The sequence below is a fragment of the Cupressus sempervirens genome, chromosome 11 (assembly GCF_028749045.1).
Source record: "Cupressus sempervirens isolate cs-2001-9-10 chromosome 11, ASM2874904v1, whole genome shotgun sequence".
NCBI classification, from domain to species: domain Eukaryota; kingdom Viridiplantae; phylum Streptophyta; class Pinopsida; order Cupressales; family Cupressaceae; genus Cupressus; species Cupressus sempervirens.
In genome coordinates this window covers 432,527,989-432,672,167 of record NC_143128.1, presented here as the reverse complement: position 1 = coordinate 432,672,167, position 144,179 = coordinate 432,527,989, and the positions used below count along the sequence as shown (strand labels likewise).

General features: G+C 34.9%; 1 protein-coding gene across 2 annotated transcripts; it reads left to right on the top strand.

The window, feature by feature from the left end:
* Nucleotides 1-26,582: 26,582 nt before the first annotated feature.
* On the top strand, nt 26,583-106,148 carry LOC149530276 (uncharacterized). 2 transcript variants are annotated; one of them, XM_089809366.1, is made up of 2 exons: nt 26,583-26,979; nt 105,355-106,148. In XM_089809366.1, the coding sequence occupies exons 1-2, from the start codon at nt 26,694-26,696 to the stop codon at nt 105,732-105,734; spliced, it is 666 nt and encodes a 221-aa protein (XP_089665492.1). In that variant the 5' UTR covers nt 26,583-26,693; the 3' UTR covers nt 105,735-106,148. The 2 variants fall into 2 exon arrangements, with proteins under 2 accessions (XP_089665492.1, XP_089665491.1); XM_089809365.1 differs by having other exon boundaries at nt 105,343-106,148.
* The last annotated feature ends 38,031 nt before the right edge of the window (nt 106,149-144,179 follow it).

The window sequence follows — 144,179 nt, the reverse complement described above, 5'->3', positions numbered from 1 at the left end:
CAAGTGACAGTACAAATACTTCACACATAACTACTGATTTTCATACAAAACTTAGAAAATGCTCATAAAATGCATTAGTATGTTGTTTGCAAAAACACAACATCTGTGCAATGGACTTTCAACCCTACTCTTGGGTCTTCTAGAGACTTATATAGGGTGGATAGGTGATTATAGACTCCTTATAACTCCTTTTTAGTAATTTGTAATTGTTTTGGAAAACATTTCTCAAGCAACTTTTAAAAGTTACAAAGTTGCACAATGCAACTTTCACAACTTTTTTGCAACTTTTCACCAATTGGTCAAATGATCTTCCTATCTTCTCAAACTTACCCACAAACCCACACTATTTTAAAAACCTCACTCTAGCTCTTCCTAGACCCTACTAACCTCATGATGACATCATCCTCATACCTTGTACCAATTAGAGGGCTTTACAACTTCCCAACCCCTAATTACACCTAGTAAAAAGGGCATAAGACCCTATGAACAAAACTCTCCATTGTACACCAACTATGGTCAACATGACCTTATCTTAACATCCAAAATGCCCTAAGGCTCACACTTAAAAAACAAAATGGAAACCTTAGATTTCCTAAGCAATCTTTAGGTGCTCCTGCACCACAAGTTTTACATGTTAGCTAATATTTGTGGTAAACTAGAGGTAACAGAAGAGACTAATGACCATGAGCACGGATGAAAAGAGATAAGACATTTCTAATTTTGAGGAAACAATATTCCAAGCTAAAAAATACTTATTTTTACAACCATATTCAAGGGTACACATAGTAAAGCAAATCAAAACTATGAAACTTACTAAGGCTCTTAGTCAACTAATTGTAGATACCTCAATAATTAGATCATCTTTGATGTGCTAAAGGAATGTCATGAATCCATAGGTTTTTATGGTTTTTATGTAATGATTTGTGTTTAAGTTGAAAGACTTTTAACTATAATGATCTATATAAACGTATAACTGCCTTGCTTTTCCATAAGCTTCATGACACACTGTCATTTCCTAAATATACTGCTATGGTTAGAACTTATATAGAAGAATGGGATTATTTATGTGTGATATATGGATGTGCATACCCATTTTCCTTTCTTACTTTTAGTGGGTAGGTTCCTACATCTATGCATTGTGAGCAAGGATTAATATGTGTATTGAATGTCTATCATGGATTAATGAAGTTATATGATTACCTAGTATTTATGAGTTGTTGAAGATCAGGTTAGCCTAGTATCCAACTATTGTGCAAATCCATAAGTAATTATGTCATGTGTGTAAGACTCATTCTGTTGAAGATGTGTACCATGATGTTATTGAAATTGATGAAAGATCAACCCCACAGCTCCCAAGAATCACCTACATCAAAACACCTATCATAGAAAGAGAGAACAAAGAGTTGAGGAGGCCGATCTTTCATCAACTTCAACATGGTATCAGAGCTCCAGATTTTCATGCTCCTATTCAGTTTATGAGAGGTTTTTCTTGGCTTTCAAATCTATGTTTTTTTTTAATTTCAAAGGGTTTCAATTTTCAGAGTTATTTTGTATTGGATCTAGGGGGTCATTTTTTCAGTGCATTTTGAGCCTAGACAGAAGTCATCATTGGATTTGTAGCACCCAAAAACTCCTATTTCCATATAAAATTTGTCCAATTTGGACAAAGTTGAAATTTAAGGCAAAAGAATTGCTCCCAAATTTGGACATGCTTTCCGAGGTGGCCATTTATTTTTTAATTAAAAAAATAAATCACAAAACAAATAAAGGAAGAAAGCACTTTAAGAAAAAGGGGAAAAAAAAATATATGTTTTTCCAAGAAAAATAAAATTTTCAAAAAGCACTTGTATGCTTTCTTTTATTTTTATTTTTATTCTAAATCATGTGATGGTTGCATCATTGAAGGACACATATGTTAGCAAGGTACTGATGCATGTCAGTCCATGTACTAACACAACAAGTTTGATAGCCGTAGGTGCTATGTCAGCAATTTTGGAGCTAAAATTTGATGGCCTTCAAATCGTCTCTTCTTTGATTTGTTTTGTCCTAAAAAGCTATATGTGATTTTTTGGCTGTATCTTGGTGATACATAAGTATTTTTTGATGAATCTTATATCGTCGAAAAGCTCTTTTTGAGCCCATCATTATGATGTAGATTATTTAGACTTTTGATGCTATCTGGTTTCTTATTTATGCATTCAAAGCTAGAAGTTCTATTTTGCACTCTGGGGGACATATCTTGAGCATCAAATCTCTGATTTGGAGATTCTTTATATCATTGGAAAGGTCTTTCTGATCTCTTTCTAGTGATACTGGTTGCTTTTCCAAATTCTTCTCCAAACATATTCTATTCAATCTTTTGCATTTTTGCATTCTAGTGGATATCTTGGTTGTTTCAGGTCTGAGGATCGATTTTTTTGCTTTAGATGATTCATCATGGGTTGTACTACTTGTTGTATTAGCCTTATGTCTCTTTTGATATTTTTTGACATCCTTTTGTAGTATTTTTGCAAACATACTAAGATAAAGTGCCACTCTATTGCATTTTGGGATCTTGCACATCTTTGTGTTTTGTTTTACTCACACTACATTATAAAGTGCCTTTGAGGTTTTATGTTAGCCATATTCATCATCTTCCTTTGTAAAGTGAGTGTTCCTTCCATGACATTAGCCTCATGATATGTTGATGACACATGCCAGTATAGGTGTTTGTACTTCTTTTGCACTCTAGATGTTCCTAGTTCTTCCTTCTACATGAGATATTGCATTCAATTTCAATGTTCATGTCATACCTCTTAGCATTATAGGGGGGTATATTGGTTCTATTGCTTTCTTGGTTTGGTGAAGTGATTTGTGTATTTAGTATTTGATCCTATGTACTAGGTGATTAAAATGGTTGGATACCTATGCATTTCAGTGAGATGGATCATTTACCATATAGACATTCTTTCATTCCTATTTTTGGAGGCCATGAAGATACCTTCCATCTTTAGTTGATTAGCTCTTTAGACTTATTCTTCTCTACTTGGTCATGTTCTATATAGTGGAGGTTCTTCATATCAACAGTTTGGTAGTGTTTGCAGCTTCATGCTTCAATCATGTTCTTCATGATCATCCTTTTGTTTGTATCTTCTAGAACATTCTTTCCATCTCTTTTTGGAGTAGGGTTTTTTCCATGTGGTTTTCTCTATTTCTCCTCTTTACAAAGATATGGTTGTGCTTGGGTACCTCATTAGGTCTTGTTGTTGGGACCCAATTTGCTTTCTGCAATAGTTTCTAGGTTTTTAGCTACTCCCTAAGTTTATCTTAAGGGTGGTGTTAGAGTAATAAGATATTCTCTTATTAATTAAATCATTTTGATTTAATTATTAAGTCACTTATTATCTCTAGTTTACTTAAGCTAAACTTTAGGCATATAATAATTAATTCTTTTATTAATTATTATCATGCAACCTAGGTTTTACCTTGTTAGGGTTTTGATCCCCTTTATAAGGACGCTCTCTCTTTGTAATTTATTCATTCACTTTTGATAATAGTAATTTCTCATTTTGCTCATCAAGAATGTCTCATCTATGGATCTAGGAATTTTAGCCTCCATAGTTTTTTCTTCTCTCTTTCTGTGACAGGTGTTTGCATGCAGGTGATTCTTGGGAGATGTGAGATTGAGATTTCATAAACTTCAACAGATGTAATAATTGCACTGCTAAGTTTTCAATGCTGAAGCTAGATCTTAGGAAGTTAGTTTTCTATAGTTTCTTTAAATAAGATGTTGAATAAGGCTCTCAAAGTTTTGAGGAGTTTGTAATTGTAACAAAATTTCTCTTTCAAGAATAAATCATCATTCCCAATATGTAATATTTTTATGAGTTGATATCAATACAAGTTGTTACTGTTGCATGTTAATCTTTGAATTTTATAATTTTTATTGTTCACTTATCCAAAGTGGGCCACTTGATATGTGAATCTAACTGGTAGAAATAGTTTCCCTTGTAATAGGATTAAGTAAGACCTATATTGTTCATGTAGCCATTGGTAACAAAACCAATAGTTATTCCTACAGCAAGGGAAAATAGTTTAGAATTCTATTTGTATTCCATTTTTGTCATTTAGTTAAGATTTCTTACATTGGCACATAGATTAAGAATTCCTGTTCTTAATTTCATAGGATAGAAAATGACAGATAAAGAGGTTTAAAGCATATGCTTTGCAAACATCATTTCAAGTTTACATCCCTGGTTGATTAAGTAAATGAGTCTAATAGATAGTTTTAGATTCTATGATGGATGTATGATCCATACACATATTGATTAGTTTCCAATCAAATCATTTTACCAAGCATTTTTACCGTTGTTTCCAAGGATGGTGTCAATTTAAACATTTTCTGATGGTCATTTTTAGGAGTTTGTATATAAAATCAATTGTTGAAGTCTTATTCCAAGTTAAACTTAGTATTACCTTATCTACATGCATTGGAAAAGAGATTGTCTCAAGAGATTTCTTCCTCAAAATAATCCATTTCAAAAAGAAGAAATTGTATATCCTGAACAAGAAGACCAACACCCTAAAGAAGAACAACCCCTTGAAGAAAATCTAGTTGTGGTTGAGGAGCCACCATTTGAAAATCCTTTTGTAGCCTATCATGTAAACCTCCCTTCATCATCCTCTGACGAATCATTGGGTTTCAATAATCTTTTTTCTACCCCTGTATATCAAGATAATCCTTTAGCCATTTTCATTTATCAACAAGGACAACCACCACCACCTAGAATGGCTCAGCCTACATTTCCATTTCCCATAACTACCTTCAGGATAACAATAATCTTAAAAACATTCATGCTTCAACCATTCCCAAGTTCTATGGCTTAATTACTGAAGGTTTGGAAACCTTTCTCTTTGAACTTTATATTCTTTGTAGAGGGTGTGATTACACAACTGATGCTCATCAACTAAAATTGTTTCCCTCTACTTTGAAAGAAGAAGCTCTTAGATGGTTTATGGATTTAGGCACTAATATTGCAATAGGTTGGGATGGAATGAAAGACTTGTTTCTTGCTAAATATAAATATTATTGTATAGATCAGCATGGGAGGAGATAATATCTTCAAGATGCAATAGAAGAAAGATGAAACTCTTAAAGATTATGTTTCAAGATTCCTTTATAATTTACAAATGAAGATTGAACATTAGCTGAATGAATCATCTCAGAAGCACCTTTTCTTAAGGGGTGTAGAGGAGACTTGTGTTCAAGCTCTGGATCACATGGCTGGAGAAGACATCACACAAAGTACATGGGAGGATATTAAGAGGTATTGCAAGAATTATTCAAGGGCCAATGTAAAAAAAGGAAGAGTAATTCACTCTAATTCCTTGAGGACTGGTGGAGCTTGTTGGACTAACCAAATGGATCTTTCAAAGTTGTTATCTAATTTCAAGCAAGACATTATCAATAATGTTGCAACCCATTGGGATATAATGCAAGCCAGAAGGAAACATGAAGAAGAAGAAAAAAGGGAATTGCAAGTGTAAGATGGTTGCTAATTTGGAGACTCAAGTGCATCAGATGCCAGTGGAGTCCAAAGAAAGTGATGAAAATGGAGAGATATTATACACTGCTTAAAGGAGGTCATGGGCTTAGAAACAATGTATGTCTCAAGTGTTGGAAATATAGATGGAGTAACTAAGAGGGGGAGTGAATTAATTACCACAAAAACAAATCCATAGGTCCCTTAGATGTCTTATAAACTAGTTACTGATGTCACTCAGTAAACATACAGAAAAATTCTATAACTCAGTAGATGCAGTGTGTGTTAAATTATTACTGATCTTTAAGCATTCACAGTGATTAACATGCATGCATAAAAGATATAACATGAACACAAGAGACACCAGATTTAACATGGAAACACAATATGGGAAAAACCACCAAGTAACTAGCTACTAATTTTCACTCTTCTGAAGCGAGCCCTATTAGGAGCCAACCCTGTTAAAGATTACAAAACACACTATTTGGTGTGACCTTGTTAGAGGGTTTAATCACCCTACTAGGAGTGGCCTTGTTAGAGGACTTTAGAACAATTCAATAGAACTATCACCTTGTTAGAGGATATACAAAATGGTTGTTAAACAAACTCTGTTAAGAGATTTAGAAATCACTACTACAATGGTGAGAAAGTAACAATGACTTGACCTAAATAAGATGTAACTGAATTGTTGATACAAATCTCTATTCTACTTTACTACATCTTCTTCGATCGAATACAACTTTGCTACTCCTCAAGGATATTTGATTCTTTTTCAAAATTCACTCACACTTTCCTCTTCATAGAATCAACACACTTGCATGCTCGCTCGTTACACTTTAGAATTCACAACTTGGCTTTTTATTTATACCTTACAAATTGTCAAGTCGACTCATCTACAAGTTACATTTATCAATAATTATTACCTCAGTTGGCTACAATTTTTACATGAAATAATTAAACTTTATTTCCAAAATAATGAAATCCTTTATTGGCCAACCCTGCTTGATAAACACTATTCCTGAACTAATTTCTAGTGTTAACTAACTAAAACTTGGTGAACACTACAAACTCTACAAAATCCTTTGGAGACCGAGTGAACTCATTAAATACTATCTTTCCTTTGCTAACCTTGTGAGCTCCGTTGCCACTGACTTGTGCCACAGAATCCTTCAACGCCCAAGTGAGATCGGTAGACACAATTTCCATAGAGTAATTTCTAGGAATGCTCGATAGACTCTGAAATTTGCTTTGTTGATCAACTCAGCTTGGTAGACTCTATTTACCAATTGATATGACATTTGTGTAACATCAAAGATAACACACAATTGAACAATTGTATCCAACAATCTCCCTTGGCATTAATGGCAACACAACATGTCATAGCACAATGAAATTTAAAAACAAGTCTTTTTCTAATAGAACATTTCACCCTCTTAGATTTTATGTCACAAACTTCTCTAATGCAGTATTCTCCCTCTGTGAAGGAATTACATAGCTTCTTTTCAAACAAAAAACTCTTCACAAACAAATTCAAATTTCAAAAAGATATGACAATAAACTCTCCCTCTTTGACCACACATGCCAAAGACAACACATACCAAATGAGTAGCAATGTACCTTAAATAATAATTCATATACAATGTTCCCATGACTATGTTGCATCAACTGATAGATCTTCAACTTGATTCTTATTGATGCATCACTAAAACTTTATTTTAATGAGCTTCAAATAGGAGAATGACCCCAACTTACCTCTTAGATACAAGAATGCATCCTTAGGTAATGGCTTGGTGAATATGTCAGCAATCTATTCCTTTGTATGAACATATTCCTATCTGATCTCCTTATCCTGCACCAATTCTCTGACAAAGTGATACTTTATTGCAATGTGCTTGGTTTTGGAATGTATTACTGGATTCTTTGGTATGTTGATTGCACTTGTATTATCACAAAACATAATAACTGGTTCTTTGATCTCAACCTTCATGCCTTCAAACAACTGTTTAAACCAAGCAATATTTGAACAATTCACTGTTGCTGCAACATACTCTGCTTCAGCTTTAGATTGGGATGTGCAATTTTGCTTTTTACTTGTCCAAGATACCAACCTCTTTCCAAGAAAAAATGCTCCACCACTTGTACTCTTTCTATCATCAATGTTTCCTGCCCAATCAGCATCAGTAAACACTTTCAAATCTAGATTTCCTCCAAATTTATACCACAATCCATAATCTTCAGTGCCTTTCAAGTTTCTCAAGATCCTTTTGATTGCCATCATGTGATTTTCTTTGGGTTTTGCTAAAAATCTTGCTACTATACCAACTGCAAGAGCAATATCAGGCCTTCTATGAACTACATACTGCAACTTTTCAATCATTGATCTATATAAGGTCTAATCTACCTCTTTGATTCATCATCCTTGGTAAGTTTTAGTCTAGTACACATGGGAGTTTCAACTAGTTTTGAATGTTCCATACCAAAATTCTTGAGTATCTCCTTGATGTATTTAGATTGAGTAATGTAGATACCATTTTTGCTAGATACCATTTTTGCTCTACTAAATTTGAAGACCGACTTAATCTCACCAAACATTGACATCTCAAATTCCTTGTTCATTTGCTCTAAAAATTCTTTGCATAGATCATCATTCCCTATAAAAAAAAGTATCATCCACAAATATTTCTACCAAAACAATCTTGCTATCTGGTCCTTCCTTGATATACAAGCTACTATTATCATTAGTTCTCTGAAAACCAATCTGAATAAGATAGTTATGCAATCTTTCATACCATGCTCTAGGGGCTTGTTTCAGACCATACAATAATTTGTGTAATTTGCAGACCATCTTCTTGTTTGGATCAACAAAACCTTCGTGTTGCTCAATGTTGACTTCTTCATCCAAAATACCATTAAGAAATGCAGATTTAACATTCATCTGATATACTTTAAATCCTTTGTATGTAGCATATGCAAATAAGGTCCTGACACCTTCCTATCTTGCAACAGGAGCAAAAGTCTCTCCATAGCCTATTCCTTCTTCTTGAGAGTAGCCTTTACATACTAGTCTAGCTTTGTTCCTTGATACCTTACCATCTTCATTCAACTTATTTCTGAATACCCACTTAGTTCCAATCACATTTTTATCTTTAGGCCTAGGTACAAGAGTCCATGTTTTGTTCTTCTCTATTTGCTCTATCTCTTCATTCATAACCTCAAGCCAACTTTCATTTTCTAATGCATCTTTGACATTTCTAGTTTCAAAATCAGCAAGTAAACAAGTACCTTTAAACTTACTTCTTGTCATAGTACCTTCAAATTTGTCTCCAATAATCTAATCTGGTGCATGATATCTCCTGACATACTTGGCCAATACAGGTTCCTTGCCTTTTGATTGAGTTCCACTGTCTTCATTTTGAATTTCAATTTTTGGCTCTAGTTGATTTGATTGTTGCTTGGGTCCTTCAAATTCAGTAGGCACTGGCTCAGTAGCATCTGAATGTGACTCAGGTTCCTGCAACTCAGTTTGAACTTCTTGCAACTCGGTGACATAAGACTCGGGAGTAGAAGTTTTCTAATTGACAGATGTATCTGGCACTGTATCAGGTTCAATGAAATAAAATCTCCTATAATCTTCTGGTTCCTTTTTGCTTTCTTCTTTAGTCCTTTTTATAAACTCATCAACTTTCACATGTGCACTTTCTATGATTTTGTGAGTAGACAAATTCAAACATCTATATGCCTTACTATTGCAAGAATATCCCAAAAATATACCCTCATCACCCTTTATATCAATTTTTTCTTTTCTAGATTCTTTCAAGATATAACATTTACTTCCAAATACTTTTAGTTAACTTACATTGAGTTTATAGCCATACCATAACTCATAGGGGGTTTTGAATGAGTCCTTCTTCAACTGTACTCGATTCAAAGTATGAACTGTAGTGCTAATAGCTTCCTTCCAGTATTTGATAGCAATGTTCTTCTCAATCATTAGAGTCCTTGCACAATCCATGATAGATCTATTCCTCCTTTCAACTATTCCATTCTACTCGGGAGTTCTAGGGGCTGACACCTGTCTTTTGATTCCTCTTTCAATGCAGAAAATATTGAATTCATGGGAGATGAATTCACCACCTCTATCTGATCTCAAACATTTCAATCTTTTCCCTATTTCATTCTCTACTATGGCCAAATACCATTTGAACTTCTCAAATGCTTCTGACTTCTCTCTCAGATACATGACAATCATCATTCTAGAGTAGTCATGAACAAAAAGAATGAAGAACTTTTCTCCAGTATAGCTCTCAATTCCAATAGGTACACACAAATCAATATGCACAACTTCCAAAATTTCTTCAGACTGATAGTTTTTACTTTTAAAGCTAGTCTTTCCCATCTTACCAATCTGACAATTCTTGCATAGACCAACATCAGGTTTCTTTATATTAGGAATGCCTCTTACTTTCTTGAATTTGCTTATTTTTACCAAGTTATCAAAATTCACATGACATAACCTTCTATGCCATAACCAACTTTCTTCAACTTGAACAATAAAACATGAACATTCACCAAGTTCAAGATTGAACATGTTACCTTTTATTTGTATGCCTAATCCAATTAGCTTTCCTTTGTCATCTATCAATCTTGTTTTTCCATGCATGAATTCCACCTTTAGTCCAATATTGATTAGTTGTGCCATACTCAAGAGATTGTGTTTTAGTCCTTCAACCCAATAGGCATTATCACATACAATCTCTTTGGTTAGTGAGATTCTTCCTCTTCCTTTTATGCAACAAGGTTCATTATTACCAAACCTCACACTACCACCATCATAGTCTTCAAAATGTTCAAACTTTGTTTTGTCACCAATCATATGATGAGAACAACCACTGTCTATGATCCATGTATCATTTTTGCTTGCATGAGAGATAAATGCCATCTTATCTTCTTCATCATTATCAGATTCATCTTTCATAGCAATGTAAACAATTTCACCTTCACTATTATCATAATCCTTAGAATCCTTAGCCATGAAACATGTTTTCTTACCTTTGTCCTTGAATGATTTGAAGTCTTTCTTGCCATTGCACTTATGACCTTTCTTTTCATCCTTTTTTTACTTGCTTGGGAACCTAGCAACAATATGACCAATTTCCTCACATGAGAAATAGATTAGAGGGACCTTACCTTTGTATTTTCCTTTGACTCTAGAATATTTCCTTACAAGTAGAGCTTCAACCACCTCAAGATCACTATTAGAACTCTATTCTGATTCTTCTTCACTTTTTCACTAAGAATCCTTTATCTTCTTGCCCTTTTACTTGAGTGAAAGCTTGGCTTCAAATGTTGATTCAATGTTTTTGGAAGCTGGAACATAGTTGTCATAGTTATCTAGCTCAAATGCAGTCAATCTTCCTACTATGGCCTCTAAATTTATCTTATGATTTGCTTCACATCTTCTTTCCTAAATTGTAGAAACTCTAATTGCATAAATGGGAAGCAATGTTCTAAGAACTTTACTTACAATTGTTTCCTCTTTGATATCTCCTCCAAAAGCCTTGATTGCAGTAACACTTGCTTTAACTCTCTCAACATATTTAGCAATTTTTTCATTCTCTCTCATCCTCATCTGATCAAATTGTCCTCTTAGAATTTCTACTTTGGCTCTTCTCACATTATCATCACCTCCATAGATATCTTTCAGCCTGTTCCACATAAAAAGGCAGTTTTGTAGTCCTTGATATCATCAAATTCTTCATAGCTCAAGGCAGATGTAATTCTATCAACATGGTGTTATGAGTCTTCTTTTTAGCAATGTCATTAATAGATAATGTACCAGAAGGAGTTACATATTCTTCATCAAGATATTTCAATCCTATATCTCCAATGGAAGCCAGATGGAGTCTCATGAGACCTTGCCATGTTGAAAAATTATCCTTGTTAAGCCTTGGAATTTCCCTCTTGTAAGACATCCTGATCTTTAGCTTACATCCTTGAAATCCTTCCTGCAAGCACCAAAAGCTCTAATATCAATCATTGGAAATATAGATGGAGTAATTGAGAGGGGGGGTGAATCAATTACCACAAAAATAAATCCACATATCCCTTAGATGTCTTACAAACTAGTTACAACTGTCACTCAGTAAACATACAAAAAAATGTTGTAACTCGGTAGATGCAGTGTATGTTAATTTATTACTGATCTTTAAGCATTCATAGTGATTAGCATACATGCATAAAAGAAATAACATGAACACAAGAGACACTAGATTTAATGTCAAAACCTAATATGGGAAAAACCACCAAGTAACTGGCTCCTAATTTTCACTCTTCTAAAGTGAGCCATGTTAGGAGCCAACCTTCTTAAAGGTTACAAAACACACTGTTAGGTGTGACCTTGTTAGAGGATTTAATAACCCTACTAGGAGTGGCCTTGCTAGAAGACTTTATAACAATTCAATAGAACTATCACCTTGTTAGAGGATTTACAAAATGGCTGTTAAACCAACTCTGTTAAGAGATTTAGAAATCACTGCTATAATGGTGAGAAAGTAATAGTGACTTGACCTGAATGAGATGCAACTAAATTACTGATACAGATCTCTATTCTACTTTACTAGATCCTCTTCGATCGACTACAAATTTGCTACTCCTCAAGGATATATGATCCTTCTTCAAAATTCACTCACACTTTCCTCTTCACACAATCAACACACTTGCATGCTCACTCATTACACTTTAGAATTCACAACTTGACCTTTTATTTATACCTTACAAATTATCATGTTGGCTCATTTACAAGTTACATTTATCAATAATTATTACCTCAGTCGGCTACAATTATTACATGAAATAATTAAACTTTATTTCCAAAACAATGAAATCCTTCATTGGCTGACTCTGCTTGGTAAACACTATTCCTGAACGAATTTTTAGTGTTAACCAATTGAAACTTGGTGAACACTGTAAACTCTACAAAATTCTTTAGAGACCAAGTGAACTCACTAAACACTGACTTTCCTTTGCTAACCTTGTGAGCTCGGTTGCCACTACCTTGTGCCACAGAATCCTTCAATGCCTGAGTGAGCTCGATAGACACAATTTCCATAGAGTAATTTCTAGGAACGCTCGATAGACTCTAGAATTTGATTTGCTGACCAACTGAGCTTGGTAGACTTTGTTTGCCAACTAATATGACATTTGTGTAACATCAAAGACAACACACAATTGAACAATTGTATCCAACATCAAGATCCTCTTCAAAATTTTGGGAATTTTAATAATAAATGATAGAATCCTATTTTTTCACACCCAAACCATTGGAATCCCTCTTGGGTTTCTCAATCTCAACCTATGTGGAATAACCAATCCTGGCAACAACCGAACTAGCAAGCCCCTCCATGATAGCAAACTTGGCAACAACCTAATCAAAATTGGCAACAAAAGTCCAATCTGTGGTAGGTCCCACAGAATAACTAGCAATAGTCATCTCATTGGTGACCTAATCAATAATATAATACCTTGCCACAACCTTAGCAGCAAGCTCTGATGCCACCTCCTCCTATAACTAATAATCATACACTCAAACAAACTTAGTTACCTACTTAGCCTACAAAAAATCCAAATAACATGACTACCCAAAAAGAAATAAGTATACTCTTCTAATGACACGCAACAACAAACCTATTCAATCAATGATATACACCTTTGGTCTAGAACCACTCTTCCAAATCTTAAAAGACCAATAATAATAGAGGTTACTTATGAGGAAGCCTTGAATGAAGAATCCCTTCATGTGCCATTTCAACAAAGAACTACTCAAGTATCAAGTCCCCCTAAAAACCCTATTGTAGGAGAATTGCTCACTCAACGAAAGCAAATGACTATCATAATACCATTGCTAGATGCCCTCAAGGAAATCCCAACATATACCAAAGCTATTAAAGAGGCTTGTATAAAACAACTCAGTATAAAGAGAAAGAATCCCCAAACTATCCATATCATGGGACAACTATCTGACCTTATGCTAAAAAAATCAATAGTTCCAAAATATTATGATCCAAGGAGTCTAGTTGTCACAGTCCACACGAATGGAACACAAGTGCAAAATTCTTTAATAGGTTTAGGTGCATCTATTAATGTTATGACTAGGGAGGTTCTTCTTCACCTTAATATCATTGGTATTTGAGAAAATCATACCATACTTTAGCTAACTCCACAGTAAAGCCTAATGGGATGATATAAGATGTCATAGTTACTTTGGATTCTTGGGAGTATCTAGTGGATTTTGTCATTTTATCACCTAAAGTAACTTTGGGGGGATATCCTATTATCTTAGGACATCCTTGCTTAGCTACAACAGATGCTTGTATTGCTTGTTGATCAGGAAAAATGACCATTTCCAATGGATCCACTATTAAGAAATTGGCTTTGTACTCTCTTGCTAAACCACTCTTGCAAGATGACCAAGCTATTTGGCCTAATTTAAGAGATGATGAAGCAGAGATAAACTCATTAAATCGGCTCATGATGATTGAAAGAAACCCCTTTATGATTCCTCAAAATGATGACATCCTTGTAGCTATCCTATCAAATGAATATGGTGAAGACACCACTTTGTATAGTGACTAGAATTGTTCATTACAAACAATTCTTCCTCTTAAGGGCACAACCAACTTTCCTATAGCCACTAGTTACCTACATACCTTGTTACCTCCTGAAATTAGGTCTTCCAACTTTGATGACTTAGCTGTGGTTGATAAAGTTGCTAGAGTTGAAATTATTCTAGGAAAGGAGCTCCATCTCAATAAGAACCATACTCTTGACAATTTCAAAAGTACAGTTGAGTTGTTATAGGACAATCAAAAAGCATTTGCATGGGATTACACATACATGAAAGGATTAGACCCAAAACTCTGCACTCATAGAATTTACATTACATTAGAATGTAAGCCTATTAGAAAACCTCAATGAAGAGTGAATCCTACATTATGTGATATTGTAAAAACTAAATTACAAAAACTTTTAAATGGTAGATTCATCTACCCTATTTATGATAGTTAATGGGTCTCACCTTTGATGATTGTTCCTAAGAAAGGAGGTAAATGGTGAGTATGTGTGGATTATAGAGAACTCAATACAACCACTAAAAAGGATCATTTCTCATTTCTTTTTATTGATTAAGTTCTTAACAACTTGGTTGGAAAAAAAGTATTTTTCTTTTATGGATAGATTCAATGGGTATAACCAGATACAAATAACACCAGAATATTAGGAAAACACAACTTTTACCTATCCCTGGGGAATATTTAGCATATTTAGTATTACTGAGTAGTAATAAACATTTTCTCTAATATGTCTTCCAACTGTATGGAAATTTACATGGATGATTTCACTGTTTATGGCTCTACCTTTGATGAAGCTAAATCCAATTCAGATAAAGTGTTGAAAAGATGTCAAGAATAGAACCTTTCATTGAATAGTGAGAAGTGTTACATGATGATGGAGGAAGGTGTTGTTGTTGAAGTTGATGAAAGCTCAACCCCACAGCTCCTAAGAATCACCTACATGCAAACACCTATCACAGAAGAGAGAAGCAAAAAGCTATGGAGGCTAGAAATCCTAGATCCATAGATGAGACATTCTTGATGAGCCAAAAAAGAGATTGCTACTATCAAAAGTGAATGAATAAAATTACAAAGAGATCAATCCTTATAAAAGTAGATCAAAACCCTAATAGGGTAAAACCTAGGTTGCATGAAAATAATTAATAAAAGAATTAATTATTATATGCCTAAAGTTTAGCTTAAGTAAACTAGAGATAATAAGTGACTTAATAATTAAATCAAAATGATTTAAATAATAAGGCAATATCTTATTACTCTAACAGTTGTATTGGGTAATTATATTTCTTCAAATGGTATTCAAATTGATCCCCAGAAGATAGAAGTAATTAGTAAAGGTCTAGGTCACGCTGACTACTATAGGAGATTCATCAAAGACTTTAGTCAAATAATAACTCCATTATATGATTTATTAAAGAAAGGTTCTAACTTCTTTTGGAATTCAAAATGTGACAAATCATTTCAAAATCTTAAGGATGTATTAAGTAAAGCACTTGTGCTTAGAGGTCCTTAGTAGAACATTCCATTCCATATTATACTGATGCTTCATATTATGCTATAGGAGTTGTATTAGGCCAAAAAGAAGGGATTGTTGAACATATGATTTACTATATTAGTAAAAATCTATGAGTTGAACTCAACTATACTATCATAGAAAAGGAATTGCTAGTTGTGATTTATGCTCTCAACAAATTCAGACATTATATCACTAGATGTGAAATACTTGTGCACACTGACCATGCTTCCTAGGTCATGCTGGTTACTATAGCAAATTCATCAAAGACTTCAGTAAAATAACAACTCCACTATATGATTTGTTAAAGAAAGGTTCTAACTTCTTTTGGAATTCAGAATGTGATAAATCATTTCAACATCTTAAGGATGTATTAACTAAAGCATTTGTACTAAGAGGTCCTAAGTGGAACATTCCATTCCATATTATACCGATGCTTCATATTATGCTATAGGAGTTATATTAGGCCAAAAAGAAGGGATTGTTGAACATACCTTTTATTATATTAGTAAAAATCTATAAGGAATTGAACTCAACTATAATATCGCAGAAAAGGAACTGCTAGCTATGATTTATGCTCTCAACAAGTTCAGACATTATATCACTGGATGTGAAATATTTGTGCATGCTAACCATGCTACAATCAAGTACCTTATCAATAAGCTAGCTATTTTAGGATGACTATAAGCACGATGGTTATTGCTTATGCATGAATTTGATATCAAGGTCATAGAAAAGCCAGGTAAAGCCAATGTTGTAGCTGATTTCCTTTCAAGGTTGTAGGTCCCTAATGACCCTACAATTATTGATGACAATTTTCTAGATGAACACATGTTCTCCCTAATAGTACATAATCCATGGTATGTTGACATTGCCAATTATCTTACTATAGGAAAAACTCCTTCTCATTTCTCTCCCAAGGATAAAAGGCTTCTAGTTGAAAAGAGTTCCATTTTTTCTTGGAAAGCTGCATGTATGTTTTACACTAGACCTGATCAAGTAATGCATAAATGCCTCAGGGAGGATGAAACTTATGATATCCTACGCATCTACCATGATGAACCATGTGGAGGACATTTTACAACTAAAAGAGCAACATTAAAGATTTTGACAACCAGGTACTACTGGCCAACTCTACACAAGGATGCAACAAAATATAGGAAGAAGTGTGATAGATGCCAACGTATGGGACAACCAACCAAATCTAATGAAATGCCCCTACAACCACAAGTAATTGTTACTCCATTTGACAAATGGGGGATAGATTTTGTTGGACCATATGATCCTCCCTCCAAAGGTGAGTCATATATTTTGGTTTGCATTGACTATGTCACTAAATAGGTAGAGTTGAAAGCTATGAAACATGCAAGAGATAAAAATGTTGTAGAATTCTAATATGAAGTCATTTTTACAAGATTTAGAGTTCCTAGAGAATAGGTGATAGATCAAGGAGCACAGTTTACATCTAATATCATTGTTGCCCTCATGACTCAATATACCATTCAACATGGTAAGTCCTCTCCTTACCATCCACAAGCTAATGGATAGGATGAGATAAACAACAGAGAATTAGAAGCCATTTTGACAAAAAAAATTCAAATACACAAGAAAGATTGAGCATCAAGGCTCTTAAAAGCATTGTGGGCATATAGAACAACACAAAAGACTACAATAGGATTTACTCCTTTTGAACTAGTATATCATAAAACAACAATGATGCCCATTGAGTTTGAACATAAAATACTCCACACTACCTTGGAACTAAATATACACATCCATTCTACTCAACAAGAACGTATCATGCAGCTGAATGAAATTGATGAGTATAGAAAATTTGCATTGCAAAATAATGAATTGATACAAATACAATGCAAGAAATGGAATGATAAGTTTATTAAAGAGAAGTAATAAAGTGTAGGTGATTAAACACTCCTCTATGATTCAAGATATCAACACTATCAAGGCAAATGTCAAACTAGATGGTTAGGACCCTATGAAATTGAAGTAGTCTATGATAATGGTGCAGTGTAGCTAGCTACAATCAATCCAATTTGATTCAAACTTTTTGGTTAACAGTCATTGGCTCAAAATTTACAATGAGCCCCAATTTCAAGAGGACTTCCTACAAGAATTTGGTTTTGTAGATTCTCCTACAATGGTTGAACCTGAGTCTTCCACTTTGAGTTCATCATTACTTTGACTTTGATCAAAGTTCATAATAAATCTTCCCTTTCTCCATAATAATTTCATCTCATCTTCTTTCTCTCACACCCATCCATTTCACTTTTCTACTTCTCCACATGAGTTTATAGCAATGCAAGCATTCACTACAATTGCATAGGTTTGTATTATGCATTTTATTTTTCCCTCCTTATGAATTTTTTTAATTTCATGAATTCTCCTTTTAATGTCATTACATTCTTTCCTCACATTGTGTGGTGGGACCCATGCTCTATTTTAAGTTTTTTGGGGGGTGGGGGATTGTGTGTACATTTTTATTTTACATATAAATCTCATAATTACAAGCAATATATTGTGTTTTGGGAAAGTATGTGAAGATATGCCATATAATTCCCTCTTCATTTATCAAGCTGATGTAACACTTGCCTTTTATTTGAAAGTACACACATAACTTTCATTTATGGGAGTTTGAGAGAAAAGGTATGAATTTAATAATGACATATCATTATTAGATGACATGTTATTTTCTAAAATATTTACAACCTTTTGCTCTTTGTTGTCTTTAAATGCATATAATCTACAAATTGTGAAGTTGTCTCTTTATTCTACATTTCTTCTGAAGAGTGTAGAAATTTACATTTGGGCCTTTTATTGGTATAATCATGGGGGGTGATTTGATATGGCATGAACCTACAATTCATGACATTGTTCTTCAAAATAATGTTTACCATCAACTATTGAAACTCGCAGTTGGCTCTAGTATTTTCAGAAGCTTACTACTTGGAATGATGGAGTTTCTTTTTAGTTTATAAGCTCATTCAGTAATGGAATAGCTGTTGGTGTAAATACATATTTACTATTTACACTTTACTTAAGTTTACTTAGGTTAATGCATTATTTTATTATTTATTTCGTGAGACACTTAGGAGTTTGTGCACCTTTATGAGTTGTCATGTTGAGAACACAAAAGTATGCAACTCTAATTCAACACATGGTGTCTAAAACACTAGAGTTTGCATCATTCACTGAGTTGTCATGTAGACAACACAGTTATTCACACTCCCTTTTTAGCACATGTTGTCTACAACATTAATTTGTGTGATACACCTTTGTAGGCTTATCCTCTCATCATCGCACTTACTTTCGTGCTTAATGGAGGATAACCCATATCTGGTGGACATGTGCTTGGTTGTATGACTTATCATGATGCTGATTTCTAGACATTCTAGATGCATCTTAGAGGCCTTTATATACAAGCACTCCTAGTGTACTTTTATTCATATTGAATCAAATACATCGATATTTTGATCATACTCTTTCTGGTCTACAGTTGTGCTTGTGTTTGAGTTCTTAGTTCTTGGGTGAATTTTGCCCTAAGGCAAATTCTTACAATAGCTATGGTAAAAGGTCTCAAGGTTGAATGTAGTCTAGAGATAATTTTGGAAATCTCAAGGTTGCCATTAGAAGGGGAATTTTTTTGAAGAAGATATGGACCCACGACCAGTGAAGGTCCAATTGCTTTGCATATAGATGACTGCTAAAAGTGGATAGGAAGCAAGGGACAAGCAAAAGTTATGTGCAAAAACCCTATAATCATTGTTCCCTCTATATTATGAAGTACATTACGTGTGAGGGAAGGCATCAATGGTTGTATGGTGTTCACTTTAAACTCCTCAATTGTTTAAGTCATGATAATAGACCTGTCAACCTTCCACATTTCGTATTCAATTTACTATAGAAATGAGTTGTATATGTGCAAGAAGGTAAGACTAACTCAGTTTCCCATCATTGTTTGATTAAATTGATAATAGAAAGGGCATTAAGGCAAGTTTCTATTGTCTCTTGGTATGATTTTTTCTTAATAGATGAATTTTTTGCAACACTTAGTGGGCCTAGGGGTTCAGGAGTAGGAAGAAGGGACAACTAGCACTACAAAAATTGTTGAGCGTAATGTGTCTAATAAGCCCTCATCTAGGAAGAAAAAGAAAAAGATAGTAGAAAAATCACCATCCAGAGAGGAAAAATCAAAAGGGAAATCTGCATAAGAAAACACCACTTCACCTCAATCCAAGGATAGTGTGCAAACTAGGTCTTCTACTCATAGGGTCAAACGTGATTTAGTTCAAGAACAAGAAGAACCTAACCCAAGCCACACATAAGAAATAAAGAATGATTATAATAATATTTTGCCTCCCTCACCTTCTATTAAAAAAGGAGTTCAGAAGGAGACTCCTACAACTCATAATACCCTTAAAAATGATGTAGCAATTCCTAAATGTGCACAGTAAGAAGAGTTAAGGAAAGACTTAGGAAGTCTACTTCACAATCCTAGCCAAAACCAAGAATATGTTGTTTATGTAGGAGAACTTCCTAGGGATTTGCAGGTTAAAAAACCACATTCTCCGCAAAACTTTGTTATGGAAAACAGGTCCGCACCATGGTATGTTATGCTTGAGCACACTAGAGGTAGTTTTTGGATTCCACTCGAGTTTTAGCCTCCTTTATTAATGCATCCTTTATTGGGAATCAATGAAGATGTTAGTGCATGGAGAGAAATCAAGTCCTTATAATTGTTAAGAAATGGAATAAAAATCACCTCTTTTTTTTGGGACTTAGTATATTTCCTTAAGGTAGAGGATCTTGTTTTACTATAGAAAATAGATTTTATTGAGGTATTGGAACTTCTTTATTTCTCAAATGGGTTTGATTTCTTCTTTTCCTTTGGCTTGGAACCATGTAAGGATTGCAATTTTTTTTTTCGTCAACCAATTTCTCTTCTTCTCTAAGGATCCTACTTGTTCAATGATAATCCTCAAGGGTTCATCTTGACCTCCAAGAAATGGTATTCAATTGGGTTATGATATCTTCTTGTTCATCTTGAAAACTAAGATCAAGTTTTAAAACTAGTATGATATTTTCACAAGGTAAAATCATAACACATGATTAAGATACAACCAATCCTTGAGATTGACTCCCCAACAAAGTTGCCAAAAAATCATTGGTAAACATATTTTTCTTCATTTAATATTCCTCTTTAATGAATATGATAAATCTATTACCATGATAAGAACATATCTACTATAATAGTTGGGCCTAACTACTCATAGTTATGCCTTCTAAATTTTGTAGTAATGTACATGTCCATTTCAAGATTTTTAGTGAATTAAATAAATTGTACTTTTAATCAAAAATTATATCAAAGGCATGTACATCCATTCATATACATGAACTAGAATACATATCAAGGTATCACAATTTGTTTCTAAGGGTATACATTGTAGGGAGACAAAAAACTTAATAGAATGCACATAAAATCAACCATATGATGACTTCATTTCTCATAAAATTGTTCATTTTAAGAAACCAGAAGAAGGAAAGTAATACAATGAAAAATAAAAATGGAATTACAATACCCAACCAAATATAATAACCAACATCAATTCAACGGAATTGAAATCATAAAGCTTTTTGTATTCATATATTTAACTAATGGATTAAGTATTCATCAAATCCAAAAAATCTTTGCTGAAATAGTATTAGAGCATGAAAGTTTTAAATATCAAAATGGCCTACTGGATCTCAATATAAAATCCCATATGTATAAGTATCTTCCAGGATATGATAGTTTTTAGTAAAAATAGAGCATGATTTTCCCTGGAGGGTGAAAAAAAGAAACAATTACAAGTTATCTAGCCTAGGTGATAATAGAAGTAAATCATTCCTAATAACTAGTAACTAGAATCTAAAAAATAAACATGAATATCCTTGCAAATCAGGTAGCAGATCTATTGAAGACCCTATAGCTGGTTTTGTGTTGTCTTTTTGCTTTCTTTTTGCTGTCTTTTCTAGCTTGTTATTTTTAGCTACTTGTTTTATCTTGTTCTGCTCTTGGTGATGATGCACAATTCTTCTGGATTTCTCAGTTTTTATTTCTCTGCTACTTTGTAAAAGGTTTTGGGTCCTTTAAAACCTATTTTTACTTAATCAAAACTACTAACCAGAATCCAAGTGCAACATGAAATATTTAGAGTTAGCATGATGTAGCATGTACAGGTTGGCTCATTTGTCTCTCTGCCTAGTGTATCCTTCTCCACTCCATATGGGTAGTGGAGAACTTCATAATAAACTAGTAGTGCGGAAGCCCAATGTAGGTTATCCTCTATTTCCAAACCTCCTTATCTTGCCTTACTTGTTTCACTTTGTCTATGCGTTCTTCAAGATGATCCTAGAAGATGACTAGCATAGACTCCATTCATGCCATTTTGGAGAAATCACCATTTGACAAATTCTTAGCCTCTTTAACTTATTCAATATTTCCCTTAAAGAGTTTATCATTTGATCTAATTCTATGAGTATAGCTCTATCCTCTTTCGGTAGATGAACATACATGCATTAAAGGCATGTTTTCTTCATAATTCACAAAGAAGTCTAAGGGATGCCTCATGAATCTACTTAATGATTGTATTTTTCTTAACATTAGTGTGCATCCAAGCAACACAATTCCAATCTTTTTTTAGTAAGAAAGAATAATATTAATTACCTCACATGAATGTGGGTACTAAGGATATTGTGGGGATCACCTAAATGTTGAGACCAATTTACATAGAGGACCAAAGGAGTGTTGTTCAAGATTTTGCTTTGGAATGAGTACCTTTTTTACCACCAAAATAAGTCCCTATTCTAAAAAAATAAAAAATATGGGCATCACTATCAATTATCTTACACTTAGGACTCCAAAGTCAAGGGGAAAGGACACACACACACACACACACACACACACACACACACATGCACATGTAGAACTTATTCCCTTAGGAAAATTGAAGTGTTATATATCTAAAAGACAAACACATAAAATTGTAAAATCACAACTTCATAGTGTCATGCAACCCTAATTATAATATGTGAAAATAATATAGTTCAGTTTAGCACTTCTAATCAAAGAAATAAAATAATAGATGTAAACTAACCTTTTAATCACACTAAGGTGAAAATCGTGGTTCTTTTACTTCCTAATTAAGACTAAGTGAAAGTTGTAGGGTTTATTCATTATCCTTATTAAACTATGCAATTTTTTTTGTTCACTAACCCATTAAGAAAGGGAATCTGAATAAAAAACATAATTGTTGTTCATTTCCTTCCAAATGTAAGATGAAAATTGGGTCTAATTATCCACCTAATTAAACTAGGTGTATTTTTTTGTTCATTTTAAACCCCCTTAATCTATCACTTTAAAAGAATTAATCAATTAAAATATGTAGTCTATAATAGGTTAAAACAAGAATCCTTACATTGACCACAAATTAGGCTCTAATTTTTTTGTGTAATAACAAATTCACACATAAAAGTATGTAGACAAATTAAAAAACACGCAAATTTTATTAGTAGGAAGGTTTATGTCTAGTTCACTAAATGTGGGTTGATAAAATTAAGAAAATAGTGTTAGAACATGATTAAGCCAACCAAAAAAGCCATAAAAACCATGCTAGTAAAATCCCAATCACAACCAATAAGGCTATCAAAATTAAATGCAAGATAAACAACAATTTTACAAACCAATTTCATGCATTCCTTTTTATTTCTCCTCTAATATGATGTTTCTCTTAGTATGACAAATGTACAAATAATAACCAAAAGGAAAGGATTAATTTTACAATATAACGATTAGGATACTAAACAATCATGATTTGTTAAATAAAGAAGAATAAATTCCTTATGAAATATGGGTCAATGAGTTTTACTCACAAATTATGCAGTTAAACCCTGATAACAATATCACAACTTGACTTGCTATGGAAATTATCTCCTACTTATCAATTGTTGAGCTTACGAGGCTTTCTAATAAGGCACAACACTCGGTGAAGGTTTTGCAAAATGAGGTTGCAAGCAGAGCAAGTTTAACCATGGAGGAAACTTCGTAGTTAAGTGTGCTCAAGCTAGAGTAGTGCTGGAGTGGGTGGCCTCCTAGGAAGTCCTGGTGCTTCACCTTTGTGAGCATCACCTAGATCCAATGAGTGCTAAGTGTTCCATTTATTATCATGAGAGATGGATTCATGTTGAATCACTACACGTGAAATATGGGTCAATGAGTTTGGCTAAAAAACTACACGATTAAATCCTGGTAGCAATATCACAGGAAGAAATCCCATTAATAGTAATTTGACTTAAAAACTAACATATTGAAAGAAGTATAATAGAGAAGAGGGAAAGGGAGAGACAACAAACAATGATAAAAGCCCAATAATAAACTCAAGTTGCAAATTTCCTCCAAAACAACCCAAAAGATATTTAAATATAAAATCATATAAAAATACAAAAATAAAAGGAGAAACAAAATGGCATTTGAATATTAAATTATTCAAATATAAACTAAAATACCAAAAAACATAAATACTAAAATGTGACTAGAAGACAAAAATAAATGGCAGGACAATAGATAAATCATAATAATTCAATAATACTAAAAAATGATAAAAAAGACTTGAAATTCCAAAATTAACCAAGGACATAAAAGATGACTAAAAAGTGGACTAGGGGCAATGACCATTTTTAGGTGTCTACAATTTAAATAAAATATTCATCTTACACCATTACTTTACCTCGTGGATTTTAAGATATGGGCCCAACAAACCTTCATTTGCATGCTTATAGAGTAATGAAGTTGGCCTTTGAAATAATTTTTTTAAATAATTTAGAAGATGACTCAAATAACATTAATTTTCACCTTTAACTTACCATGTGACACTAATCCTAAATCTTAGAAAATGAAGAGCATCATTATTGATTTTCCTAGGCTTCATTATTTTAATTTTGAAAATTATTATTTATATCATAAGATGATACAAATAATAAAATATTAAAATCAATTAAAAAATAGGGTATATTTCTATGAGGCAAGTTGGGTCAAACCACAATTGATATACTTTGGACATAAAAAAATAAAGTTGGGTCCCCTTGTGGGCCCAATTAATGTTTTCTCTATATGGTGCCACATGAATCGATTAGGTTGCCTCTGTAATTGTCCTTAAAAAATTAATTAAACCTCATTATGAGACCATGAGATGGAACACACATGTTGATCAATGACATGGGAATATGACCTCCAAATATATTTGCATGGCATCAATAGGGTTGTGAAATTTTAATGCCCAAAGTTGGTCACTTGGTTTCTTATGGAATTGGATATGTCAAAATCCTTTTGAACTTTGCCAACTGAATGCATTGAAAAAAATACCAAATCATGCGCTGGGGATTAAACAAGACTTATCTACGTTAATAACAATAACAACAACAATAACAATTTAGGTGTTTACTTTGTTTGCTCAATTCATGTCACTAGCCCTCAACTTTGGGCCTCAAACCAAGGAGAACATGCACCAAAATTTGTCTGAGATATTGATCATCGAATATGACCTTGAAATTGTTACAAACATGCATACAACATGAAATCATATACTCCACTTTCTTTTCTTCTAAAGAAATGCTAAATCAAATCCTAGGCTTCTACAATTAAGCAAGGGAGTATGCAAAAATATGAAGAATCATAAGAACTAACCTGCTTAATATGACATTCAATTGGTACTGAAATATTGATTTGTAAAGTTGGCCACTCTCACAAATATGACACAGTATAGTCAACAAATCACAATAAGCTACATTTTGGTTTAGGCTTGGTAAAAAGAAAATACCAAATAAGATAATGGGGTTTTGAAATGGACATGAGAGTATGCTAACATATGGAAAATTGTGAGTACCTATCAATTTGACATAACAATCATCAATCATCCAATATTGAAAAATTAATCTTTGAAGTAAGCCATTCTAGTAGATCGTAAGCCATTTCGATATATAAGATAATGTGCAAACAAAATATCTTCTCGAACACTTTAACTGACCACTTTGGAAACTAATTAAATATGAATATGAGAGGTAGGAAATGGATAAACCTAATTGCTTATGATAGATGAATATAACTACAAAGTAGTTTTGCATGACAATCAAAGAAAATCAATTCATTCACCCTCAAATTAGGCCACCTTTGAGTGCCAGAATTAAAATGTTTATCCTAAGCCCTCCAAATTTTGCTAAAATTTGAAAGTGACAAAATGATGTTTTAAAGTAATTTAAGATTTGTAATTCCATATTTTGTACAATTGACCAATTAAAAATATAGCTTAACTCAATTTAAAAAAAAAATCAGGAGTCAAACAATAAATAGAATCACCTTCTCCATTGGCCACCCACATCTTTTATAAATAAAAAATAAAATAAATTTTCAATATAATAAACTTCAAAAATAGATACACATCAAACTAAAATTGAAAGTCAAGTCATTTATGAAATACCCGTGGAGAAAAATGGCAAAAGCCAGTCGAAATGAGGGGAGATTTGTTTTTTCGTGACAGGTGGCATCCACTATAGTAGAAGCCCTCCGTGGAAGAAGAAAGAAACATAGCAGAATTTTCTGTTGTCCAAGTGATGGAGAGGAAAAGGCAAATGTGGAGGGAACCAAAAGCTCGATTATGTTTCTATATATTCAAACACCCACACTAGGGCCCGGTGAGGGATGAGACGTTGAACTTGGGCCTTGTGACGCTAAGTATAGTGGGTGGGGTCCTATGCCTTTATATATGATGACATTCCAGTGGATTTCATTGTAGGCATTGATTTGGATCCTTTTTAGCCCTGGCATAGTGGGTGGGGTCCTATGCCTTTATATATGATGACATTCCAGTGGATTTCATTGTAGGCATTGATTTGGATCCTTTTTAGCCCTGGCAAAACCCGAAATCCATATATTTCTGCTGGTGGAAGTTGATATATGAAGGAAAGAGTTTGTGAAGGAGGGAGGATATGATCCAATTACTGTATGTTGTGCTGCTTGGAGAGGCAGCAGTGGCTTTGCTGCTGATGGTAAAAGTGGGGCCCTTGAGAAAGCTGAGCATGAATGCCCTAGATCAGCTCAAGACTGGGAAGGGTCCTGCAATGGTTAAAACACTCGCCTGCACTCTTTCTGTAATAATCTTCTCCAGCATTACAAGCATTCTCAAAATTCAGAACAGAACCACCAAGATAGGCACCATTACATCCATGGATCAGATTCTCTTCAAAACCCACCTGCTGGAGGCTTCACTCATGGGTATGCATCACTCATATTCTCTCCTTTAACTAGCTTATCTAATGGCATCGAATCCCAAGTTTGGGTCTATTTGTTACTTGTTTAGACTAGAATACACATTTCACTTAGTAGATCCCGCTGGGACCTCATGGTGTTAGGGTCTGTGGAGAGCAGAGGCTTAAGAAATTCCTAGATGATAAATAAGCTACAGATGGTTTGACTTGAATCGTGCAAGTGCTTCTGCAGAGCAGAAATATTTGTATCCTAGCTTCCTTATTGTTCGCCCTCCTGTTGAGCGCTATTATGTTTTCTGATTTTATTTTTATGCAAAGATCTCTGTTGTAGGTATGCATTCCTTCTGAGGTGCGTTTGAACTCTCTTTGTTATACTTTTTTTGTACTAAATGCACTTCCATTGCTTAAAGTTGGCCTTAAGTAGATATCGACATATAATCGTAATCAAGTCTGATATAACTGGATTTGATCCAAGGCACCCATAATAACCTATGTTAGAGTTGGGTGGGCATTCTTCCTAGATTTTAAATATGCTAATCGCTCCAACTTTCTTAATAATCCTAATTGGGATTCATAACGGGCCAGGCTTGACGAACATTTATATTTGGATGAGTAAGGCTGTTGGACTCATTCCTGCCATGAGTTGAATGCCTTGTGGCAAGCGGCTGGCAGGAGTGGAGTGAGGGGTAGGCGCATCAGTTTCCAGGGACTGACTGCTTTGGGTGCTTATGTGTCGAGTGGTATATTTTCTTCATTGATGGACTAACCTATTAATAATAGATGCCTAATCTGGCATCCGTCTATGACTTAACTTCTTTTATATGAGACTGACATTTACTCTCGAGAATTTGCTCTGATTTTCCAAAAGGACTAAACTCATTCTTAAATTGGGGAGTAAACTACAAAATTGTTTTGGGAAAGTCTATTTTCAAGATAGGGAATATATGTGGCCATATAATGAAATGTTTTTTATGGAATATCTAGCCCTAAATAAGCAATTCTTGCTGCCATCTGGTCTATGCCAAAGAGAACATGCTTTACATTTTTTTCAATTTTTTTCCTTTACTGCTCTAGGAGTAAGTATATATTTCATTTTAAATCATGCAAATGGTTGTTTGAAATAGGAATTGCTTACTTTAATTTTATGCCAAGAAAGTTTTGAGTAGATATTTCTGCAGAAACAGGGTTATAATTTCCAGTACAGATAATCCAAATCAAGATTTCAATAAGAGATTGCTGAACACTTTTGAGCAAGTGCTTGTTGCACTTGACAAATATAACACTACTGCGAAATGTGAGCACAATTCTCTATTTCTTTACCATTCATACTGGATAATTTAATTCAAAACCGAATACGAAACTATTATGCACCTTACTGAACACAACAAAAGGAAGCTTTCAGGTAGAACTATTGACTTTCATTTGTTGTGAATAATGAATATGACAAAATGATTTCTTAAGGTAGAACTACTGGCATGCTAACTGCAAATATTTTCTTAGGACAAGGATTGATGAAGCTTTATGAACAACAAATAAGTAATTTGCGATGCCTGATAATGATTAGGAATAACTGTCCTGCTGCTTTTAATACGTAAGTCACCTTCAACAATTAAGAAGTGAAGAACCATTTCATGTGTCAAGTTTATAATCATCGTCTACGAGTCAGATTTCTCTCACAGCAAATGCTTAGGACATCTACTTTAATGGATTTCATTTTTCTAACAACAAGGTAGAAATATGGTTCCATCCAAGACTCCTAGTCCTATAAATTTGTATTTTTTAATTAGATATTGCATTAACTTAAGGAGATAAGGGAACAAAACTCAGACATATATATCACATTCTATTATCACCATATAAAGTGAACAAAAAAGGCTGCATAGCTCTACATGCTAACACCAACAAATGGTATCCCATCATCCAAAAATAATCACCTATGAGCTCATTCTTACATCACTAAAAGATGAAAATGAGCCTTAGATTTTATTCATGATAACCAAAGCATAATGAATGGTGTGGCCTAGTAAAAACATGGATAAGAAAATAGAAAAACATATTAATTACATCATACTGTACAAAATATTGATAAATTAGAAAAACAATCTAGTTTCACAAGCAATCATAAGCAATAGGTCAAGGACATTGAAGAGGCCAACAAATAAGCTAATCAATGAAAACTGTCACTGATAAGCATATGCATTAGCATTATTCAGTCCGAATCGTCCTCATGTGTAATCCTGATGGCAATGGAGTTCATGCCCCACAGAACCAGCAATAAAAATGCTTACATAGCATTCTCAAATCACAATAGTTTTCAAGTAATGCATAGTAAATTACTATAAACTTTAATTACAATTCCCCTAGGAGTGTTCTAATTTTGACCAAATTTCTATACTAATATCCATCTTGTGGCTTTCTTGAGGTAGGCATACTCTAAAAGTATAATCTATACAAAAATATAGATAAATTAGAAGATCACTTGTGTTCCTATCACAAGCAATCATTGTTATGCAAAATAAATATGCTTTCTCAACAATCCCTTAATGAATAATAGGTCAAGGCCACAAAAAAGCCCAATGTAATAAGCTAGACAATAAAAACTGCTAGTAATAAGCATATATGCACACATGCATCAGTGCTAAATAGCATAACATCTTCAAATCACTATAGTTCTTGTGGGATGCAATATGAAGAATTTTAGCTACAATTCTGTCATGATAGTACCTATATGGATTTTTCTAATATTGGTAACTTCTACTCTGATATCCACTTATTGTTACAAAAATATCTTAATGGTGTGGCTCTCTTGAGGAATAGATACTCTAAAAATAATTCTCTAAGGGCTGATTAAAACAATGGTATACAACAATTGAACAGTTAAGTGGCCAATGAGAGGGTCCAGCTCCAAGGGTCTCCTACATTCAAGCTACCTCTACATGTCATCCATCAAGCATGCTTCTAATACAATAGATTGGCCCTAGCAGTACATTGCAATGAAATAATAAGAGCCCATCTAGCTACCAACTAGTCAGTATCCTAAGGAAATGAAGTACACCAAGCTCAATAAAAGAATAGAGGGTGAAATATTTTTTTTTGGTCGATAATATTTGATATTTAAAAAAAATATATAAAAAGAATTACAATATAGACATGGGAGCATTTACAAAGTATCCATAAGAACCCCAACCTTGTTGGCAACTACTGACACCTATTAACCAATTCCTACAAACCATGTAATTCCTTCTTAACAACCTATGTTGACATGAATTTACAATTGAAGCAGTCACAGAGGATTAAAAAACTATTACATCACATTTGCCCAACAAATCCTACACTTGACAAAGCATATAAAAAAGGAGCCTATCAGTCTTCCATTCATCATTGACATATCAAATCCAGAGACGGGCCATCACCCACTTACAAAATATCTCCAAAAAAAATATAAAATGTCCCCTCTAGTACAAATTTTCTTCTTCCTTCAAACACCCTGCACTTTTTGTAGTCCCAGTACTCGACACTGATGACAAACCCTCCTGGAGCAAACCCTTCGCGATACCTGCAATGGGAAATGCTCATAAATTCCATCCTCCAGTCACTGCAGCTCCGTTTTTAACTGCATCCATGCATTCCACCTGGCCTCCAAATAGGGCTATTTGTCATTTTTACCAGTCCAATGGATAAATGGGATAAGCCGATAATCTCTCCCATCCTTCTCATTGGCATAACATTCAGATATGTCCCTCCCATTCTAAAATTGAATCCAGGTCTAGTAATAGTTCTTTTTCAGATAGAGATTCGGCCACCCGTTTGACAGTTTTCACCTTTTCTCCGAGCTCCAGTCCCCATGCTATTATCACAGAGATAATGTCAATCTGCAGTCGGCATTTCCAGTGAGACTGAAATTTCTCGTCAAGTAGTTCCGAACAGACCTCCACCAATTTCTTTGATTTTAATTGATCAATGTCTGCATTCGTTCCTGGCCTTTCTGTTGCGACTTAGTCGAAACAGAGAATTTGGCCTCCATATTACCATGGCCTCACAACTTTGTACAACTTTCCACACTCATTTTGCAAATTCAAACTCTGCCTCAACTTCGAATTAGCAAACCCAATTTTAGACACAGATCGTTACTCCAGCCATTCATATATAGGACAAGTCTTCTACATTCTTCTGGTAATGAAAAAACTTCACACCAATCTCTGACAACTTCACATAATACCTGCCGCCAAAATCATGAGAAGTCAAGGTTATATTTGGATCCTTACAATCCTCTAAATTACACTCGTGCGAATGACACATTCTTACTATGGCCAAATTCATATCATCATGGAAACTACACCCATCCACTAAAAATAAAAAACACCAATTTAACTAATCAACACCTAAAATCACCATGTCATTTCTTCATTAATCATTAAGTCCCGAAGTAATTCTCCACTTTTACTTAATTGTGGCAGTGGGGAAAAAAAATAAAGGGCTCTATATTAGAAATGGTCAAGATTCCTAAGGTCTTCAAATCTAAAGACCTCCTCCTCCTCAAACGATAGCATCCATTTGGATAATTTGTCAGTCAGTCTCCGTGTTTCCTTCTCTACATATGTGTGAGATTTTAAAATCGCTCAACTTATTTATTGTTCCCTTATTGCATTCACAATTGGTTGAAGGTGCCAGGTCATAATTTTACCCTCCTAAATAGCCCTGATCATGATTAATGAATCACCTTCCGGATGAATTTGTGTATATCCTAAGGCCATTGCCCATCTAACTATCAGTAACGCTGCTCTTCCTTTAACAACATTATTTGTGCCACTTGCCAGTTTCATTGCACCTAGTGCTGAAGTGTTATCTAAATGACCCCGAATGATTATACCAATGCCTGAAGCACCCTTATTCCTGACAGCTGCACCATCAAAATTGACTTTGATCCACCCCTCTGAGGGATATTCCATTTCATCTTTGATCTATCTATCTTTTACACACCTAGACATACTCCATCCACTCTTATGAATTTTAGGCCCATCCACTTTGATTGGCATTCCTGATCCCATTTTGAGAAAGGGACATCAGGCGAAGAAGTCATGGAGGTGGCATTGTTAACTTCTTCAATGGCCATATTAACTCTGCACATTAGCCTTTCCAAGGATTCACATTTATTCTGTAAAATGGGCCTATTTCTCTACTTCCAAATTTCCCAGATTATAATAGGACATATTTTCCAAAGGCTTAAAGAAAACCGATCAAGGCATCGAGCAGGCCAGCAGTATAATAGATCCTTCAATGACATTGGCAATGGCCCCTGCCAACCAAGGTGACCTTGAACCAACTTCCACACTTCCATGGCTACTTTACAATTAAATAATAAATGGTGTGCAATCTCCTCCTCTTCTTTAAAAAGACAACATCTTGAGGAGCCATAAATTCCAAAACGTTTCCTCCTATTATCAGTAAGTATCCAAACTTTTGTTGCAAGCCATGCAAATTATACAGCTTTAGGAAGACATTCTTTACCCCATAATAGTAGCTGTGAGGGCCAATTCTCCTTCTGCAACTCTGTAGAAAGCATCAGATAGCCTATTTTGACAGAGTAAGATCCACTTTTCGAAGCACATAAGCTTATCCATCTTATTTGATCTTAAGAGTTGCTTGTTATTAATATGGCTTGCATTGCTGCTTTTGTTGGTCTGAGATGAACACTGAATCCACAGATTTCCACTGCCATACTTCGCCTATTTTGACAGAGTAAGATCCACTTTTCGAAGCACACCATGCAAGCTTGTCCATCTTATTTGACCTTAAGAGTTGCTTGACCATGAATATGGCTTACATTGCTGCTTTTGTTGGTCTGAGATGGCCATTGAATCCACAGATTTCCACTGCCATTCTAGGCCATAATTAGAGTTCTTCACTTCTAAATAATCATTCACTTTGTTACCCCATAACTTTGTCATTACTTGTCTGAGCTCTACATAATCATTGTGTAACCTAAGAGCCTATACCCCTTCCCAAGAATTATCCCAAAGTCAGGCTTGTTGACCATTTCCAATCTGCCAAGAGATGTGCCAAGCGATCACTGGTTTGCAATCTCTAATGAAATTCCAAATGGCTGAACCTCGAGGAGGGTTGCTCACTATTAAGATCCGGTTATCATATTGACTATCTAAGTATTTAGCCCTTAAAATTTTAACCCATAACAATTCTGGGATAGAATATGTTGTCCATACTAGTTTAGCACCCAAAGCCTCATTCATCACATCCCAATTCTGAAGACCAGCTCCTCCATGAATTTTTGGCTTGCATATTTTGTCCCAAGCTAAGAGAGGACACTTTTCCTTGCCTTTGCCCCCACTCCAAAAATAGTTCCTCATCCTTAGCTCTATTATTCTCAATATCTTCTTAGGAATTTTCATACACATCATAAAAAAAATAGGGATGGCTGAAATAACAAGTTTGAGAAGCATAATCGTTCCAGCCGATGTGAGCCACTTATTCTTCTAACTCTCCATTCTTTTCACACATTTATCAGCCAGATCATGCCATTAATTTTCTTTCGATGCTCCTTCAAATAGAGGAATTCCTAAATACTTACTTGGGAGACGACCGACTTTCATACCCAGAACTAACACTACTCTGCAAGTGGATGTTAGTGTTGAAAAACTAGATTTCAGATTTCTGCCAATTTACGCACTGCCCTATGGCTGCACTATATCTATTCAAGAGAGCACATGGTCCTTGCCTCCCTGATAGAGGCCTCACCAGCTAGATATGTATCATCAGCAAATTGAAAGTGGGTCAAAGGATCTATCCCATTCACAATTGTTATACCCTTCCATCTTTCCACCCTCCTGGCTTGAGTGATTAAGCGATCCAAGACTTATGCCATAATGATGAAGAGAAAATGAGACGAAGGATGTTACAAGATTCAAGAGTTGGCAGATTAATGGATTTTCGGATGATTGATTAATTAACAGAGGAACAAATGTGTTCCTTATAAAGAATTACAAGGACTTTGTTTCTAAAAGAAAAACGTAGATTGAAGATGAAATTAGAAACAAAATTGAAGACATGAGAGGAAACATTCCTATTTGGACTGAAGACAAAAGAGATAGGATAGGAAGCATTCCTATCTAGACTGAAAGATGGACTGCAAACAAGTAGTTGACCATTATAGAAAGTATTTAACTAAGGAGATAATATCTTAATAAAGATATTAAAGATATTATCTTAATACCCTCCCTTAATGGTCAACATACGGATGTCGGAACGTTCTAGGATAACTAAGACCCTCCTTGGATCTACAGAATGCTGAAACCAAGAAGCTTTGCCAGAAGAGTGCTATGACTCAAAATAGATTGCAATTACAAAACTTCGTTTTGGTGGAAAAAACGGTAAAACCCAAAATCTCACGCAACCTTGTGTATTATAGAGAACATGAAATGATTTTTGAGGAGAAAATCAACAAACCCAGAAGGAATCTATTGTCGTTTTCTAGATCCGTTGGCTCGAAAATCGAGGCACCTCGAAAAACGGATGACAACCCAGTTGAGCTCTCGAAAAACTCACCAAGAATTTTCAATCAAAATTTTTTTCCAACCCCAAAAATTAGGGTTTCGAGAAAAAAACCAAGTCAGCGGCAATGGAGGTCAAAAACAATAGAAAAATGGTGGTTGCAAGCAGAAGAACTGTCTGTATTTTTTTAAAGAATAGGGGCATCTTGACTAAGACGGTAGTTGGGAAGAAGATTTGATACTAAAACATGCGGATTTTGTTCCTTAAAATTGTGAGTTTGCTGGTTGCGCGACTTCTTGAAACGATCTTAGAAAAAAACGTGTTAGATAATGATCTGAACCAAAACCATGGATTCCACGTGTTTTGGTATGAAGATACAAGCCCTAGCAACTGCAATGTGAGCCTCCAAATCGCGCGGGTGCAGGTTGAAGACGCAAAAATGGAGACTGTAAAAAAACGACAGTCAAAATGTGAGTAGAAAAAATGAGCAGAGAAAAAAAAAAAAATTGCGATTTTCAAATGTGACGAGGATGCGAGTTGCTGAAAAACAACCTCTAGATCTGCAATTTTCAGCAGACGTTTCTTCTAAAAAACCCCTAAAAAAAATGAACACACGAATTCTTCACAAAAAATGGAAAACTCTAGTTGGGTTTTTTGAGAATACGTAATGTGTATACATCATATCATTCATAAAAATTTCAGTTTTTCCTTCAAGTAAACATTCGGTTTCAATGGCTTTCCTAGAAGGCCGCGAAAGGTGACTCTTAAGTTTGTCTCCTTGTAAATGACATATATTAGTCGATGAAAATATCCACCTTATAATATCTATGCACTAGCTCTAGCCATTACAATTCAAGATGCAACTAACAAGTCCATCTTCCTTTTAGTGTCCCCACATCAACTAAGGATTTTGTAAAGAACAATGCAACCTACTTCACCATCTAACTTCTAGGGCAGATAAATTAGCTAAAAACATCAAAATTCAAAATGAAATTATAATAAAACGTTACATACAAACTAAATGCATCAAAATTAAGGGTGCAATCAACATACACTAGCTAAGGCTATTAGGAAAATTGTTGCAATCCACATAACTCTAAAATTCCTAGTGCAAATACACTATTGAATGATACAAAATTTAATATGCAATGAATATGTCGATATAAGTTCATATTCACCTAGGTATCCTCACTTACTAGAGTGTCCTCATAGGGCGCTATCCTATAATGCCATCCACACTAGGGAATCCATCTATGTATCCAAGTAGTTGGAAGAGGGCGGCTCATAGCATAAAAGTTGTGCTATTTGTTCCACTTACCAATATTATTATTTTCAACATTTGTGTATTGAGTTGTCTTTGGTTGCACAATGTTCTAGTTTGTGTCTACATTGAGATATGTGGAGTAGTTTGTGGATTATGAGAACTGCCAACAAAATAATTTTATCAATAACATATTACAAAAATGTGCTTTGGACTAAAGAGCTCATAGGAGAAGCATTTGCACTTTATGATGTAAGTTGTAGGAGATAATTGTCACCAATTGTGTTAGTCATCCTTGCCATCAATTTGGGAAAATAAAGAGGCACAATTCACTTTTGTCTTCTTCATCAAGAGGATACTGAAGTGTTTATAGATAACTTTAATATTAATCAGTAATGCCTTTCTTTAGAGGTTTAAGTGTTATTATGGCTTATTTCATTTAAGAAGAAAAATATGAAATTATGTAATTAGATCCACTTGGTAGTCATTGGATTTGGGTTTGGTTTTAACTGGGTCCATAGTCTACTTTGATAATTACTTGTTGATTTCATGGAGTGTTGTTTTCATTTGGGGATTTTATTGTTATGTGGAGCCTAATTAGACTTAGAGGTTAATTTCTCCCCACTTTGTTCGATTTAGTTTCCTATCAGTTTTTCCTACAGGGTTTGGGGGCAGCAACCCCCATGCTAGGGGTCCAAGGGGTGGTGCCCCCAAAGCCAAAAATGAATTTACTATTTGTAAAAGGCTCTAGGAGTTTTTTTTTTGTATTGGATGACATATTCTAGCCCTAATTTTGTAAGCGATATAAGTCTTGTATAAAATGGGTTAGGGTTAGGGATTTTAAGACAGTATGATGATTAAGTAGCTTCTTGCAGCGCTATTGAGTTACAAGGAATTGCAGATTGTAATTGGGTTGAAATCATTGGATAACAATATTGGACTTACTATTTGGTGGACGTAGCCCAGTGATTGGGTGAACCACGTTAAATCTTTGTGTCTTATGTTCTCTTATGTGTGCTTTATTCCTTTGTGATATTGGTTATATTTGCATATAATTGTTATTTCTATCTCTCTAATTCTAAAAGATTTGAGTTTGGTTTGAGTTGAGACCATGGTCTAGTTCGACTCTCTTGTTGATTTCTTGGAGGCTTGTTTGGGATGAAACTAGGGAGGATCATGATGGATTCTAATTAACCTATGTAGAACTCATTATATTTTTGAAAATATTATGTTTTTTTCTCTTCTTTTAATTTGTCCCAATGATCATGCAGGGATCTCATCACATTTTTCACTATATTTAAAAAAAACATTCTTGGCTTTTATTACAACTACAAGTTTTTCTAGAGTTAACTTGTAGAGATTGTGATGATCTTTTGAAGATTTTCGGTGATACTAAAGTGTTTATGGTAAACTTTAATCGTAATCTGTAACGTCTTCTTTGTAGATGCTTAAGCACTTTTGTGGCTTATTTCATTAAGGAAGGAAAATCAGCAACTATGTAATTGGACCCCCTTGGTAATCGTTGGAATTGAGTTTGGTTTTAACTTAATCTATAGTCTACTCCAATTTCTTATTGATTTGAGAGTTGTTTTCATATGGGGATTTGAGTTTGGTTTGAAATGGATCCATTGTCTAGTACGGTTCTCTTGTTGGTTTCATGGAGGCTCATTTGGGATGAAACTAGGGAGGATCTTGATGGATTCAAGCTATAAATGTACCTCATTCAAACAATTTGCAGCCAATGGGTCGACTGTTTCTCAGGTCAAAACTCTCTAGACAAGGATCGAAATGCAGTTTTTAGATCAAGAAAATAACTCACAATTCATAGGCAATTCTGGCTCACTTAAAGTGCAATGGAATGATGGTAATTTAGAATGTCCCAACATTTATGCCAAACTCTTAGATTTTCTCAAAATGCACAAACATAAACACAATAGAATGGTTCAATTCTTGCAAGGCATTATATTTATAATATTTTAATGCAAAGGCTTAATTTTCATACTCAATGTCGAGAGCACACTTTTCACTTAAATGCCCTTTCTTTATACTTACATATTTGAATAATATAATTTATTAACTCCTTTTAGCTCCAAAATTGACCTTTTCATCAAAATCTTGATATTCTGACATAAGACTTTTTAACTCGGTTCTAACAAGCTATGACAATAATGTTGGAAATTTGTTTAGCGCTCCCCTTTGGGATTCATGACAAGGGCTTAACTGCCTTCTATGTACTATAAGTTGAATGGTTGTATCGGGCATTGATAGATCAGTCTTTTGGTGCAATGACAACCCTACTCTAACAAGTGGTATTAGAGCTTGGTCACAGGTTTGAATCCTCAGACCCTTGGGTAACGCTGAGGGGGAGATTGTTCAAAATTTGTTTAGCACTCGCCTCAGGATTCGTGACAAGGGCTTAACCACCGCCTATGTACTATAAGTTGAGTGGTTGTATCGGGCATTGACAAATCGGTCTTTTGGTGCAATGACAACTCCACTCTAACAAGTAAGGTGGCTAATATATAATAACAACAAAAATAACAACCTTAGACTAGTATTTAATTAAATAATAATCATAATTCACTTGTTTTGCAAAGATGACTAAAGAAGCATTAGAATCAAAATTTGACAGGACATCAGTGATCATGATGAAGAAAGACAATGAATGAACTTGATGGGGTGACTTCCTAAAAATAGATGCTCCCTCCAAGATTCTTGGACCCAAATTAGAAGCCAAAATCAAAAACTGGGAGAATCATTCAACTCCTCTAACTATTTGAGTTCATCAGAACCATCTATTGACTTACTATAAATAGTAAGCCTCACTAAATAGAGCCATAACCCTCAATGTGTAATGTCCCCGTTTTGGAGGAGTTATTTATAAAGTTATCGATAAAAAAATATATTACAAGGTAACTTTATATTTAATTAAGTGATATATCTTATAAAGTCATTAAATAAAATAATGTTCTAGAGGTTGTTGGAAGGAGCAGAGAAATAATTAAAAAAAGAGGCCGACCTATCGAGGAAAAAAGAATAAATAGACATTGAGGGCTCATTGCCTATCATCGAGATTTATTATTGATTTTTGCTGATGTGCGTTGTGGAGCTTAGGGTTTCTGCAAGTAGTCACAATTGGCCATTGAGAACGAAAACTCTCAATTGGTACGCAATTTTGAGGGTGTGAAAGATCACTTGAATTATTGCAGCTGTGGGAAGGATATTTCAGTCCTTTCACTTGTGCTTAATTGCTGGTTTGGAGTTTCAAGTGGAGTTGCACTTTCACCATATCATCTTCAGCAGTCAGTCTCCAGTGTCTGATCAATCCAGGTTCTTCATTTCAATTTGTAGTTGTAACAAGTTCTCAATTGTATACAACCAATTAGGGTTTGCCTGTAATGTGCCATGTCATAATGTTTCGGTGCTGAAAATTGCCATATCATTTGTAAAAACATTTGGTTTTCATTGAATGAATACATTGGCACTGTTATTTCCTTATTTCAGCAATATACTTTAGCAGTGTATTAAATTTAGGGTTTTGTTTAGTGGCCTATTGGAAAGGGTCATTACAGTGGTATCAGAGCAGGTTTCCTGCCAGCCTTATAGGGTTTATCTAACCAATTTACACAGGGAACCATCATAACTAAGAATATGGCTGAGAGACGTTCTCAAAACCCATCAAGAAGTGTGCGAGATGATGAGACTTTACAGCATCAGGAGAGGCTTCTACAGTCAATAGAGGCAAGTACATAGGCAATGATGGTTATGATGCAACATTTGATTGGGGAAAACAGGAGAAATAATCATGATACTGACCAGGATGACAGGAGCATAGCAGGATCACAACATAGGACACGGTCTGGAACAGCTGACAGACCTACACGTCCTACATTCAGGGAAGAAACTCCAGCATGCACCCCTAATGCTATGGTAACATATATTGTAGATGAACTTCGACAAGCAAGGAATGAGTGGGATTCGTTACCAACATATGTACAAGATGGGTGGACATTTGACAGGTGCTTGAACTATAGAGCTGCTAGGCAGAAGCAGGCAGATAAACACAGTGAGTTGCAACAGGTTACCAACAAGTTGGTATTACTCACATTTGATGGCAGTGGAAAAATTACTGCTCGTGCTTGGATTCATAAGGTGGATACTTTCCTATCTCTGAAGACTATGACAGAATTTGAAGTGCTCAAGTATGCCACTTTACACTTAGATGGGGCAACACATGATTGGTGGACACATGGCATGATCACATTGCAACACAATCAGATAACCACTTATTAGGAATTCGTGGATAGATTGATAGAAAGGTTTGATAAAAAAAATCCTGAAGTTTATTTTCGGGAGTTAGCCCAATTGAGACAGTCAGGAAGCTTAGAACAATTTATCAACGACTTCCAGAATCTTGCAGTGATGGTGCCTGACATTTCAGAACGGAGGCTAGTCATTTTATTCATAGAGGGATTAATTGAACCACTCAAGGGGTGGGTAAAGGCTTTTGATCCTCCTACATTACAGGAAGCCATGAAGAAAGCCCGCAGTGTGGAACTTGCTGCTCCAGCAAACCGGTTTAGTTCGAAGGGTTCTTCATCATTTAGAGATAACAAATGGGAATTCAGCAAGGGTAAAGAGAAGGTTAGTGACTCAAAAGGCAAGTCAGCTGTACCCTTGGATAAGGAAACACTTAATGACCTACGTAGGAAGAAGCTATGCTTCTTTTGCAAAGGTCCCTATGAGTTTGGTCATGATTGTCCTATGAGGCCTAAGGGGAAGGCTAATCGGTCGATGTGGGCTTATTACGAGGGTTCAGATTCAGACAGCTCAGAGCACCATGATGAGGATCCTAATGGGGTAGAGGGTGAATAGGAGATAGATAGTGCTGAGAAAAAAGAGGCTCCAGAGCTACATTTACATGAGGCACGTCTGTTTAGTATTCAAAGAGAGGGATCTTTCAGACTCCGGGGAGTCTTGGCAGGGCAGAAGGTTATTACTCTATTGGATACAAGTGCCACACATAATTTCATTGATGCACGATTTGTGAAGAGGCGTGGACTCATTACTGAGGAGTTCGAAGGATTGAGAGTCAAGGTAGCTGATGGATATACTCTTCCCTGTGACATGATGGTGCGAGATCTACCTTTGCGCCAGAACAACTATGAGTTCAAGGCAGACTATCATGTGGTTAACATGGGTGACATGGACATAGTACTTGGCATGTCGTGGCTACATTCTTTGAAGGAGGTTACTCTAAGACTAGAGGATATCGAGATACGGTTCGAGGTGGATGGCAGGACTTATGTGCTAAAGGCTACTCGTAATGGTGATGTTAGGACTATCTCACTTAGACAGATGGAGAGATTAGCCAGACATAATAATATAGAGTGGGCGACAATATGTGCCTTGATGCCTACCCAAGAAGAGCAACATAAGACTGAATATCATCCAGATATTCAAAAATTGAGAATCAAGTATGAGAAGGTTTTTAGCGAGATTCCACCAGGCAGGCCACCAGACAGAGGCATTGAGCACATTATTGAGCTGGAGGAAGGCGCTAAGCCTGTCATGATCACACCATACAAGCACCCAAGATGACTCAAAGATGAGATCGAGAGGACCATCAAGGAGTTGCTAGCAATGGGACACATCAAACCAAGTAAGTCACCTTTTGCATCTTCTGTTGTTTTGGTAAAAAAAAGGATGGTACTCTACGAATCTGTATTGATTACAGGGTGTTGAATAAGAGAACTATAAAGAATAGGTATCCCATCCCACGCATTGATGAGTTGATAGACGAATTGCATGGGGCTTGTTATTTCACAAAAATTGATTTGAGATCAGGCTATCACTAGATTAGAGTTTGAGAGCAAGATATTGAGAAAACTACTTTCAGGTGTCATTGTGGGCACTTTGAGTTTGTAGTCATGCCTTTTGGTTTGACTAATGCACCTGCCACTTTTTAGTCCACTATGAACAAGGTCTTCCACCATCAGTTGAGGAAATTTGTGTTGGTGTTCTTTGATGATATTTTCATCTATAGTAGGACATGGCAGGAACATTTAGAGCACTTGGAGATAGTATTGAGCATTTTACAGAGGGATTCCTTGTATGCCAAGGAGTCCAACTTTGATTTGGGGATGACAGAATTGTTGTAACTTGGACACATCATTAGTGCGGAAGGAGTGTGAATGGATCCTGAAAAGATTTGTGCTATTGTTGATTGGCCACCACCAGAGAACCTTACACAGTTAAGAGGGTTCCTTGGTCTATGTGGATTCTATCGCAGGTTTGTGAGTGGCTACTCATGACATGCAGCGCCCATGACAGATTTGCTGAAGAAAGGGGCATTTGTGTGGACTCGGGAGGCACAGGAGTGTTTTATGCGGTTCAAGGAAATAATGACTACATGCCCAGTATTAGCATTGCCTAATTTCACGAAGCCATTTGAGCTTCAATGTGATGCTTCTGGAGAGGGAGTTGGTGCTATACTCATGCAGGACAAACATCCTATAGCTTATGAGAGTAGGAAACTCAGAGGGCCTGAGAGATCATTCAGCATATATGATAAGGAGATGTTGGCCATTATGCATGCCTTGGCCAAATTCAGACAGTATCTTGTGGGCAGCAAATTTTGTATTAAAACTGATCATAATAGTTTGAAGCACTTTTTGGGACAGCGGGACCTGAATGATCGTCAACAGAAGTGGGTGAGTAAGTTACAGGCATATGATTTTGATATCACATATGTTAAGGGGACACAGAATATTGTTGTAGATGCTTTATCTTGTAGGCCACACCTCACTTCTATGATTCAGATATCAGAGGATTGGCAACACTTGATTGTAGCAGAATATGCCAAAGACACGTAGGCCTCTGCTATAGTGGAGGGAACAACAATCGACACCAGATACACTCTCATAGATAATTTGATCATTTACAAGAACAAGATTTACTTAGTCGCAGGATCGAAAGTGAAGCAGTTGATTTTGAGAGCATTCCATAATTCATCTATAGCAGGCCATGTTGGGTATTTCAAGACTTACAGGGTAGTACGGGAACGATTCACTTGGAAGGGACTTAAGGTTGATGTTTTGTAGTATGTGCGTGTGTCATGTTTGCCAGCAGAACAAACAAGAGCACACTTATCCAGTAGGGCTCCTACAACCACTTCCTATTCCTGACAGGAAGTGGGAGTGCATCTCTATGGATTTTATTACGGGCTTGCCCAGGGCCCAGGGGCGCGATTGTATCTATGTGGTGGTGGATAGGCTGACAAAATATGCTCACTTCTTCCCTATCGCTACTGCATACTCAGCAGCTCAGGTGGCAGAGGTCTTCTTAAAGGAGGTTTTCAGATTACATGGTTTGCCTCAGAGCATTGTGAGTGACAGGGATAGCCGCTTCATGAGTCACTTTTGGCAGGAGGTATTTCGGTTGTGTGGTACTGAGCTTACACCTAGCACTAGTTATCACCCACAGACTGGTGGTCAAACAAAGATTGTAAACAAATGGGTGGAAGGGTATTTGAGGAATTATGTGGCAGATCAACAACGAGCTTGGGTCCGATGGATATATCTCTGTGAGTATTGTTATAATACTACATACCATATGACTATACAAATGACACCCTTAATGGCACTTTACAGTTATGAGGCACCTAGTTTCTTAGATTTGTTGTTGTGAGACAGTCAGGTACCCCGTGTAGGTGAACTATCATAGGAAAGTAAGGATATAGTTGCTACTCTCAGAGACAACATTGCTAGAGCTCAGAACCAGCAAAAGCAATATGCAGACAAGAAGAGGAATGAGCGTAGCTTTGAGGTAAATGATATGGTTTACCTCATGTTGCAGCCATATAAGCAGTCCACTCTCAAGAAGAGTGGTGTAGAGAAACTCAAGCCACGCTATTGTGGACCATTCAGGATCGTTAGGCGAGTTGGAGAGGTGGCTTATGAGTTGGAGCTTCCTGCAGATAGTAGAGTGCACAATGTGTTTCATGTATCACGCCTCAAAAAGGTGTTGGGTCAAAATGTGATGCCTTCTGCAGTATTACCTCCCTTGGATGATGAGGGAAAATTGATCTTAGTGCTAGAATCCATTCTAGATAGTAGAGAGAAGCAGCTTCGCAGGAGAGTAATCAGAGAGTATCTAGTTAAGTGGAAAGATTTACCTGTTGAAGATGCTACTTGTGAGGGAGAAGTGATTTTGCAGCATCCAACATTAAGATTGCTTGAGGCCAAGCAATTTTAGGGGGGGCGGACCTGTAATGTCCCCGTTTTGGAGGAGTTAATTATTTATAAAGTTATCGATAAAAAAATATATTACAAGGTAACTTTATATTTAATTAAGTGATATATCTTATAAAGTCATTAAATAAAATAATGTTCTAGAGGTTGTTGGAAGGAGCAGAGAAATAATTAAAAAAAGAGGCCGACCTATCGAGGAAAAAAGAATAAATAGACATTGAGGGCTCATCGCCTATCATCGAGATTTATTATTGATTTTTGCTGATGTGCGTTGTGGAGCCTAGGGTTTCTGCAAGTAGTCACAATTGGCCATTGAGAATGAAAACTCTCAATTGGTACGCAATTTTGAGGGTGTGAAAGATCACCTGAATTATTGCAGCTGTGGGAAGGATATTTCAGTCCTTTCACTTGTGCTTAATTGCTGGTTTGGAGTTTCAAGTGGAGTTGCACTTTCACCATATCATCTTCAGCAGTCAGTCTCCAGTATCTGATCAATCCAAGTTCTTCATTTCAGTTTGTAGTTGTAACAAGTTCTCAATTGTAAACAACCAGTTAGGGTTTGCCTGTAATGTGCCATGTCATAATGTTTCGGTGCTGAAAATTGCCATATCATTTGTAAAAACATTTGGTTTTCATTGAATGAATACGTTGGCACTATTATTTCCTTATTTCAGCAATATACTTTAGCAGTGTATTAAATTTAGGGTTTTGTTTAGTGGCCTAGTGGAAAGGGTCATTACACAATGCAGTCCTCTAATCACTAATATTACTCTACAAGGTCCCAATAATAGGCTAAATCCATCGATTATTGTGGTTATGCTAATAAGGGGACAGGATAGTACTCCCTCCCCAAGATTGGTTGTCCTCAAGCAATCACAAGAATCAAAGAAACAGAATGATCCACCTGGATCTCAAGGATAAATTTGTATAATGTCCCTAGCATCACTTGCAAACTCTTGTGATGGTAACACTATCCACAAAGCTATCCTAATCATACTATTACCATACCAACAATGGTGACTCACTCAATCTTTAGTGCTAATCCTATCTCCACCTGGATCCCAGCAGAGATGAAAATCACATCCATCCATAATCATTTGCCAGATCAAAATTCCTTGTACACCCTTCCAATTTGCCACAAGTATGAAGTCTATATGTGCAATAGGAACTAGTACTCATAAAAGCATTTGTACCATAACTCAGATATGCATCCTTTGCAAACCCGTCATTGACATGCTAACTCTACAAGTAGTCTCCTGCTAACTTGCAACAACTAACCCCATCTATTGTAGATCATGTAGACCCATCCCATAAAAGATTGCGTGAACCTAGAGCCAACCCACACCTTCGCAAAATCAATTCCTCTACTTGTGGGTCCAAAGAGAAATGATGATCGCTCCCATTGTGTATTTGAGATATAATGCTTTGATCTCTGTCGGAGGTTCATTATCATCAAACCAAGAACTAAGAGATGGCTCCAATCTCTGTCTCTAAACAACTGGTTGGATAGGATCGTAGATAACCCTCTCAACAAACTCAACCACAAAATCCTCGTTGGGAAGCATTGTAGCCAAAGTCTCTATAATCTTTGCCATTAGTCATTGAATACCATGAGAACCCTAGATGAGAGTATGCTCAAAAGCTCTAAATGGTCCCTCCTACAATTCGAGACTTGCAAATACTTAATAAATGACTCTGTGCAGTAGAAATTATATGAAGCATGAACCTGCTTCCCTACGAGCCATAACACATCCCTTTGAAATTGTGGCACTACCAATAGTCTATCATTATCAGCTATATGAGATGAAGTAATAGATTTGCTTCCTATAGAAGGAAACAAATCCCTATGAGAGCTTGTCTCCAAATAGATGATACCTTGCCCAAGTCTTGTGCAGGAGGGGGTGTAGTGTGAGGAACTGACACACAACTCTCTAAAGAATCTAGTACAGTCACATCAAGACAATTAACTTGTTCTACATCATCTGTTGGTGTGCTAACTACTGCGAGACTTGGTACAATAGGATGCTCTCTGTAGTCCTCCACTGATGCACTTGTCTCATTTGTAGCTGCTACACTTATAACAAGGATGGATATTCTCATCACATCCATCATCCATATCCATGGAAGTCAACTCACAACCAATTACCACTATACGTAGCTGAGTTGGATATGGGGCTGGTGTAGATTATGATGGAGCTCAATTTTTTGCTAAATTTAGGGTCTCAATTTGTGAAGTAATGTTGGAGACAAGGGAAAGGTTATTGTTAATCTCATTCATATTTGACGAAACTTGCAGAAGATCATTAAAAGATCGGTAAAGAAGTGAGGTTGTAATTTCAAACATGGACAAACCTTACTCAAAGGAAATGAAAGCAACTTGTGGACCAAATAATTGCTAGCTTCATACTATTAATTCTTCTCAAAGTGATGAAGACCACTTGCCAAGAGATAGAATGTATGCTATATGCAAAAGAAATAGTTGAATAAAATATAGTATGACTCTGTAAATACAACAAACATTTGCACAAGATTTCTATTTGTGCGAAGCTAATAATTCTTCTATAAGCTAATAATAGAAAGAATGAAACATAGGTGGTTTTATGGTTGCAAGTTTCCTGAAGAAGGAAAAGACAAAGAATTCAATAGCAATCTCATTCTTTTTCGGGGATCTGCTCAAATTGAGCACTAGACTCATATAGAAGAAAGACAAGTTTGTGTGTCATTAATGGTGAAGATAGAGAGAATTATGCATGTCAACAAGATTGGATAATTCATTAATGCACTGACTCCACCAACACAATGAGATTGTAAGGGATTGCGATCAAGTTGAGCTTTGAACTGCCATCCAACACACATAGAGACAAATGCTGGAATGCATATGCATGAAAACAAGGTTTCAACAAGTAGATCTGTGTAACATAAGATGCCATATGAAGAAAATATGGAGTCACAATATGTCATAAGCCACACAAGATATATACGCCGTCAAGTATAGATGCAAGTTCCAAATCATTAATAGATGGAGGTCGCCCATGACACCATGAGATAATTAGTTGAAGCCAAGCACTTATTCATGGAGACTTACATATTGGATCAATAATGGTAACAAGTGCCTCAACTCAAGTTATAGATCCAGAGTTTAGCTTCTATGGACCTGTGGGTTTTGACATTGTTGTGGGAGGACATTGCAGGTTTCTTGGTCACAGCAAGACAGTCAAATCAGACAAGAAAGGCCTTATTGCCTTGTTGCAGAAACTTAATAATGGAGAGCTGCTGGAAGATCTAGAGTTTTCATGATCAATAATTGAGATGCAGAAATAGAGGGACTGCATACATACTCCATCTTCAGGATTTGTGACTGTAGAATCTGGCACTCCATGGTCTCCATAAGATGCTTGATGTCCTTTATTCATAACGCTGAAGAATTATATGCCAAAAAACAAAATATTTGTGTAATTTTTTTTTCAAATAAAGGTTGATACTTTAAACATTCAAATTGTGAGCTACAAGCAGCATGTGTGGGTCATTACTGACGACTTTGCTGGCCTGCTGGACTCCTTCAATGCTTCTTCTCTCTTGTCTATGAATGGAGTGTCGGGGGCCAAAAGAAAATTTTCTCAAGCCAACTAGGCAAGAATGACCAATTTGTAATCACTTGGTTCAAAAAGCCAAATGACCGTGTAGTTGAAAACTTTGTAACATCTGTGAGAGGATTATTTGATTCTTAGCAATGGAAAGCAAAAGCATGTGTTACGCACAATGAAGGAAGATGCAAGCTTGACCTTGAGAATTTTTAACGCTAGTACGAAGTCATCGCAAAGGAATGAGATGAAATAAAAGTTGCTATGTGCGATTTCTTCAAAAGTCGAAGAAGGAAGCTACAACATTGTGTATAGTGGGAAAATCGAAGGAACAAGTGCTGCTGATAATTAGCTAGTAATAGCCAGTAATAGTAATAAATTTATTTCCATGCGGTTATATTAAAATAAAATAAAGAAGTTAAAGAAGACTACTAAAAAATAAAAGAATGTGATTACTTTTGAAAAGATGAGACTATTCATTTGAAAGGTCATGTCTTTAATGTAAAAAGGATATAAATAGGGGAAGAGATAGGCAGTAAAAAAAAGAGAAACAAGCAAAATACAATTACAAAGAAATATTCAGATTTTGTAAAGAGGACGAACTATTGGTAGAGTACTCTTCGAGTTGCAAAAACTGACCGAGTCTTTTTGGCTTGGCAAGTTTTTATGACTTTTACTGGCGCCAAAAACTTGCAGAATTTTTGGCAAGAACTTGTTGAGTTTTTGTTAAAAACTCGGTCATAGTTTTATAACAGCACTTAAAGGGAAAAAACGGCTCAAATCAGCTTCATTTCTCATTTCTTCACTTGTGTTTTGCTGAGAGGGGAAAAGTCCTTTAAACTCTCGCAAACTGATTTCGATCGATTTGAAGTGGACTTGAGGTGGGTTTGAAGCACATTTGCAGTGGGTTTGAAGCGCAGTTTTTGAAGAGGATGACATTAATGATTTGAAGAGGTAGGCTACAGAGGAAGGTGTGGATATGGTTTCATGCTAGATGACATTGAGTTGAATGAGTAGTCATTGCTAGTGCTAGGAGAAGCTAGAGGCAAAGCTATATGTAGGATTGAGGACAAGCCACAAACTGAGTTAGACAGAGTAAGTGAGAAGGCAATCATGGCCAATGCAGACTTCTAAGATTACACCCTCTAGTTCTACCTCTCCCTTGGTTTTTATTAGAACCTAGAAGAGGAAGATGTAATTGGAATGATGTATTTACTTTTAGTTTTACATAGATTATTTACTATTTTGCTTCCAGCCACGAGTCTTCCTCAGTAGAATGCAATTTTGTACCCACTTTGTGTTAAAATATATCTAGGCTAAGCTTGTTTGTTTTGTGTTCAAATTTATTGACTCTTTGTATCTTTTCATTGAATTTTGCAAAAAATGCATTTCTAAGTAAATTTAAGAAAATTTTCAAGTTGCTGAGTTTTTGCTGAAAACTGGCCGCATTTTTTTGGCTTTGGCGAGTTTTTCAACTATGGATTAGATAAAGGTTTGACCTACAAAACAATTCAATCTATTATTCTTTCATGATAAGCTATGTTACCTCAAGTTTCCGAGACGACGGGACGGGGGGACAGGTAAACGGGTTTCCGAGACAGTTTTTTTTTTTGCAGGAACATGGGATGGCAGGGGACGGCTATACACACACACACATACATATCTGAATTTTCAAATATATTCATCAATTCTACATTCATCACAGCAACATAGATTAAAATTATCAATTCCACTCATCAATAATCATAGGGCATAGCAATCAGTATCTAATTGAGTCATCATAGAAAATTCTAAATAGTATCATTTTCAATCATCTAAGAAAATTCAAATAATTACTTTCAATCATCATCTAAGTACTTACAATACCATTAGTAAGTCATGAAATGAATCAAATGAGACAATGAAAAACATCAACTTTCAACAAAATGAAAACATTGAAAAGTTAAGACTTAAACAATTAAACTTTTAAAGTATCAAGTTATCAACCATGTCTATCAATGATCATATTGATTGTTTGTAGGACAAAAACATAAAATAACTATGCAGGTTATTTTATCCGTGTCCGTGTTGAGGAAGATGGGAAATGAAAAATATTTCCTCACTAAAGTTTTAAAGTTTTAAACATTAACAAACTTAAAAGCTTAGACATATAAAAAACATTAAAAGCTTTATTTTTTTAATATATTTAAAGTTCGACCCCCAAAATGCGGGGTCCGCAAGTGGCCAATATAATTTATTTAATTTTGTGGTAAAATTAAAAATCAGAAACTTTTTTAGAAGTCTCGGAAACCTCTAGGAAACGAAAATGCAGTCCCTGGGATAGTCAACAAGTTTCGGAAACTTGTTGACCATTTCTTGTGTTTCGGGGACGCGTTTCCGATTTTCCTATCCAGGTGGGGACGGCTTGGAAATGTTTCCTGCCGTCCCCCCGAAACCGTCCTTGTTTCCGAAACCTGAGGCTTAGAGGTGGAAACGCGTCCCCGGGTAACATCGATGATAAGTAAAAATTTTCAGTCTTTGTTTATTTAAAAGGCAAAGAGAATAAAATTACAGTTTGGATTCAACCCTTATGGTCACCAAGGCAATTGACGAATTATTCCTAACAATGTCTTTGTATTAGATCCTTAATAGCATTTTCTGTTTGATATCAGGGGTAGTGTGAAAATATATGTTTCCTCATCCTTCTCTAATTAGTCTTCCCTCTGAAGAAGTTAAACTTATTCTAGACTAGCATTTAACTTCACAAAAGATTGCTCTTTTGCATTGAGAATACATGAACAATTGATGATATTTAGATGCGTGTCGTCCCATAAGGTTGTACATAAGAATCCTTATTGTAAACTCTATTGCCGAAAAGAACAATGCACTGGTCATTTAGAATAATTGAAAAGTAGTCATTGAGTTCATAGCCAAAGTTTGTGATCCCTCTCTATATTTCCTTCTTGCAAACATCAACTCACATACTAATAAAATCTTATACAAATATTGAATCATTTTGTGCATTTATATAACTTTATTTTGATCAAGCTTAATGATTTTGCTAACCTAAGAACTCAAAGTCTAAATTCACTATAGAAAAGCTTTGAACCAAGTAATAAGGTTTTAAGGAAGGTTTACCCGCCTAGGTTTATCGAAGCTTAAAATGTAGGGGAATTGAGATTATTCCTATTCGTATGCCAAAATTGATTGAGTAATTCTATTGGAGAACTGACAAAGCTACTGGATTTCCAATCTCTGGTTTTGGGAACCAACAGATTGGCGACTTTGCTCACAATATATGTTGTGAAGTTACTTGAAATTTCAAATTTTGCAGATCAGAACTAGAAAACAGTTGTATTAATTGGTTTGGAAGTGTACTCTGTTGGAAGTGAGAACACAAAAGATCAACAAATCAATATATTCCTCGAAAGAGGTGGCGACTCTATTCAATAAGATTTCAGTTGGTAACTCTACAGAGAGAGAAGACTTGAAGGATATGGTGGATAGTTTTATTGTAAATGTATCAATCATTTCAAAGAAAACCTTTTATTTATTCTAGATGGCATCAAGCCATGGATCTCAGGAAATTTGATTGCAAACCTAACAAATGGTTCCTGAAGCTTTCACAACCTGTCCAAAAGTTCCATGGAGAATGGCATGAATCAACACTTCAACATTTGGATGCATTTTATACATTCATGGAAGATTATGAGATTTATGCAAAAGATTGGGTGATGAATCTATTTGTTAGGACATTAAAAGAGAATGCGAGACAAGCATACAAATCATTACCTAAAAAGAAAAGCTAAAAGGAAAGAAAGCTTTGGTGAAGATTTTGTTACAAGTCACTTGTGAATTATAGACATCCTGTAGTCTTTAACTCAATCTCTTATGGTGGCCTCCAAGCAAAGGAGGAATAAAAACATTCACTGGCTACTTTATAACTTTGATTTTAATAAATTGAGTAGACTATCTGTACAACTTTAAAATTTTGGGTGCCTTTGCTTAAAGTGCAGAAGACATGATTGTAGAACTATAATGCTTATAAAGATCTTTGTAAGGTTGGGTAGAGGGTCATTATGTTTAGAACATAAATATTAACCATAATTGATTATTCTTAGATTCTATAAATGAGCGCAATTCACTAATTAGATACTTTGTAATTAAAAAGGCAAAGTACTAACATTACTTCCAGCATTCAAAAAATTTTGGTTATAAAAAAGAAAATAGAAATTAAACTGAATAGATATCCAGATCTCTTGAAAAGAAGACACGCATTTTCATGAAAGATCCATTTTTTTAAACAATGAAAGTCCTTGCCATGGTTATCTTCCTCCCATCATTAAAAGAGAAGAATAATAATAAAATTAGACATGCGCAATGTGAAAATTGCCTTCTTCACGAGACATACAATTTGCTATATCTAAGCCAACAGCCACATCAATGAGAAAATTCCCTTGATCAGCAATGTATAGTCCTAAAAAATGATTGAACAAAGTGGTTTCCAAAAGATGTGATGGCTGGAGAGGCATGTGATTGATTTAGAAAAGGCAGCGATTATTTTAGAAAAGAGACCTCTTTTGATGAAGAGATAGGAGAGGTGTCTATTTGTCTTCTCCCTCACTGAGGGCTATATAAGGAAGAACTTCATTTGGAGTAAAGGCATGGAAGAAGATCAGATTTGATATAAGTGAACTGCATTCAGCAAAAACAACAGTCTTGTGATCTAGCGAATGTTTTGGTATGCAAGTGGTTAAATTGTTTAATATATAATCTATTATGCATTTTGATATTGTAAGTAATGAGAATTGTTAATATATCTAGATTCCTTATTATTTATTAAGTCTATTTATTCTCCTACAAACAATCAGTTAAGGGTTAGAATGAAAACACGATTGGGAGGACAGAGATGGGTTCCCATTCTAAGTACACCCTCTGTTGGATGGATGAGATTTTTTGTCACTTGTGGGCTAAGGGGAGTTCTATCACACCCTTGAACTTGTGGCAAATGTTGTGGGCACCCTACTGTGCCCTCTTCTCCAATCCCTACTACGGTTGATGTTAATTTAATTGCTTATTTACTTTAGTTATTATATTATTTAATTATAGATTACTTTTGTAAACAAATTATATTGTGGAATTCTTACTGGGGTGAAAATCAAGCACTCTGAGTTTGGGGACATTACTAAAAATTCCTCGGTAGAAACCTGCAGAAATAAAACTTTGAATCTGGTTTTATTTCTTCTGAAACACTTTTAATATATTTACAAAAATATTGACTTAGTTTGTAACAAGGGTATTGCTGTTCTTCATTCCCAGATAATATGATCATGCATGTATTTATTTTTTGGAACGAGGACATAGGTTTTCTTTATGTGTACATATTACTATTGTGCATGTATTTGTTTCCTTTTCTTCATCTATGATGCCCGTCTTTGGTCCTGCAGGGGAAGGAATATCATTTCTGCCAATGATCCTTCCCAGCTGTCTAGGAACAGATTGTCATGTCCTCTGTTGAAACCTCATATGACTGATTGGGAGCTCAATTTCTTGAATTCTCTAAAAGAGACAAAACTGCAAAAGATCAAGACATAATCACCAAGGTAAGATGAGAAGATGGCTTAAATGGAACAGTGACTAATCTTATAAAGCAATTCAAGCGGAATCATAATGTGAAGTATGACATAACAAACTCGACATAAATGTGTCTAATAAGAGTAACGCTGAATGATTCAATCTATAGATTATAGTTTGAGGAACATTGATATTACTAATACAAGTGGTGAATATTAATGTCAATTGCAATATGGATTAAGATAAGCATGTCAAACTATCAATTCAACTAGACTAGATAATTGACGTCAACTTGTAAGGTAACAATGGTGAGATGGCATGGATGCCACGTATGCACTTACTATCTGATAAGGGTTATTATGAAGAGTGCTGCGATATTATAAAAGAAATATTGACTAAATACCTACTCCCCCATCCAAACGTATTTCTCTCTCCTCGCCGAAACTCCCCCCCTCTCTTGTTCCTTTTTAGGGGTCTGCTAGATCTGCAACTTATCATTTTTTGTTCTTCATGTTCTCTGGCATCCTGATGATGGATCATGTAGTATGATCCGAAACATTGATGGTAAAAAACTACACACAATCAAATCCAGAAACTAAAACTCATATTCATGGATTGTGGAAATCTCATAGATCTGATAAATACCTACTATTATCAGCAGACCACAACAATATGTTGTGGTTCAATGCTAGAGTAATTAAGCAATATGGATATTACTGTTGTTATATGGAGCTTAATCAGACTCAGAGGTTAATTTTCCCCACTTATTGGCCCAGTTGCTCCCCAAACTATTCAATGGGGGTTTACGGAGAATGCCCCTTGCAGGGTCCAAGGGCAGCTCAAATGACTTTTTCTACTTTACAAAGGTGTCAGGAGTTAATTTTCTATCAGCTAACATATTCTAACCTAATTTTTGTAACCAACAGTATTGATAAAATGGATTTGGGTCAGGGTTTATATATGAGAATTTGTTAGCATTTTACAATGATGTTCAGTTGCAAGGGATTGCTGATTGTAATTGGTTAGATTTTGTGGATAATAATATGGACTCTCTACTTTGTGGATGTAGCTTGAGTTTGGGTGAATAACGTTCAAATATTTTTGTCTTCTTGTTTCATTTTTTCTGTGTATTTTTATTCCTCTGTTTTATTGATCAAATTTGTATTTAACTGTTATATATCTTTTTTCAAATCCTAGCAACGACACACATTAATATCAACTACAATATCAATTATGACAAGCATATAAGGAAGTTGTGAGTCGTAGGTTATGTCTTCTATCCTGAAAGACCAACTAGGACCAAGACTGACAGATGTTCCACATCTATAAGTCCAAAGTTATTGCTAAGTGATAAATGGAACTAATGGTGATCACCTCTAATAGATTGAGCTTTCGAGGGGAACTATATGATCAAGTTATTCAATGAATCAAGGCCAATGTTTTTTCTGAAATGTCTTATTGATCTCCCACTCTAACAAAGAATATACAATATGGAACTACATTTCTCTTCCTCAGCAATTAATAAGGATACGACAGGATAATATATTGCTATATAGCTTGGAAGTAAAGACCATAATATAATTATTAAACAGGCTAGCCTAAAACTGGTTCTCATTAGTCAAGAAGGGGAGGGATTAAGGAGAAGACACATCTCTTCTTATCATTTAAGGGATGCAACCATTTAGTCTCCCCAAGATATTTTTGAGGAATTGACTCCATTCTTCAAGCATCAGCAAACAAGGGAAAACAGACAAGCCTCAATAGGAGAAAGCTTACATCAGCATATTCTTATAATCAGCAATCTTTATGAGTACATTTTTACATACATATATTCAGCAATATCTGGTATAAGCAACTCACAATGTATATAGAACACTATGAGTTATCCATGTCTTCTTAGCATTGAAATCATGTGCATACAGTTTAATTCTAAATGACTGTTCATATAGTGATAGGCTTTGGAGGCTGAATACATCATTGTTTATAATTTTAGTACCATGAATACATTGTTGATTCTTTACATATGATTTATTTAATATATGGGTATATTGAATAAGTGGATTGATGAATACTAGTGTTTTCATCTCTGACTGTCATAATGTACCATGGTGGGAAAGTGAGGATTCCCAATTGGAGGAAACGACGATGAGGTCACTTTTTAAGCACCTCACCCTATGTGGTGACTATGGAGACCCATGGGGCCAAAAGGGGACAAGGTGAACTAACTTTGTGCTTAAGAAGCACAAACTTTTGGGACACCATGTTGTAAAGAACCCTCACAATCCCTATCTTGTGAAGTGGACCCTCAATTAGGGGAGAGAAGGGTGGCCTGCCTCTTATGCATGGCAAGTGCCACACGAGGCGAAAAGGGGAACAATGTATCCACCCTTGGGCCTAGGGTAGGAGGTCTCAAGGACACCTCATTAAACTCTCTTACCTTGTTATCTCTATATTTGAATCACATTGAAGTTGATTCTAGCAATCTTTCGATCCAATTTACTATGGCATTATGATAATAAATGAATGCTTACATATTGCAGAACTTCAAATTATGGATTACATAATTGAAGAAAACCCTATACATGGTAAACCCTAACCATAATCTTGTGTGGTTGTGATTTTAGGGAAAATTTCTAGGGCAAATTAGAAAAAGGGACATTACATTGATGGGGTTCCTAATCAGTGCTTTTAATTGTTTAAGGTATCTTAACTTGAAAAATCAAATAATGGCCATAGTATATTCTAGACTTTTGTTCGTAAACAAATTGTTCTTTTGATTTAACTCTTTAAATGCCCAAATTTGTGAACATTTGGTTACAACAGTTGGAAAGTTGATTTGAAATGACTAACTTCCCTTTGAATTTCTAGGTATAGCTCCCTATTGTAGTATGATTTGCAATGAATTATGTTTGTTTCTAAAACTGAAAAGAAGTATGTTCTCAACCCGAGAACAGAAAAGGAAAACCAAGCTAGGCCTATACATGAACTAACTTAGGCAAGAATCGGTACTTCAAGATTGATTAAGTTTATGAATTCACACATCTTATGAACCCACAAGGCTTAACGATTCAGTAATGCATGCTAACTATAACTAAGCTGATATCAGCAAGAAACTAACTATAGAGAAGAAATACTAGCTTGAAAGAAAACACAAAAGAGATCTCTCTTGAACTTATGATAACAATACTATCATCTTTAGTTCGCTGCCTCAAAAACAAGGGAGTGAAGCTCTGTTCATTCCTTGATTTAATTCAAACAGAAGAGAAACATAAAATTTAACACAAAGAGAATGGAACCGACAATAATTGACACAAAATACCATTCAATTGTCTCAACAACATCAAGTGTTTCACACCAAAAATTAGCTAACCTTTTATTAATCTTTCAATCTAGTACATATAGGATTCTGAGATGACCATTACAAAGGAATTTAAATTGGTTCATCTCTTCAGAAATGACAAATGGCAAGGAACCAATTTGTCCATTACAATCATTACATCAAAATATGAAGGGAAGCACATCGCCTTCTTTCCCTTTTCTGATTTTGCCCTATAGGCCTTGGCAGCGACAATGATTGGAATCAATTCCTCATGCCTATGTACGTGTACATTAGTGTATCTTAAGAGCCATTTAGTATTTAATCGATCTTGTATTTCCTCCATGGTCATGTGTACACACCCACTAGGTTTTTGGAGCTCAGAAACTCTGTTCTAGTGACTGAAAGATATCCTTGTCAAACTATCAATGCAATTGGAGAAGTTCGTTTACATGACGGCTACTCCAATGATTCCCTTCCCTTGTCCGCTAGTCTGCGAGTCCGTATGTAGACCTCTTAGGAGTTCATAATTTCTATCTTGATCCTTTTTCACTTCAGCTTTTGTTTCCTTAAGCCCTTCCTCTGCCACCATGATCATCCCAGACTTGAATTGCATGCTTTGGAGACACACAAATAAAGGCTCATCTCCTCTAGGAAAGATCTTTGCTTCGACAGCCTCCTTAGTCTTCATATGGGTAATCATCTTCAATAAAGAGACACAATCTTCACTCTTAGCTTTCTTTGCTGCCAAGGTGGCCCTATTTGCCGAAATGTTGTCCTCTGTTTCGAGCCTCAATATCACATTGCCGATCTACTCTATGATGGCGAGCCCTTCTAACTTGAGTTTCCCACTCCACTCTCTGCCTATTTGCCCGAAGTGTTTATCTTCTTGGAGTTGAGAGATTAGTGCTTGGACATTAGTAGCAGTAGGGTCACTAGTGACTGACATTCCAGAGATACTCGCCAATGGGGTAATCAACTGCTTGATGAAGCTGTTGAGTTCATGGATTTCTGCCTTCATTTTGACTTTTGATAATTTAAGGCTTTCAAGTTGTCCTTCTATCACCTCATTTGTTGACTTCCATAAGCCAACTTTGGTATCATGTCTGACCTCCCCGAGATACATAGAATGTAGGGCAAAATCATTTGTAGACATCTTCGATTCTTGTTCTTTAGTGGGCTTTGCAATTTCCATTATTAGATGCTTTGTTTCAGAATCTTGTTCGAGAATAGACAAGGTCTTCTTCTTTTTGACTTTGCTTAGTGCTGATCCAGAGCAGATAGCCAAAGATAAAGTCTCTTTGGTAGGAGCTCCTTCATCTCTCCTCTTTCTTTTTCTGTCTAAGGTGTCCTCTAGCCATGAATCTATGTCGATCACCTTGGAGGCAGTATCAAGAGCATCTATGCTAAACATCTTTCTCTTGACCGAGGTGAGTGTTTTCGTGGCTGAAGAGAAAGGATTCTTTGGGGCCTGTGAAATGAGCCTTGAAGAATCCTGGCCTTTCTCTGCCTCTAAGGTCTTCTTCGTTGCCTCGTCAGATTCAATCGACTCACTCTCATTGCTCCCACCATCTTGGGGATCTACTACTTGCACTTGGGGACTACTCGGAAGGAGAAGTGCAGTGCTTACAGATGGGACTGGGCTGCTATGAGGCAATATGGCAAGAGTGACCGCACCATCTTTTGATTCCTTTGCCTTCTTCTTCTCAACTTTTGATGGAGTTTCGATCACTAGAAGGGAGCCGTCCTGACAAGTCTTAGGTAAGGGAATACTCTTGTCGGGGGCCCTTGAGTAATGGCCAAGGTTACACCTCATGTGCCACCCTGGGAGGAGGGAGCCACTGCGACTATGGTCCATTTGATCCACTTCCCGGTCCTCTTGTAGATTCGAGCCATCACTCGCTCTTCCTTAGAATCTTCATAAGGCTTTGAACTTATTGGAGTGCCTCTTAGCTTAGTCAGGTAAGTATTGCTATACATGTTCTGGCTATCATCTTCTACTCCTTCCACATCAATATTGACTTTGTACATTTTCACCTGATCGACTGTCAGTCTGGCGAAGACACAATCATGGCTCTCGAACTCATTCTTGTAATCGCCCTAGTAGTCTTCAATTGTAGTAACGTGCTCGATAACACTTCCAATTTGGAACACATCCCTTACGTACTCGTTTGGATCAAACATGGGCCTCAAGACTTCGTACATCTCCAATTTATACTTTATTTCAAACACCTTCAACATGTTCTTGGCATCTAAATGGGTGTCATAGCTGAAAGCTCCCACCTTCATGGGAAATTTGTACCCTTTCTTCTTAAGGCTCTCACTCATGAGTAGCTTGTCACATGATCTCAGCATGATCATATCACCGGGATGTCTCGGCAGCTTCAAGGGGAAACCATGGAAAGCTACAAGATGCATATAAGAAAAGGATGAAATAACTCTCAAATTGGTTGATGGTTGCCATGGCTTCAGGATTGAATCTCCTTTCTGGACATCCTTGTAGCTCCTTGCAAATCCTCATAGTGAATGCATCATTAACTTTCGCATATTTTGCATAGCTATTTTCCAACTGTAAGCATGGATAAAACTCATAAGATTTTATATCATTAGGAAAATTTTCCACTCTTGGGAGGCCTGGCCATAGTTGTAATGAGGCCAACATATAGATGAGGAAAGATGACATATAGAATGTATTGTAAAACTTTGCGGCACGAAGAACATTGGATAGAATTTCGCTTACCTCATGAGCATTGGGAAACCATTGAAAGTTGCAAGACACAAATAAGACAAGGATGAGAATTGGATGAAATAACTCTCAAATTGGCTCATGGCTGTTATGGCTTTAAGACTGAATCTCCTTTCTGGACATCCCTGTAGCTCCCTGCAAATCCTCATAGTGAATGCATCATTAACTTTCACATATTCTGCATAGCTATTTTCCAACTGTAAGCATGGATAAAACCCATAAAATTTCACATCATCAGGAAAATTTTCCACTCTTGGGAGGCCTGGCCATAGTTGTGATGAGGCCAACATATAGATGAGGAAAGAGGACATATAAAATGTATTGTAAAACTTTGTGGAGAGCATTGGATAGAATTTCGCTTACCTCATGAGCCCAATCAATATATTGGGTGTCAGAGCAAATGACTTGCACTAAAAAGAAATATTGCTTTACGAAATCCAAAGCTTCTACCTCACCTTTCAGTCTATGTAGAGGGACCAAGATATCAATGATCTCTGGTTTCAGATTAGTCCCAAACAAGGTCTTAGGAACCTTACTCTTGGTGCTCCTTGGTTTTTGGAACCATGGCTGCATGATTTCCTTCCTCCAGATCATCTTCTTTGCAGAGAATTTGGAAATGGCTCCTTTGAAGGTCAAATCTGAGAATTCCACTCATTTCGGTACTCGCAGGCAATTCACCACAGTTTGCTTGTCAATGGAAATCAACACTGTGTTATCCGGTAGTACAATTTGCCTTGTCTTTGGGTTGTAATGGTGGATACATTCGTAGATAAACTTCAGGCCTGAATTGCAACCGAAATACTAGCTGCCTCGACCAACCCACATCCTCAGAGCTTCTCAGTGATGGGATCAATCCACTCCGATTTCACTCTCTTATGAAAATCCCGCATGTTGTAGAAACGAAGAGAGGTATCTGTGAAATTTTGCAATTGGGATTTGATTCCATTTAACCCGGCGAAACCTGCAAATTTGGTTGCCATTGTGTTGATAACGAGATTTGAATTAAGAGAGTGAAAGGAATAACTATTGTAACAGATACTGGCTTTTTTGAAAAAGTTATGCACATTAACAGAATAGCAATTCAAAGAAAGAGCGGTAGTTTGTCCAACTGTTCATGTTTCCATATATAGGAGCCTTGGTTCATCCGTTGATCTTTAGAATTCGTGCCACACAAATGAATTGAAGAAGAGATCTATTGAAACAGTAAATGCATAGGTTTAACAGATATCTAGGGGTCCCCTTTCACTATTTCTGTTGGCTCAACAGTAACTTTCTATCTCTCCATAACTTACTTTCCCATTTTCCTTTAAGTTTTAGGAAGTTACTAATAGAGTACTCCGTGGGAAAATATTTGTTGGGTTGAATTCTGCTCGTTAACTCTTTCCCGTAATGGTTACATTCTTTCCATTATCATTTTGAGACGTTTTATGCACAAATTGCGGGTCCAATCTGATTACCAGCTTGACTTTCTTTAAAATTTGGGAAATTGTCTTCATGGGTTGAAAACCTGCCGAGGAGAATACAATTTGTGTTTTTCTGCCAATGCTTCCTTTTTAATTGACCTTTAGACCGTTGTCCTTTTTGGGTTCGAAAATGTCTAAGTGAGGTGTGGAAATTCTGAATGGGCCCACTTACAATTTCTTTTCACTCTAAATTGCCTTTTCGGAAAACCAACTTCATAGGTAGAAAATCCGCCAAAGAGAAGTTCATTTTTGAGTTTTCTGCCAAAGACGATTATGAGAGCTATGAGGAGTCATAACCTTTTCTGAAGTCATAATCGCAAAGTGAGTTTTGATTCACCATAGGATATCTTACTATTTTTGTGTCTTTCATCCATATGTGTCATTTGGTGCCTTTTGCGGAAAACCGACTTCATGGGTTAAAAACCCATCGAGGAGAAGTTGATTTCCGAATTTTCGATAGCATCTGTTTCTGTTGAAAAGTAATAGACCGAAAGAGAATATAACTTGTAATTGATCACTAGATGAGTAACATGAATCTCCATCGAACCAGGCCCTATCTCCATCGAACCAGGCCCTAACCTACCCAAGATTACTTTGACAAAATGAAGAACCACCTGGCTATAAAATGAGGAGAGGGGAAAAGGAGAAACTTGATGGAGAATTGTTCAACCTAAGAGGGATTAGACCTAAACTCAAACACAACTAAGAACTTACTCCTCTCACTATAACATGGGCATTCGCTTTTGCTAATCGGTTAGAGGCGGAAAAGTGGGGCAACACATTTGACACATTTTTATTTGATTTTTCACAAGTTGGGTCACTTAAAAATCAAACAATTGAATTCTTTGGTCTAGATAGGTTTCTATGTTGTCGATTTGATATATTCAAGAAGAAAAATGCTAGAATTTTTGGGCTGCTACCTTGAACACCATTACTATTTTCACTTTTGGATTCCCCCACACAAACATAAGTGCTCAAAATGAATTTTGAAAGGAATTTGACTAAGCGTAGATGAAAATCTCAAATGAAAGTAGTCATTGCTTAATATCTTCCATAAATAGAATAGGTTGGCCACTATGGACACCCACAAGATAATGGTTATTAATAATTCCACTTAGATAATATTGATGCTAAAAATAAACTATTGAGAATATTGTGACACATGTTGGGAAGTTGGGAGAGTAACATAAATCTAAGGGGAAATATTGAGAATCAAGGATTGGCAACTTGACAAGACTAAAACAATAGATGAGTGTCAGAACCAGATAATGGATATTTTGGCTTGGTAAAGTTTGGAATTTTGATAGGAAGGGAAGAGCAAAGATGAAAGGAAAAATATACTCAATAAGGGAAGACACAATAAATGACAATAGGGAACATGCAAGTATAAATCTATTTTTACAAACTTCAATGGACTAGAAATAGGATATAAAAAGTTTGTCCTACTCAAAACTATCTTTCCTCAGGCAATTGCATGTTTAGATGTTCCAATATTTGTGGGCCTTTGCATGTTCTATCCCCCACTAAAATATCTTTAGTGCTCTTTGGTGCTTCTCTGTCTCAACATCTTCTTCCTTACATCCATGACTATTTTGGGAGAATTGATTCATAATCTTCATCAATTGGAGGCAACTCATTTTAGAGTTTTGTGTTTTCCTAGTTCCTTTTAAGGCAAGACATGGCAAACATTGTGTAATTGGCTTTACTTTGGTAGCTCTTGTTGGAATGTGAAGTCATCATGGACTCTCATCTAGATGTTAGTGAGTCATTATGGACTCATCTAGTTTTTGGTTGAGTTGTCATGGCCCTCTCATCTAGTAATTTTGTGGTTGATTCATAATTGTAGCATGACAATTTTTTTTGAGTCATGCTATAAATAGCAAGTTTTTAAACAATAAGGTTGTTTGGTGGCTTACTATAAACAACAAGTTTGTTTAGTGACTTACTATAAATGGCACATTTGACATGTGTTGAAGATGTAGTTGTTGGAGTCATACAAAATTAAGTTGTTTGCAATTAGGATTCTACAACTTAGTTATATGAAACTTGAAGTCATGTTTTGAAGTACATTTTTTGAGATTGTTGTAAATTGTAATTGTGAAGATTCCTTAGAATTAATATGAAAGATATTTGCTTGTGGTCTTTCTCCAGGTATAATTTTACTCGGTTTTTTGATGCAAGAGTATCCTTGGATCGTTAGCAATCTTGTATCATGCAAAAGATTTTATTTGTTTTTAGTTCATTTGGACAATTTTCTTGTTGTTTTATGTAGCAATCAGTCCAATTAGCTCGTTATCTTATGCAACCCTGTGGGTGTGGTCTAGGTATCGCAGAGATCCTACATCTAGCTTTGCATCTTGTTCCGATGATTTCAGTTGAAGTTCTCTTATGATTCGTCTGGTTCTATTTTGGCTTTCCTATTCTAATGGCCAAGGTGACAAGATTCGGCTTGCAATGGGGATTCACGACGTGTGATGCTAATCGGCGCATTCTTCTATGTTGTTATACATGTGGCTGACCCTCTTGTGTGTTTCCACAACATGATGTATCTTATTGAGTGTATTCTTATGGATTTGGATCTTGACCTATTTGTTTGTAATATTTTTCCTTTTTTATGGGATTTATAATTAGATAAGTTGACTTGTAGCTAGTGGTCTTGTATATATGTAGGTTAGGTATTCTTGTTTCCATAGAAGAAGGATTAGAAAGGATTGATAAGAATAGGAGAATATGTATAAGCAACTGGGGCACTGAGGTCTTTTGTAGTTATATTAGTTTTGAGGGATGATCAATTGCAAACATGTTGATGAGGAGAGTGAATGTATTTGACTTGTTAGCAGTTGTATATTGACAATGGCGATGTAATATCTGCTTTTGCATGTGAACTTGATGATAATATAATTACTTCTTCCATTGCTGTCCTTGTTTCTTGTTGTGTTTGGATGATTTCGATTTGGCATCTCTGGCTGCAAGATTTGGACTTCTCCTTTGGAAATTTTTTGACCTTGATTGCATTGATTGGTATTAGAGTGAGGTTGAGATCCTACATCAGAGTGGAACAAGCACTTGGAATCCTGTGTCTGACTTGTATTGTAGGTCTTCTTGTTGGGGAGTGGCAGAAGTTGATGATCCAATCCACATCAATTGGAGGTTAATACAAGGTGGCAAAAGAAGGATTGGTTGTAGGTGGCAAATAAAACACTAAGGCATGGAGGAATCATAGTTATGAATTTGGCTATGGGGTGATAGAAGATCGGATCTACCCTACAATTGTGTGAGATTGCACAAGGTTACTTGTTTGATGGTTTCCGGTTATTGAACATACCTATGTGCTTGAGGTAGATTGTTGGTGTTGGTAGATTGATAGATTAGATGTGGCCAATCAACACTTGTGATCAACTCACTGAACTTGAGGAATTTGAAGATTTTCATCTTTGTAAACATGCCACCTAGAAGAATGAATACTAGAAGATTGGAGTAGATGATGGAGGAAATCAGAAATGAGATGAGGGCTGAAATTCGAAATGCTCTAACTGGGGCAGGATAAATCACGAAACTGAAGATGAATTTGAGGAGTCTGCTGAAGATCTTGAGACAATTGAAATTGAGATTCCGATAGAGGAAGAAAGATTATTGAAGGCTATGACTTAAATGGGTAAGAGTCATTGAATGGATGTTGCATGATTTTTGGGTTCATTATATCCAAAGGATTTGATAGACTGGATTAATGAACTAGAAGATTACTTTGAGCTTGAAGATGTTAGAGTTCCACAAAGTGTTAGGTTAGCATAAACTAAATTGAAAGGTCATGATGCTTTTTGGTGGAAAGAATTACAAATAGATAGGGAAGATAATGGAGAACCTAACTAGATGGAGATTTATGGTTTCTAGACGTAAGGCCAAGCTCATACCAGAAGATTATGATTTGGGCTTGTTTAAGAAGGCACAGAACTTGAAGCAAAATGATATGAAAGTTAAGGAGTATGTCAAAGCCTTCTATAAGATGATAATTAAATTTGGACAATGTGAGGCATCTAAGGAAAATGTTGCCTAGTATGTTAATGATTCAAGACTTATTCAAAATGAGTTAAGTATGTTAAGGATTAGTACAATTGGAAATACCTATCAGTATATCTTGAAGGAAGGAGATAAGTTGAAGAGAAGATAAGTTATCCCTAAGGTTGGGATAAATTGGTTGTGGATAAGGGCAAAAAGACAAACTGGTAATTGAAGAGGAACTTGATTAGAAGATTCATGGAAGGGGCTGAGGCAACACTGAGTTCAAAAGTACTTGTTTCAAATGTGGTGATGTTGGGCATAGAGCTTTCCAATGTTTAGATGGTTTTAGTAAAGGAAAACAAACCCTTGTGGCACATGAGGATCAAACAAATAAAGGTGAATTGATTGGGAAAGAAATTGATGGGAGAATCTTTGATTTTCAAAAGATTTATGTTGAGCAAGAAAGAACCAGACCTATATAGAGAAGACAATTGTTCTTGTTGAGTAACATGGATCGTTTTCTGCAAATGTACTAACATTGCCAATGTGATTGATGTCTTCCAAATGCAGATTTGAAGACTCATAAATATGAGAGGAGAATACATGTCTCATGAAGAGACATGCCTCTATAGTTAATCAAATCATCATTAGTTAATGAATAGCCATATGTATAACTCATCTTTAAGCATATATGTAATATTATTATATTAACCATATATGTAATATATTATTATATAATAATATATAATGTATATATTTATCTTAAAGATGATTTACCATCAACAAGACATCTCATGATAAAATCAAGCCGAGAAAAGTTACAACCTTAACACTCCCTCTTAACTAGGGAGGATTTACAGAACACATTATGCTTTCAAGAATAAGAAGAGATATCATCTCAGTATGATATTCAATTTACTATGAGACTAAAATTTCTCACCTTTCATAACCCACAATTGAAGCAATTTCCATTACTTTAAAAAACACTACCTTAAGTGTGGTCAATAGTAGCAACTATGGTGTCTGGCAAGATCTGGCCCAAAGAACCATAACAAGTTTGTTATCATGATCCAGCAAAATCTAGCCCAAAGAACTATGATAACAAGTCTACCATTTATAAGATCACCGCCTTACAATGGTTACCTTCTTTCTGTTCGTTATCATGATTTCCAGCACTTTGGGACAACAATTTAATGAAGTCTGTCATGATAACAGGTCTATCATTTATAAAAGATCGTCATCTTATAATGGTTACCTTCTATTTATATATGTCAATGAAAGATTGTCACCTTTCATTACATATCATATGTGCAATAGTAACCACCATGAACCCAGTCAGAGGGTGGTACAAAGGCTTTCACCTCAATTCTCTCTCACACAAAAATGCATTACAAGGAATTTCACTAAGAACTTCTCTTTATAGAGAAGATATTATTTACAAAGGATTGCACCTCAAAATTCTTCCTTTGAACAATTGTCCGGGGAAGTTAGGTCTAGTAGTTACACTTACTCCGCTTTCTTCCCCCAAGGATTCTTGTCAGACTCACTTTGAATTTGATATCAATTTTTTGATTTTCTAGTGATAAGTCATCACTTCCTTATGATACACATAGAAGTAAGCCCATCAAAATCATACAGTCACACGCGTGTATTTCTAGACTCCTTATGAGCATCAATATTCTAAGCTCTTGTGTTGCCTTTGAAGAAGTGCCATGGCACTCCTTCTTAATGTATATGAATCTCAAGATCTTAATTGTCAAGGATGTTTGCTTCAAGAGCCTCACTTTATCCATCTTGATCATCAGGGTCTTTGGAGCTACTATCATTCGATTTAGTTTGCACAATATTTGGTAGCATATTTAAAGTACCAACCTTCTTTTCCTATAAGAATATCCTCAAACATAAAGGAAAAGATCAAAGCAAATAACCCTTATAGTATGTATAGAATTACAAATAATTGAATAGATAAATGTAAAAGATACAAGTACTTAACTGCCCATGAGGGTTATGGAATATCTCCTTTTCTAAGGATGGTTCAAGTGGGAATGAAACATTGGTTATTATTCCCCCGATAATGTAAAATTCCCACTCTTAAATCGTTGAACACTTTTACATCACATCAAATATGACAATTTCTTTCTAAGTTCCAACTTGCTCTTTTCATTCATTGAGGATCCAAACATTCAATGAGCTTAACAGTAGAAGCAAACTCATCCAAGATACGCCAATATCTAGATTGAGAATGATTGTGCCACATGCATGAATCTACAACTCATACATCGAGTTTCATAAATCAAAGAGAGATTTGCAGATGGTTCAAATGAATTCTTAAAAGCTTCATTAATGTCTCACAACAACTCAGTTTTCCTTTGTTCATGCAAAGGTATTTGTTAGATCTTTTGATCAATCATATATTATGCATCACATAAGATCGTCATCAAGGGGCAGGCCCATTAAAATCACATAGTCACGAGGTATATTCATAAATCACGGTCCTCTTGATTGCGGCAATTTATTGATCACTAGAGGATCCATCTCAACATTGTTTACACCCTCTAAATCATTATAATCAAGATCACCAAAGGTTGACTGAATCACAACCTCCATCTGCTCTCTCTCTTTCAAGGCTGCCTCCAATGAAATGTCAAGCTCCCTCTTCCTGCAATAACATTCTTAGAGGAAAAGATCAAGGCACATAGCTCTTATAACATATTAATAATAATTAGGATGTTAGTAATTTAACTCATGCCCATTACTAACAGCATAAATGATTATAACATGTCTCTTTTATTTCAATAATAGAATTAAGATAACACTACATCACTTCTATAGAAGGCTTTCCCTTAAATGACATATTCTCCTAGAAATTCAATAAAATATCACATAAAATAATGTGTAAGGACTTAAAATAATATACCTCTTATACTTATTTTAATATGATTGGATCCTCCAACCTTAACTCTCCTCCCTTAATTAAGTGCGACAAACCCTTAAGGAGATGAGAGTAAATTTGTGTAGCAATAATAATCCACGTCATGAATATCAGATGGGATATATTTCAACCATTTGTGTTTCTTCACAACTTTCCAATGAAGTTCTAGAATCACCAAGAGTTGCAACCTTGGTGTAACACTCTATTCTCCATTTCAATAAAGTGATTATTGTTTGTTTCAAAAAGATGTGACATCGAGTGAATTAAGAACCTCTAAATTCAAGGCTATTATGTTTATATTATTCAAATAAAGAATCTATATTCAAATCTATAATATTTAATGGATCTCATATTCATGATAACTATAATATATTATATAAGATTATAACATTTACCTTTAAATGATATTAAACAATATACCATAACTTTGAATAATATATGCATAGTCCATATTCTAATAATTATTGCCATATCCCTAAAATATCTTAACTAACATATTCATAGAGTAATAATACTTACCTCTAACCTTCATCCACATGGATAACTTTCAATACACGGTGAATAGGTACTATACAAATTATATCATTCTCCTTTGTTATACTCTACGTAATGCTAATATGGGTGCTGGCGTCTGTTGTCTTGTGGTAGTGCTTACTGTGCCTGACTCCTATAAAATCGTACAAATCTGTTGCTCTACAATAAGAATATTGCGTGAAGAATGTGTGTTTGCCCTTCACACAACTTTATTCATTCCATTAAATATATGTATAACTAATTTATTACCAATCATACTTTTAAGTCAATTAACACTTTAGATTTAATAAAATATCAAATCTCATTCTTGAATTAATTTAAATTTCCAATTAAATATCACTCTTTATAAACTTAATATAACCATTATATTAAATAATATATTACATAATTTTTAAAAAACTTACAAAATATACTTAATTTTACATATACCAAAGCAAATCCTAGGGCATCTCTTCTCAACTTGGGTGGAGAGTAATGTAACTGGCAGTCGAGTTATTGAATCATTTGGACTGATCGCTTCCCTCCCTACAATGCATTAATGCGAGTACTCAAAGTAGTTGTTTGTTTTGAAGGCCTGCCCTGGTCCTGGTACTTTGGAATCCATAGAAAGAGCTGCTAGCTAAACAACATTGGTGGTAGCTATTCGTTGATTAGGTGTGCTACTGGTTGTTGGGGTCAATATAGATGTTGCCAGCCATCGTAGGGGAAGAGAAGCAAGGACAACAAAGATAGGAACCATCAATCCCAACTTGGGTCCCAACCTCCTCCCCTATAGTTGTAGGCATTTCAATCTTCTGTTTATCGAGTTGGTAATCGGTGTTTTATCTTCCTATGTTAATCTCATTCACAATATAAAAATAAACACTTAAATACTTACATTCGGTGGTTGAATATGTATAGTAAATGGAGCACACACTTTCATGGGTTCTTGTTTTTGCTCAACCGGTGGTCACAAAATATTGTTTTCATTTCTTATATTCATGACTTTGAACCACTGATACAATTCATGATAAAGTGTGCTTGTATGATCGCACTAGTAAGAAATGATTGCCCACTAGTAATTAGACCGTCTGTGCGTCATCTTCCTCAATATTTTCCTTCAAGCTTACACCAAAAGCCTCGCAATTGTTTGATTAAATGGCACCTGTCTTGGAATGTGAAATATAGGTTGTTGGTTGTCCTAACTACATTGGAGGCTACCTTTGTTTGCCGTGTGTGATCCTTGTTGATTATATTCTGCATGCTGGTTGTATTCATTCCTACCCTGATAGTCTTCATATGATTGTCCAATTCCATATCTCAAATTTGTACGTGTAAATTATAATATTCTTTGTTTACATGCTTCCCTATCATATTGCCCCAAATATGTGGTTTCCTATCACCAAGTTAATTGAGTATGAAACATCTCCTCACCATACAATCTCTCCATTGGCTGAGAAATAGAAATGAAACACCAAATGTATTCCTCCTCCATTGAGTTTCGATATTATTCCATTTGATATCTTCTCAATATATTATCCCTAATTTCAAATGATATCTTCTGATGTGTCATCCTCCTTGTTGAATCGCTGTATCTCATATCTCTTGTGAAGCGAGAGAATTGCCATATTAAATCTTTAGGTTGGGAAGTATATATTATGTTTATGCGTTGCCTACCAATGATTGGATTTGGGCATCTCTCTATATATATGAATCAAATTTATTGTATTTGGATATTAATTTATAACCGATAAATTTCTGCTAGTATATCTCTGATTAAATTTACTTCAATTATCTCTCTGGTAGTCCATGTAAGTATTGGCTGTGCATTGTTAATATTTATGATACTGTCATGGATGATGAAAACACGTTTAGACTCTATAATGTATGTGTTGCAGTTTCAGATAAATCACTGTCATTGAACCATTAGTTGAAACTTCTGATCAATGTTATGCACGAGTGTTGATTTCTGCGATACCAAGTGCAATCATTGTCTCTCTAAGATCTGTCTCCAAAGTCATCCTCATAATATTTCTATTGGCTTCAAGCACTGGTTCAATATATATAGAATTGACAGATATCTGATCATGGTAAAATGTGTGACCTGATTTTCCTTCTTCGAGTAGGAACTCAAACTCTTTATTTCCAACTTCACTGAGGCTAGATCTAGTTTGCAAATGTAGAAGGGATGACCTAATTTCACATCATGTTTGCAAGCTTCCATTCTTCAAATACTTGTTTACATTTGTAGGTGGCTTTGATACCATGTTGAGTAACATGGATCGTTTTCTGCAAATGTACTAACATTGCCAATGTGATTGATGTCTTCGAGATGCAGATTTGAAGACTCATAAATATGAGAGGAGGAGACATGTCTCATGAAGAGACATGTCTCTATAGTTAATTATCATTAGTTAATAGATAACCATATGTATAACTCATCTTTAAGCATATATGTAATATTAATATATTAGCCATATATGTAATATATTATTATATAATAATATATAGTGTATAATATATAATATATTTATCCTAAAGATGATTTACCATCAACAAGGTATCTCATGATAAGATCAATCTGACAGAAGCTACAACCTTAACAGTTTTGGACAATTTGTAAATCAAGCTATAGATGTCGTAAGGTTATTATGGATGTTGGTAGTATTGATAACCTTATATGAAAAGAAATCGTAAAAAAGCTTGGGCTCAGAAGACTCAAACACCCCTTGTCCTTATGGGATGAGCTAGTTTCAAGATGAAAATATGGCGGAAGTGAAAGATCAGTGTTGGGTTAATTTCAACATTGGACCATACAAGGATGAGGTATTGTGTGATGTTGTTGACATGAGTACTTGCCATGTTTTGTTAGGAAGACCATGGCATTATGATGTTGGTGCTATTCATGATTGCTGAAGGAATTTAGTTTTTATCATGAAGGATGGAAGGAGATTCAATTTACTTACTTTGAAGGATTTGATGGAACACAAATTTTTACAACATTTGGGCGCTCCATTTGTGAATGATATTAATTGAAGGATTTAAGGGCATGGATGTAGATTTTTCAGAACAAATATGTGGAACATTATCATTGATGTAAAAGGTTTCATTCCCATATGGACAAGGATAGTGTTGATTGAAGGAGACAATTAAAATATATTTGAGTGGATATTTTTGCTTTGATCATATACTTCAGTAGGAAGCAGCAGTGTATCCTTTGGTGAAGATATTTTCATATCCCTTGTCTATCCTACATAGGAGAATGTTAGAGATAGAATCAAAGATTATTCAAGGCAGAAAAATATGGTAGCCAGCATACATCAATTTAACTCAAATATGTCGACATATTGAGAGAAGGCATAAACACAGGTGTGGTATATAAGGCAGCAATAAAACTGAAAGATAGTGCAGAACATATGTATAAGAAGGATGCAGACAATTAATTGGAACTTAACATGCATATGACTCCATTAACACAACAGATAGATCTACAGATTGCCATTTCTGAAAGTTGCCATTAGAGGTTTCCAGTTGCTGATGATTATACTGATGAGTTTGTACTGGTGACAGAGAGAATGGTTAAATAAAGACAACAGACATTAATGAGTATCGGTAGTGAATTTTTCAAAATTCCAGAGCAGCAATAAAGGACCGGTGTATTCTGAAAATAGCTAAGTCTCTAGCGATATGACAAAGGTGGCTTCTGGAGAGAATTCCGTCAACACCAAAATTCTGGATTGATTATACTGGATCATGTGCATGCAATTCAGCACTTGTAGTGTTACATGCCAATACACAAGAGACCACCATTGAGTACCCAAGACATCCATTGGAATATGAAGAGCCCAAGAAATATGACATCTCTTCCATTCCAGTGGACATTGCACCAACAGTGACTGTTACACAAAGGATTTGATCTTCAGAGCATGGATGCTTATATCCGTTAACGCAAGGTTTCAACCAGTTTTGGCATTTCAGTCCAAGTGGATACTGTTTATAATTTTGCACAGCAGATTATAGTCGCATCACATGGAGTAACCCATAATTATAGAATTCCTTAAGGGCCCGTTTGGGAGCTGGAATTAGAATGGAATTGGCATTCAGAATTTAAAAAAATTCTTATCCATTGTTTGGACCCACACAATCAAAATTGGAATTGGGAAAAAATATAATCCGGTATCCCCATTTGACCCCCAAAACAAGAATTCCAAATTCCTTCAAAATACTTGTTATTTGGAATTCCTGTTTTAATTCCCATTTTAAATCCCATTTTTTGTAAATGAGGATTTCAACTTGTTGGTAAACAAATTGTTCACTTCAATTAACTCTTTGAATGCCCAATACTTTTGAACATTGACTGATTACAACAGTTGGGAAATAGTAGTTAAACGACTAATTTCCCTCTGAATTTTATAGGTACAGCTCCCTTATGGTTATGATTTGCAATGAATTTATTTGTTCCTAATTCTGAAGGGGTTTGTTCTTGACCAGAGAACAGGATAGGTAAACCAAATTAGGCCTAAATAGGAACTAACTTAGGCAAAGCTTCAGGTGTTAATGCTAATCAAATCTATGAATTCACCCATTTTATGAAGCCGCAGAAATTGACAATACAATGATGAATTCTATCTGTGAATTAACTATTTAATAGAATGCTTCTAACTCTAATATGCAAGGGACTAACTTAAAGAAAAATGCAAGACATGATCTCTTTAACGTTCGATAACACTATTATTATCCTCAGTTCACTGTATTGAATAGGGGAACAAAGCTCTGTTTATTCCTTAACTCAATTCAATTGAAAGAGATATCTTGAACTAACCAAAACAATGGAACAATAAATAATTGATATAAAACACATTCAACTTGTCTCTGCAACATGAAGTATCTCACACCAAAATTTAGCCGACCTTTCATTAATCTTTTAGTTAAGTACATATAGGATTCTGAGATGACCGTTACAAAAAAGGAACTCAATTGGTTCATCTCCTCAAAAACGACAAATGGCAAGGAGCCAGTTATCAATTACAATTGCTCAGCAAAATACAAAAGGGCGGGAGAGACGTCACTTTTCCTTCTTTCCCTTTTCCGACTTCGCCTTATAGGCCTTGGCGGTGACAATGATCGGAATAAGATCTTCGTGTCAGTGAACATGAACGTTGGTGTATCTCAGGAGCCACTTGGAGTGTTCTCGGGCGAGGTCTTTGATAGCATTCAGCCGTTCTTGTGATTCCTCCATCGCCACGTATATACACCCGTTGAGCCATTGGAGATCTAACATTCTATCCTGATGATTGGTAGATTTCTCTGATAGATTATCCAGATAACTAGAGAAATTCTTTTACATGACAACAACTCCTATTATCCCCTTCCCTTGTCCATTGGTTTGGGAGTCAGTGTATAGGCCTTTTAGCAATTTATAGTTTCTGTCTTGTTCCTTCCTAACTTTGCTCTCTATTTCTTTTAGTCCCTCTGCTACTAAAATCATTTCGGCCTTGAATTGCATGCTCTATTGCCATTCAAATAAGGGCTCATCTCCTTTTGGCAGAATCTTTGCCTCCACTGCTTCCTTAGCTTTTATTTGGATGACCATCTTCAATAATGAGATGCACTCCTCACTCTTGACCTTTTCTGTTGACAAGGTAGCCTGGTTAGTTGAGATGTTATCTTTCTCCGTTTCAGACTAGAGTTTTCCACTCCACTCCCTACCAATTTCCCCGAAGTGTTTGTTTTCTTGTAGTTGGGAGATGATAGCTTGAATGTTTGTGGCTGTAAGGTCGCTGGTGGGTGACACTCCCAAATACTTGCTAGTGGGATAATTAGTTGCATGATGAAGCAATTAAGCTTGTGTACCTCCACCTTCATTTTGACTTTGGCCAGTTTGAGACCTTCGAGTTGTTCTTCTATCACTTCATTTGTTGATTTCCACATTGAAATAACCCTGACAGGTTATTGCTTACTCCAGCACCAAAAAAACTCTTTATACTTCAAAGGTTTGACATTTCGTCAAACAATTAGCAATCGAGCTCTATCCTTACTGAACTGAAACACTGAGTAATTATGCTGGAGGATGATTACTCATCATAGTACTCGACATGAACAAGATCAATCCTTATGCAATAGTTAATGACAAAATTCAGAATGTATTGCTGCTATCAAAACCCATGCAATAATACCAAGTGCGTAACAACTCATTGACCCCCATGAAAAAACCCACAATATCTCAGACAAAGTCAAAAAGTCTTGGCAGATTTAAGCAGGGTGTACAAGGGATGCATACAAGAGTTCATTCCAGGTGTCAGGGAGACCAGGTAAGCACCAATGGCTACAGTCTGAATTAGCCTCTGGATTTTTCAGCTGCTGTTGAGTGAGTTCCGAAGTGTAAACTGAAGGATGTGCATCTACCCTGTGACCCGATAGCTTTATGATGTACTGGAGATTAATATGAGCCTTCTTCTTCATCAGAACATATTCCAGCATCGGAACCTGAGGAGGCACTGCTGGCAGATCTCCAATTTGCTTGAACGGCGCCAACCGCTTGTAACAATTCTTTGATTTTTTCTGGACTGTAATGTTGATTCAGCCGGCTCTTCCGTTAAACTCCCAAGATGAAGCGCCTTCACTTCCAATACAAACTGATGATTAAACTGCCGTGTGGATATTCGACCTTAGTCCTGATTGGGATAATTATTTACTGTTCGCCCTTTCCAGTATAGATTGATTGAGCCCACGATTTTGTGGAATACGAAATCTTCGATCAGTGCTTTTTCCGTTATGATCTGCGTCCTCCCGCTGGCAATGACGACAAGGCCTCCGACCTGCGTCCGTCTGAAATGGCAAGGATAAAGTGGACGGAAAGGGACAATATCATTCACCGGCCGGTAAAGACTGATGCTGCTGACTCATCACCGGGTCTGCCCAAATTCACTATGCGAAGGCATATTTCACCCGCCAGCCAGTCCTGCTATCTTGTGTGTTTTTAATATATTTTAAACAGCTTCTATATCAATTTGAATCGATCCCGTCTTTGACTTGTCTTCTAGGTGCCACAACCTTTGATGATGATGATGGGAAATGTCTTTGCGTCCCTCCACCTGCTGTAATGCTGTTGCTAGAAAAAAAAGGGATTCCTGACCTCAATCCTGGTTATCAAAAGAGCAAGGGTAATTCTATCCTGAAGCTGTCTCCGTGTAGTAATCTGGCCTTGGTTCAGACTTCGTCCTTAACAGTATTCGGAAAGTGCTGGCTGAAAGGAAAGTCTTGGAAACTCGTTCTTGCCTTCAATCTGCTCATATTGCAACTTCCTACATAGAATGCTAATGGAGTCGTCTTATTCCTGAATAAAAAACTCCAACTTTACAAACCCTTAACTTATTTCTCAGAATGATCCTCCAAAATGGCCTTAGGCCACAAATTCTGCCTCGATGAAATGACTGTAGCGTCACCTCCAATCTGCAATAATTCAGATGATATTTCACACCCTCAAAATTGCGTACCAATTGAGAGTTTTCGTTCTCAATGGCCAACTGTGACAATTGTAGAAACCCTAGGTCCCACAATGCACCCGTGATTGAATCACAATCTGAAAACAAAGAGAGATAATCAACTGCCTGATTCGAATGGAGCCCCGGGGTGCCTATTTATTCTTTTCTCTCCATCCTCTCCAGAGACTTCTAGAACATTTTTGATCTTATCCCTCAAGTGACTTTATTAAATATTTTCCAAGTCACTTTATTAAATACAAGGTTATCTTTTAATATTTATTTATTTAATTAAAATAATTAATTAGTCGTCCTTGGACAACCAGATTAATTAAATTAATTAAATCGAACTGTCACCAAAAATTTGGGGACATGACAGTCCGCCCTTCCTGAAATTGCTTGTCCCCAAGCAATGGCTGAACCATGAACCAATCAGTCTTCCTGGATCCCAAATGTAAATCTGTGTATCATCCCAATCCTCATCATACTCCCGTGGAGAAATCATCAATACCAGTATCTGAGAAACTGTACTCAACATCCAAACAACTGACAACTCTGATGAAATCATCTGAAAACCAACTGTAGATGTCAGTAGAAGAAACCATTCTGCGGAACTCAAGCCAACTGAAACATCAACTCTATCAAAACTCAAGCCCCTGTCAAAAAGACACCTGCACCCAACTGCATTGTAGATATGACAACAGCCATAGGTACCTGAATCACTGCCATCAAATCCGATCTCTGAAAAACTGCTCCGGGTGTGTCGATGCTGCAGGCTGAGTAACTTGCTACTACCAACTTTATTTTCAAAAGATGGTGCCAATCTATCCCCTAATGGATGGTAAGAATCTGGAGCCAATCTACATCTGCGTGAAATAAAATCTTCTGTCTCTGTGTCAAAAGAAAAATGATGAGCGTACCCTACCATATAATGCCGGTAAGAACCTCCAAACTCTGCTGCTGGCTCATCATCACTGAACTGGGAATCAACAGGTGGCTCCATTTTCTGACTCCAAGTGGCTGTAGGCTGGCTAGGATCCCGTGCATTCTGCTCAACAAACCCCTCCTCAAGATCCATGTGAGGTAGCATAGTAGAAAGGACCCTTATAGTCTTCTCAACCAATCTGCAAATAACACTAGTATCTTGGATGAGAACACCTTCTGTCACTTTATACGAGTCTGAATGAACACATGCATTATTCAGCAAATACTTCATGAACGGTTCAGTGCAGTAAAAATTATATGAGGAAACATTAACATACTCCCCATTACACCACAACTGGTCCTCTTGTAAGGGTGGCATACTCAATTGTACCCTACTATCAACTATCTGAGAAGAATCAACCTGGAGACTTGACTCTACCGGTATCCCAAACTCATTAAGACCAACTTCTTCCAAACCCTGAACATGTGTGTCAGTCTCAACAATAAGCTCCTCAAAAGCAACTGTAGGAGTGTACTTACCGTCATCTACTTCAATAGACAAATGAATTGGGTCTGGGGCTGGTTTTGACCGCAAATGTTCCAACTCCACAGTCACCTCTTTTAACTGAAGTTGCGACTTTTGTAGATTTCGCTGTGTGTCCTCTAATGCCTTAGTAGTCGCTATGAGCTCCTGGGAAAGTTCACTCACCTCCTCTTCACGATCCAAGAGTGCCTCATATGCTGTACTCCCCCACTCAACCAAGTGATCACGGTTGGCTACCAATCGTAAATAATCCTGCTTCAAAATCCGAACAGCTTCACGCAAGGCATGAATCTCTGCCAAAGAAAAGTAACCACCGCTGGACTCATCTGTCATAGAAGTACCCCAACCAGTAACAACCAACAACTGACGAGCAGTATCACTATGCTCACAAGCGATAGCAATGTCTCGCTCACTAACTTTCAACTGGCTAATCACATGATGGCTCTGGCTAGATTGTCTTCTATAAACTCCCTCTGACGCATTGTCTAAAGGAGTATCTTCAAAGATACTGGTCTCTGGATTATTACCATCCATATTTTTCGAATCAACTCCAAAACTCATATCAACATCCAGAGTGTCAAAATCTGTAGTTCTGCTGTCAAGCTCTTCTGTACCTAAAGAAACTGTCAAGGCAGCTGAATCTTCAAAACTGTTCACTTCATTCTCCCGGATGTCATCAAGGCCAAAATGATCCTGGGACTCATCCGTACACACTGGCAAATATGAAAAATCTTCAACACCTTTCAGCAAGAATGGTCGTCTACATATATGAACCAAGCCCAATACCGGTGTATAAAAACTAATACCAACATCGGACAAGCTGCTGGCACTAGGAAAGACAACACCGTGTATTCTACTAATCAAATCCATGATAGCACTCAAACAAACATTGCTACTATTAAGTGTTAAAGATCTCCAGTTAACTGAACCCCAAATGCCCCTGAAACATTCTTGAGTCCATATCCGTGAACAAGGAACAGCTGGTAACTCAAGCAAACTCCTTACCTGAGTAATGTGACCAATACCAACTAACTTCACATACCTGTCTGCCATTGTCCTTGTATCCTGAATGTGAATGCAAGATGAACTCGTAACATTATCAGCTACCATATATGATCCGTCTGCTGCAAGGAGCTGAATGTCAGGCATGTAAGATGAAACTAAGCCCAGCTCCATGCCATGCTTATTTCCATGTCTCTCCCAATCCTGTAATGTCAAAGTTGCTCGAGTGTCCTCAAGCTCGCAAGAAAGCTTGACAACTTCCTCCTCCTTCCTCCTCAAGGCATCTGAATAATCTTTGGTAAGGCTAAGAAGATGGTCACGGTCTGATAGAAGATGCAAATAGCTCAACTTCGTCGTTCCCATTCCTTCACCAATTGCATGTAAGTCACAACAAGAAGATTTTGCTTGAACTCCCTTATGTCTTCCTTGTAACTGAATCATCTGGATGTGCTCTTCTAACATCTCCCGCATCCTGTCATGATGAGATAAGGAAGCCACAATACTATCTTTGCTTACCTTCAGCTGGCTGGACAAATCATGTGAAGTACTGCCATTCTCATCCTCATGTGACGAAGCATCTAACTGAGCCTGGTACTCTCTCTCAGCAAAATCATAAAAGCTCGATGTCTGCTCATTTTCACCAGGTATCTCATCACCATGCACAATGACATCTTCATCATCATCTGAACTCATTTCACTGTAATCATTGCTTGTCAGAACCAAACTACCCTGAGTACATGAGACATCACCTTTGGGAAACTCGTATTCAACTGTCTCAACTTGAGTGTCAAGTTGACAGTTACTATCCATCAGCGTAATATCCTTCACCACTTCTTCCTGTGACCGAACTGAAGCCTCTGACTGGTTGCACACTTGTTTCTCGAACTCCTCATTAAGGTTCCTAGTAACATCTCTCATTGTATCAGTCAACGCTTTGTGAGAAGGTTTGACAAAACGAAATCCAGTTGATTTATTCACCTTAGCTGGGACGGACAGCCTGTCAAGCATACGGTGGTGTTTAACCAATAGTTCAGACATGTTATGTTTGATTTTTCTGAGCTCATCCTGAATGCCTGAATAGTCCTCCTTTCCACAATTCCGACTCTGAATACTGCGTCTATTACTTGTCCGAGATTGTGTTCTTGGAGACTTTGTGCTGTACCTGTCCATCTTGGTTGAAGTAGAGTGCTGATCACTCATGTAAGTCGGTTCTCCCCCCCAGAGGATGGGAAGAAAACCGCTCTGATACCACTGAAATAACCCTGACAGGTTATTGCTTACTCCAGCACCAAAAAAACTCTTTATACTTCAAAGGTTTGACATTTTGTCAAACAATTAGCAATCGAGCTCTATCCTTACTGAACTGAAACACTGAGTAATTATGCTGGAGGATGATTACTCATCATAGTACTCGACATGAACAAGATCAATCCTTATGCAATAGTTAATGACAAAATTCAGAATGTATTGCTGCTATCAAAACCCATGCAATAATACCAAGTGCGTAACAACTCATTGACCCCCATGAAAAAACCCACAATATCTCAGACAAAGTCAAAAGGTCTTGGCAGATTTAAGCAGGGTGTACAAGGGATGCATACAAGAGTTCATTCTAGGTGTCAGGGAGACTAGGTAAGCACCAATGGCTACAGTCTGAATTAGCCTCTGGATTTTTCAGCTGCTATTGAGTGAGTTCCGAAGTGTAAACTGAAGGATGTGCATCTACCTTGTGACCCGATAGCTTTATGATGTACTGGAGATTAATATGAGCCTTCTTCTTCATCAGAACATATTCCAGCATCGGAACCTGAGGAGGCACTGCTGGCAGATCTCCAATTTGCTTGAACGGCGCCAACCGCTTGTAACAATTCTTTGATTTTTTCTGGACTGTAATGTTGATTCAGCCGGCTCTTCCGTTAAACTCCCAAGATGAAGCGCCTTCACTTCCAATACAAACTGATGATTAAACTGCCGTGTGGATATTCAACCTTAGTCCTGATTGGGATAATTATTTACTGTTCGCCCTTTCCAGTATAGATTGATTGAGCCCACGATTTTGTGGAATACGAAATCTTCGATCAGTGCTTTTTCCGTTATGATCTGCGTCCTTCCGCTGGCAATGACGACAAGGCCTCCGACTTGCGTCCGTCTGAAATGGCAAGGATAAAGTGGACGGAAAGGGACAATATCATTCACCGGCCGATAAAGACTGATGCCACTGACTCATCACCGGGTCTGCCCAAATTCACTATGCGAAGGCATATTTCACCCGCCGGCCAGTCCTGCTATCTTGTGTGTTTTTAATATATTTTAAACAGCTTCTATATCAATTTGAATCGATCCCGTCTTTGACTTGTCTTCTAGGTGCCACAACCTTTGATGATGATGATGGGAAATGTCTTTGCGTCCCTCCACCTGCTGTAATGCTGTTGCTAGAAAAAAAAGGGATTCCTGACCTCAATCCTGGTTATCAAAAGAGCAAGGGTAATTCTATCCTGAAGCTGTCTCCGTGTAGTAATCTGGCCTTGGTTCAGACTTCGTCCTTAACAGTATTCGGAAAGTGCTGGCTGAAAGGAAAGTCTTGGAAACTCGTTCTTGCCTTCAATCTGCTCACACTGCGACTTCCTACATAGAATGCTAATGGAGTCGTCTTATTCCTGAATAAAAAACTCCAACTTTACAAACCCTTAACTTATTTCTCAGAATGATCCTCCAAAATGGCCTTAGGCCACAAATTCTGCCTCGATGAAATGACTGCAGCGTCACCTCCAATCTGCAATAATTCAGATGATATTTCACACCCTCAAAATTGCGTACCAATTGAGAGTTTTCGTTCTCAATGGCCAATTGTGACAATTGTAGAAACCCTAGGTCCCACAATGCACCCGTGATTGAATCACAATCTGAAAACAAAGAGAGATAATCAACTGCCTGATTCAAATGGAGCCCCGGGGTGCCTATTTATTCTTTTCTCTCCATCCTCTCCAGAGACTTCTAGAACATTTTTGATCTTATCCCTCAAGTGACTTTATTAAATATTTTCCAAGTCACTTTATTAAATACAAGGTTATCTTTTAATATTTATTTATTTAATTAAAATAATTAATTAGTCGTCCTTGGACAACCAGATTAACCACAAATGATTGCTCCAATGAAATGACTGAATGTCACCTCCAATCTGCAATAATTTAGATGATATTTCACACCCTCAAAATTGCGTACCGATTGAGAGTTATCGTTCTCAATGGCCAACTGTGACAATTGTAGAAACCCTAGGTTCCACAAATGCACCTGTGATTGAATCACAATCTGAAAAATCAAAGAGAGATAAAAACAACTGCCTGATTCGAATGGAGCCCCGGGGTGCCTATTTATTCTTTTCTCTCCATCCTCTCCAGAGACTTCTAGAACATTTTTGATCTTATCCCTCAAGTGACTTTATTAAATATTTTCCAAGTCACTTTATTAAATACAAGGTTATCTTTTAATATTTATTTATTTAATTAAAATAATTAATTAGTCGTCCTTGGACAACCAGATTAATTAAATTAATTAAATCGAACTGTCACCAAAAATTTGGGGACATGACACACATGCCCACTTTGGTGTCGTGTCCAACTTCTTTGAGGTCTACAAACTGCAATGCGAAGTCCTCTGTAGTCATGTCTTCAATTCCTCCTTCCTTGGTGGGCTTAGCAATCTCCATAGTTAAGTGTCCTATATCAGGGTATTGGCCGAGAATTGACAGAGTCTTTTGCTTCTTGACTTTACTCAATGCTGACCTAGAACGGATAGCTAGAGATAAAGTCTCTTTGTTTGGGACTCCCTCTTGTTTCCTTTCCCTCTTTCTGTTAAGGTATCTTCGAGCCATGATTTTTGTGCCAATCACCTTAGATGCTGTTCCTAATGTACCCACACTAAACATTTTCCTCTTAACAGGAGTTAATGTCTTTGAAGCTGAAGAGAAAGGATTCTTTTGAACCAGAGAAATGAGTTTTGTAACTTCGGGTACTTTCCTTGCTTCAGATGCTTTCTCTACTTCAGATGCTTTTGTTGCTCCAGATGCTTCTTTTGCTGCTTCATCTGACCCTGTAGATCATGACTCTCGAACTCATCTTGCAATTGGCCTAATAATCTTCAATTGTAGTGATGTGTTTTTATCATGCTTCCAATCTATAAGACATCTTTGGCATATATCCATTCGAATCAAACATAGGCCTCAAGACTTCATACATGTCCAGCGTGTATTTCCTTTCAAACACCATCATGTTCTTGGCATTGGACTAGGTATCATAGCTGAAGGCTCCAACTCTCATGTCGAATTCGTAGCCTTTCTTCTTCAGGCTTTTTCTCAGTATGTTCACTTGCAGGGATTACCATATAATCTCGATCAACACGATCATGTCACTTGGATACCTTGGTAGCTTCAAGGGAAATCCATCAAATGCTGCAAGATGCGAATAAGAAAATGATGAGAATTGAATAAAGTAACATCCAAACTGATTGATGGCGGCCATGGCTTCTGGGCTGAATCTCCTTTCGAGGCATCCCTATAGTTCCTTGCAAATCCTCATGGTAAATGCATCATTCACTTTAACATAATCTACATAACTATTCTGTAATTGGAGACATGGATAAAACTCATAAGTTTTAACATCATCAGGGAAAGTCTCTAATTTTGGAAGGCCAGGCCATAATTGCAATGAGGCCAACATGTAAATCAAGAAGGAAGACATATACAACGTATTGTAAAACTTGGCTGCTAGGAGAGCATTGGATAGAATCTCACTTACCTCCTGCGCCCAATCAATGTACTGGGTGTCCGAGCATATAACTTGAACTAGAAAGAAGTATTGATCAATGAAATTTAAAGCTTCTACCTCACCTCTCAACCTATGCAGAAGGACCAAAATGTCAATTATTTTTGGCTTAATGTTGGTTCTGAACAAAGTTTTAGGAACTTTGCTCTTATGAATCCAAGTTTCTTTTGTGGAATCATTCGATATGGGCCAAAAATTGGGATAACTTTTTACTCAATTTTAATACTTCATGATATCCCCTCAATTTTCCTTGCTCCAGATCATCTTCTTTGCTGAGAATTAAGTTAGAGAACTCCTCTTGCTCTGGCACATGAAGATAGTTCACCATTGTTTGCCTATCAATTGAGATTAATACCATATCATTAGGCAGAACAATTTGCCTGGTTTTTGGGTTGTAATGGTGAATGCATTCATAAAACAACTCTGGGGCTTGGACTGCAACCGGAAAGCCAACAACCTCGACTAAATGGCATCCTCAGAGTTTTTCAGTAATGGGGTGAATTCGTTTAGATTTCACCCTCCTTTGGAAATCTTCCATGTCATAGAAGCGAAGGGATGTGTCCGTGAAATTTTGCAATTGGGACTTGATCCCAGTCAAACCATCGAAACCCGCGAATTTGGTTGCCATGAGTTTGTGAATAAGATTTTGAATTGAAAGATTGAATGAGACAACAAATGCAACAGTCACAGACTCTTCAAAGGCTATGCATATTGATAGCATGAGGAAGCAAAGAACGGAAGTAACTCATTCGACTACTTGTGCATCTTTATATGAGGGTCTCGGTTCATTCGTTATTCTTTAGAATTCGTGCCACACGGATGAAATTTAAAGAAATACCCGTTTGATAGTAAATGCAAAAGATCAACAAACATTTAGGGGTCTTTTCACTGTTTCGTTGAGCTCAACAGTAACTTTCTATAAGCCCATTACTTAATTTTTTGTTTTCCATTAAGTTTCAGAAAGTTGCCATCGGAGTACTCCGTTGATAAAAATTCGCCACATGAGATCCTGACAATATCCTTTTTCTAGAATGGTTCAATTCGTTCTAGTATCATTCTAACATGCTCCAAATTCAGTGCAGGGAACAAATTCGCTTGTTAGCTCAAAATTGTCTTCATGGGTTGGAAACCCGCCGAGAAGACAATTTTTGTTTTTCTGCCAATGCTTCCTTCTAGGTTGAATCTTTGACAATTGCATTTCTAGTAGTTGGGAATGCTTAGTTAAGGCGTGGGGACCCGTTGGAGAGACATTCAACATCTTGTTTTTCACTTCAAACTGCTTTGCAGAGAACTGTCTTTATGGGTTGGAAACCCGCTGAGGAGAAGACAATTCTCGATTTTCCACCAAGGTTGAATATTGGAGTAATAATGAATCTGAATAATGTTTAGGATTCTTATCTTGGATGCAAACATCAATTTCTTTGAAATTTTGAGCCTTTGGGGACTTCTTGAGTTATATTCGTCTCGAAAAGATCTTTAGTGGGAAATTGCCTTCATGGGTTGGAAACCTGTCGAGGAGAAGACAATCCTCGAATTTCTGCAAACAGTTGTTATATCAAGAGATGGTACGCCACGAGCCAATAGAGCAAATATCTAATCTACAATGAGTAAATTTGATCTCTACCGGACTAGGTACTAACTTCCCCGACCAATCACAAGGTGAAAACAAACACCCACCAGATTATAAAGAGAGAAGGCAAAAGGGGAAATGCGATAGAGATCACCCAGCCTTGCGTTCTAGACACTCAAACATTTCAGGGAAAAGACTAATCTTATCTAAAACACAAAACTCACTTTTGCTAATAGATTGGAAAACAAAAGTGGGGCAACACAACTAAAGTAAAATTTAATTGGGTTTGACATCCAGATGCCCATTTGGGGGCACCTATTTTTGTACAAATTTTTGAAATTTAATTTTTTTAAATTGGGGGAAAATTTTTTGCTATTTCTTGCTCATATGTTTGCTGCGTTTGGTGGTTGATTCATTCCATCAATATATAGAAGGTATTTTTTAGAGCTGACCAATTATTAGCGTCATTCTCCACCAGATCCACAATCTAGTAATTAATGTTTCTCCGTTTGAAAAGGCGAAGCACGGATGTTGTGAAAACGAGGAACTTGGCACCTAGTTGAGAATCTACCTTCAATTTGTCCTTTTGCTCTCTATTTTCATGGTGGAGAATTTTGTTTCTGCCCACTTGCATTCATTGTGAAGGAGAAGAAAGGTCATTTTGACGTGTGTTTTGGAAATCATTTGGGTGCGCATTAATGATTCGGTGGGAGACCAGTTGAAACACAATTAAAGCTTTAGCTGTGGCAATGGCGGTGCTAGTGAGAATCACAATTAGTCACAATAGAAATGAAAAGAGATTTATTTCATTTTTACAGTTTAAATTGGGGATGATCTGCCTTTAGATCCACAATGGAAGTGAAAAAGATTTTTTTCCGGTTACAATGAGAGACAATAATTTTTTAGATTTCTAAATCATTAGAGGATACAAATTATCTTGTAATTCCAAGATGCAAGAATCATTTAATTGTGTTATTTTGCATGTTATTTTGGCTAGTATTCCAATTCCACAATGTGCAACCAAACGAAGGAAATCTATGTTCTCACAATGAACTCTTGGTCAACCAAACAATCCCAAATTGAATTCCCTAATCATAATCTGGATTCCAAATTCCAAAATCCCAAAGCCAGCATTTTGAATGCCAATACTTAATTTATATTCCACCAACCAAAGGGGCCCTAAGACTTTGTTATGGGATCGGGCATAGGGACGAAAACTACTGTATGCTGTCAAATCGCACGTGTTTGAAGTATGCAGCGAATATTAAAGCAGCTAGATATATATTTTGCCATATCACATAAATCATTGATGGCAGTATATACATACATGGAGACCATGTGAATTGATTAGGTACCATATAGGAACCAGCGAGCACATTCAGATTATGAAGATTTTTGGCTTTTGTTGGAAGTCACAAGCATTCCTCTCACCCGCAATGGAAATCTTGTAATGCCGTCCAAGATTATAAATATTGAAGACATATTCAGTAGCAATAATGAAAGAGAGCCATCGAGGGTCAAACCAAGCATAGAAAGATATATGGATGAAAGACAAGTTGTTTGAACAGGAGATTGGAAGCTACGGGTATAAGGAAATATGTTGTTAAAAATTATGCCCAACCTGGTTTCTCATTTTGACGGAAACCATCTATTAATGCATCGTGATAGCTATAGGTCAGAGATAAATTGAATTCAAAAGCCTATCAAATTTAGATGTCACGGGAATATGGCATGGCACAAATTGATAGATTAAAGGCTCAAACGATTAGCAATGACCATCCACGCTAGATTTTTGTGCCTTTAGGAATCAAAAGAGACCTATACAAAATAACCACCACGTATGAGCAATAATAAAAGGAGCAAATAAAAATGATTGGTAGAGACCTAATATGCAAATAAATGAGCGACTGCTTTCTAAATCACAGATGATGTTTATCATAAAAGATAGGATTAAATAAAAGAGAATTGATTAAAATGAGCTAAAGGTGAGCGATATTTGATAATAACGTCTTTAGAATGATACCCAACAGATGAATGCAAGATCAATATGCTCGATGGTTGAATTCTTGGCTTCCATGTCCTATAGAGCCGTTGGAGCAAGGAGATTTGCATCAATAGTTAAAGAGCTTTGATTAATATTTTACGTCTCTAATGTTATTTTGTTTTGGTTGTAGGTCTGTGATGTGCAATGAAGGAGAAAGAAACCACGGATATGGAGCACGAGAATTCCATTTTTTCCATAGTCGGCTAGATTATTAAAATCAAGTTTTTTTTTTTTTTTGATGAATAGTCATTTTCTATTAATAAATAATATACTAGTTACAATTCACTTAAGAATATGAAAAATGAAAAATGAAGTTATAAAATCTCTAAGTCACAAATTGTACTAAAGTTTTGTGTTTATGTTGTTTGGTTATTTGTTATGAAGGGGTATGATGCTTTGTAATGTACCCGATACCCCTCTAACATCTATGAATATAGAATACAAAAGGAAGAGTGGACAACAATTTGTTTACATTCATATACAAAATTTTTACCATATAAGCTTTTGATATATTACATTCTTTTGTTGGCAAATGAATGAATTTTTGAGCTAAGCTCGTGAATTCCGTATTATTGAGTAAATATGTTTATATGTGATTCTGGAGTCAAATTGCATTGGATGGATCATCCGTAAAGAGTGTCTCTAGTGCAATTTTATTTTCGGCACGATCAGTATGAAATATTTATTTTATTTTATTTTTATGAAAGCTTTAGAGTTAAAATATTATAGAATTTGTCCTTTATAATTTTTATTTTTAATTTTATAAATAATTTATATGATAGATACAATTATAACATCTTAAAATCGAACATCATAGATATTATGAAATATTTAATTATTTCCAAATCTATATTTGGTTTGTCTCCGAACCATAGGAGTTAAAGTACATCATAGAGTTTTGTCCTTTATAATTATTATTTTTAATTTTATAAATAATTTATATGATAGATACACTTATAGCATTTTAAAATCGAACATCATAGATATTGTGAAATATTTAATTCTAAGTTGCCGATTTGGGTTCGGGGACAAATTCGAGTTCTAGGTTTGGGTTCGTGTGTGTTCAGGCAATTTTTTTTTTTTCCCATTTGGGTTTGTGGGTGGGTTTGTGAGTATATATAATATATATACACACATAGACACACAAGAGAAACATGCATAGTTGCAAAACAAAGTCATTTCACAATATGAAAAATTGTTGCTTGATCATTGATCAATGCCAAATGTCAACGATAAACATTAAATACTCGCTCATTAACCTATCTTCATGATTGTAAAAAAATTATACATTGAATTACTAAATTGCAAAACATAGACTAGTTCATCAAATAATACATTGAATTACTAAATTGCAAAACAAAGACTAGTTCATCAAATAATAAAGTTTGAAACATGATGATAGATGACAAGTGTTTAGTAGTTTATCAATGCCCTTCAAGGGTCAAATGGATCATCGTAAAATAAGAGACCAATGGCTTCATGCCCAACTGCAACTATATCCAGATCCTCATCATTGGAACCCAAACTGGTTCCACTAGTCCCTTATGCTGCTATATCATCATCCTCCTCAACATAAGAGATTAGATGAGTGAAATGTTTTTTATTAAGTTCCTTTTAGAGTTAATTAAGAAAACAATTAAAAAAACACATTCTTTAAAGTTGTTTAGCCCCAGTTTCGTTGTGGGTTCATCTAGGTTCGCTCTAGCAAGGACCCTGACGAACCCACAATCCAAACTAAGGACCTTGCAAGGATCCGCAACGGACCCAGGGGCGAATTCAGACCCAGACCCAAATTTAGGCAACAGGGAATGAATCCGGCTTCTTAGATTTAATTGTTTCCGAATCTATGTTTGGTTTGTCTCTGAACCATAGGAGTTAAATTACATTCTAGACTATTTTAAAATTGCATCCATATATTTGATCTCTCACATCTTGATTACTAAATTGTTTATTATTTATGTGAGTAAAATTTAATAAAGTTGTATGTTTTAAACTTATAAGATTGACTCTATCGCCCTTCAACATTGGTCTTTATATTTTTCATAATTCGCATTCCATACGCAGTGTTACATCCCAAATTTTGCCCTAATTTTAAAATTGTTCATAACTGTTGGATTTAACAAATTATATTTTTTTTCTTCATGATCATGTGAAATAAGTTAGTTATTTATATACGTTGTACTAACTGTTGATGAAATGGTCGGTAACCTATAACTATTATCAGATGATTAGTAGTTGTTTGATTTAAAATAATGATTAATATGTTTTATTATGAATTACTATGGAATTATTATTATGGCGAAAGTGTTTTTATGGGTGATTGCAGGAGAAGATTGAAGAGAGGGAAAGCATTGCTAAACGAGATCATCGGAATGGGATGTTCGCTTGGTTCAGTGATCAAGATCGGCAGGTATGACCTTAGACTTCCTTGGAAGGGATACAGTGACTTGATCACAGGTTACATTATGGGACCCGCATGAGCTATTAAGAAAACAATATAGGAAAAAGATAAAATAATCTAATTTAAAATATATTACATACCTCAAGACATATGTTTATTAATTTTCATCATATCATTATAATAAATACTTACATACGAACACATAAATATAAAAATGAAATGACAACAATAAATTATAGTAACATAATGTAATGATGTCACCTCATCGATATACTTACGTGAATGTAAATAAGAATATATTGTAATAAATGAAATTATAATCTTTTCAACTCTTTACAATTTTTTCTTTATTACTTTTCCTTCATTTTCTTTCTTTTTCAAAATCGAATCAATGATCGGAATTTGAATGGACTTCTTGAAACAATGGGAGCCGAGAAGCCATGGCTAGTCTTTTAAGAGAAGCCATGAATTAACCAAGACGACAACTCTCATCCTATTTTCTGCTACGTTTTCATTCTTCCAAGCCGAGTCCATACATTCCGTCTGCTCAAGCCGCTTTCATACTGTTCTTCCCTAATTTTCGCCAATACTTGCAACCTCTAATTCTAGCCATAATCAAGCAGGCGATACAAATAAGCCGAGTAGGAGTTCCGGCCAGAGGACGGGAGGAGGCACATACCAGTTAGATCCTCAAGCACATACATCTCAGGTTATAAATGCTTGCCTTCGAAATTCATACTTCTTCTTTTCTGAATATAAGTTCGATTGCAACCGGCTATACAATTTTAGGACAGGGATTACTACATGTTGCCTTGCTGTTGGCCTCTTGAGTTTTCATAGTCTCATTAAGATCTTTTTGTAATATCATTATAATTTAAAACACCAATTAAGAAATTGAATGGTAGCTATAGGATCTTTTAATGATTGTATGAACCATCATCAATAACCATGCTATCATAATCCAGGACATAAAGACTAGAATACTCTTAATTATCTAACACCTATGATTCATTGGCAATGAAGCCATGAAATGGTGAAGAGGTGTAAATAAAACAACTGTTCATAATCTTTCAGGCACCTAGGATTCATCGACTATGAAGCCATGAAATGGTGAAGAGGTGCAAATAAAACAAATGTTCATAATCTTTCAGGCACATAGGATTCACTGGCAAGGAAGCCATGAAATGGTGAAGAGGTGGAGTGAACCTGCAAAGAAACAAGAAGGAAATCAGATATGAATATCTTAATAATGAAATGTTTAATAGCTCATGCACACCCTTATATTGGAATCTGTTATCAAGTCGAGTGGTGGTGATCAGGTCCATGCACCCATTGGAAATCCTTGGCCAAGGTAGTTTATAGGCATATGTGCCATTCTATGATCACTTGATGTTCATAACGTTAGTTATATAGGTATAATTGATTGGGCACTCAAACCTCTCGGTAGCTCGGATGGTTGGATTGAAGAACATCCCAAGTCTGATCTCGAGGTAGGGAGGGCTGTTCTAATATGTTAGGATGTGTAGGGATAGGTATGGTTCGAGGTTGGGAGGTTAAGCCTATGTTAATGCTTCTCCTCTCGTCAATGCCAAAGCTTGCACAACCAAATAAAGGATCCTTCGATAATAGTGTATGTTTTTCAATCTTCTTGATACTTGTTAATCATTTAGCATGGATGTTAGATAGTCATTTTTAATTAATTGTCATCTAAATTTGAATAAGAATATGTATATTTTCAGTTAAGCATAATTACAGTTAAGAAGGATAGTCGTTCTATTTTCAGCTAAACATGATTACAGTTAGATTAGTTAATAGTTTTACTGAATATTATTACAGTTACTTTCGGTTATTGTTAAAAGAAGTCATTGTCATGTGAAATGGAATCAGTTACTTTTATAAATGTTAGTAGTTATTAGATCTTAAGATGTCTTTGCTTTAGTTACAAAAATTCGTTTGTTACATATGGTATCAAAGCATTCAACATTGAACCTAGGGCACACTACCTTCTATGAAAACCTTAAAGTTCTAGAATGATTGCACAGGATGCAAGTATGTAAAACACCCCCGCAAGAAGACTCGACATCCCATTTTTCCTTATTTAATTAAAAACATGCCTTTTTTAAAATTTGAATCAAGGAGATATGTCAGTACATAAGTACTGGGAGAAATTCACCTGACTGTTAAAGTATGTACCACCATATCAGTAGGATACCAACCTGAAAGTGAGGAAATTCATTATGGGTTTGAACAACAGAATAGGTGGAGCAGTTGATGTTCTCACTCCTCAAATCATGGAGGAAGCTCTAGAGAAGGTTGTTCGGCAAGAGCACAAAATCAAGAAGGATGACTCGATTCGAGACGATAAAAGGAAAACAAACTGGAATTCAGAAGGTACTGATTTTGGACCTCAGAAAAGACAGTTTAAGGACTTCAAGTACAGCAAACCAAAGTCAAAGGGAAATGGAGTTAAGGATGCTAAAAATAATTTTAATGCAAATAAGAATAATAAGAATAATGAGAGGAAGGGACCACTTTTTGGGTGCTTCACTTGTGGAGATCATTTTGCTAATAAATGCCCCAACAAACCAACCACCAATCAGCCACAACGATCACCTCTTCTGCAACAAGTAGTTTTTCAACAAAGGATTCATGCAGCCCTAGATAATAGGCAAGCAGAACAATAAATAGGCCCAATTGAAACTCTAGGTAAGATGTACGGAAATCCTGTCTCCATTTTAATTGATATTGGAGCTTCTGAATGTTTTATATCACCTAGACTATTAAGTAGATTTCCAAAAGGATCTAGCTTTATGGCAAAACCATGGATAGTCGAATATGCAAACTAGTCAAGGGCTAAGGTAGAGCAGTGTTTGTTTGAGGCTCAGGTTTACTTTCCAAAATTTTCAACGGAATTGAACTTATATGTAGCACCTCTTGGGTCTTACGACATTATCATAGGCATTAATTGGCTCAGTGAACATAAGGCCAAGGTAGGTTGTCTTGCCAAAACTGTAAACCGTGTGGATGATCGAGGTAGATCGATAAGCATTACAAGGGTTAAACATGAAATGAAATCAAAATAGATATCTACAATGCAATTTAAGAAATATGGAAGAAAAGGCTTTGAGATTTTTGCAGTCAAGGTTGAGGACATGAGAGAACCTAAAATCAGCACTTATGGAGATGACTATATTTATGAGGATGGGGAAATCAGAGAAAAGTTAAAGGAATCTTTTGAGGAAAAATATCCCTATCTAAAAAATTATCAAGATGTGTTTCCTAAAGAACTCCCTGGGCTACCCCCTTCTTGAACCTTTGATTTCACCATAGATTTGATACTGGGAGCAGAACCCATATCTCGGGCACTATATAGGATGACTACCACGGAATTAATGGAGTTACAGATCCAACTATAGGACATGTTAGATAAGAAACTGATCCAGCCTAGTGTCTCACCATGGGGAGCCCTAGTGTTGTTTGTTAGGAAGGACGGAACCATGAGATTATTCATAGATTATAGAATGCTCAATAAAGTTACCATCAAAGGCCGGTATCTGCTCCCTAGAATAGATGATCTCTTTGATCAAATGAAGGGCGTAATAGTGTTTTCAAAAATTTATTTGAGGTCAGATTACCACCAGTTTCGTATAAAAGACGAAGATATACACAAAACTGCATTCAAAACTAGGTATGGACATTACGAATTTACAGTATTGCCATTTGGGTTGACCAATGCCCCAACAACTTTTATGAACTTAATGAATAACATATATTAAGACTGCTTGGATAAGTTTGTGTTGGTCTTTATAGATGATATTCTAATCCATTCTAAAAACAAGGAAGAACATCAAAGGCATTTGGAAATAGTTTTGCAAAAGATTAAGAGAACATAAATTTTATGGAAAATTGTCGAAGTGCACTTTTTATGAAAAGGAAATGCAATATTTAGGGCACATTATATCAGCTCAGGGCATAGCCGTAGATCCATAAAAAATAAAACCAATTAAGGAATGGCCTATACTTAGAAATGTGTTAGAAGTTAGAAGCTTTATGAGATTAATAGGATTTTATGGAAAATTTATCTAAAATTTCTCAAGGATAGTTTATTCGATCACATCACTTAAGAGGAAAGGAAAGAAATTCATTTGGACAGAAAAAGGTTAATTAGCCTTTGATTATTTGAAAGAGAAACTAATTGCAACACCCATATTAAAGGTACCTGATCCACAAAAGTAGTTCATAGTTATAACAAATGCATCCGGAGAAGGATTAGGAGTTGTGTTAATGCAGGATGAACATGTTATTGCTTATGAATCTAGGAAATTGGAGAATTATGAACAAAATTCTGCACCCCATGATCTCGAATTAGTAGCTATTGTACATGCTCTACAAATGTGGAGACATTACTTAATTGGAAAACCTTTTGAATTTTGATCCGATCATCACAGTTTGAAATATATTTTCACCCAACCAAATTTAAATGCTAGACAAAGAAGATGGCTAGAATTTTTAGCAGACTATGAATTCAACATAAGTTATATTAAAGACAAGGAAAACCAAGTGGTAGATGCCCTAAGTAGGAGAAGGCACATCTCTACAATGGCTACTATAAACTTCAGATTAAAAGACTAGATTTTGCAAAACTTACAACATGATGAGTTTTATGCAGAAATCAGCCTAGCTCTTATTAGGGAGCCACATAATTCTAAGTATTCAGAGTTTAGTTTAGATGAGGATGGATTACTAAGATATCATGACAGGATTTATGTACCTAACAACCCTGAACTCCAAAGACTGATCTTGGAATAATTTCATTCAACTCCATATTTAGGACACCCAGGAGTAACAAAAATGCTATCCGATATAAAATTCCTATATTTTTGGAAAGGGATAAAGAGGGAGATAACAAAGTTTCTCGTAGGTTTTTTAGAATGCTAGAGAGTAAAGGTAGAACATCGATACCTAGCGGTTCTTTTGCACCCTAATGAGGTACTTGAATGGTAATGGTAGATAATTTCCATGAATTTTTTACAAGGATAACCTATGACACGGAATCGACACAATACCATTTTGGTCGTGGTTGATAGATTGATAAAGGTTGCTCATTTTATACCAGGGAATCTAACAGATGGAGTACCAGAAATTGCTCATAAATTCATAAAATAAATTTTTAGATTGCATGGAATTCCAAAGAAAATTATTTCAGATAAGGATGCTAGGATAACTTCTAGATTCTGGCAAACATTATTTTCAGCATTGGGCACTAAATTAAACATTAGTTCAGCTTATCATCCTGAGATAGATGGTCAAACAGAAAGAGTGAATCAAGTATTAGAAGATCTTCTGAGAGTATATTGTATAGACTGACAATACCAGTGGGAAATATACTTACCCTTTTTAGAATTTGCATATAAAAATTCCTATCAGTCCACTATTAAAATGGCTCCTTTTGAGGCCTTGTATGGCCGTAAATGTAGAACTGTTGTGAGTTGGAATCGGTTGGAAGACAGAGTCATTGTTAGACCCAAAATGCTTAAGGAAATGGAAGAACAGATAATCCAAATTCATCAAAAATTGAAGGAAGCTAGTGACAGGCAGAAAAGTTATGCAGATGCAAGAACACCTAGAGAATTCTCAATAGGAGAAAAGGTATTATTAAGAGTTAAACCTCAAAAGAGGACCATCAAGTTTGGTAAGAATGCCAAGTTAGCCTTGAGGTATGTGGGACCCTTTGAAGTACTGGAAGCTGTGAACCCAGTAGTTTTTATAGAATTGTTTTACCACCAGCCCTTGCTAGGATGCATGATGTCTTCCATGTGTCTTATCTTAAGAAGTACATTACCCACCATGATCATATTATCAATTGGAAATTATTACATGTGTAAGAACTAGGGGTGGTAGAGGTAGGACCACTTAGAATACTTGAGGTGCGTAAGCTACACTTTCGAAATCAGGAGGTGTCACAATGCAAGGTCCAGTGGGACTAGTATGCAGAGGATAATGCCACTGGGGAGAATTATCATATAAAATTTCCAAAAATACCCTCATCTTTTCTTTGGAATTGGAAACTGAACAGTTTTTTTCCTCCTATATAAACTAAATAAGTATTGTTTAAAGTTTTGTTGTTATGTTCATCGAGGACGATGAAAAATCGAAGGGGGAGGGTATGTTACATCCCAAATTTTGCCCTAATTTTAAAATTGTTCATAATTGTTGGATTCAACAAATTATATTTTTTTTCGAAGATCATGTGAAATAAGTTAGTTATTTATATACGTTGTACTAACTGTTGATGAAATGGTCAGTAACCTATAACTGTTATCAGCAGTTGTTTGATTTAAAATAACGATTAATATGTTTGATAATGAATCACTATGGAATTATTATTATGGCGAAAGTGTTTTCATGGGTGATTGCAGGAGAAGATTGAAGAGAGGGGAAGCATTGCTAAACAGGATCATCAGAATGGGATGTTCGCTTGGTTCAGTCATCAGGATCGACAGGTATGAACCTTAGACTTCTTTGGAAGGGATACAATGACTTGATCACAGGTTACATTATGGGACCTGCATGAGCTATTAAGAAAACAATATAGGAAAAAGATAAAATACTCTAATTTAAAATATAATACATACCTCAAGAGATATGTTTATTAATTTTTATCATATCATTATAATAAATACTTACATATAAACATATAAATATAAAAATGAAATGACACCAATAAATTATAGTAACATAATCTAATGATGTCACCTCATCGATATACTTACGTGAATGTATATAAGAATATATTATAGTAAATGAAATTATAATCTCTTCAACTCCTCTTTACAATTTTTTCTTTATTTCTTTTCCTTCATTTTCTTTCTTTTTCAAAATCGAATCAGTGATCAAAATTCAAATGGACTTCTTGAAACCGATGGGAGCCGAGAAGCCACGACTAGTCTTTTAAGAGAAGTCGTGAATCAACCAAGACAACAACTCTCATCCTATATTCTACTACATTTTCATTCTTCCAAGCCAAGTCCATACATTCCAAGTCGAATCCATACATTCCAAGCCGAATCCATACATTCCTTCTGCTCAAGCCAATTTCATACTATTCTTCCCTAATTTTCGTCAATACTTGCAACCTCCGAGTCTAGCCATAATCAAGTAGGCGATACAAATAAGTGGAGTAGGAGTTTCGACTAGAGGTTGGGAGGAGCCACATACCAGTCGGATCCTCAAGCACATACATCTCAAGTTATAAATGCTTGCCTTCGAAATTCATACTTCTTTTCTGAATATAAGTCCGGCTGCAGCCGGCTATACAATGTTAGGACTGAGATTACTACACGATGCCTTGCTGTTGGCCTCTTGCAGTTTTCATAGTCTCTCATTAAGATCTTTTTGTAATATCATTGTAATTTAAAACACCAATTAAGAAATCAAATGGTAGCTGTAGGATCTTTTAATGATTGTATGAACCATCATCAATAACCCCATGTTATCATAATCTAGGACATAAAGAACAAAATACTCTTAATTATCTAACACCTAGGATTCATCGGCAATGAAGCCATGAAATGGTGAAGAGGTGTAAATAAAACAAATGTTCATAATCTTTCAGGCACCTAGGATTCACTAGCGACGAAGCCATCAAATGGTGAAGAGGTGCAAATAAAACAAATGTTCACAGTCTTTCAGGCACCTAGGATTCACTGGCAAGGAAGCCATGAAATGGTGAAGAGGTGGAGTGAACCTGCAAAGAAACAAGAAGGATATCTTAATAATGAAATGCTTAATATCTTAATATTGGAATCTATTGTCAAGTTGAGTGGTGGTGATCGGGTCCATGCACCCATCGGAAATCCTTGGCCAAGGTAGCTTATAGGCATATGTGCCATTCTATGATCACTTGATGTCCCTAACATTAATTGTATAGGTATAACTGATTGGGCACTCAAACCATTCAATAGCTTGGATGGCTGGACTAAAGAACATCATCCCAAGCCCGATCTTGAGGTAGGGAGGGCCGTTCTAATATGTTAGGATGTGTAGGGATAAGTATGGTTCTGGGTTGGGAGGTTAAGCCTATGTTAATGCTTCTCCTCTCACCAATGCCAAAGCTTGCACAACCAAATAAAGGATCATTCGATAATAGTGTATGTTTTCCAATCTTCTTGATGCTTGTTAATCATTTAGCATGGACGTTAGATAGTCATCTTTAGTTAATTGTCACCTAAATTTGAATAACAATATGTATATTTTCATTTAAGAAAGATAGTCATTGCTCTATTTTCAGCTAAATATGATTACAGTTAGACTAGTTAAAGTCGTTGTACCGAATATTATTACAGTTACTTTCTGTTATTGTTAAAAGAAGTCATTGTCATGTGAAATGGAATCAATTACTTTTATAAATGTTAGAAGTTATTAGATCTTAAGATGTCTTTGATTTAGTTATAAGAATTTGTTTGTTACATGCAGGCAATTATTTCGTAACTTTTTTTTGGAAAATTAATATATTCATTTGTTGCACTAATCTATACTTATTCCTATTTAAAAAAAAATCATATATTTGTTGATTATTCTCACTTCATAATTTGTAAGTTTAAAGTATTTTGTAATCCTTGCCGTTTGGAAAACTTTCGTTGCATTTGTATTCTAACCAATTTGCTATAAGCATCATGGGCTTAAGTGTTTTGTTCAGGATTAGGCACACCCACCTTGGTTTTGCAAAGCCAGAAGTGTAGGGGATTTGGATTGCATCGATCAATTCTGTTAAGTCGGCCATAATCGGTTGGATATCCTAGCATCGAGTTGGCAAGGCTCGTAGGATTCCAATCTGTGGTTTTGGGAACGACAGGAGGAAAGCATGAAAGGTAGGACTATAAGTATGATGAGGACTTACACCTTAGGAGATCAAACTGCATTGGGACAAAAGGTGATGGATTTACAACAGGTAACTAAGAATGTTACCTAGGTTGTGTAGTTGTTGAAGAATTCGATGAATGAGTATGAATTGATGGAGTTGAGGACTGGTGACAAATGGATGAGGTTATGACAGGTTATTGAAGGAATGGTGTTGGATGAGAAACAAAATCTTGTAAGAAATGAAAGCTAGAGAATTCATTGAAGGAATTGAGAGGTGAGGTTATGCAACCGGATCATTTCTTGACATTTAACAACAAAGATTAATATGGGATGAAGGCACAAAACAAAGATTAGTGTAGTAGAAAGAAATATGAGAGAGGAAATTGTTTTAAGTATAGTTGTGGCGAGCAATTTCATCAACAATAGTGGGAGTAGTCATTTTCACAATTACCACAATCATTTTGATGAAGGGGATATGAACATGGGGTTTATATCATGAAACCGATTAGATGTTCATAAGTTCCTCTTATGGAATATCTTATCCATCTGGGGTGTTTGATGTAGGAGCATCTTTGGGTCATGGCTGTCTTGCATTACCTAAAAGGATTTCTCTTTAGTTTGTCTATCTACTATTCATTTGGACATTTTTTTGTTGTTGTTTTATGTAGCAATCGGTCTAGTTGGCTCGATATCATATGTGGCCCTGGGGGTGTAGTCTAGGCACTGTGGAGATCCTGTGTCTAACTTGACATCTTATTTTGATGATTCTCCAGATGAAGTTCTATTATGATCAATCTATTCCTATTTTGGCTCTCTTTATAATGATGGTGGTCACGAGATTTGGCTTGTGATGGAGATTTACGACACGTGATGCCAATTAACACATTGTTCTATGTTGTTATTTTTCATGTGGTCAACCCTCTTGTGTGTTCACACAACATGATGCATTTTATTGAGAGTGTTCTTATGGATTTGGGTCTGACTCATTTGCTTGTTATATGTTTCCTCAGTCTTGGGATCTATAATCGGATAAGCTGATTTGTGGCTGGCGATCTTGTATATAAGTAGGGTAGGGTTTCTTGTTTCAATAGAAAAAGGACGAGGAAGGATTGATTAGTGATCTGTAGAAGCAACTGAGGCATTGAGATTTGTTGTAGCTATATTAGTTTGAGGGATGATCAACTGCAAGCATGTCGATGAGGAGAGTGAATTTATCTGACTTGTTATCGGTTGTATATTGACAATACCAATGTAGTATTTGCATTTGCAGACCAACTTGATGATGATATAATTGCTTCTTCTGTCAATGCTCTTGTTTGTTGTTGTGTTTGAGTATTTTTTTTGGTATGACATCTCTACTTGCAAGGTTTGGACTTCTCCTTTGGAGATTCTCTGAGCTTGACTGCATTACTTTTCCATGTAAATCTATGTGTTGTGTGTTATTGATCTTCTTTGCATTAGTTCTACACTAGTGATTTTCATCATAGCTCGAACTCAAGCCACATTATCAATCCTTCATAGGATTTGATAAGGTCCATGTAAACACAATTTGAGTTTTCCAGACCCGCTTGACTTCAAGAAAAATTGCTTGTATGGATACAATCTTATAAAAATTGTGACCCCCTATCAATTGTTTTTCAATCCTATGCTTGTTTGCATAAATCTTCTATAGGGTTTTAGCTTGCTAGAGTTATTATTCTTGAGTGACTTAAAAATATCTGGTCTTTTTTTAATCATGCCACTTTCTCCCAATACCCTATTATCTGCTAGAATGAGATTAATAAAGCTTCAATCTTCATACTCTTATAAGGCCATGAAAATGTTACCTTGAGTCATTTGATCCAAGTCTTTTGTTGATCAACAACATCAACTTTCTGCCAAAACTAACTCATGAAATTGTCTCCATCACTCACTGAACTACTAGATAGTCCATGGAGTTTCATCACTTTCTTGAAGATTCGACCACTTGTGGCATCTTGAAATTTGTAGAAATGTGCAAACTTCATTTGTCTGTCCACAACATCACATAGTTCTTACTTTTCCATATTTGCTTCAGGATGGGCAAGGGCTATCAAAGAACTATTGAAAATTTATTATTTGTTTTATTATTTTGACAAATGGTGTATTCTTTCATATGGGTGAGGATATCATCCTCAAGTTACTTTGTTGTGAGTCTTTTTCTGATCTGTTTGCAGATCTTGAAATACCCAAGGTGGCCCACCAAGGTGAGTATCATGAACTTATGGTAAAATCTTTCTCATCATCCTTGATTTTTCTACCAAGAAGACTCTTCCCACATAGAGAATGACTTCATTGCAAATAATGTTATTGTCATTGGGCAACTTCCCTTCTCACACGCAAACACATTCTTGGCATACTCTTTTATGGTTTCATCATATCAATCTGTTGAGATATGACACATGGAACATAGTTTCGGTCATTTGGATAACACATTAGCAACAACATTCTTCTTCGCTTTGACGTACTCAATATCAAAAATATATTCTTGGAGTTTTCACCTACTTTTGTTGCTGCTCATAGAGATCCTCCTAATTGTGATAATATCTCGAACTGTAGTGGTTAGTTTTGACTACAAAATGACCACTCACCTAGTATTATTTGAACTTGACCAATGTATTCATGATGGCTTGCATTTTCTTATTATATAAGGAGAATTGTCTTTTCACCTTTGTGAGTTTTTGACTTTGAAAAGAAACTAGGTACTTGTTTTGAATGAGCATGGCCCCAATTTTTTATCTAGATGCATATTATTCCAATGCGAAAAGAAAAATTATAGAATCATTAACGTAGGATATAAGCTCATTATTTCTTTTTGTTTGTTAAATGCTCACTATGTATTCTCAGTCCATGCAAAAAATCTCTTCTTTGTTAGGTCAGTTAATGGTGTGGCTAGTTGAAAAAAACCGTTAACAAAATGCTTATAATAGATGCAAAATTGAAGAATCCTCATAGGTTGTCAAGGTCATTTGGGAAGGCCAATCTCAAATTGCTTTGATCTTCTTGATATCCACTGACACTACCTTTGATTGATGATGTAACCTAGTACAAGATCTTTGTCATAGCGAAACATCATTTATGTATCTAAAATTCCCTATGCTTCATCAATGTGTCATAGGTGCTCTTCCCAAGTTTTATCGTATATCAAAGTGTTGTCAAAGAAAACAAGAAAAAATCTTTTTGCTTGCTTGTCAAATATCTGATTCATGCATAGCTAGGAAGTTGGAGTATTTATAAAACCAAATGATATATGACCAAAAATTTATACTTGTAGCAGCATGAAAAAATAGCATTGTGAATACCCTCTTCATAGACTCTCATATGATTGTAGCGTGATCTAAGATCTGTTTTGGAGAAATAAACTAGTCCACCAAGCTCATATATTGATTTATCGAACTTGGTAATGGGGTATTAGTTCTTCATAATGTGCAGCAATTGATGCATATCTGCATTGTGCCATTGTTTTTCTTTACCAAAACCACAAAGGAAGCAAAGAGATTTAAATTGGGTTTGATGTTTGCCATTTCCAGTAGTTACATGATGACTTTTTCAATTTCTGCATTATATCTCCTAAGTTGGTAATTGTTGATGTGAGTTTTTGTTCCATTGCAACCCACAACATCAAATACTCAATGCTTCGGGACGAAACACCAAATACTTAATCCTCTCTTGATATAAGGTCATCCCTCATGCTAAGATTGCAACATAAGATCATGGAATGACTTCAAGGTTCCTTCTATTGTGGTTACACTTTTCGTGAAAAAATGTGATTTGCTAGTAATCAATCACTTAGGGGACTTATGCTATTCATTCAATGGATATAAACTCTTGCACTTATTAAGATATAGCTTCACAATGTGCAATGAAAATATAGTTTTGATCTTCAAACATACTTTTCATCTTAAACTTAATTCTACTACTCCTACTCCTAACTATGAGTGGAAGGAATTATGGATGGACATGGACTCTACTAGATGTAGTGTGATCAACGACACCACTCGCCAAGTTCAAGCTTCTAAGGAACACTCAAATGATTTTCACATCAATATATCCTATTAAATCCCATCAAATGAACGCAAACTAGAGATTTCATATCAATTGAAGTTGAGTGCTTTCAATCATTGACTTACTGTACAAGGCACACCTACCATAAAAAAGAAGCCAGTGACCCCGATTTGTCGAGTCAAGCAAGTAAACATCTACAATTTCTTTCACTGAAGTAAACTACTTCTAAACAACATGAAATGAAATCATACTCTAAGCAAGAGACGCAAAGAATCATGCAATACTCCAAAATGATCATTTATATTCACCATGAAAGGACACCAATGAATAAAGAACAATTCTGGTAGTACTTGGCAACAATTCTCCAACATAACTCACTTACAAATGATGTGAGAAAGGCTTTATATATTGGCTTCAAAAATAATTAATCGCCAAGATTTTGTAAAACCAAGGATCAAGATTGTTCCCCATAAGCCCTAATTAGGGTTTCCATAACCATAGCTAAAAATGTAAAATGCCCACCCAATTACAATCAAGCACCACCTTGTGAGCAAATTAGAAAATTACATTGCCTTCATGGGCTAATAAGAAAATTCCAATGCATAACAACTAGATAAGATGCAATGACAAGTTGACCAATGAGAAAAGAACACTCGTAGAAGAAGCAATACCGAGCGGACCAATGACACAATTCAATTGCAAGCAAGAACCAATCAGAAAAAGGCCATGCGGGCCTATGCCCTCTCACCACCTTAACTTGCAAGGCAAACCACCATTTGTAAATAATTGTAAAAATTTAAATCATAATGTCAACATATCAAGTTAGTAAGACTTAGAATATCATTGCAAACTGGCTATTTTTAATTTCCAATAACAAAATTTAATTTGGTAATGCAAATCCAATTCTCATCTCTTATCTCCAAATTCATTTATAACCAATAATAATTAGCATCATTAATTTTTTATGTTAATTTCCTTATTTAAAATCTATTCTAATTATTTATATTAAAAGAGTCCTTCAATAAATCAATTTGAATGATCCTTTACAACTTAAATTGATTGGGAAATATCTAATTCATTGTCGTCTATGATTTATTTTCCATTAATCTCAATTGTCCATTTGTTAAAATTAATGCCATTTGGGTAAATTTGATGCCACAATGGATGTATTAATTGTTCATTTTAAAAGCCAATCCATATTTTGCAAACTCAAGGTAAATTTATTCTCATCTCAAATTTTTTTATTTTTATTAGTTATTGATTTTTTTATTTTTTTTAAAAGTAGATGTAAATCGGGTCTTACATTAATTTGAAATAATTTTCCATCCCAATTAATGCCATTAAAATCTATCTCCGCTTGCTTAATATTATTATATTTATAGTCCAAAGCTCAATGCAAGGTTTAATTACTAAAATGTTCATCTTCTAAAGGTAAATTTAAAATTTAATCCCCCTGCTTATGCCTTCTTTCTTCCTTTATTCAATCATGAGACGAGAGGATGCTTCCTCTTATCTTAAATTTGAGATGAGATGAGTTTGGATGGGACCACAAGAGAGGCCCAACTCAAAATCAGAGGGGATGAAGAGAGGTCTCAGCTCATTTCAAAGGGAACATAGACAGGTTTCAACACCAAAACCACGGGAACGAAGACAAGTCTCAGCTCCAAAATCATAGTTAGGTTGATTCAACTCTTCCTAGCCCAACTTCTATTTTTTATTCCAATCTCTTAGACAGCGAAATTTAATCATTTTTTTATAACTCTGAGTCTACATCTGACATCTTGAATTATTGTCAAATGTACTCTACAACCTGACCCTACTAGCAAAAAGTGGGGGTGACCATTTGGAATGGGGTGATGGTGTAAAAACCTCACAACAGCAATGAGGAGTAGTGATGACGGGCCTAGTGCCTTTCAACACAATGACGTGCTCAAAGTCTCATTTTGTTGATCTCCCTAGAGGAGTGTTTTTGAATAGCTGCTATGCTTATTCAAGATGCTCTATACATCCACATTATAGGGTGAGTTTTGTTATGTCACCAATTATCAAGTTGCACACACCATAGCTATTTGTAAAAAAGACATTTTTTATTATTTTATAAATATCCAGCATGGATACCAAATGCATATCTATCATAATTTGTAATCAAATTAGTCAGAACATATAAACATGCGAGAAAATTGTAAAAAAAAAGCCTTTTTGATAATAACAATAGACATGAAGAAGCAGAATTATACAATTGTAGAACACCATTATGAGCTAATAATAGTATCAGTGTTCCATTATGAGGTATCCCTATTCTCAGGGGCTGTTCTAGATGCAAAGTGAACATCCCCTTTGTGTTAACCTTGTTTTTCAAATTTATCTGTCACAGGAACTAGGGATGTGTACAATACTATGAGAGTTAGGTTACAGTATCTTGGGATGTCTTGACATTTCTAAGACATCAAGGGATATCTCCAATCTGATGGGAATACATTGACGATGTCCTGCGATTCAAAATGTCAACTATTGTTTTAAATTATAGTTGTAAAACTTGAAAAAATAGGAAACAAGGGGGGCAGTTTTGAACAAATGTTTTCACTATCATTCATATATAAAACAAGCCGTATTTGTGTTTGCAATTTGATCTTCATATTTCAGTGAGCATATCAATTTTCAATGGTTAATGTTGAACATTCTTTTTTTAGCATTAAATGTCATAGATTCTATCTTTATTTAAGTTCAGCACTTACTACAAATAATAATGTTTTACAGCTTAAATATAGAACTGACGATCCTCAATATATATTTTAAAACAGTTTCTTTATATATGTATAAAATTTTCTGTTTCCTTGTTATACCAGAAATGTATCTTCATGCCGCCTTGTACTTCCCTCTTGGAAACCTGTAAAAATATAATTTTTTTTAACATTAGAGTACATTAATAGCCAGGTGCAATACTTGATCTCATTCCCCTGGTCTGTAGACAACGAAAGAATGCTTAGGAGTCAGCTGTGCCACTGTTAACATCATCATAAGAATTCAGAGTCTCATCAATCCCTTGTCATTCCAATTATCTGCATCTGTACACGTGTCATCCTCCAGGTTATCTTTTTATCCTTTACAACAGTGCCATAGGTTATATAATTTGTTGTCTACTGGAGATATATTCCAAGTGTACGGGAAATGTTACATTGGAGTACCAGCTTCTTCTAAGTATAAAATATATTCCCCTTTGTCTTTTGCCAGGGAATGAGGCAATGCATCAGCCAACTCAAGGGACGCATCCATGTGTGACATAGATTCCCTGTGACCAGGACAATTGCATTACATTTTTTTCATCTCAATAATGTAAGTTGAATGTCTCACCTGGATATATGGCTTGTGTTTAATCTCTCTCAAATATGCTAATGAATAAGAGAGGCTACATGAATTGAGCATCCCACATTGGCACAAAGATGGTAGTGCTAGATGTTCTATTTTTTTAATTAGTAATTAAGCAGATTTTTAATATCAAGAACCAAGATCTACTCAAAGTGCATATGCAGATGGCACAGACACGAATATTTTATGACAATGATGCTATTATTTTCAGTGTTCTTTACAGGTTTTACATTGTTTCTTGCATTAACCATTGATCGACTGCATCACCATCTTCGGGAATTAGGTGCACTTAGGGCAAATGTGGACTCGTATAAAAAGCAAGCTAGAAGCTTCCAAGAAGAATACACATGTCTCAAAGAGCAGAAAGTGGACAAAAGTTCTTGGGAGGTGAAGCTGTTGAAGGATGAGAAATCTGAATTGATGCAGAAAATGCAGAAGTTGACATTGGAATTAGAGTTGAAGGGAAAGGAAGTGTATGATGCTGAAACCACTGCTAAAGCTCTCCAGAAACAAGCGGAGGACATTCTCCTTGAATATGATCGCTTATTAGAGGACAATCAAAGACTTCAGACCCAATTAGCAGCATGCGATCAAATATTTTAAGTTAGAAAAAGCACCTATTCCTTCTTATTACAAATATAAGGAAATTTTGTTCTCTATTTGAAACTGGATAATGTAAGCATTCAGCGAAAGGGGATTCAGGTCAGGCAGAATGTCTATGGGCTATATGTTTTACAGTTTGTTGAGTTTCGACTGCTTCCTTTGTCTGTGTACTTATGATCTTAACAACTGCCAAAGGATGACTGTAATATTTGAAGGAAATTTATTATTAAATGTCCTTTTAGCTGATGTGAGAGCATCTTGTCATTTTAGTAAGTCACTTATTTGGAAACAAATATGCAACTTTGAAGTAGATGTCTAGACACATTAATGTTGGCTGGCTTGCGCATTGTGAATTGATAAAAAATATTGTGATTGTTATAGCTTTCTGATATAAATTATACCATTTCAAGGTCATATGGTACAATTTAACTTGCAAGTACTAATCTTGATAAGGAAGGTTGTCTGGTTTATAGTTTATAGGAACATTGATTTCCATTTCTTTCACCTTTGTATTAGAGATTTCTTTATATCAGAGCATGTATCATAGAGATTTGCATTAACAAAACTGAAACCATGACTTACTAGACATGTTTTCTAAGAATGTCTAGTTTACAATTTCTGTTATGAAAACATGATGTTTAAGGGAATTTATCTTGCAGCAGTATCAGATCAGGAGATGGATGAACTGAATATTATGATCTAATTTGTTAGCCCACATCACTCTCTTTTAAGCAGCACTTTTTTCTTTAGAATCTAGTTTGTGGCCCTACTTGATGAAGCTTGTTGCTCCTCATCTTGGTTAGCATGGTGGGGAAATGTTACTTTAGATTAAGGTAGAACTACTATTAACAGCTTTACTTCAATTTTTAATAGCTCAAGTTACAGACTGTAAGTTCATATTGCAAGCATCATGCAACTTACAAATGCTGCTTAGTTCATTTAATTATTATAGGTCATACAAAAGGTAAAATGTCTCTTTCTATGTGCCACTTCTATATCCCAAAACTAAGCAAATTAGTTGGACAACTCTTTAATTTACTGAAGCATCCATGATAAACTTGAAATAGACAAATCAATAAATAATGTAAGGGTGACAACCGCAAATTCATTAGCGAACAAAATGATAAGGGACTTGGATTTTGTATATGAGTGGGCACTCCATCATTAAACAAAAAAATATGCAAAGGTGGGGACTAAGTTAGAACGTCATTTCCTGTTTTAGTAAATGATCCTTTTGTGTTGTTCCTTCCACCTTGGAATTTGGCTCTAAATGTGGAAGACATGTTGTGATTGTAAAATTTCCTATGGAGATAGCCAGCCAACATCTAGAAGCCTGATGGAAAGCACAATGAAATGAGAACACAACACGAACAAAAGTGTATCCGTATATGTAAATACAAATATAATAAATTTGCAATGTATGAGAGACCTGATTATATAAGCCAAGGTGAGACATGATAGCATAAGATTATCGTGCAAATGTCCCAATCGTATAATATGAGATGTATGTGATTACTTGTTCATTTAAGGTGAAAAAGTCATTAATATCAACTTGGAGTGGGAGGAATCACACAGGAAATGATTTTTTGAACTAAGCGTGTGGATGGTGGATTATCGAATGAATTCTTGTGCGATTCTGGGGTCGAACTATATTGGATGGATCATTCGTAAGGAGTATCTCTAGTATAATTTTATTTTCGAATCAGTAAGAAATATTTATTTTAATTTATTTGCATTAGAGTTTTAAATTATTATTAAGTTGTGTTTAAGTAAACTTAAGCAACTTGTGTGACTAGGACTTCGGTCACATTGCCACTGATGATATTGTATTGTTCTTGTCATTAAATAAATATTTAATCAAACCTTTGTTAATGGGCCGATTGATTTAGTATATCTCAGGCCCATTTTTATTTAATTGTTTTTGTAGATTTGGCTGTTGGCAATCTCTGTAAACCATTGGGAAGTTCTTCAAAAGGTATTGAAGCAAAGATATTTTAGTAAGTCACTTATTTGGAAACAAATATGCAACTTTGAAGTAGATGTCTAGACACATTAATGTTGGCTGGCTTGCGCATTGTGAATTGATAAAAAATATTGTGATTGTTATAGCTTTCTGATATAAATTATACCATTTCAAGGTCATATGGTACAATTTAACTTGCAAGTACTAATCTTGATAAGGAAGGTTGTCTGGTTTATAGTTTATAGGAAAACATTGATTCCCATTTCTTTCACCTTTGTATTAGAGATTTCTTTATATCAGAGCATGTATAATAGAGATTTGCATTAACAAAACTGAAACCATGACTTACTAGACATTTTTTCTAAGAATGTTTAGTTTACAATTTCTATTATGGAAACATGATGTTTAAGGGTATTTATCTTGCAGCAGTATCAGGTTAGGAGATAGATGAACTTAATATTACGATCTAATTTGTTAGCCCATTTCACTCTCTTTTAAGCAACACTTTTTTCTTTAGAATCTAGTTTGTGGCCCTACTTGATGAAGTTTGTTGCTCCTCATTTTGGTTAGCATGGTGGGGAAATGTTACTTTAGATTAAGGTAGAACTACTATTAATAGCTTTACTTCAATTTTTGTTAACTCAAGTTATAGACTCTAAGTCTCATATTGCAAGCGTCATGCAACTTACAAATGCTGCTTAGTTCATTTAATTATTATAGGTCATAAAAAAGGTAAAATGTCTCTTTCTATGTGCCACTTCTATATCCCAAAACTAAGCAAATTAGTTGGACAACTCTTTAATTTACTGAAGCATCCATGATAAACTTGAAATAGACAAATCAATAAATAATGTAAGGGTGACAATTGCAAATTCATTAGGGAACAAAATGATAAGGGACTTGGATTTTGTATATGAGTGGGCACTCCATCATTAAACAAAAAAAAATGCAAAGGTGGGGACTAAGTTAGAATGTCATTTTCTGTTTTAGTAAATGATCCTTTTGTGTTGTTCCTTCCACCTTGGAATTTGGCTCTAAATGTGGAAGACATGTTGTGATTGTAAAATTTCCTATGGAGATAGCCAGCCAACATCTAGAAGCCTGATGGAAAGCACAATGAAATGAGAAAAAAACACGAACAAAATTGTATCCGTATATGTAAATACAAATATAATAAATTTGCAATGTATGAGAGACCTGATTATATAAGCCAAGGTGAGACATGATAGCATAAGATTATCATGCAAACGTCCCAATCGTATAATATGAGATGTATGTGATTACTTGTTCACTTAAGGTGAAAAAGTCATTAATATCAACTTGGAGTGGGAGGAACCACACAGGTTCCTTAAGTAAACTTAAGCAACTTGTGTGATTAGGACTTAGGTCACATTGCCACTGATGATATTGTAATGTTCTTGTCATTAAATAAATATTTAATCAAACCTTTGTTAATGGGCCGATTGATTTAGTATATCTCAGGCCCATTTTTATTTAATTGTTTTTGTAGGTTTGGCTGTTGGCTATCTCTGTAAACCATTGGGAAGCTCTCCAAAAGGTATTGAAGCAAAGGTATTTTAGTAAGTCACTTATTTGGAAACAAATATGCAACTTTGAAGTAGATGTCTAGACACATTAATGTTGGATGGCTTGCGTATTGTGAATTGATAAAAAATATTGTGATTGTTATAGCTTTCTGATATAAATTATACCATTTCAAGGTCATATGGTACAATTTAACTTGCAAGTACTAATCTTGATAAGGAAGGTTCTTTGGTTTATAGTTTATAGGAAAACATTGATTCCCATTTCTTTCACCTTTGTATTAGAGATTTCTTTATATCAGAGCATGTATAATAGAGATTTGCATTAACAAAACTGAAACCATGACTTACTAGACATTTTTTCTAAGAATGTTTAGTTTACAATTTCTATTATGAAAACATGATGTTTAAGGGAATTTATCTTGCAGCAGTATCAGGTCAGGAGATAGATGAACTGAATATTACGATCTAATTTGTTAGCCCATTTCACTCTCTTTTAAGCAACACTTTTTTCTTTAGAATCTAGTTTGTGGCCCTACTTGATGAAGTTTGTTGCTCCTCATCTTGGTTAGCATGGTGGGGAAATGTTACTTTAGATTAAGGTAGAACCACTATTAATAGCTTTACTTCAATTTTTGTTGTTGCTTAGTTCATTTAATTATTACAAGTCATAAAAAAAGTAAAATGTCTCTTTCTATGTGCCACTTCTATATCCCAAAACTAAGCAAATTAGTTGGACAACTCTTTAATTTACTGAAGCATCCATGATAAACTTGAAATAGACAAATCAATAAATAATGTAAGGGTGACAATTGCAAATTCATTAGGGAACAAAATGATAAGGGACTTGGATTTTGTATATGAGTGGGCACTCCATCATTAAACAAAAAAAAATGCAAAGGTGGGGACTAAGTTAGAACGTCATTTTCTGTTTTAGTAAATGATCCTTTTGTGTTGTTCCTTCCACCTTGGAATTTGGCTCTAAATGTGGAAGACATGTTGTGATTGTAAAATTTCCTATGGAGATAGCCAGCCAACATCTAGAAGCCTGATGGAAAGCACAATGAAATGAGAACACAACACGAACAAAAGTGTATCTGTATATGTAAATACAAATATAATAAATTTGCAATGTATGAGAGACCTGATTATATAAGCCAAGGTGAGACATGATAGCATAAGATTATCATGCAAACGTCCCAATCGTATAATATGAGATGTATGTGATTACTTGTTCACTTAAGGTGAAAAAATTCATTAATATCAACTTGGAGTGGGAGGAACCACACAGGTTCCTTAAGTAAACTTAAGCAACTTGTGTGATTAGGACTTAGGTCACATTGCCACTGATGATATCGTAATGTTCTTGTCATTAAATAAATATTTAATTAAACCTTTGTTAATGGACCGATTGATTTAGTACATCTCAGGCCCATTTTTATTTAATTGTTTTTGTAGGTTTGGCTGTTGGCTATCTTTGTAAACCATTGAGAAGTTCTCCAAAAGGTATTGAAGCACGACATATAGGTAGTAGTAGGTATGTGATTTAAAATATTTCTTTGTACTACGAATTCCTATTGGAGTTCTGGATGGTTCACCATTTTGGAAGTGGAAGATCTTCCCTACTTGGCTTTTCAAATTTGGTGGGATTTAACCCTCACTCTATTTCCTCTATATTGTTTGGCTCAAATTTGTCAAATCAGAACGCTACTGTTATTTGCATCTATATTATAGATCTGATTCCGAATTGTTGTTTTGTGCGTATTCAATCTTTATGGTGTATCTTACTTATCAGATCGAATGCTTTAACATCTTTGCATATTCTTCCCACCATCCTCCATCGTACACCATCCAGTTGCACTCTTTATGGTTGCCTCCTGCACCGTACAACCATCCTCCCCAATTGTACGGTCATCCAACTAGCACCGTATGACCCTCCCCCTTGCACACATACCTCTCAAATTGAACTGTACGACCACCTATGCTTGCATCGTATGACCACCTTTGCTTCCCACCGTATGACCACCTTTGCTCCCACTGTACGACCACCTCTACTCCCATCGTATGACCCTTTGCCGCAATCGTACAACCCTCTGCTACTAATGTATGACCCATCTGCTGCTACCGTACAGACATTTGTTGCTACCATACGCCAACAAAGTCTCTGAGAGAAGCGAAACATTATAGTGGTATTAGAGCCAATGATTCTGCTAGCCTGTGGAAGTGAATGCAAGTTTATACCTAAAGAGAAGGCGAAATACATCAGGATCCTATGACAAAACTCGTGAATCTTTTAAGCAGCTAAAATCAAATGCAAATTAATGAAACCCAAACGCTTAAGCGAGAAACACTACAAAACAAGTCGAGGGAAAGATAACAAGAGAACAAATTGGGCATAGTGATGACTTTGTTTTAGGAAGGACAAACTTTGAACCCTCCCGCTCTCAACCCTCGATACCCATCTTCCTTCCAAGGATGAAAGCACCATGCAAAGAAAGAGAGCACGCTTTTAAAAAATGCAAGAAGAACTTCGGGAAGATTGGAGGAATCCGAATGTGAAAGTTGATATGTCTTATAAAGACAATTGATTTAAGAATGAGATATTCAGGTGGGGGAAATTGCAATTATTTTAATGATGATCTCAGGAGAAAGATCAAAAAGGTATAAACTTATCACCATTTGATGGATCTAGAGCCATTACAACACAAGCATGGGTTTTGAAGGCAAACACATATTTCCAACTCAACTCGATGCTTGAAGAGGGAGCAATCAAGTTTGCAACACTCCATATAGGAGTGGCACAAGAGTGGTGACACCATGGATTGGTCACTCTCAGCCATGACCAAGTAACCTCTTATGTTGAGTTCACCAAGAGACTCATTGCTCAGTTTGATGGGAAGGATCCTGAACTAAACTTCAAAGATCTAGCTCACCTAAAGAAAATAGGTATGGTAGACAATTATACCATTGAGTTCCAAAGGCTGTTAGAACTAGTCACAAACATCTCTGAAAGACGTCGAATTGTGTTATTCAGATGGGCTGAGAGAGCCTTTGAGAGGCTAGATCAAAGGGTTCAACTCGTGATCACTCAATGAAGCTATTAAGAAGGTGTGTGACATGTCCGTATCTTCCTCCATAACTCACATAGCTACACCAACACCATCCCCATAAGAAGACAAAGACAAGGAGCCAATTTAGAAAAAAACTTTGTTGGATGAAGACTCTCGACAAGAGCTCTGGAGGAAAAAGCTTTATTTTACGTGCAAGGAACCATGGGGACCAGGTCATTGTTGCCTTGGGAAGGGAAAGATTCATTACATTGAGGTGTTTCGTAATGATGATGAAGGACAAGTGCCTACTCAAAAAGAAATTAACTTGCATGAAGGACAAGTACCTACTCAAAATCACATAGTTAAATCTTGATAGCACTATCACAATATGACTTGCTGTGGAAATTATCTCCTACTTATCAATTGATGAACTTAAGGGGCTTTTTAATGAATGGTTCATAAGGCACAACACTTGGTGAAGGTTTTGCAAATGGGGTTGCAAGCTTTGGGTTTAACCACGGAGGAAACTCTATAGTTAAGCCTGCTCAGGCTGTAATAGTACTGGGATGGGTGACCTCCCAAGAAGTCCTGGTGCTTCACCCTTGTAAGCATCACCTAGATCCAATGAGTTCTAAGTGTTCCATTTATTCTCATGAGAGATGGATTCATGTTGAATCACTACTCATGAAACATGGGTCAATGAGTTTGACTCAAAATCACATAGTTAAAATCCTGATAGCAATATCACAATATGACTTGCTATGGAAATTATCTCCTACTTATCAGTTGATGAGTTTAAGGGGCTTTCTAATGAATGGTTTTGCAAATGGGGTTGCAAGCTTTGGGTTTAACCATGGAGGAAACTCCTTAGTTAAGCACTCTCAAGCTGGAGTAGTACTAGGGTGGGTGACCTCCCGGGAAGTCCCGGTGCTTCACCCCTATGAGAATCACCTAGATCCAATGAGTGCTAAGTGTTCCATTTATTCTCATGAGAGATGGATTCATGTTGAATCACTACTCATGAAACATGGGTCAATGAGTTTGACTCAAAATCACATAGTTAAATTTTGATAGATATCACAATATGACTTGCTATGGAAATTATCTCCTACTTATCAATTGATGAGCTTAAGGATGAATTGTTCATAAGGCACAACACTTGGTGAAGCTTTGCAAGTGAGGTTGCAAGCTTTAGGTTTAACCATAAAGGAAACTTTGTTGTTAAGCGCACTCAGGCTGGAGTAGTACTGGGATGGGTGACCTCTTGAGAAGTCCCGGTGCTTCACCCCTATGAGAATCACCTAGATCCAATGAGTGCTAAGTGTTCCATTTATTCTCATGAGAGATGGATTCCTGTTGAATCACTACTCATGAAACATGGGTCAATGAGTTTGACTTAAAATCACACAATTAAATCCTAATAGCAATATCACAATATGACTTGTGGAAATTATCTCCTACTTATCAATTGATGAGCTTAAGGGGCTTTCTAATGAGTGATTTTGAAAATGGGGTTGCAAGCTTTGGGTTTAACCATGGAGGAAACATCGTAGTTAAGCTCGCTCAGGCTGGAGTAACACTAAGATGGGTGACCTCCCGAGAAGTCCCGATGCTTCAACCCTGTCAACATCACCTAGATCCAGTGAGTGCTAAGTGTTCCATTTATTCTCATGAGAGATGGATTCATGTTGAATCACTACTCATGAAACATGGGTCAATGAGTTTGACTCAAAATCACACAGTTAAATCCTGATAGCAATATCACAATATGACTTGTTGTGAAAATTATCTCCTACTTATCAATTGATGAGCTTAAGGGGCTTTCTAATGAATGCTTCATACTCAATCACACAATTAAATCCTAATAGCAATATCACAATATGACTTGCTGTGGAAATTATCTCCTACTTATCATTTGATGAGCTTAAGGGACTTTCTAATGAATCATTCATAAGGCATAACACTTGGTGATGGTTTTGCAAATGGGGCTGCAAGCTTTGGGTTTAACCATGGGGGAAACTTTGTAGTTAAGCAGGCTCAGGCTAGAGTAGTATTGGGATGGGTAACCTCTTGGGAAGTCCTGGTGCTTCACCCCTGTAAGCATCACCTAGATCTAATGAGTGCTAAGTGTTCCATTTATTCTCATGAGATATGGATTCATGTTGAATCACTACTCATGAAACATGGGTCAATGAGTTTGACTCAAAATCACACAGCTAAATCCTGATAGCAATATCACAATATGACTTGCTTTGGACATTATCTCCTACTTATCAATTGATGAGCTTAAGGGGCTTTCTAATGAATGGTTCATAAGGCACAACACTTGGTGAAGGTTTTGCAAATGGGGTTGTAAGCTTTGGGTTTAACCATGGAGGAAACTCTGTAGTTAAGCGCGCTCAGGCTGGAGTAAAACTAGAATGGGTGACCTCCCAGAAAGTTCCAGTGCTTCACCCCTGTGAGCATCACCTAGATCCAATGAGTGCTAAGTGTTCCATTTATTCTCATGAGAGATTGATTCATGTTGAATCACTACTCATGAAACATGGGTCAATGAGTTTGACTTAAAATCACATAGTTAAATCTTGATAGCAACATCACAATATGACTTGCTGTGGAAATTATCTCCTAGTGCTTCACCCCTGTGAGCATCACCTAGATCCAATGAGTGCTAAGTGTTTCATTTATTCTCATGAAAGATGGATTCATTTTGAATCACTACTCATGAAACATGGGTCAATGAGTTTGACTCAAAATCACATAGTTAAACCCTAATAGCAATATCACAATATGACTTCTTGTGGAAATTATCTCTTAATTATCAAATTATACCTTGGCAGATGATTTCTTTTTCATAGATTTGGTTGATACTGATGTCATATTTGTCATCCAGTGGATGGAAATCCTTGACCAGTACACCCAAAGTTTCAAGAGGATGAACTTTTCATTTGAGACAGATGACAAGAAGGTGCTACTAAGAATTATGTCAAATAAAAGATCGAGGGAAGTCACAATCAAGAAGATGGAGGCCATTTTAAAACATGATAAGATCCCAAACGCTACAAGTGAAAACATAACAATCAACACCTTGCCCCATTCCTTGGATAATTGGCAGGCCCATCTATTGGTCGAGTACTCCAAGAACCATTTTGCATGTTAGTTGATGGATGGATATTTACATGATGAAAGACAAAGTTATTGATGATATCATTTACTATGATGATAAGATCTACTTGGTACCTTACTTGAAACTAAAGAAGCTAATTACAAAAGGTTTCCAAGAATCGAATTTGTATTTGCTTGAGGACAAACAAATTTTGGGACAAAAGAACTGTAATGTTCCCATCATTAAATACATATTTAATCAAACCTTTGTTAATGGGCCAATTGATTTAGTATATCTTAGACCTATTTTTGTTTAATTGTTTCTGTAGGTTTGGCCGTCGACTATCTTTGTAAACCTTTGGAAGGTTCTCCAAAGGGTATTTAAACATGACATATAGGTAGTAGTAGGTATGCAATTTGGATTATTTGTTTGTATTACAAATTCCTATTGGAGTTCTGGTTTGTTCACCATTTTGGAAGTGAAAGATCTTTCCTACTTGGCTTTCCGATTTTGGTGGGATTTTAACCCTCACCCTATTCCGTCTATATTGTTTGGTTCATATCTAGAAAATTAGAGTGCTACTATTAGTTGCAACTATATATAGACTTGATTTCGAATTGATGTTTTGTGCGTATTCAATCTTTATGGTGTATCTTATTACCAGATTGAAGTCTATTAACATCCTTGCATGTTCTTCCCACCATCCTCCACCGTACACCACCCAGTTGCACTTCGTACGACTGCCTCCTACACCATATGTCCATCCTCCCCAACTATACAGTCATCCGACCAACACCGTACAACCCTCCCCCTTGCATAGGCACAACCTCTCAGACTGAACCATACAACCACCTCTGCTCCTATTGTACAACCCATCTGCTGCTACTGTACGAACATCTATTGCTACCATACGCCAACAGTCTCTGACAGAAGTGGAACATTACATATATGCAATGATCAATATGCTTAGATGTAGCCTTAAATGCTAATAAATTTTGATATGAACCTTAAAAATAAGAAAATCGGGGGAAAATACTTACCTAATCAGATGGGGCAGAATTTAGTGTTATAACATGTTCTTTTGAGTACTATGTCATATCACATCCTTGAGATTGAGGGTGCTCTAGCTTAGGTTTGAGGCCCATGACAAGCTACTAAATCAAACAATGATTTCAAACTTCACTAGCTATTGAAAGTGTTGGAACCTGCGTATTTTGTAAAATTCAAGTGATCTAAATGTCTTGTTAAGACGATGACTCATACATAATAATGAGAATTATGTGAGGACAAGTCTTTCTATTATCTCACTACATCTCTAGGTGATGATCACATTGGAAAAATTGTTCCTTAACATGTCTTTTAGTTGAAGATAAGTAAAGGATAAAATATTTTTCTATTTTGAAAGGTACAAAATGAAACAGTTGTGATATGGTGAACTTGTCGCCATTTTGCAGGATGAATGAATGGGATCTAGGAAGACAATGAGAAGCTATGTTGCCAAGGGAGACATACAAGGGGAACAAAGTTGCAAGGTGTTTTCATTTTGTGAGTATACGTCGAAAAAGGTTGTGAAATAGTGATCCTTTCACATTTTGTTGGATATGAGGAAGGGTCATTGCGGAATAACTCAAGTTTTTGAAATATGTACCTTTCTAAAATATTTGGCAGAGTTGCTTTTGATGTACAAGGATTGTGATTTGTTAAAAGAGATTTTAATTATACAAGGATTACAATTTGCATGAATGACTTCATTTTTTAGTAGTATATTATCATACATGTAGATATTTTGGAATGTAACATAACTACCAATCAGGGAAATACAAGTGCATATCTGTTTGTAGATGCATCATCAAATCTAGATGAGCTTTTTTTGAAGATCCTGAAGAAAATATTGATGCAAATGTATACAATGGGGGAAACCATTTATAAATTGAGGAGCAACTCATATATGGCCAAGACAAAGGCATGGGTATTTTTAGACCCAACTTTGAGATATTTAATAATATCGAACAAAGTAGCTTAAGGGAGGATATCAATATGCTTTATCAAACATATTTTAGTATAATTTGTAGAATATTATTCAGAGACATAAATATTATGGTGAGTTAATTGTTGATTAATAGAACAATGGAGCTTGGGTGAATTTAAGTTTTTATTTTACCAGCCTTTCAAATATTCAAATTACTCTCTATTCTAGCATTATAAGAGATGACCAACACAATTCTTTGATTTGGGCATTTAATTCCAATGGGAAATTTACTACCTCTTCTGGGTTGATTTCTCCCTTTCCTCATAATGGGAATAATACCCCTTGGGCCTCTTATTGCCATGAAGATCTCATTTGTAAAGTTGAGATTTTTTATGGTTGCTTATTCAAAACAAAATCCTTACCATTGATCATTTGTGAAAGAGATCTTTTTGCCTAATTAATAAATATTTCCTTTGTAATCATTCTTGAGCTAATGAATGATCACATTCATCTTCTCATCACCACCACAAAGAATATCCTTCAGATCCTCTTTGTGTTATTTTATCTTCTCTAGGATCTGGCCAACCCTTTCATCTAAATTTGTATTGGCCTAAATCTCATGTTCAAGTTGAACATGCAGAGCATCGAGGTTATGAATTTCATTGTAAATCTAGTTGTCTAGCACAAGATAAACTTGTTTTGTTCATATTGGTTGGAACATACTATGCATATTTTGTATCCATGGTATGCATGATCAAGATGAAACAACCAGGGATCTAGATATTGTTGACCAAGACATTAATTGTCATTTTTGGATGAAACTAGGTGACATCTGCTCCTTTATGGGTGGAGGAAATTCCACCATTATATAGAATTCTCAACGCTTTGATCTGTAAACTAGGATTTACAAGTTTTATAACTTTAATCCAAATATAGATTTAATCAATGATCTAGGCAATACTTGCATGGTATATATTTTGAAAAAATGTTGAAATTACAAGAATATTTATGCATTGACCACTTAATTCATTTGTGTTTAATTACATTAAAGAATGAACAAATATAAACTAAAAGAAATGAGAGAAAATATAAGAGATAGAAAAGATGCAAACACTTTGATAACGGAGTTCATCCAAGTAGGACTACGTCTCCAAGTCCACTTCTCAATTTGGGGACCACTTTATTAATGTTTTCAGGCAAAACACCTTATATAACACCCAAGCATTCAAGCCTTCATAGTCTCATTTCTTGAACTTGAAGATACTTCACAACACCTTTGTACTTACAAATTCTCTCACAAGGAAAAAATATTTTTTCCCTTTACAAAAATTCTCTCTCTAGAAATTCACTAGGACTATTTTTTTCTCCAATGACTAAATTGTCTTTACAAAGGAAAATCACCCCCATTATATACAATTACATAGACTATAATTGGATTAACCGTAATATTTTCACAAAATTCCTCATATCTCATATATAGGGTAAAGATATATGAAAAATCCCCCTTAATCCCAATTATAAGCCCATAATCCTTAAAGCCCATAATCCTTAAAAATATTTTGGAAACCAATTTGAAATCCTTATCTAATTGGCTAAGTAATATATTTGAGGTATTTGGTTTAAACTAAAACCCTCCTTTCACTCTTTTCCTCCAAAAAAATGGGTTGTATAATGCAAAGTCAATAATAGTTCCCAACTTTACGGGCAACTCAATGGTTGAGGGAGTTTCTAGGGATCAGGATCGTTTGTGTCCCAATCCCTCTAACTCCATTTTTTTGTCCTCTGTGACACTTTAAATAAAGTAAAACACATAGCAAGGCAAATTTTTGGTGCATTGGTGGAGTCCTATCTTGGTAGAAGTGAGGTTAGATGTTCAAGTTTGTCAAATAAACCTGTTAATCAAGTTGATATTACTGACACCTTAGATGCCACATGGCATCCTTCAATTTTCCATTAGTGAGACATGTGTCTTACTTTTATTGGTCCACCTTTGTAGTTTGACATGTCACATTTTGCCATGACATTTTGTATTGGTCCACCTTTGTAGTTTGACATGTCACATATTGCCATGTCATTTTGGCACATTATGAGATTGACTTCCACATGTCACAACCAGATTGGATGAAGATGTTGACTAAGTTGTTGATGTCACCATTTTGAATGGTCAACCTTTTTTTGGGCAACTTCAAACAAGCATAACTTCCACATTCCACATACAATCTGCGTTTTCAATGAAATGAATGCCATTGGAAAACTCTCGATGAGATCTTAAATTTGATACCCATTGTTGACCACTTTTGAGATGGTCAAATTTCACCTATGTTTTTATTAATTCAACCCTTGGTTTGCTAGTTTACCCAAACTTTGAACAAGCATAACTTTTTCATACAAGCTCCTCTTTCACTTGTTCTAGTTGCACCAGGTTTAATTTTTTGAGCCCTTTGTAGTCATACTAAATTTGAGATTTTTTTTGACTTTCCTAGATCCACCTAGATTATTCCTCCCCACTGAGAATATTTTGGACCTCCAAAAGTCTATTTTTACATAGAATGAAAGTGAGGGCATGTTCACCTCACTTGTCCAATATCACTTGTACAACCTACTTGAATTTTGAATATCTAACTCATCATAAACACAATAAAAAATGAGATAGCATTGCTGACACAATTAACCATACATTGAACAAGGAAAATTGTTGCATTCATCATCCACATTGTACCAACTAGTAGAAAAAGTAGCAACAACATTGAATAAACTGATCAAAAGGAAAAGTATCAACTCTTTGGATCTCCTGCACAAGAATACCATTAGAAAATGGATAATTCAAATCCTCTTTTACCATCACTAGTTTAAGACTTGATTCTGCTTACACCTGACCCTTATTTGCTATGGTAGACATGAGAGTCAATCTATTGCTTAAATTTACAATCATTTTCAAAAGCCCTGTATTTACAATAGGTTCTTCATTCTTCATATGGTGAGCCTTTACAATGTATTAAATCACATCCATAAACAAATGATACCTATTATGCTCCCTGTAGAAGATAGCCTTTCTGTCATATAAGTATGGGCTACCCAATACAATCCCACAGATGTAGAGTGGAACCACATCAAAGTCAACCTCATCTAGGTATTTGGATGTTATTGCAAATCTTAACTTGCTTTGCCTTGTTATTTGCAATTTGTTATCATTGCACACCCGAGCTAAAGGATAAGGGCTCTTATGTGGCTTAGTTTCCAATCCCAATTGTTTAACAATTTTGTTTGAAATCAAATTAATTTGGAACCCACTATCTATCAATGTGTCAATTTTAGTGTTCTTAGATATCACCCTTATATTTTCATATCACACTTTTTACTATCTTCAGAAACATCATGACTTTTGGAAGTACAATATGAAACATTAATAATAGAATCAACAAAAGCTTTATCTTTTAAACCTATAATCGATATCTTTGTTTCATCATTAGAATTTGATCCAAGATCTTAACCAATAGTTGCAGTTTTTTACTTTCCTTTGTGATCCTTCTTAAATCACTTTGGTTTCAACTCTGGATGCAGTTTCCAACACTTTGCATCTGCATGCCCTTTCTTCTGACAATGTGAACAAGTAGGCTTTTCACCTTCCTATTTCCTCACAGTGGCTTCTTTCTTTCCCTTCTTGTGTCCTTCAGGAGGAACAAACTCCTTTGAACTGAAATTTGTGCTTCCTCCACCTGTTTCAATATGGGTTACTTGAACACACACTTCATCAAAGTTAGAAGGACTAAACATCAATATTGTATGTTTTAAATATACTTGAACAAAGTATCTTGTGTGGAAAGAGGAATTCCAAGAGTTAATGCCTTCTTTTTAAACACCTATGTATACTCTTGCACAGACTGCCCATTGCCTGAGATTTTGCCAATCCATACTGGTTTGTTGCATATGACCCAAAGGATAAAACTATTTCTTTAAAGAAGTAAATTTATACCAATATGAAATAAGTTTACCATGTGTAGCAATATCGTCTTGGATCTTACTCTTCCATCAAACTAATGCAATACCTCCCATTCTGAGAGTAGCTAGTTGGATTTTGGAAGAATCATCCAAAATATTTTGAACCCTGTAGTACACTTCAATATTCTTAAGCCAATTATCTAATTTTTCTACATCCATTTCACCATCTTAAATAGGAAAATCAAACTTCACATCTAGTTTTAAGAAAGGTGTCTTCACATGTTTCTTTTTAGAAGTATACAACTTAGAAGAAGAAGTAGATGAAGATGAAGAAGAAGATGGGATGGAGGTTTAGGAGGGTCTCTACCGCCTCGTCCTTTATCTTTAACATCCTTTGACGAAGAGTTAGCTTCTTCTTTCTTCTTAGCCTTGTCTGCCTTTCTTAACTGTTGTTCATGCCTCTCTTAAAGAAGAATGTCCACCAAAGCCTTCAATTCCACAAAAGATCGCTTGAAGGCTTTTACATTGAACTCAGTATGGCTTTGTTCAGATGCCATTACTTGTGGAAAAGTTTTTCTTCTCCCAATCTCGAGATTGAACTCTGCAAGTTCACCTTCTCCTTGTTTCAACTTCAACCTGATTAACATTCATCGCCTACAATTTCACTACAAAAAAAACTCTGATACAAAACTTGATCTGTAAACTAGGATTTACAAGTTTTATAACTTTAATCCAAATATAGATTTAATCCTTGATCTGGGCAGTAATTGCATGGTATGTATTTTGAAAAAATGTTGAAATTACTAGAATATTTATGCTTTAAACACTTAATTCATCTATGTGTTTAATTACATAAAAGAATGAACAAATATAAATTGAAAGAAATGAGATAAAATGTAAGAGATAGAAATGATGCAAACACTTTGATAATAGAGTTCATCTGGGTAGGGTACATCTCTAGGTCTACTTCTCAATCATCAGGACCACTTTATTAATGTTGCTAGGAAAAATACCTTATTACAACACCCAAGCATTCAAGCCTTCACAGTCTTGTTTCTTGCACTTGAAGATACTTCACAACACCTTTGTGCTTACAAATTCTCTCTCACAAGAGAAAATTATTCCTTCCTTTACAAAAATTCTCTCTCCAAAATTTCACCACAACTATTTTTTTTTTCTCTAATGACTAAATTGTCTTTACAAAGGAAAATCACCCCCTTTATATACAATTACATAGACTATAATTGGATTAACCATAATATTTTCATAAAATTCCCCATATCTCCTATATAGTGTAAAGATATATGAAAAATTCCTCTTAATCCAAATTATAAGTCCATAATCCTTAAATATATTTTGGAAAGCAATTTGAAATCCTTACCTAATCAGCTAAGGTGTATATTTGGGGTGTTTGATTTAAACTACAAACCCTCCTTTCACTCTTCGCTACCAAAAATGGGTTGTATAATGGAAAGCCAATAATAGTTCCAAAATTTATGAGCAACTCAATGGTTGAGGGAGTTCTCTAGGGATCTAGATGGTTTGTGTCCCAATTCCTCTAACTCCATTTTTGTCATCTAGTGCATTTCGTCTTTTAGTGACACTTTAAATAAAGTAAACACATACTCAATAACAAGGCAAATGTTTCGTGAATTGATGGAGTCTTATCTTGGTAGTAGTGAGGTTAGATGTCTGAGTCTAGTCAATCATATTTTGTCAAATAAACCCGTTAATCAAGCTAACATTGCTGCCACCTTAGATGCTATGTGGCATCCTTCAATTTTCCATTAGGGAGACATGTGTCTCACTTGTATTGGTCCACTTTTGTAGTTTGACATATCACATATTGTCATGTCATTTTGCAACATTATGAGATTGAATTTCATGTGTCACTACTAGATTGGATGAAGACGTTGACTAAGTAGTTGATGTTACCATTTGATTGGTCAACCTTTTTTTGGCAACTTCAAAGAGCATAACTTCCACATATGATCTCCATTTTCAATGAAACGAACACCATTGGAAAGCTCTAAATGAGATCTTTAATTTGAAACCAATTGTTGACACTTTTGAGATGGTAAAAATTAACCTATTTTTTATTAAGTCAACCCTTGGTTTGCTAGTTTGACCCAAACTTTGACCAAGCATAACTTTCGCATACAAGCTCCTTTTTCACCCGTTCCAGTTGCACCAGGTTTAATATTTTGAGCTTTTTATAGTCTTACTAAATATGAGAGATTTTGAGATTGTATTTTTTTTTTGACTTTTCTAGATCCATCTAGATCAGGCTTGCAAGTTGAAATTGCCAATTTTAGCCCCTTGATAAATAAGTTCAACTCAATTGTGTTTGCCAATACTTTTTCTATCCTTGTTCACGTAAGTGTTTCAAAAAATTGCTAATTTTGTGTTAGATATTTTGGGGTGCCCAAGCACATTTCTTAATTCCTTAAATCACTTGCAATAGAAAAGTATTTGGGTTGTTGGGTTTTTTTTGTCTTCTCAAAATTATTCATTGTTAACCTTTGAGGGTTGTTTAACTCATTATGTTTTGTCTTCTTTAGAGTTGTAACCATATGGGTGTTAAGCTACTATTCATATGAATCAGCTGGGACTCAAACCTAGGTACTTCCATTTTGTTGTTGGTGTTGGAGTATGCTACCAACAATCTAGGCTATTGGCCCTTGTTTGGCCTCCTTGGTCTCAAGACAAACCTGACGGTGGGTCTTGCCAAGGAAAACCTAATAGGGTACACATTTCATAGTTTCAAAATACAATAGGAAAATTAGGGAAGTTACCCAAAACATGACAGACAACTGGGTCACACAATGAATAAATAAATCCTTTTCTCTTTCTATGATGTTTAAAAGTGTTCTTACACATCTTTGATCCCTACATAGGATTTGAGCATTGTGGACATATTTGATAAATGGAAAAGCTAAAGGCCTTGGTGAAGATTTTGTTACAAGTAAGTTGTGAATTATGGACATCCTGTAGTCTTTTACTCATTCTCATATGGTGGCCTCTAAGTAGATGAGGAATCAAAACATTCACTGGTTACTCATAACTTTGATCTTAACATATTGAGTAGATTACCTATACAACTTTAGATTTTTTTGAGCTCCATTTTAGACTAATTCTACTGAAAAAGTTACATTCAAGAGGGAGGGGTGCCTTCACTTAAAGTGTAGAAGACATGAATGGTAAAATGATAATGCTTAAAACGATCTTTGTAAGGTTGGGTAGACGGCCATTATATTTAGAGCATAGATATTAGTCCATAATTCTATTCTTAAATTCTATAAATGAGCACAATTCATTAATTATTAAGCCAATAGGCTTTATGTGGGTCGAAAATTATTTTTTTGATGAAAAAGTTGGAAGACCTTTTTCTAATAGTTTCTTTTTCAGAAGTAAAAAATAATTAAGTTTGTCTTTACTCTTTTTGTGAATGAAAATTAGCAAAAATCATTTTTGAAATAGTAAGTTAGATTTTTTTAATTTTTTAATTTTTTGGTTTTCATCTTGTTGAAAATTAGAAAAAAATGAAACTTTCAAATCAAATATCATTATAAATAAAAAATAAAATTTTATAATAGAAAATATAAATACAACTATATGGATATCAAATCCATTATGTTATCATTTTGGAAAACTGTCTAGAATTTTTTGAATTTTCCGGGCGCTAGATTATCAAGCAATAGAGCTATATAGGAATTTTTTTCAGCTATTTCTCCCTTTGTTTTTCATTATTTTCTTCTTCTATCTCATATGCACTTTAATATATCAAAGCCGAAGGTTGAATGAATAAAGAGATTGCATAAAGCAAATCACATTTGGTAAATCTTTGTTGCATACAAGCTCCTTTTTCATTTTGAGCTCTTTGTAGTCTTATTGAATATGAGAGATTTTGAGACTATAATTTTTTTGACTTTTCTAGATTCACCTAGATTAGGCTTGCACATTGAACCTGCCAATTTTAGCCTCTTGATAAATAAAGTTCAACTCAATTGTGTTTGCCAATACTTTTTCTATCCTGTTTCAGAGACTTGCCAATTTTGTGTTAGATATTTTGGGGTACCCAAGCACATTTCTTAATTCCTTAAATCACTTGCAATAGCAAAGTATTTGTGTTGTTGTGTTTTTTTTTATCTTCTCAAAATTATTCATTGTTAACCTTTGAGGGTTGTTTAACTCATTATGTTTTGGCTTCTTTAGAGTTGTAACCATATGGGTGCTAAGCTACCGCTCATATGAATCAACTGGGACTCGAACCTAGGTACTTCCATTATGCTATTGGTGTTGGAGTGTGCTACCAAAAATCTAGTCTATTGGCCCCTATTTGGCCTCCTTGGTCTTGAGACAAACTTGATGGTGAGTCTTGCCAAGAAAAACCTAATAGGGTACACATTTCATAGTTTCAAAATACAACAGGAAAATTAGGGAAGTTACCCAAAACATGGCAGATAGTTGGGTCACACAATGAGCAGAGAAATCCTTTTCTCTTTCTACAATGTCTAAAAGTATAGGATTTGAGCATTGTTGGGTTACACATCTTTGATCCTTATATAGGATTTGAGAATTGTGGATAGATTTGATAAATGGAAAAGCTAAAAAGGAAACAAGGCCTTGGTGAAGATTTTGTTACAAGTAAGTTGTGAATTATGGACATCCTGTATTCTTTTACCCAATCCCATATGGTGGTCTATAAGTAAACGAGGAATCAAAACATTCATTTATTTCTTTATTTTTATCTTTCAATTACTCACACAAATTTTAGTTTTTACATATGATTTCAAACTATTTTAGAGATTCATATTATTTTAGAGTTTCTTTTTGGTACTTTTAGATTATTTATAATTATTTATTTTTATTTTTATCTCCTATACAACTAACAAATAATTCTAATTTGAGGTTTTCTTAGCGCGTTCTTTTTCCCCCGTGCCTCTAGCAAAGGGGCAAAACTTTTTGTAAATTTTTTATGATATTATAATACATGAGCATTTGCCTTTTACTGATAAAAAAAGAATTCATTTTAAATTTAAATATTCTTTTTTTATACCTATATAAAATTACATCAACGTTTCAAGACTTCTTTAAATTTATTTAATTATATTTGATGTTTCCTTTTTTTTAATGTTTCACCTTTTTAAAGAAGTTGGATTTTAAGTTTAAAAGTTATAAAGTTTAGTAAGTTTGTAATAATTTAAGATAAAATATGTTTTTAGTAAAGTTTCTAATTTTAATACAAATTAAATTTTATTAAATAAATTATAAATTGTATTTAAAATCATTTACAATTAAGTATTACATTTTTATTTTGTTTAGTTTTTAAAACATATTTATTTACAAAATTAGATTTAGAAAGTGGAAAGTAAAACTAGAGTTTGAAAGTAAAAGTAATAGAAAATAAAACTAGATTATAAAGTAAAAAGAGGAAAGAAAAATAGAGTTGTTTAGATATTGATTTTCATATCTTGTTCATTTAAGCTTATATTAATATTTTATTTGTAGTTGCTTTTCTTGTATGTTATTTTATTGCTATTATTAAAAATGCTACACGAGTTGATTAAAAATAATTATTTTGATATTTTATTTTATTAATTTTGAGTCTATGTATGATTTAAAGATTGTCCCTAAATCTATTTATTTTGTATTTGTTAAATTATTATAATTACAATGTAATTTAAATAAATTTTTTTAGATCTTGATTTATGTGCAAAAAAATGTTATATTAGAGTTATGTGGAAAATTAATCAAAAAAATGAAAAAAAAGATTAATGCTTCCTTTACATTATGGTTTAAACTGATTATTGTTGTTTTTTTAATGCATTTTTTGTGATAGGTAGATTTGATGTTGGTTGAGTGCAAAATTAATATCTTTTTTGATAATGCTTATAGATTTAATGATAATTTAAAGATGTTGGCTAAATGTTGAATGATAAATCTAAAAAAGTTTTTTAAAGATTGAATGATAAATTTAAAGAAGTCTTGAAGATAAGATAATCTTACTTTCTTACCAAAAATTAGTTTTATTTTTTAGTTGGCCAAATCCAAATCACACAACAATTTATAAATCTCAATTATTTTTAAAAGGTGATGATTCATTTTGTAAAATATTTTGTAAGTTTAAAAGAATTAATTAAGCTTAAAGGCTTATTGTGGGAGCTTTGCTCCTTGATTTTTATTTAATATTAATCATGTGACAATTCATCAATCTATGATGCAATGTCTTGTTATTCCCAAGTTTATTAGCTTCAACTACTCCTAAGCTATGAACAAGGAGTTTCATTGATACATGAAAGATTTCTTTCCTATATATGAAATATAATCAACATTATCATAAAATCATTATTTATATGTTAGTATTATACACTCAAATTCTTTGCTCAACTATATTTTTCAGTCTTACATCATGCATATTAATAATAAATTATTGTTTTGAATTACACAATAATTAGTCTTGTTTGATTCCTCTATGTGCATGATTCTTTGTGAGCACTGTACCGTAAAAGTTCAAACTGATTAAGTTATTTTATTGAATAGATAAATAGTTTTCTAAATGACAAATTATCAATTTATTGCCTTTGTCATTAAACAATTCTCCTCAAATAAAACCAAAAATGCCACCATGTTTCTCCTTAGTTATCAATTTTTTTTTATACATGCATGGTTGTAGATAGCCAAAGTTCTTTCTATTTTTACATGCTTCTGTAATGTAGTTTTGTCTTTGTTTTTATTTTAATAATTGGAATATATGGATATTGTTTTCTTTGATATAAATATAAATTTGGAAAAAATCTAAATTAAAATTCCATGAATAAGAGAATAACTTTGTTTTGAAAATTGAATTTGATCAAATTATATAATTAACATATTTATATTTTGTCAAATCTATTAAAGAAAATGTAGAGATATCAATTTTGAAAACTGAAATGTGAAATTGCAAAAGTAAAGAAAAGCCAAGTTCAAATTTATGTCCAATTGATTATTACACATATTTGAACTAATAGATTATCTTTATTGTAGTTCTAGCATTTTACCTATATTAAATGTTTATTTAGAGAATAATTTCACCATCTTTCACATGGTCAACCTTAGCATTGAATTCTCTCTATAATTGATTATTCGTACAATTATATAGAGGTATATCCTTTCTCTTTTAATCATATTGGTTCACTTTTAAAGAACTCATTTAAGATCATTACTAATAGAACATAAGAAATCTGGTATTAAAAAAATTAAAATACTGATTTTGTTGATTAAAATTAAACATTTACAAATAGTAATTTTATTATTATAAAAAAATCACATAATCTTAATTTGTATTGTAGTTCACTAGATACTTCCATTCTAAGAAAAAAATATAAATTTTCTTTCTTCTAATTTTTTAATCTTATAATAAAAATTTATAAAATATAGAATGTTTAGCAAGTTTTTCACTACTATCGGCTAAGTTAGATATTTTGTAATTAAAAAGGTGAAGTACTAATATTACTTCCAACATTCAAAATAGTTTGGTTGTAAAAAAGAAAATAGAAATTAAATTGAACAAATATCACTACAACATTTGGGGTCAAATTGCGATGGTAGTGTAGTTTGTGTGTAATTTTTATATATTTTTTGCAAGTGTGCTCGACATCATTGTAATACCGACTCTTTCATCATAATCATGATGAATGCATGATTATAAAAAAAAAATGAAAAACATTTGTCATTTTATGCACGTGAAGAGGTGCTAGGGGCAAACTGCCAAACTTGAGCTTGGAGGTTGCATTTGTGCTAGAACTTGAGCCACAGGGTTGTATTTGTGAGGATCTAGAAAATATTAGTGTCACAAATTATGCTTCTCAATTCTTCCCTACATTATTGTTTGCTTAGGGCATAATTGATGGTATATTTTCTTTACATTTGAACTTGCTTATTTCAGTATTTATTACTTTGGAATGTGCGATGAGATTTATGAGCTCATTTGACTCTTGAATTGAATCATCGACAAATTTCTTTGTCTGTATTTCATCTAGCCTATTTTCTACATTATATGGTTGTTGTTCATCTAGTTCTTGAAAAAAATCACCAGAAACATTGTTTGTATGGGGTTCATCTATAGCTCCTCTCTAAACCCTTTCCAACATTTGCTCCATTTTCTTTTGCAACATCTAATAGTTCATCTACACCTTCCATGATCGATGAGTGGCATCACATGAAAAAATATTGGATTCTTCTCTCCTCTACATCTTCTTTTCTTCTCTCCTTTTCTAGGGTTCCACTCGTTTTGTTTTGGACACCATTTTTGGATCCATTCTAGATGTGGCTTCCTATAGCAAGATTTCTAATTTTTTGGTAGTTTGTAAATCTTTTGTAGAGAAAATAATATGGATTTGTGTTGAGTTCTTTTGGTTTTAGTAGTTGCAAGATATTGTCATGCCTTGAATTTCACACATTTTTTTCTACAAAATATTTTTTTATTATTTGAACTATTTACTTAACTAAAGCATCCATTCTTATATTCTAGATATATTATTAAGCTAGGGTGAAGTTTCAAAATCACCTACCCCATTCACAGGTATCCCATTATTTTTCATGAGGGAAGGCCGTAGGGCCACATAATCAAATTTTGAGTTCTTCTCACATTATTATTTCTCAATGTTAGAGAGATACATTCCCTCATAAATTCATAATATTTTCCTAAAATTTGTACATTTGGGTGGTTCACAATAAGAAAGGGTTCAAGATCTCATAGCCATTAGTGACCTAATTTGTTCCATTATGAATAGTCAAATCTATAAAGGGAACAAAAAATTAACTTTGCTAATGAATCTCCCTACGGCCAAATGATATGTTGAATAAGTCATTTGCAATAGAACTCCTTTCCTTATTGTAAAGTAAAAAGGGGACCCAAAAAACTCTCAGGTTGTTGGATTTGAAGAGGAGGAAAAACATTTGGATTTGGTGGCCAGTAGATTTGTGGGCTTAATTAGATTGAGTAAATAGATTTTTTTTTAAAGCTTTTATATGTTGTTAAGTTACAAATTTGGAGTTATTTGTGTTTGTAAATTCTTTGTTAATGTTGAAATAGGTTGATAATATCTGAATTTTTTTAAAATAGGTTTGGATTTATTTGTAAATGTAAATGCTTTGTCAAGGTGAAAATAGTGTGCAAGATTTTAACTCACTTGACTGAGGAGATTATCATTTATGTTGTAGAAATCTTCATCTTGTAATAAAAAATCTTCAAAATCTTCTATAGAGTACTACTTCCCTATTTTAAAATTCCATGAGAATTGAGATCTAAGTTATCTTCCACATGATAGGTTGAGGATCCTATTCATAAATTTGAATATTTTCATTTAGTACCTCCAATACCAATTCGATCTATAGTTTCTCTATATTACATTTCTTTTCTAATATAGTTGAACACTACTATTCATATACACTAACAAATTTCCACAATCCTAATTATTATTTTTCTTCTCGATTTGAAATTCTATGACAATTAATATCAAGCTCTCTTCAAATTAGGTTGATTGATCCCATTCTTCTATTTGATTTTTTCCATATAGGACCTCTAGTGTTGATTTGATCTATAATTTCTCCCCATTGTTTATCCACATATAATTTATATTAGTATTTTGATATGCTCCAAATCTAGGCATTCATAAATTTTGGAAAATCAACATGGGCTCGTTGATGATTGATGCTAATCATATTGTTGATCATTCAGTTCTTCCATTAGCCACTTGTTTTTGTATGCTCTTCATTCCTTGCATTGCTTCGACACTTTTGATTAAAGTTTATTTTTTCTCAAGTATAGTTAAAAAGTTTTATTTTTTCATCTCCACCAACAAATAATTACTGACAACACTTTTTTCTTGAAATACATAATAAGTTCCTTTTTTATGCCACCAGTTATTCCTTTGAATGTTCTTTGTATTCAAGTTGAGAATAGTTATAATCAACCTGAAATTAAAAACTAATGTGTATAGAAATCTTCTAGTGGTAAAAATAGAGGATACTACCTTTGATAAAATAAGTCATGTCATGCATGTTTGTCTCTCATCTATGGAGGATACAATTTCTATATATTGCAATAAGGTTTTAGTTTCTACTCACTAGACTCAACGAGAGACAAGTCCATCTCTGTAGAGCTGAAAAAAGCTCGTATATATGAAGTCATGAAATATGTACTTCAATGAAGCTAAGTTATTTAGTAATGTAAGAATTTCTCCACTTTATTATGATAGCTCAAACAATTACAATAATGTTTCACAACATTCAATCTATTTTCTATTTTCATGCTAATCATTCACTCGAAATGAAATCGAGAAAATAATTCATACTGATTTTTACATCGGATGCATTATATTTAAAATGTAGCTTGAAATGGGCCGATGATCATTGGCATTTTGCTATGAAAACTTAATATATGTTAGTCACATAATAAAAATTTGAGACATTTGGTCTCAAAGGCATGGCTATTACTAAAGCTTCCCCCAAAAAATATAAGTCGTGGGCCCTTTGTGTACTCAAACTCCTTGACATGCTCATGCACACAAATAGTTTTTACTAGCAACAACATTTAGTGTTGTTTATTCATATACCTCTTGGAATTAACATAGCACTCATTCACAACTCCAAACATGTGATTCTACGAAGGAAAAATAGGTAAAGAGTCTTCTTATTAACCATTATTCTTCCTAATTCTTCTTCAGACCTTGTTAATTTTTGACTTCATGATTGATCATCAATTCTTGTCATTTTGAAAATCTTCCAGGACTTCTACCACAAACCCTCAAGTCTCCCTATTGAATATTATGGTAATATCTAGAAGGAATCTTATATTTTTTACAATGCTATTTGTTTAATCTTCCTTTCTAGATCCCTTATTTTGATCAAAAATTCTACCTTGCTAAAATTCTAGTTTTACATACCAACTTTCTTCTTCTATTATAATTTTTTAATGATTAAAGGAATTTTACCTTTGGATCAATTTTAATTAATATCTCTACCTCTCTAGGCATGTTTGTTACATATTTGGCTTTAAAATTAGAAAAGACCCTTGAGAGTTACCCATGATGTCTACAGTTTCAAAGTGAAGGCATTATGTCAAAAACTATCCCATCTTTACCCATTTTGGGAATTTTACTAGTTCATAAGTTTTTGTATTAAAATTTGGTTTCCACTATATTAAATGGAAACTATATGCTTTATAAATTTGTGGTTTCCCATATAAAATTCCTTTTTGATGTTTTCATTTTTTTAGTCAATCAACAAAAAAATGCTAGCTAGAGTTAGTTTTGTTAATATTTTGAACCATAGTGCAAGAGTGTAGTAAATAGAAACTCAATAACAAATGACACAGTATGTATCACTGAACAATTCTCCAAAGAGACCCACCAAATGATTCTCCAATGGACTCAATATAGCTGATTTTATTAGTACATATCAAGTTATTACTATTTTATAAATATTTCATCTAACTAAATTGGTTTCATATCATTTTTTCTCATCCTCATAGATTGAATTTACTAACACATGATGGACTAAAAAATGTATATATAGATTATTTGGAATCTTAACAACTCATGTATTTTATTTGGAACTGATTTTGTATGTGTTACTCACTTATATTTATAATGATGACTTGCATTAGTATAATGTAATTTCATAGTTGTTAGTTGTATTATTACTAGTTTAGAGGATCATTCTTCTCAACCTGACTTGCATGAATGTCACATAACATGATCATGGATGGATATGGCACGATCTATCATCTATTATCTATGTAACATGATCGATCACATGAATGATCCATCAAGGTCTAAGTGGAGCCTATTATTCTAGATGACATAATCTAGAGTCATGCTCCCCTCTATATATCATCCCCATTTCATATTATGCTAGACCGGAAGCATCACTACACTATGACTGGGCTCTAGTCCAACTAGAATTGATCAATGACCTCCAATCAATAAAGTATCGACTAGTTTTATCTTCTATTGAAAAAATTTCCAAATTCTATACTACCCTCATGAGGACCCCAAATTCAAGGAAGAAAACACATGACTCCCTTCACTTTTTCTTCTCCCATTCAAATTGTGAGTGTCCTATCAAGATAAGCACATAGACTCACACTCTTCACCCAAAGATAAACCATGTAATAAATGAAAAATTAAACTTAGATCTATCATTGGCATATATTTTTTCATTGAAAAGGTATAACTCAAATATTTTAATAAATGTATTCATTATAGTCTATATTATTAATCTAGGTGTTCATTCCAAGGGTAAGACCATATTTAATATTGATTTAAGCAGAAATAGGGTATTCCATACATAAATTGAATCTCAAAAAAGTACAATTTCTATACAAGAAAGTATCCAAAATGTGCCATAATGAGTCATATGTTCACAATGCTTCTGATATAGAGAAGTAAACCAAAAAAATATATTGCAAAGATTCTCACTCAATACATAGCTCACCATGATCCATAATTGCATTCCACACATGTTTCGAATTGAACAAGATTCCTTATGCTCTAAGGTATGTAGTAAAATATTTTTTTAAAATTCTTTGCCCAATCAGCATGAGCTGACTGACAATTAATTTCTATCAATTACAATCTAAATCCATTCATATTCATGGTAGTAATATAGGTAAATGTTGATTGTATAAAACAAATTCCTATCCATATTTGAAATGGTCTTGCCTATGTACTAAAATTCCCAATATGCTTTATTGAAATTGACACTTATATTAAATGAAATACATTCAGGTATTAGATCATTTGTAGTTCCTTGAAGGTTTGAGTTCAAGGCATACCTGCACCTCTATCACAACATCATACCCTCTCAACACACTTCCACAACACCAATCATAAGTATATTTTTAACCCCTAGTCAATATGAATAGATCAATATTAGAAGAATATTATATACATAGACACTGCACTACTTAGAATGGTCTAAAAGAGGTACACTATACCTAGTTGTAACCGATTCAATGTAAAACTAGCTCAAGAAGAGAAGTATTAAATTATAAATATCAAGAGTCGTGTATTAAGTAATAAAATTATGGTTTCTTTAGATTTGAGCATATATGTATATGTATCATTTGGTTAAAAATAATGATAGTTAATCAACTAACGTTGATTGGTCAATTTTTGAAAGACTTTGACTCTTGATGATTTTTTCACATTTTATGGAGATTGTTGATGTGACATTGGTTTTACAAGGGCAGTCTTTACATGACTAATCTTATAAATAAATTCAAGTGGAATCATAATGTGAAGTATGACATAATAAACTTGACATAAAGGCATTTCTAATAAGACCAATACTGAATGATTCAATCTATAGACTATAGTTTTAAGGAACATTGATATTAATAATACAAGTAGTGAATATTAATGTTGCAATATGGAATGAGATAAGAATCTCAAACTATCAATTCAACTAGACTAGATAATTGACATCATCTCATAAGGTAACACTAATGAGATGGCACAAATTCCATGTATACACTTACCATCTAATGAGGGTTATTATGAAGACTATTGTGATATTATAAAACAAATATTGACCAAATACCTTCTATTATTAGTAGACCACAATAATATTTTGTGGTCCAATGCTAGAGTAATTAAATAATATGGATATTATTGTTGTTATATGGAGCTTAATTAGACTCAAAGGTTAATTTACACACTTATCGGCTGATTTGCACCCCAAATTATTCAATCGGTTTTAGGGTCAATGCCCTTTGCAAGGTCCAGGGGAAAATCAAACAAATTTTTCTACTTTTCAAAGGTGTCAGGAGTTAATTTTCTATCCGCAGTCTTGATAAAATGGCTTAGAGTTAGGGTTCACATTTGAGATTTTGTTAGCATTTTTCAATGGTGTTCAATTGTAAGGTATTTTTGATTGTAATGGTTAGATTTTACAAATAATAATATTGAACTCTCTATTTGGTGGATGTAGCTTGATTTTGGGTGAACAATGTTAAATATTTTTGTCTTTTTGTTTCATTTTGTTCTATTTTATTGATCAAATTTGTATTCGGTTGTTATATATCTTTTTTCAAATCCTAACAACATCAAGGATTAATATCAACTACAATATCATTTATGAAAAACATATAAGGAAGTGATGAGTCATAGGTTATGTCTTCTATCCTAAAAGACCAATTAGGGCCAAGATTGACTAGTGTTCCATGTCTATAAGTCCATAGTCAATTGCTAAGTGATAAATGGAACTTATGGTGGTCACCTCTAATAGATTGAGCCTTTGAGAGGAACTATATGATAAAGTTATTTAATGAATCAAGGACAATGCTATTTTTGAAATGTCTATTGATCTCCCACACTAACAAAGAAAATACATTATGGAACTACATTTCCCCTCCTCGAAAATTAAGGAATCAATAAGGATAAGACCTAATAATATATCATTATATAGCTTGGAAGTAAAGACCATAAGATAATTATTTAATAGGCTAAGCTTCATCTCTCAACATTTAAGGGATGCAATTGCTTAGTCTCCCCAAGATATATTTGTTGAATTGATTCCATTCTTCTAGCATCAACAAACAAGAGAAAATAGACAAGCCTGAATAAGAGGAAGCTTACATTAGCATATTCTTATAACCAACAATCGATATGAGTTCATTTTTATATACATATATTTAGTGATAATCTATATAAGTAACTCATGGTATATATACAATGCTATGAGTTATCCATGCCTTCTTAGTATTGAAACTATGTGCATATAGTTTAATTCTAGGCTTTGGATGCTAAATACATATTTGTTTATGATTTTAGTACAATAAATACATTGTTGATTCTCTACATATGATTTATTTAATATATGGGTATATTGAATAAGTGGATTGATGAAATATTAGGTATTTTCATCCATGATTATCATAATGGTGCAAGGGGACCACCTCCACCATTGAATTTGGATTAAGTCATGAGTAATTCATTATGTTATTTTAAAATATCGTGGGATCATGATGGAATTATTAACCTACATTATTGTATTCAGAAATATATTTCATAATATTTGTAATCAAGATTCCACAATTGGGAATACGAATGGTCATAGAGTAGTTGAAAGGTTTGTAACCACTAAACATGGTCTATTAAATAGACATGATTGTAATAGGAGAGATAGTTGGGAATTGATAGGGATATAATAGGTGAGAAGAGAGTAAATATATAGATACTCCATATAGCTCTCTAGCGGCAACCAGAGAGCCACATAATTATAATTTGCAAATGGTTTTGCTGATGGAAGTATATATTTATATTTAATAGTGTTTCAATTTTCTTTCTATATCCCTATCATCTTATTTTGAAACTCTTAATGGTTATTATTTAATAGTTATTATCTTTGTAGTCGATTTAGAGTCTTTAAACAACAAGAAGGAGGAGCGATATTGAATGTCTAAAGAAGAATGAAATACATGTCTTTGAAAAATTCAGTCTTAGTGCGGTGGCTCTATCTTGAAAACTAGCCATTGGATTTTCCTAAGATTCAAGTATGTTGGTACAATAGACTAATTGTAGCCATCCTCACTAGAGTGATTGATGATTTTTAATTCGGTTCAAAAGTTATGCGTCTCTAAGTAAGAGTCTATCTAGAATAGAAGAATTTTAAATTGAATTATGTTTGAATGAGCCAATATGGTGTGTGTCTACAAAAAGACAATTAGAAATTTATTGTTATTATTGGAGTATAGGAAGATTGAGAGTCTCTAATCTATGTTCATAAAGAATGATAGAGGATTATGCAAATTTCTAGATTGGATCATAACTTCCTTGCATCATAAGTGGTATAAGAGTTCAAAAGATGCTGAGCATGTAGATTGGTTCTACACCAAGCAGTATTGTGATTTTTGTTTTGGTTCTTGTTATGTAGTTTGTGATTGCAGATTTGGTGTGGTTCGCTCTATTGTGAGTGGGTGGGTAGGAAGGTCTACCAAAGGCCATAGGAGATAGTCATGTGTGTTGCCAAGATTCTTGGGGAGAGAGGCAAGAGGGAACTCCCAAGTGAGGGACATAAGTCATTTTGGAAGTATTAATGGAAGAGTGGACTTTGAATGGGAAAAGCACCATCAAAGGCTACATAAATCCATGGATGGGAGTCAATTGATAGTGAAGAAGATGAAGCAATAGGGCCATCGATCTAGTAGAGGTAAAGACTTGTTTATAGATTCTCACCAAAACATTTCCATGGGACATGGAAACATTTCAAGTTTGGTAGTATGGTGCAGGGGGACCATCTCCACCATTGAATTCATATTAAGTCATGAGTAATTCATTATGTTATTTTAAAATATTTTGGGGTCATGATGGAATTATTAATCTACATTATTGTATTTAGAAAGATATTTCATAATATTTGTAATCAAGATTCCAAACATGGGAATTCAAATGGTCATACAGTAATTGAAAGGTTTCTAACCACTAAACATGGTCTATTAAATAGAAATGATTGTAATAGGAGAGATAGTTTGGAATTGATAGGGATATAATACTTGAGAAGAGAGTGAATAGATAGATACTCCATATAGCTCTCTGGAGGTAGCTAGAGAGCCACATAATTATTTGTAGATGGTTTTGCTGATGGAAGTATATATTTACATTGAATAGTGTTTCAATTTTCTTTCTATATCCGTATAATCTTATTCTTGAAGCTCTTAGTGGTTATTATTTAATAGTTAATATCTATGTAGTCAATTTAGAGTCTTTAAACAATAGGAAGGAGTGGTATTGAATGTCTTAAGAAGAATACAAGATGTGTCTCTAAAAAATTTGGTCTCAGTGCAAGGGCTCAATCTTGAAAACTAACTGTTGGATTTTCAAAAGATTTAAGTATGTTGGTAATAGGATAATTGGGGCCATCCTCATTGGAGGGATTAATGAGTTTTAATCTAGTTCAAAAGTTATGCATCTCTGAGTAAGAGTCTATCTAGAATAGAAGAATGTCAAATTTAATTATGTTGGAAGGAACCAGTATGGTGTGTCTAGAAAAAGATAGTTAGAAATTTATTTTTATTATTGGAGTATAGGAAGATTGAGAGTCTCTAATCTATGTTCATAAAGAATGATAGAGGATTATGCAGATTTGAAAATTGGATCAAAACTTCCTTGCATCACATAATCTACCATGGTGAGAAAGTGAGGATTTCCAATTGGAGGAAACAAGGATGAGGTCACTTTCTAAGAATCTCACTCCATGCAGTGACTGAGGAGTCCCATAGGGCTAAACGGAGACAAGGTGGACTTCCTTTAAGCTAAGGAAGCACAAAATTTTGGGACACCATGTTGTGAAGAACCCTCATGATCCCTATCTTGGGAAGTGGATGCTTAGTTAGGGGAGACAAGTTAAGAGTGGCCCACCTCTTATGCATGGAAAGTGACACATGAGACCAAGGGTGAACAATGTATTTTCTCTTTGGCCTAGGGTAGGAGGTTTCAGGGACACCTTGTTAAACCATTTTACCTTGTTATCTCTATGTTTGAATCACTTTGAAGTTGATTCTAGCAATCTTTTGATCTAATTTACTATGGAATTATGATAATAAATGAATTCTTTCAATATTGCAAGATTTGAAATTATGGATTACATAATTGAAGAAAACCCTATACATGGTAAACTTGTGCAACTATGAATTTAGGGAAAATTTCTAGAAAAAATTAGAAAAGGGATATTACATTTATATGGTTACTAATAGGAACTTTTAATTGTTAAACATACACTAAAAAATCAAACAATTAATTTTTTTGGTCTAGACATGTATCTATATTGTCAATTTTATGTATTTAAAAATAAAAATGTAAGAGTTTTTGGGTTGCTACCTTGAACACCATTAGTGTTTTCACCTTTTTATTGGAGGAAGTCTCTGGCACTGGGCACAAATGTTGCTCCCCACACCCTTAGTGCGACACACTCGGTTCTTATATCCATCCTAGCCCAAATTTCTTTCCTCCTACCACAGTAGGGTGGGGGATGCCCTACTATTCTATGGGCCCTTAGTTGCAGAGGGATTCCTACCCACAGGTGGGGGATGCCCTACTATTCTATAGGTCCCCAATTGTAGAGGGATTCCCCACACAAACATAAGTGCTCAAAATCAATTTTGAAAGGAATTTGACTAAATGTGTATGATAGTAATAAATGAAAATATTCATTATTTAATATTTTCCACAAATAGAATAGGTTGGCTACCATGGACACCCACAATATTATGGCTATTAATGATTCTACTTTGATAATATTGGTGCTAAAAATAAACTATTGAGAACATTGCAACACATGTTGGGAAGTTAGGAGAGAAACACAAATCTAGGGGGAAATATTGAGAATCAAGGGTTGGGAATACCACAAGACTCAAACCATAGGTTGATTGTTAAAACCAAATAATTGATATGTTGGCTTGGTAAAGTTTGGAATTTTGATAAGGGAAGAGTAGAAATGAAAGTAAAAAAATACTCAATAAGGGAAGACACATGATAAATGAAAATAGGGAAGATGCAAGTACAAATCTATATTATAAACTTAGATTGACCAAAAATAGGACACATAACTTTAGTCTATCATACTCAAAACTATCTTTCCTCTGGAAATTATATTTCAAGATGTTTGTGGGCCTCTGCATGTTCCATCCTCCACTAAAAGATATTTGCATTGAATCAAGTTCTCCTTGGTGCTTCTCTTTCTCAACATCCTCTTCCTTACATCCATGACTATTTTAGGAGACAATTTATTCATAATCTTTGTAAATTGGAGGCATCTCATTTTAGAGTTTGTGTTTTCCTATTTCCACTTGAGGAAAGATAGGGAAAATGTTGTGTAATTGGCTTCACTTTGGTAACTCTTGTTGGAATGTGAAGTCATCATGGACATTGATATAGATGTTGTTGAGTCATTATTGAGTCATCTTGTTATGGTTGAGTCATCATGGCTCCTCGTCTAGTAATTTTGCAATTGAGTCATTATTGGTTAGATGCAATTTCCATCTTTTGTATATTATGTTTGAGTGTCTACACCTCAATTTGTGGATTTAGTACTCCCTGGTGTGGAGGAACTATCTTTTCTTTCTTTCTGTTCCTTGTTTTCCTAGTATGTTGCTATGGTTCCTCACATGAGATTATGAAAGTTTCACGTGGTTTGCTATAGTTCCTCACGTGGATTATTGTACTTCCTCACATGAACCTTAACACCAGTACTTATGCTTTAAAATATAAGTTTTAGACATAGTAATTATGATTATAACAATGTTATATCATTCACTAGATGCCAATGTCATAATAGATTGATAAATATATGGTTTGTGTCAATGGTGGCAACTTTATGTTGAGTAATATGGTTAGCCTTTAGGTTGGTAAAATAGACTTTGATACGTCGTTGATGTATGCAACTATTCAGCTAGTCGATAGCCCCATCCTTGATTTTTCTATCATTTTAGGGGAAAAGCTCCTCCCTAGGCTTCCTGGATACATCACTTGAAAATGAAAAATTTTGAAGTTACATACTTCGAGGACATATCAAAATTGCTTTTACTAACCTAAAGGCTAAGCATATTACTCAACATAAAAGTTACCTCTGTTGATACAAACCATATATTTATCAACCTGCTAAGACCTTGGGCATAGTGGATGATATGACATTACATTAAGAAAATGACCAGAGTGCACACCCTATGCACTATTCAACACTAAATTATGAGAAATTGGGATCCTAAATCTTAGGTTTACCTTAAATAAAAAGATCAAAATACTAGCAAACCACTGCTAATCTTTAGATAAAAAACAAGACTTACGAATGAAGCAATACCCAACTAGATGCATCATAATTGAGAGTTGATATTGAACTTAATGATTCTCCCAAAGATCTCACAACTAGTTGATAGCCTAAATACAAATTAGGGTATTGATAACTAATAGGTGGTATAGAACTTAGTGATTCTCTTGATGATTTTTGCACCTAGTCGATAGCCTAAAATACAAAGAAGGGTGTGAATCGATTGATTAGGATGATTGTGATTATAAGAATTGAACACTATATTGAGCACTAGGTCATATTGAGCTTAGTAATTCTATTGGTGGTCTCACACTTGGACAATAGCCTAAAATCCAAGGAATGAAGGAATGATGTCAATCTACTAATGATGATAAAAGTCATTATAAGAATTGAGCAATATACCTTCACCGCTGTTGGGGACCAATGTACAAATATGGTTTATTGTCCTAGTGTGACTATTGTTGGATGTCTTCACTTGATACTTTGAGTTCCAAAGTATGCTTTCTTGTGATTTATGTTTCACTAGAATTCTTGGATATCATGCTTAGATGATGTTACTTATTTGACACATTCCTATATTATGATGTTTAGCATATGATTAGATGATGTGATTTGATTATTTTGAATATCTATTGGTTTACTTGTTAGCATGTTAGATTTCTTTCTCATATAATGTTTAGCATATGATTAGATAATATTGATTGCTTAGTTGAAGTATCTACTACTTATTGGATTAGCATGTTAGATTTCCTATTCTTATGATGTTATTATACTTTAGTAGTGATGTCCTCATAAAACAACTCTGACTATCTAGTTGGTAGTTTGGGATGTTACGCATGGGGGAATGTTTGGATATCATGTTTAGATGATGTTACTTATTTGACACATTCCTATATTATTATGTTTAGCATATTATTAGATGATGTGATTTGATTAGTTGGAATATCTATCACTTTACTTGTTAGCATGTTAGATTTTCTATTTGTATTAATGTTTAACATATAATTAGATGATTTTAATTTCTTAGTTGGAATATCTATTGCTTATTGGATTTGCATGTTAGATTTCACATTCTTATGATGTTATTATGTTTTAGTAGTGACATTCTCATAAGACAACTTCGACTATCTAGCTAGCAGTTTGGGATGTTACGCACAAGGTATGGCTAGGACCTTTGAGGTCTAATGATGCTATTATGGTTGGGAGGAATCACACACTTAGTTTGTTGTTTCAGTGCATTGTGATGTTTCTTTTAGTTCATTTTATTCACTAGTATGTTTAGATGGTTAGATGTAGTTTCCATCTTTTAGATATTATGTTCGAGTGTCTACACCTCAATTTATGGATCTCATACTCCCCAGTGTGTAGGAACTATCTTTTCTTGCTTTCTGTTCCTTGTTTTCTTGGTATGTTGTTATGGTTCCTTGCATGAGATTTTACTTCTTCAAGTGAGATTGTGTAAGTTTCATGTGGTTCTCTATAGTTCCTCCCATGGCTTATTGCACTTCCTCACACAAACCTTAGCACTAGTGTAGTACTTTTGGTTGCTGAACTCAACACTTTCTTGCATGAGATTGTATTTTGTCACGTGGTTATGTATACTTTCTCACACAAAGAGGTATTTCCTTGTTCAATATTATCAATTGTAGATTCTCTTCACATGAAAAACATGGGGCATCTCCACTATTTACACAAAATTTGTGTCCATATTGAAAAAAATAATTCATCATGATATTTGTCTATAATTGATTTTGGAATCCTCATTCTATTCTTCATTTTAAATTTGAATTCATCAAAATAGTTTTCCATGACCACTTCAAAAAACTCTCTTAATCTCTAAATTATTGCATTCAATTAATCTACAATCATTTTTTTTTATCCCATGCAAATCCTACCAATAGTAGGAAAATAGTTATGTACATAAAAAAATATACAAACTAATAGGGATCTAAACTTACAAGATGTATTCTTAGCTTTTCTTACTACTTCCAAATTCTCTATAAGTTGTTGTAACTACAACTTGGCAAGATCATATTCATGATCTTTCTTTACAATTTTATATCCCAAATCAACTGCAATACATGACACATTGTTCAATCTTCTAGATTGATAAAACTTGTATGCAATCACATGAATAACAAATCCAATTAGTGGATCCTCAATGCTGTAGATCGACATTCCATATCCATACCATTTTTCCTTAGGTTTTCAATTTATTTCTATGTACCACTCCTTATGCTCTTAGGTCTATCCAATGTAGGATACCCAGTTACTCTTCAAATAATTTCTCTGTTGATCTTGATTAGCCAACCTTCCAACCATACTTTCATCTTGTGAACTTGGCTTAGAACAATTTTTATCCATTCATTCTTGAAATATTTGGGAAAATCTAGGGCATGAGTTAACCCTTTGTCTGTAGAAATTTTGAATTCATCTTTTAGAATCTCATCTACACACAACTTTTCATAAGTTGTCTTGATTTCTAAATCTCCAATTTCTCTGATTTTACATTGATAACATGATTTGATGTCTTGCAGAATCAAGAATCTAGGTGGAATAGATGAAAACACTACAACATTATCAGTAGAGGTTTCAATATTAACCAAGTTTACGAAGTTGAGTGGAGGCTTGTGATCATTCCATATGATTTTTGCATTGTTATCCTTTGCCACTTCACTTCCAAATGCCATTGTGAACTGGGTTTTCAATAAAATCTTTTCACAAAATATCTTACTCAGTAATGAGAGTAATACATGCTTCTTTTCACAAATTTGATAATTCCTTGTTGTGTTTCCTTTCTTTGGTTGCTAAGATCACCTTAAATGTTCCCTTGAATTCTTTGATCACTAGGTATGAAAAATAATTGTTCAAATTTGATATATACCTTCAATCTTTCAATTTAGGTCTACAACAAATATCCTTATAGTCAGATAGTGTATGAAAACTTGGCTTGGCCTTAACTTTATTTTGATTAGCAATATGTACTCAGTCATAACCAACTCACTCAGTCTATATGTGATCCTAACTGATCACTCAGTCTATAATGTAGGACTCAGTCAATATAG

Bases quoted from the DNA above. Each gene is read 5' to 3' on its own strand.
- LOC149530276 (XM_089809365.1), top strand. From the start codon at position 26,694: ATGATCCAATTACTGTATGTTGTGCTGCTTGGAGAGGCAGCAGTGGCT. The intron at 26,980-105,342 runs GTATGCATCACT...TATTATTTTCAG, and splicing joins GCTGGAGGCTTCACTCATGG to TGTTCTTTACAGGTTTTACA.